Raw genomic sequence first — 144,179 nt, forward strand, 5'->3', positions numbered from 1 at the left:
GCAGCTTCGCTTCCTTCCCCCCGCACCTTCTCTCTCTCCCCGATTCCCCTCTTTTCTTCTTTTCTTTTCTTTATTCTCTGCATCGACAATGGGTCCTTAAACTTTTCTTCTTTACCATTTAGTCCCTCAACTTTTTTAATCACTAACAATTTTATCCTGCAAAATTTTCAATTAACCCTTAGACTTTTCTTTAGCTTTTCAATTAAGCCCATAACTATTTAATTTCGGCCAAAATAGAATTATTGAAAATATACAATTACATATTTACCTTTACTTTTAAATGTAAAATTACCAAAAAGCTCTTACCGACAATATTTAATTACAAAATACCAAACAAACAAATTTTCATTAAAACCTTATATTAATAAAATTATACTTTTAATCCTTATTCCAGAATAAATTTCCAATTTACTCTTAACACAATTAATTTAATTAATCATTTGCTAAATATTTTCCAATTAAAATTTAATACTATTAGCTAATTAAAATGCCATTTTCCCCAATAATTCTTTCATAAAATATCTTTTACAAATTCTTCCATAACTTTCAAATATAGAATTTAATTTATATATATGCATTTGGGGAAAAATTTTGAATAACCAAAAATATAATTATTACTAATATTATAATTATCATTATTAAAAAATTTGAATATTATAAATTATATAATATTATTATAAATAATATTATAATTTTATAATTAATTAATAAATTTTTTAAAATAATTTTATATTATTACATTAATAAAATATTTTTAGAAATAATAGAAATTTAAAGTCTTATAAAACCTTTTAAGAAAAATATTTAAAAATATTTAATTTAGCATAATTATAAAATACTATAAATAATTATAGAGTATTAAATATTTTACTATATTTTATTAGTAAATTTAATTATATTATTATTTATAATTAAAATAATTATTAGAGATTATATAATGCATAAATAATTATTATAAAAGTGAAGGTAATTAGTTATTGGTTAGGTTCTTTCATATATTTAGTGTATTTATTTTTACGTTATATTTAAAACTTAAACTTTAAATACATTATCAATCAACTACGGTAGTATACATTTTAACATTAAATTATCCTGAATATAAATTTTAATAATAAAAATTACCGTGTAAGAATTATATACAAGTAAACAATATTATTTATTGAAAACAAAGGTTAATAAAGTAGAATAATAACTTAATAGTCATCCATTTTGATTTCTCTTTTCCAACCTCCAAAGAGAATCAGAATTCAAATTGATTTTGTTCTGTTAAATGAGTTTACACTGTTAAATAAACTTTGTGCTAATACTTTTTTCTGATAACAAAATAGAATTGTGCTTTGGAATATTATTGAATTTGTTCCCAAAGTTCAAAAGCTTAATTGTTTTCTTTTTTTGTTTTTTGAAAAAGAAAGCGGCATGCAAGTGTTTTGTCAAGCAGTGGGCATGTTTGGTTGCATCCAGGGGAAACGCCAAACACAGCCTAATGGGTGAACACGTGCACAAAAAGACGGAATCCGCAGTAAAGATCCCTTCCCATTATTGACTGTTTCTTTAGGGTCCAAGTCCCTAAGCAGCTGCCACTATGATGTAACCAATCTTTTGTACGGTTCTAAGCCTCTTTCTCTATCTAATCATATTCCTCTGCATTTTGCAATTCTTTATCATCTGATTTTTATTTTAATATGCGAATTCTCATCTTTATTTTAATATACGAATTATTTTATATTGATTTTATTAATATTAAATTTTTATTATATTTTATAAAACTAATTATTATCTTTTCTATCTAAATTTAATAGGGTCAATTTGATTTTTAATATTATTTATAATTTAATTCTAATGTCTATAAAATAATGATAAAAAATATATTTAACTATATATATATATATATATATATTTTTATTTTATTTTTACGAATATATTCTTAACAGGATTTTTGAGTTACATTCGTAATAGTGTTTTTGTTTCCTAACAAACTTTGGATCTAATTAATTTTTTTAATGATAACTGGCTATCACATACGCAAGCTTTTTTTTACTGACTGGCATGGGATGATTTTTAAAATCACTGAAAAAGTAATTAACTATTAATATCTCCAGAAAAATAAAGCATTAAATTCAAAATTCTTTACAGCCGTCCAATAATTCAGAAAAAGAAAAAAGAAACTATACTAAATGTATTGTCTAATTACAGTAAATTTAACATAATCTTATGGCAAAAGCTCCAAAACAATTAGAATTATTTTTTTATATTAATATTTTGATTAACTTTTATCTTCATTATATTAAATAAAAAAGTGATGTATAGATTAATATTTTATATTTTAGTATATAGTAAAATTGTATATATATTATATTATTTATTAATTTAATGTATTAATAGAAATATTAAGTAGGCTAAATAAGAAAAGAGATATTTTATCAATGACAGTCACAAGGTTTGTCCACAGGGACACGGTGAGTGAGTACAATCATGCAAAGTATCACACATGAAAAGTTGAAAGGGTATCAAGATTACCCCACGTAGACCCTACAAGTATCACGAACCGTCCGTACACACAAAGGTGAGGTTGAACAAACGCTCGCTCCTTCACCTACCTTTCACTCCACACTCTACTCTTGTACCCGTTAGTCCGGTGGAGAAACAGCAAATCTTTTGGGTCCACAATTTTACTTGGTTTCCATCATCAGGCAATTTTGTATGTTTCATTCATGAAATTGACACTCTCTTCCTAGTCAGCTTTCGGCTCCCCTCTCTCTCTCTGTCACTCTCTATGCATTTCTTTTTTGAATCTTTACATAAGCTGGTTTTGATGTACTCTGGTCTTAGATTGGTACGTTTTGTCTTTCAGTGTTAATAAGAATTCAAGAATGTTTATGGTGTTCTTGTTAGAAGATCATGATTCATGCATGAATAATATAACCCTTGTGCTTGTTGTAAATGATTGGATCTTTGAGGATTTCTTTTTTGGTTTCTTCTATTGTAGCTCGCTCGTTGAATCAAAGAGTGTGTAAATGAATACAATTATAGTCAAATTCATTTTCTTCTTAAATGTTTAATAATCTGATGACCAAATTCCATGATTTCCTGTTGTATTAATGTCGAAAATTTTGAATAATGCTAACTAGAGTTGGATCCTGAATCTTACCTTTTTGTTTTATTAGATGAAAAGTGTGAATGAATCTTGTTTACCCAATTTCCAGGTTATTATATATAGCAGTGAAAAAAGAATCAGAGTTTAGGAGCTTGGAGATAATGTCAGGACTCACAATTGATGCGTCTCAGAATGGGAATGTAAAGAATGTTGATAATCGTAGTACTAGTAGTAGTGGTGTCGTGGGTGGCGTTGAAATTGAAGAACTGGATTTCTCAAAGTTGTTAGACAGACCAAGGCCTTTGAATATAGAGAGGGACAGGCAGAGATCTTTTGATGAAAGGTCTTTGAGTGAATTGGCAATTGGGGTCTCTCCTCGCCTTTCTGCTAGAGGGGATAACAGTGCTTTTCGAGGCTTTGATCATATAGAATCTGTTTATTCCCCTGGTAGAAGGTCAGGTTATAATACCCCTAGATCAAACCCTGAGTTTGAGACCCATCCCACTGTGGCTGAAGCTTGGGATGCTTTGAGGCGCTCTTTGGTTCATTTTCGTGGTCAGCCAGTTGGGACTATTGCAGCACTGGATAATTCAGAGGAGAAACTCAACTATGATCAGGTAAACATCCCATTAATTTTTGTTACCCAGCTGTTCTCTTACATTATGGTCATGTTACGCTACTTAATTGCAGGTAGGAATAGCATGCCTCTTTCAACTCTGGCCCAAGTCATTAAAAGAATGAGTTAGGAAAAACTAGTTATTAGCAATATGTAGTTCATTTCTTTGTACTTATTTATATTCATTCATATGGTTCATATTGGAAAGGAGTGTATCAATACTTCGTAGAACTCTGATTCTATGAAACACTTTTTCTAGGATTTTCTGCTCCTGAATCTTGATACTGTCTATATTTATTGCCAGATGTTACCAGAACAACATGAGAACGAAAAATCATTTAAATGCTCGGAATGGGGTCATATAGGCAGTGAGGCCAGAAATGGGATCCTTTGAAGCCTTTCACCTGATGTGTTAGGAGTTTTGTCTTGCAGACAGATACTTACTGTTCTGCTGCCTTGTAATAAGTTATCTGTGTTTATAATGTACTGATTCTTATTAATTTTAAAACAAATGTTTTATCTACTCTCTTCCCTTCTCCATTTATCTCTCTGAGATTGTAACATTGATAATTTTTTTTTTCTCTCATTTATTTGTGAGTGGCATTTTGGAGGTCCATTGGCATTGAAGTTGTAATATTAATTTATTTGGTTTATTTGCTTAGGTGTTTGTGAGAGACTTTGTCCCAAGTGGATTGGCGTTTCTGATGAATGGAGAACCTGAAATAGTCAAGAATTTCATTTTGAAGACTCTTCGCCTTCAGTCATGGGAGAAAAAAATTGACAGATTCCAGCTTGGAGAAGGAGTTATGCCTGCCAGTTTTAAAGTACTCCATGATCCAGTCAGGAACAATGAGACATTAATTGCAGATTTTGGTGAGAGTGCAATAGGAAGAGTTGCTCCTGTCGACTCTGGATTTTGGTGGATTATATTGCTCCGAGCATACACCAAGTCAACAGGCGATACCTCATTGGCTGAACTGCCAGAATGTCAAAAGGGTATGCGCCTAATTTTGAGTTTATGCCTTTCAGAGGGGTTTGACACGTTTCCAACTCTCCTTTGTGCTGATGGATGCTGCATGATTGATCGTAGAATGGTGAGTTTCAGCTGCTATGTTAATTCTGCATTACTAGAGAAAGTAGAACAAAACATATGAAATATGAGTGCTTCATTGGTGTATTTATTGGATTTACTGCTGGCAACCGTCATGATAATATAAAATGCATTTCTGAACTTTTTACTAATATGTAGTTAGTGGGCAAGGCAAGGCAAGTTGCATTTCAGCAATAATCAGCTTAAGGATTTCATGAAATTTGGAAATGATGTATGAACCTATAAAGAAATTTGGAAGAGCATCTTTTCTTTTGGATCTCGTGCTCTTTAATTATTTTCTTGATGGCATCTTTAATTCTTCTTCACATAAAGCCAAAGGGAGGGACTTACTGTTAATCTTACTGGTTTGGCTTGGGTTGCAGGTCCTGTAGCTATGTAAAATAAAATTTGTGCTTGGTTATTATAATGATATTGTCTAGTTGGACTTACAGCACTACCATACCGGTATGACTTTAACTAAAGCCAAAAGTAAGAAATGATTGATATACTGATGAGTATGAATATGGCTTTGGTGAGTCCAATTAGACATGAAATCAGTATTTGAAAAATTGTTCAATTGTGCTTGACTAACTTTCTGGCCCTTTGGATCAGTGATCACTACGATATAAAGTTCATTGCTATTCTTAACTCTTCTGTTACCTTTTAATTCAAGTTTCTTATCTTTTATTATTAATCTTATTAGGGTGTGTATGGGTATCCCATTGAAATTCAAGCTCTATTCTTCATGGCTTTAAGATGTGCTATGCTCTTACTGAAGCAAGATGAAGAAGGGGAAGAGTTTGTAGAGCGAATTGTCAAACGTCTTCATGCCTTGAGCTTTCACATGAGGAGTTACTTTTGGATTGACTTGAAGCAGCTTAATGATATTTATCGCTATAAAACAGAGGAATACTCTCATACTGCAGTTAACAAGTTTAATGTAATACCTGATTCTCTTCCAGAATGGATTTTTGATTTTATGCCAGTTCGTGGTGGCTACTTTATTGGGAATGTTAGTCCTGCAAAAATGGACTTCCGCTGGTTTTGCTTAGGAAATTGCATCGCAATTCTTTCATCTTTGGCAACCCCTGAACAATCTATGGCAATCATGGATCTTATAGAATCGCGGTGGGAGGAGTTGGTTGGAGAAATGCCACTTAAAGTATGCTATCCGGCCATAGAGAGCCATGAATGGCGGATTATAACTGGCTGTGACCCTAAGAACACCAGATGGAGTTACCACAATGGAGGTTCCTGGCCAGGTACGCTTTTAAATTTCATTTTCCCTTAGAACAGAAAAAGAAAAGAAAACGAAGCTGTAAGTATAACAACTATTGTTGAAAAATGCTAATATGGTTATCCTTTATATAGGCGCATGGAAATTGCTAATTGTTTCTGTTTGTTTTCTTGGGCTTTAGCTTTAAATTAAGAGAGTGGCTTATATTCTTCTTCTGTTGCTACTACAAACTTATTACTTTATTCAAATTACTTGCTCATTGACTTTAATATTTTAAGCCATGATCTGTATAAAACTCCATAAACCAATCACGATACTCCAAATTACATTTGTATTCATTTTAATCCTCAACATTCCTGCTGTTATAAGGATATAGTTTGCTTCTTGCAATTGGTGCAGTGCTTTTATGGCTTCTCACAGCTGCATGTATCAAGACTGGACGGCCACAAATAGCAAGGCGTGCAATTGAACTTGCCGAAACCAGATTGCTGAAAGACAACTGGCCTGAATATTATGATGGGAAGCTTGGCCGATTCATTGGAAAGCAAGCCCGGAAATTTCAGACCTGGTCCATCGCAGGTTACTTGGTAGCAAAAATGATGCTGGAAGATCCCTCCCATTTGGGTATGGTGGCACTTGAGGAAGACAAACAAATGAAGCCCCTCATAAGAAGATCAAATTCATGGACTTTCTGATCACTGCAACTGATCTAGAATCAAATATGTCAGTCAATCTCCCTGTCTAATTTAGATGCTAATCTTGTCTTTTGGGTAGGAGGACTAGAATGTAGCTTCCTACACAGTTCAAGTCCCAGTGCATAAATTGTTAGTATCATTCAACACTGATTCTGTCTTTTTCTTTCTGTTCATTTTTTTGTTTGTTTTGTTTTTGGTTCAATGATAGAGCAGTGCCATCTGTTTCTTCCTTTAATTTTTAAATTCTTCATGCTTATTGTTGGCTTCTACTTGCTTTCTTTAGTCCTTTTTTGGCTTATAATACAAGGAAAAAATCTTGCAAGGTTATCAGTTTTTCTTACAAAATCATCCTTTAAAGTTGTATGCATTCTAACAGGTATGTGATTTTCATGTGAAAGCTTGCATGGAGGAGAGTCAATTTATGATGCTCCATTTGCTGGTAAGGCTTTCCACAAAATGGATGGAGATTACTTCTTATGATTTAATAGTTGTCAATTATAAGCAGAAAAAAGAAAATTAAATTTGTAATTTACATAGTCATGATTTACTATTATCATCAATAACAAAATAATAAAATTAAATCTTCTCTACTCTATTTATTGGTTTATTTGTGCTCATTTTATTTGAAATTGTAGTTTGATTTTGGCTCCTCATATTGTAGTTTCCATAATCTTGTCGCAATGTGTTGTTGAGACTCTCGAGAATATTAAATAAAAATGTGAATTTCTACAATCTCAGAGAATATTAAATAAAAATGTGGATCTCAAAAAGAAAAGATATGTCAAATTTGTAAAAAGTATAAGTAGTTATTATTGTATTTGTCTTTTATACCTACAAAAAAATGTAAAAGAATAGTTTAGTAAATTCCACAAAATTCTCTTCTTCATCATCTTTTATTGATTTATCTTTTTTCATTACTTCTAATATGTAATGTGATATTTTCATTATCTCTTTTTCATAATAAGTAAATTTTTATATTCTTTTATTCCCATTTTCCAGCTCCACCATTTTCTAGCACGTCTCAATGAGTTATGGTTTATAAAGGCATCGGCCGAGTTGAGCAAAATGGGCGGGTTATTGACTCATTAATTCAAAATTTGAATCGATTGACTTTAATTGAGTTTATTTCGGTTGTAACATCACGACCCATGATGGTTTTCTCACAGCCTGAGAGAAGTGTCAAGCTTGAGGGCATGAAGCTTTTGTATAATATCATTGCTTGTGAGGATTTCCTCACGCCCTTAAGAAAGTGCCAAGGCTGAAAGTTGGAGCTACATGAATTCGTCACGCCCAATGAGGATTTTCTCACACCATATGATATGTGTAGCATCGGCAGATGTAAGGCGTTCTCCTCCCTCACGATCTGTGAGATATTATTGCGCCCCATTATATATGGCTTTTCTTTTAATCACTCTTCTCTCTCCCTACTTTCCTTACCCACCGCCACTCACATTCACACCCAAAGGACAATTCCACCACCAATTGAGCCACTAAATCACTCAATATTGTTACCAAAACCCTATCCTTTTTTAGTTTTGGAATAATTATTGAACTCCGTGTTATTTTCTTATGTTTGAGTAAGAAAAAAATAATCTCAAATCACTTTTAACGGGGTAACTGGGTGTTATCACTTAAATATAGAAATTTGATTAGTCATAGACATAATAACACTTGGAGGTTCGAATGTAAGTGAGCAATAATGAAATGGAGATTCAAAGTATTATTTATTCTAATGCAAATCAGTATATTTGACTACATATTTCACAGCAAAATAGTTCTTAATACAACTCATATGAGCATGAGAAAAGACTTGTACTTTGGGATAATCATAGTCATAAAAATATATATGTGTATTATAAAATTATATATTTTACAGGTCCAATCGTCTTCTTTATAAAATCATATTTTATGTTAAGATATCGCAATGTTGTAAAAGTGAGATGTTAACTATGAAAATTAATTATCAAAATACAACTGATTATGAAAATACAAAAAATCTAAAGTTATCACAACAAAGAACAAATTTTACTATAGCCCAAGAGGAGCTTTTTTTGTTTTCTTATAAAGAAGTGGATACAAAAGGGTAGAAATTTCAAAAAAAATATAAAATAAGAGAACTCAATTAATTGACATTTAAAAAATTCAATAAAAGAATTTGATCTTTAATATAACCAGATATAAAAGAATATATAACACAGTAACAACAATCACATCTAGATTCAAAAATAAAACTTCTCCAAAAATTTCTCTTTTAGTCATTTTGTCAAACACATATAATGCATGATTCTTAATTACATTTTGTTTACTAAAATAATAAATTTACTCATATACGTAATGATTATTGGCTTAATACATTTTTAAAAAATGGATTTCCATGTATAATTTTTTTCTGAAATTAAATTATATCAGGTTGAATGAAATGGACGGCTCCTGAAGTCATTTACAAACTCAGTTTAAATCGTCTAATTTTGACTGCATTCATCTCAATTTTAATGCATTAAAAGAAGCTAATCAGTGACAACATGTGATATTAAATGGTAGTGTGGTAGGCGTCAGGTGGCTATAGTAATATAATGATAAATTAAAAGTTAAAGTTGTTATCAAAATCAGAGAAAAACAATTATTGTTGTCCTTTATGTTGAGATTTTGGAATTGATATAAAATTGTTGAGGCGGTGATAACAAACAAGTTTGATGGCAATAACAGTGATGTATGTGTTTGGTTATGTTGACAAATGGTTGTAGTAACTATGGAATGTGAGCTTGTTTTAATCTTCTGTTTTAGTTCTTTTTTTTTTTTTTTTTCTATTTTTAATTTTTGCTCTCACTATTTAAATATCAAAGAAATTAAATCTTGAATATTTCAAAGAGAGCAATAAAAGAAGAAAGGTGAAGAATCCATGAATGAAATAAAACACATATCAAGATTTGAAATTTATTTTCATAAAGAGTTTCATAAATGGTTGTTGCAATATTAATTTTTTTTTAAAAATCATAATAATTATAAAAAAAAAAAAAAAAGAAATCAAGGGAATAGACAATCAATTTAGTTAAAGTGGAGTGAGGAGAAAAATCAAAGAGAAAGTTCATACTTAAATTTCAGCGAGAGTTGTATATATCTTCAACGTCTATAGTATCTAGAATATGTGTTGAGGAAAATTGAAGAAAATGTTGTCAGTTGATCAAGTAATTATTTAGTGACATTCAATGTTAAATAACTTTTAAGATTGAAAGATGAACTTAAAATACAAAGTGATAAAGAGTGAAAAAATTTAAAATTAATGTGAATTAATGTTTAAAGAATAACAATGAATTTTAGAAATTTAAAATGTACTATATATAGATAATATGATATACTATAATACAATATGTATGGATAGAAATCCGTGCAAGATACCTCAATAAGTAGAGGACAATAGAATAGATGCTGAGATCTCTCCTAGTATTATAATAAATTGAAGTTCACTAATCATGTAGTACATTTAATTGCATGTATTGAACATTGAACAACAAATATAATATATGAAGTGGTAATATGTAACTAGAAGAACAAATCCTCCTTCACCAACTCATATAATAATATCTCAATGTTGGACTCTATACTGAAAATAAAATAAAAATATCTCATAACAGTTGATTTAATATCTTACTATAATAAATAGTATACAAATATTGCTACTAAACAAGTAAATATCTGCTTATTTCTCCAACTTTTGTTGTAGACGGACAACTTTTTGCCTTTTCAACTAAAATATTGGTACTATGAGAGTCCATGTGTGATACATTTGTTTTATTTACCCATATCTTATCGTCTTCCTACTTGAACGTCTTTAACTTAAATAAATTAACAAATTACAAGTATTCATATTTAGACAACAAATTATGACTACCAATGCCCTGATAAAATAATCCATGTTATTTTTCATATTTTAAAGAATAAATAATAATAAATTTTCACAAACGAGAAAACACACAGAAACAACATCACAAAGAGATAATAAGCACTTCCATGAAGATACTAACCTAATTGGGTGAAAGCTCCAGCCCTATAACCACCTAGTTAATGGTTCTTCAGTACCACCTAGCACAATAGAGATATTTCAATCTCAAATTTTGTACCAACTTACATTAAAAATAAAATAAGATAAGAATCTAATTTTCACTCAAGTTACTATCAACTATCTAGTAATATAAAGTTATAAGTAGTCCATGAAAGAAAGCTAAAATAGAATTGATCTCCTAATATACTTTAAAATGTTTCACAAATAAAACAGAATTGAAACAGTTTAAAGTATATTAATTGTAAAATCTAGTATTAAATCTTTTGAATATCAGTAGCAATAGCAATAACACATATCGTAATAATAATATAGTCTTAGGTAGTGGAGAAAAGTGAGGAACTTAGTTGGTTTGGAAAAGTCTAATTGTTGTATTGCCAAATTTTGAAAATAGACAAATATAAAGTTACTACAGAGCTTAGTGGGGTTTGCTAAGCTTGGAAGCTCAAACAAATTATATGTCCTATTATTTTTGAAAAATTTACTCTTTTTTGAATTCGCTTGTAGGAATATATAGTATTTTCTTACACAATAAGAGTTTTTACCTTTTGGGTTGATAATCTTTTATTTATTTTCAAATTTAATTTATAAAATTAGCAATAATCACTAGTTTCATCTTCAATACTAAATAATGACAAAAAAAAAACTAAAAACTCTTTCAAGAACAATAAATGACCAGGATGAACCCTTTTTGTTTCTCATAAAGAAGTAGACACCAAAAGGTCTAAATCACTATTAAAAAAATATAAAACAAAAGAACTAAGTAGCTGAAATTTGAAAAACCCAACTAAAAAATTGATCTTTCAACACGACGACACATAAGAGTATATAATATATTGACAATAATCATATCTAGATTTAAAAGTTAAAACTTCTCCAAAAATTTCTCTCTTAGTCATTTTACCAAATACATATAATGCGTATTTAGTTATGTTGTCTACCAAAATAATAGCTCTACTCATATACTTCAATGATCATTGCTCAATACATCTCTAAAAGATGGGTTCTTGCATAATTTTTTTGAGAGGTAATACTTGAGAACAAACACCATACCTAAATATATTGCTAGAAATGGAAACCTTTTGCTTCAGTTGGTCGCTCACGGAGGAGACTTCACTGTCGCTTGAGATAGAGTAAGAAAAAATCTAGAATGCGCTAATGACACTTTACTATCGCCGCTCCTTTACTACAGCTTTAGAAGAGTTGGCAGAGGATTTTTGTATAAAGAGAAGGTTGCAATGGATGTGGGAAAGAAGTTTGCAGATGAATAGTTTCAAATGAGCTTCTTCTTCCAGAATAAAGAAATGTCTTCAAACTTTAAGTTTTACTATATTTCTCGAAGTACTTAAATGCCCTTTATGTAAAATACTTCTAAATATACTTTTAGATACATCAAGATATAATTATTATCTATATTACATATATAGAACAACCTACTATTTAACTTTTAGGATATATGTAATATAATATGGTTCGTGACATCTCTCCTTTTTATTTTATTCATTTAAGCGGGATGAATAAAATATGAGTAACCATTTTTTACATATAATTTGAAATTTGATATAAATCGCCTTAGATTAATTATTGTCTAAAAGGAATATTTTTCTTTTCTAAGCTTGGTCTTGTAAGACAGTCTAGTTAGAATGACAATGCTAGTGGAGAGACCGACACTGCCACTCCGATGTTTTAATCTGTGAAAGGTATAAAGAGAAAATATAAGAAAGCTAAAATTACAGGATTTAGGATTTTTCTAGGGTTTTATCTTGTAATATTACTTTTTACATATGGAGAGGTAGGTGGTATATTCCTGCATATGCCTCTTGATTGATTAGTTCCTTCCTGCTTTTCTATCGGTTCTCCATCTATCCTAGCGTCTCTCTACTAGTTATAAAGTCTGAGAGGCGTCTATACTAGCCACCTGTCTCTTTTCCTTTAGTTTGTTTGCCAAGTCGGGTCGAGGGACAATCTAATGTTATTAACGACTCCTTCCTTGATTTGTGCTGCAGTCAACACGTGTCCCCATGTGGGACCCTTTAGTCTCTAGTGTCCTCACTTGGTCTCCTTTATAGAGACCAGTTTGATAATTAGGGAGCTTATGATGATAATTTTCTATGGTGACCTATTATGAGTGATAAACTAAATTTAAATTGAAAATTCAATTTTGATGTTATTCCTTTTGGAATTTAATATAAACCAACTTAGATTGATTGTAATCGAATTTGAAATTAAGAACGATTTAATCTTAGTTCTTTTTTGTAAGTATCTAACTCAAATTAAATCGGTTTTCTATTGAAGTCAATTATTATTTTAAAGAAATATGAATAGAATTAATAGGTGGATAAGTTGGGCCCGACAACTTTAGATACCTATTCAAATTAGTTTCATCCTTTTCTTTTACAATTGGTATTGAATTATGAATATGAATCAAAATTTCATGATATAGTTTCAATTGTGGTCTAATTTTAAACATAACTTAGACTATTTTTAACTATAAATTTAATAAGAGCTTTCTTTCATAAAGGACACAAAAATATAAAATAACTATAAAAATATCCTTAAAAATTATTAACAAAAATATCCAAAAATGGAATTTTATTTACAAAAATACCTTAAACCGAAATTTTATTTACAAACATACCTGATTTAGTTTCTTCAGATGAAAAGGTTGTTGAAGAAAATTTAGACTATCTATAATTCTAAATTTTATATCTCTAAGAAGAAATTGATACCAAATTAGAAACATAACCAAAACTTTATTTAATTGAGAATATTACAAGAACAGTTTCAATTGACAGCACATAAGAATAATTCAACACACTTAAATTCAAATATTAGTTAGTCTATTATAACAATCTTGTATTTATCTTATTCCTATATATATGTAGTCACTCTCTGTAACAAATATACAGTACAATACAAAATACCATTTCTCCATTATTTACATGGTATCAGAGCATCATGGCACAAAACAATCAAATAGCAATCTAAAACCCTCAAATATCTTCTCCATCGGCTCACCATTCTTTTTCTATCAAACTTAGCAACAAAACTACCTAGCATGGAAAACCCAATTTTTACCTATCTTAAACTACCAAAATCTCATGGGATATGTTGATGGCACAACTCCCTCACCACCAAAAACTGTGAATAATAATGATGATCCTCCTACTGCTATTCTGAATCCGGCATATCAAGCATGGTTTCAACGTGACCAAATGTTGCTTTTCTAGTTATTATCCTCTCTATCCGAAGAGGTATTTCTGTACATTATTGGCCTTGAATCCTCTCAAGCCGTTTGGATGGCACTTGCCAATTCCTTCAGAGCTATCTCCCAGAATAAGCAATTACAGCTCAACATTGAGCTTCAAGAGTTACGCAAAAATGATTTATCCATTAGTCAGTACCTTCAATGAGCCAAGTCTCTAGTTGATGAACTCGCCGCTGCTGGTCGCCCAATGAGTTCAGCTAAGTTTAATGAAATTATTTACCGAAATATCGGCACCGAGTATCACAATATCATCACTGCTTTGAATCTTCATCCTGAACTAGTAAGTTTTAATGAGCTTCATAGTCATTTACTTGCTCATGAGATTCTTTTGAATAGCTGTCATGATCAACCTGTTGCAAACCATACCTATCGGCAAAATGCTCCTTCATATTTTGCTCCCAGCCATGGTCAGTCCTTCCATGCCAATCAGAATTTTGTTCCTCGACAATCATGGCCAAATAGACGTCTGGGTAATTAATATCGCAGCTCTTGTCAAATTTGCAGTCTCAATAATCATCAAGCTAACAAATGCTATCACTACACCAATCTACTTTCGCAACAACCTCAGGCTAACATTGCTTATCATCAGAATTCTGCCTCCCATTCCTGGCCTTGGGTAGTTGACACTGGCGCCAATGCTCATCTTACTCATGATTTATCTAGCCTTCAAATTTCTCAACCTTATCTTGGAAGTGATCAGTTAATTGTCGGTAACGGGCAAGGTTTGAATATCTCTTCTATTGGTACATCTTACATATCTTCTCCTTCAAAAGCATTTATTTTGCCCCATACATATCATGTCCCTTCTACTTCCAAACCATTGCTTTCAGTTTCTCAATTTTGTGCTGACAATAAATGTTATTTCGAATTTTGGCCCTCTTTCTTTCTTATGAAGGACTAGAAAATAAAGCAACAACTTCTCAAGGGTATGAACAATGACGGATTGTATGTGTTACCTCTAGCTAAACGACCGGAGGCCAATATTTCTGAAACTGTTCCCTTTTCTGTGTGGCATTCTCACTTTGGTCATCCACAACGCCGCACTGTAACTACTATAATTTTAGAAAATAATTTGTCCAGTGATCCTCAATCACAGTTTCAAAAGTATTCATCTTGTTTCCAAGGAAAATTAGTCAAAATTCCTCTTGCTCTACTTGAGCATAAAAGTACAAAACCTTTTGATATTGTGCATTCGGATGTGTGGGGACCTTCTCCCATTTTGTCAAACTTAGGTTTTCATTATTTTATCTTTTTCATTGATAACTATACTCATTTTACATGGGTATATTTCTTAAGAAATAAAAGTGATGTTTACAATATCTTTCTCAATTTTGAAGCTCTTATTAAGAATCAATTCTCTACAACAATCAAAGCATTTCATTCTGATTGGGGTGGCGAATATCAAAAGTTGAATAAATATTTTCAGCCTCATGGTATTGTTCATCACTCTTTTAGCTTATAGTTCTACTTTGTTTAAATTTTGGGCATACGTATTTGATACAGCTATGACCTTAATTAATTATTTACCATCTACTGTTCTTCATGGACACTCTCCATTTTTTCGGTTATATCATACTAAACCACAATTTGAATTTCTCAAAATTTTTGGTTGCTCAATTTTTTCGTTGTTACATCCTTATAATCAAAATAAATTTAATTATAGGACTAAACAATGTGTATATCTCGATCCCTCACCTACTTATCATGGTCATCGGTGTCTTGATATTCATTCTAATCGGATTTATATTACTTAATTTATTGAAACCGGATTTCCGTTTAAAAGTTCAGATTTTTCTGAAAATCCTACTGTTCCACTAGCTGTTAATCCTTGGTTGCAACTACAAGGTTCTGGTCTATCTCATTTGATTTCTACAGGTAATGATGGTTTATTTAAATCTCCTACTTTATCTCACAATCATGTTTCCTCATCTTTATCTCCAACAAATTCTTCACAGAGTCCTATCCATGCAAATCACCAACTTACCATATCATCACCCAATTCAAACTCAAATACTCCAACTCCTGTCGTATCCTCTTCCACTTTTATCCCACATTCAACTTCCAGTCAACCAACAAACTCTTCCACAGAATCTTCCCCAACAGATTTAAATTTAAATCAACATTATCCTGGCTTAAATCTTGTTGTAGATCTCACATCTTCTCCTACAAATCCTTCAACTGAATTAGTTCCCTCAAATCAATCTCAAATACCCACATCTTCTAACCTTAGTCGTACCCATGCCATGGAACTTAGACCTACTACCATGACATCACGTGAAGTACATCTCACAACTAAGTCCACACCTCTTTCTCCTGCCTTAACTGAACCCTCTTCCTATACACAGGCCAGCAAATTTTCTGAATGGAATGAAGCAACGTCTCAAGAAATAAATGCTTTGCTCATCAACAGAACATGGAAGCTTGTTCCTAGACCATCACACACCAATGTTGTCGGCAATAAGTGGGTCTTTGGCATTAAAAGAAATTCTGATGGTTCTATATCTCGTTACAAAGCTCGGCTTGTCGCAAAAGGATACACTCAGCAGTCTGGGATTGACTACAATGAAACATTTAGCCCTGTTGTTAAACCTACAACTATTCGGACTCTTATTGCTCTTGCAACAATGCACAAATGACCACTCAAACAAATGGATATTTCTAATGCTTTTCTCCATGGCAATTTATAAGATCAAGTTTTAATGGAACAACTAAAGAGATATATTGACAGAGATCGGTCGAATTATGTTTGTCTTCTTGAAAGGTCTCTCTATGGCTTAAAGCAGGCTCCTCATGAATGGTTTCATAGGCTGAGTTCATTCTTGCTTTCATTCGGATTCTCCACTTCGAAAGCCGACTCCTCATTGTTTATTTTTTAACAAGGTACAGACAAGATTTTTCTTCTTGTTTACATAGATGATATAATTCTCACAGGTACATCTCTCTTACTTGTTGATGAATTCATATGCCGGCTTCAAACTGAATTTCCAGTTAGGGATGTTGGACCATTGTCATATTTTCTTGGTATTGAGGTTATAACTTCTTCTATGGGTACTTCTTTAACCTAGAGAAAATATATTAATGATTTGTTATACAAGCATGGAATGCAGGATTCCAAAGGTTGTCTCACTCCAATGGCATCATTTCCGCCACTTACTGATACAAGACATCCATTTTTATTAATATATATATATGGACCTTTGGTCTTATTTTTTTTACATTCACAATATCATTCAAGGTTAAGAGATATGGATATTTATAATAACCCATACTGATACAAGCCATCTATTTTTATCAACATACATATTTTACATCCAAACATTTTATTTACTAAATTAGGCATGTACTTAAATTATATATGGTTTTAATTTATGAGCTAATTTTGATTCTTAACACTCCCCTTTAATGTTAGCTCTCATCTTCTTAACAGTGGCAAGTTGATTATGAATCTTTTCAAACTTGCCAGTACTTGAACTCTATGTGAACAAATTAGAAACTTGATCATTTGTATTGATCGGTCTCATTTCAATATCCTCTTGCAAAACCTTTTCTCTGATAAAGTGATAGTGCACTTCAACATGCTTAGTTCTAACATGAAAGACCAGATTCTTTGCTAAACGAATTGCCGATTAATTGTCACAACATAATGGAACTATATAATATACTATTTGATGTAGATCATTCAACAGTTGTAACAACCATGTACTTTCTTGAGTTGCCATTATTGCTACTCAATATTTAGACTCAGTGGTTGATAATGACACTATCGGATGTCTCTTGCTACACCAAAAAAATTTTCCACAACCAAACTTGAACACATACCTAGTTGTTGATCTCCTGCATAGTCAGCATGATAATAATTGACTAACTTGCAATCTTCATCCTTTTCGTACAAAAGACCATAGTCAATTGTACTCTTCACATATTTAAATATTTGTCGAATTGCATCCAAAATGAGGTTTTTTTGAATTTTGCATGTACAGACTCATCACATCAACTGCATAAGAAATTACAGGTCGAGTCAAGGTTGAGTAGATTAGACTAAGACTATCTACTAATTTTCGGTTGATTGTTGGATTCTTCAAATCTTTCCCTTCATGTGCACATTTGGAATTTGAAAAATTTCTGCTTAATCATCACTAGTTAGGATCAAATTATCCACATATACTAGTACGATTGCTAATTTTCCTCCAACGACTTTGGCAAACAAACTAAAATATGCAAGTGTTACTCAGTAACCATTTTGTGTTAGAAATTCAACAATTTTACCATATGTGCTTATTTCAGCCCATAAAGTGCTTTCTGCAACTTACACATATTTAGGACGATCTTGACTCTAAAAATCCTTTGGTTGAATCATGTAGATCTTTCGATCTAACTCTCTATAAAGAAAAACATTCCTCACATCCATTTGCCACAATTTCCAATCTTTATTGGCTGAAGGTGCAAGTAAAACTCGCACAATTGTAAGTTTTGCTACTAAACTAAATGTTTCATCATAGTCTAGTCCATATTATTGAGAAAAACCACGAGCTACCAATCGTGCTTCGTATCTTTCAATTGAGTCATATGCATGATGCTTTATGTTGTAAACCCATTTATAGAATATAAGTTTCACATCTCTTAGTCTTGGCATCAGATCCCAAGTTTGGTTTTGCTCAAGTGCTTCAATATTTTCTTTCATTGTTGTCATCCATTCAAAACTTTGTGAGGCTTCTTCAAACTTCGCAGGTTCTATGATACTTATTTCTTTTACTATAACTGCATTAGCATATTTGGCATTTAGTCTTCATGTTCTTGTTAACCTTCAAAGTTGAGAGTGCAGAGGTGAATCTTCTATTTCACTAGGCTCGCATTCTCCTATTGGTTGTTGATAAACACTAGTTTGCTAAGGATTTTGAGTCACTATTTGCTTGATGTTATTATCATTTGAACCCTCTAACTCATCTGAACTTGGTTGAAGTTAAGTAATATGCTCCCCCATCTTTTGTTACAAACTGTCTTCAAATTCTCTCGAGTTAGGTAACACCTTTTTCCTTGAGGACCACTAAGAAGATGCTTCATCAAACACCAAATTTCATAAAGTGTAGCATCTATCACTTGTTGGATCATAACATTTTCATCTCTTTCTCTAACTATCATATCCTACAAAGATACATCTAATAGCTTTCTTATCAAATTGTTTTGCAAATGATTAAGAATAAATATGTAACATACATAACCAAATACTCGAAAGTAACTAACTATAGGTTTCATGTTTCACAGTTTCTCAAAGGGTGAAACAAATTCTAACCTGTATTGAGGAAGTTTGTTGATCACAACGGCTGCAGTCCTCATTGCCTCACCCCAAAACCTTCATAGTACATTCTTTGCATGTAACATACTATGACAAATTTCTACAAGATGTCTATTCTTTCTTTTAGCTACATCATTTTATTGTGTTGTATTGGCACAAGTGCATTGATGACATATTTGGCATTCTTTTAGAAATTAAGAGAATAATTTGAACTATATTCTCCTTTATTATTTGTGCATAAGCAACGAATCTTCTTTTCCACTTCTCATTCAATCATCTCTCTGAACTCTTTAAACTTTGAGAATGTATCAGGTTTTTCTTTCATAAAGAAAACCTACATATACCTGGAGAAGTCATTAATGAAAGTCACCATGTACTGCATACCACCAATTAACGGTTGTGTAACTAGTCTAAACACATCAGAATGAACTAACTTTAACGGTTATGTTGCTTTAAATTTTGATTCCATGTATGGTAGATGGTGTGCTTTACCATATTGGCATCTTGCCCATATTGTGTCTGTTCGCACATCAAGATGAGGTAGCCCCTTCAAAATCAACTTCTTTACCATCATATTTAGCTTGGAACAACTAATATGACCTAATCGCATATGCTATAGATCTATTGTCTCATTTCTTCTTGCCTTGTCCACATATGCAGACTCTACTAATAACACGTAGATTGATTGCCGATTTTCTAAGATTTTGATGTCCCGATACACCTTCACATCTCGGGGCCGAACTTTACATAATTACCTAATGATGTTAATTGAGCTACAAGTAATACATTTTTCTTCATTCTTAGGACACAATAAACATCTTGAAATGGCACTTGGTTGGATTATGTCAAAAGTAACTGTAGTCTTACTAATATGAGTTGTCGGTAATCTTGAGTTATCAGCTCTCACCACCACACGACTTCTCTTATACTCAGACAAGTTTTACAACATATGTTGATCACCTATCATATGTTTTGAGCAGCATGAATCTTTTATGATGTTGTTGCCATGAGAACTAAGTCTTCTTCCTCTATAGCGAAAAACACTTCGGCATCCCAACCATCTTCGTTTTCCTTAAAAGTAGAAGTAACGATATTATTTTCAACATGTTTCTTCTTGGACCAATAGCCTTTTGCCATGTGACTAATTGTCTTGCAGTTGTAACACTTGCCATCAATTTTTTACTATTATCGTAATTTTTCGAAGCTCCCCATCACTTTTTTTTCTTGGTAGTACTTTTTCTCACCATTCTTTTTAGATCCACCATTAGTGTGCTGCTTGTCATTGCTTTTGTTGGTGTAGAGCGCTTCCTCTTTACTTTTCAACAAAACTCTTCCTATTTACTTGGCCATAGCTTCTTGACCAGTAAGCAAATTTTCAAACTCAACAAGCATTGATTGTGTCAGCCATCCTTATATAGTGGCAACAAACCCTCGGTATTCGTGTTTCAAACTATGGATAATTAATCTCTTTATCCTGGCATCACCAATAGATACTATTAGATTTAAAATAGAAATTTCATGACATATATCAATTTCATCTTATGGAAATATTGGGCAATCTTCATGTCACTTTACGCCATCGATATCAACTCATTCTCGAGAATTTGCAGTCTTGTATTACTCTCCTTTGAAAAGAGTGCAACTAAGGTGTCTTATGCTTCTTTTGGTGTTTTAGCATCGCATATGTGCTCCAACAGTTCTTCTTCAATTGTGATATTTAAAGCAGATATTGTTCTACCTGTTATATTTTCCACTTTCGCAAGACACCATTGGCATCTTCTGCTGTTGGTTGTGTAACTTCACCACCATCGAAAATCTCCCAAATGTTCTAACCTTGTAGGTAAGCCTCCATACATGTTACCCTAATGGTGTAATTTGTATTATTGAGCTTCTTGATTCCTCCAACTACTTGAAGATCACCTATTATGCCGACAAGACCCCTACTATATGAAACAAGCTTGTTTTTACAAATCTTACATAATGGCTCTAATACCAATTGTTGAAGAAAATTTAGAATATAAATAATTCTAAATTTTATATCTCTAAGAAAAAATTCACACAAAATTAGAGACGCACACAAATTTTATTTAATTGAGAATATTACAATAACACTTTCAATAACAAGTTTACAAACTTATTCTTTTACATTCTCGATATTATTTAAGCTTAAGAGATATAAGTATTTAGAATAACTCATACTGATACAAGTCATCCATTTTTACCAACATATATATATTTCATCCACACATTTTATTTACTAAATTAGGCATGTATTTAAATTAGATTTAGTTTTATTTTATGAGCTAATATTGATTCTTAACAAAGGTATATGTTGGATATACTTGGAAGAAATTGTGTATATGTTCAGTAAAGTTTTGATAAATAATGAATCTAAAACACATTAATTTTTGTGAAATATTATTATTACATTTTATTTGATCTTGTGATATTACTGATGCATAAATAAAAAAATAAATAAATCTAAAAGATAATTTTCTGATTTAAAGTTTTGGAGATGTTTTGATAATATAATATCTGAAAAATGAAATAAATTGGTACAAAGTGAAAAAAAGGTATATATGTTGAGTATATATTAAAGAATAAAAACATATATGTTTGGTATACTTTTGACATAAACTAAATAAAGTATATATTAATTTTTAATTATATTTATGTTTAAATTCTAATGATATGAAATATCAATTACTTTTAATATTAAAATTTAATTGAATAATCTGATCAATATTTATAATATTTGCAAGTATATTAAAAAGCTAAAAAAATGTGAAACATTATAAAATAAACATAAATAATAGAAAAAGGTATATATTTAACCAAAAATAATATATATTAAGTTTATGTTAGGTATTTCAACCTTTTTTAAATGAAATAAAATGCAAACTCAACAAAAGTTGTACAACAAAAGATATACCTTTACCAAATAATGGTATATTTTGGATATCTGTAATTTTTTTAAAATGAAACAGATTCAACTCAGAAAATGTTTAACAACAAACAATATATGTTTACTAAACTATGGTAAGTATCAGAAACTAATTTAAAAAAAAAAATAGAAAAGATTAAGAATTGGTACTTCTGAAAACAACAGTAGGTAATTTAAAAAAATAAAAAAATAAAAGATATTTTTTGTAATTATCTTTTAAAAAATAGATAAATAGTAAAATCTTCTCTTTAATAAACTCTTATTAATCTAGGTAAATAACGCGCAAACATATTTAGCTTTAAAATAGCCTGACTTATAATAAAATTACATATATATACATATAAAATTCTTTCTAACTTTCGACCAAAATAAGCTATAAAAATATATGTTATGAAATGATTTTGATTTTTAATTAAAGAAACATAATGCCTCTTGTAAAGTTTATAAGGAACTAAATATAATATCTTTAACAAGTAACAAAAATGCAAGACATTTTTTTAAATATAGAAATAAGAGAAATGCTTTAAGTATGTTGGAGGTTAGGGGAAAAAATTGTCCAATTTAAAAGGAAACAAATTATTGATTAATTTTTAATATTGTAGGCAGGCATCACAAGTAAGCATACCACTTTACTTGTATCCAAATTCTTTTCCTTTTTTTTTTTGTTAAAAATTCTGTTTTTGTCATAATTAAATTAGTAACCACAATTACTTATTAAAACTCTTTTTTAAAAACTTCTTCCAAATATTTTTTAGTATTATTCGTCATGCACACGCAAGTTATGCGAATAAATTATTATTATAAAAATTATAATATAATTTTTTTAATAAATTAGTATATAATATAATATAATACTAAATAATAGATAATCATACGATAAAGTATTATAATAATAATAATAATAATAATAATAATAATAATAATAATAATATAAGCATATGAATTAATATTATAAATAAAATAAAATTAAAAATATTATACTTTTTCTCTATGAGTTTTTGTCTTCAATTTTTATAAAAGTTAGTATTGAAATTTTTTAAATTTTATCATATACGTATTATAATATGATATTTAATAATTCACTAATTTCTATATAATTAGAAATGTATATAAAATTATTATAAAATTAGATTAATTCTATTAGAATTAAAAGATTAATTACTAATTATTTTTATTAGAATTAAGAAGTTATATTAATTACATATAAAATTAAAAAAAGATTAGCAAAGATATTTTAGTCTGTTTAAAAATTTCTTCACATTTTTTATATATAATATAGGTTAGTATTACTTATCACAAATATAAATTATTATTATAAAAAATTACAATATAAAAATATTTAATAAATCAATTAAATATCGTAATCTTTATATTATTAATAATATGTATATGTTACGCAGATAACCAATTATACAAGTATAATATAAAAGAACCTGAGAATTCGGGCACGTTGAAAACCATAAAACCCGCCCCGTTGAGAAAGAAACCCAAACTCCAAAATAAAATAAAAAGATAATAATAAAATAAGTAATTATTTCGCCACTCAACCAATCACAAACCTCTTTCTCTTTTCTCTGTTCTTCGTTTCTTAATTAAATCAAACACCAAACCCTCCAAAAAAAGAAAAAGGATTAAAAAACACCTCATATTTTCCGTCACCCTCTAGGGAAAATTAATAAAGAAAGTATCCAATTCTCCGATGAGGGCACCAAAGAGGCCGATCCACGCAGTTTCGACATGGGTCCGGCGACAGCCGCCCAAAGTCAAAGCCTTTTTGGCGGTGGTGGCGGGTATGGCGGCGCTTGTATTTCTCCGATTCATAGTACATGATCATGATAACCTTTTTGTGGCTGCTGAGGCTGTCCACTCTATTGGTATCATTGTTCTTATTTATAAGCTCATGAAGGAGAAAACTTGTGCGGGTAATTCTCTTTTTTTTTTTTTTCTCTGAAGTTACTATTTTTATGGTGTTTTTGATATTTGTTTGAATTAGGGATAAAATTTCAGGAGTTAAGTGATAATTCTCATTGATTTTGTTAGTTTTATGTTTGCTTTAGGGTTTTATTTGTCTTGGGTTGTTGAGTTATATGTTCTAAAGATTTTTTTTTAAAAGGATTGATTTATTGATGTTTATATGAATAGAGCTTGAAGAAGATTGAAATCTTTATGAAACTCTGCTAGCTCTAGTCTTCTCTATCAATGAGCTAGGAATTTAGTTTTCAAAATTTAGTTCTTTGAGTTTTTTTAAGACAAAATTCAGTTCTTTGAGTTAATATGTAATATGTGGACCCTTCGGCTTGTTAGATTGCAGGTATTGTTGGATTGAACTACACATGTAATATGCAATGCTAATTTTTTGTGCTTGCTTATACTGATTTGTATAATTGGCATCATCTTAATAACATACAGGCCAAATAGTTGTGCGAATTTATTCTATAGTCTTCACAACCTCTATGGAACTGGACGCAATGCCACCTTATTTTCTGGCGAATGAGATCTGCAAAGGCTGACTATTATCTGTGGGACCTATTTTATTTACTTTTTGTTAGGCCTTATTTTTGTAAGAGTGCCTTATAGTCTTGTTTAGCAGAGAAAAGTTAGGTGTAGTTAATTCCTTACAGACTTCTTTAGCATGAATTGAGTGGCTGATTTAAGGTTTTCTTTTAAGCTTCTGTGCCAATTAACTAAAGGTGTTTTTGACAGATCACATATCTCATTAACTGTTCATGCATTTTATTTTCATTTTAGCTCATATTAGTGCCTTCCTAACCATCCTTCAAATGGTTGCAGGACTATCACTTAAGTCTCAGGAATTGACAGCTATGTTTTTAGCTGTTAGGCTGTATTGCAGCTTTGTTATGGAATATGATATACATACCCTGCTTGATTTAGCTACATTGGGAACGACTTTGTGGGTTATTTATATGATCCGTTTCAATTTGAAGTCTAGTTACATGGTGGACAAAGACAATTTTGCAATATATTATGTGGTGAGTATCTATGTAAAATCAGTTTTTTAGTGGTTGCCTACCATATAACTTCTTTATGCCCAGCATGATTGCTCTATGATGCATCCATTTGACGTTAATATATTCTTAATCCAAATCCTTGCTTTTGAATTTGGATGCAGGTGGTACCCTGTGCCATTCTAGCTTTGTTAATTCATCCATCAACATCTCATAATATTGTGAATAGGATTTTCTGGGCATTCTGTGTATACCTGGAAGCTGTTTCTGTGTTACCTCAGTTGCGTGTAATGCAAAATACAAAGGTACAATTGCATATGGTAGAAGATTTAAGTTTCAAAGTTTAAAGTCAAAACTGATCTTACTTCTCTAATTTCAGATAGTTGAGCCATTTACAGCTCATTATGTATTTGCATTGGGTGTTGCGAGGTTCTTGAGTTGTGCCCACTGGGTTCTTCAGGTTTGTTCTTGCAGAACTGAATCCACATATTCTATGTTTTGCCGATTTTTGTGTTTGGTTTCAAGTGTTGTAATCGAGTCCTTTATTTAACTTCAATCATGGACGATGATTGCATCCTAACTAGTCATGAACGAATTAGTTCTTACTATGCAATTAAGTTACTTCCATATTGGTGCTAAGATAAAATTTAAATGGCTATTATGGTTCTGCTAGCTGCTTCCAATTTCCATTGAGTTATCAATTGAGTTAGTTACAATTGCAGTTATATCAATGCCATTCAATGGCGTCACTTCTAATAATGCAAGCAAAATGCACAACAGTTTTATCAAAGTTTATAGCACTTGCAGATCATACATTGTGATACAGGAAGGAATTCATATAAAGGGATTGAAGTTGTTATAATATGTTAGAAGTTGTATTTATCCCGCATCGCCTAGTTACTGGGCTGTAATGGTATATATATGTGGATTGGGCATCCTTTTCTTTTGAGCTAGCTTTTGGGAATGAGTTCTTTCCAAGCCCATTTATCATAATACATTTTCAATGACCAATATTCTTTCTATAACCCAAACTCTTACTTCAACATTATACCCGATAATGGTGCCAACATATCGATGCTGAATTTGCATTTAGTCTAGTTTTACCAGAAAGCATTACATAAAGTAGCACATGTATTGGAGAGTAAATTTATTGGTTACCTGGTTCCATAACGGCTAAGACTACATAGTATTGTCAATTATATTTCTTTCAGTATGTTGCTGTCCTCCTATTTCGATTTCTATTCAGCGATGATGTGTTCTTACTTTTACTTTGAACAGGTTTTGGACACTCGTGGACACTTGCTGGTAGCCTTGGGTTATGGATTGTGGCCTTCTATGGTTCTTATATCAGAAATTGTTCAGACTTTCATCTTAGCTGACTTCTGTTACTATTATGTCAAAAGGTATGTTGATGTCTGGAACTCTCATTTGTACAAGGCTAATTTATATGCACCATTGCAATCAGGAAAAGGTTTTCATTCTTATTATGACTGTCAATCTTGGTTTTGCAGTGTTTTTGGAGGACAGCTTGTTCTCCGTCTTCCCTCAGGAGTGGTGTAATTGAAGATCCTGTTCTGCCGTTGAGCAATATTGCTGTCTGAAATCAATGTTTTCAAGCAATGCTGTTCCAAGAATTTTTGGGTTCGAGACAGGGTTCTTCACGTTATGATCTGAAGTAAAGTGGTCATCTGTACATTTGGGGGTGCAGAAACTCTGATGGATATTTTATTTAAGAAAGATAATTTTTTATAGTTGGGTTAACTTCTTTTGTTAGTGCTGACTTCTGATCTGCCTTTTTTTTTTTTTTTTTCCCATACTAATGAATATTACTGATCAGCGCCGAGTTATGTGAATGGAAAAGAATTCTTGGTATTTTATTACCTAAAGTTTATAGTTTAGTATGTGAAGGTTTCTACTGAACCAAGCGGAAGATGGGTCATTTAATAAACTGATAGGTCATCTAATAAACTTATAGCTGAGAAATGTTGGGAATTGGTTTGCTAGTGTTTCCCTCTAAACAGAGGGGAGATAGGTCATTGAGCAAGCATATAGCTTGCTCAATCAGCAAGATGAAAGTTGCCATTGATGCAGAGGTACATGTCCTCGTGAAGAAACATTCTGCATGTACTAATTATACACTGATGGTAATATGCATGATCCTTTCCATCTTCCAGCAATGGAAGCTCAATCAGCAAGATTCTAAAACAAATGCCAATCTGCTGCCTAAGTTATGTCACTGGTGTAGCGATAACAGCAGAGTGCATGATTTTCTGCCTACTAGCGAACAATCAGCAGATTCTGAAACGAATGCTAATCTTCTGCTGATTTATATCTCTGCTGTTGCAATAACAGCAGAATGAGTGATTCTTTCCATCTACCAGCGATGGCAGCTCAATCAGCAGATTCTAAAACAAATGCCAGGCCTCTGCTGATTTATGTCACTGCTGCTTCAGTGAAGTTCTTATTAACAGAATATTCCTTTTGGCAAAAATCATACTCCATATCTTGATAAATTTTTCTACGATGTCTGTTGGATGCATTATAATATACTAATTTGCACCATGCGCATAAACAGATAAATTCTTGACAATGAATGTCTAGTTCTAGTAGTTACTGCTTGAAATTTTTTCCAATGTTTGATTGGGTTATATTGTGCTTATGTTTGGAATGCAAAAAGGAAAGCTTGAGCTGATTATAATTGATCTTGGAATCAGGGTACACCTCTTAGTTCTATGTTTTCTCATCTTCTACAAGAGAAAATCCTTGTTGGTTCTCTTTTCGCTCAGAAGATACCTAGTGAGATTGACATGTATTGATCACATAAAACAAAATAAGAAACTGAAAACGATATGAATGATTCAACAAATTTCTAATTGAGGCAAGGCAAAACGCACAATCACACGTACTCAAAACATACAATGAATTATCAAATTCCATAAAAGACTTTCTTTAGCCTTGAAGAAATGCAAAGTTAAGATTTTTCTGATACAATAATAACTGAAGACTCGAGTCATTATAGAAGACGCTGAATTATATCTAGACAGTGAGGTTCCTGGCTAAAATTCCCTCAAAGGTAATTCCAGGTCCAAAAGCAAGTATCAAGCCCCATTCATTATTCACATTGTCCTCCTTCATCTTCAAGCTCTCTTCAATCATGTATTCCAGCACATATACAATGGTATTACTGCTTGCATTGCCATAATCCATCAGAGCTCTTCTACTAGCATTTAATTTCTCTGGGAACAAATCAAGCCGTTTCTCCATCCTATTCAATATTGCAGGACCACCGGGATGAACTGCCCAAAACAACTTATTATAATCTTTATCAGTTAGTCCAGCAACTCCCATTAGTTTCTGACAGAATCCCTCTATATTATCTTCAATTATATGAGGTAGCTCCCTAGCTAGCTTAAAGCTGATCCCCTCTTCTGTTAGCCTGCCATCAATAATCTTTTCAGTATCAGGCAAGAAGTTCTGAATTGCTGTGTGAAGTTCAAAGAGTGGACTCTCGGTCTTTGAAACTGGGTCTGTTCCTATTATCATTGCTCCAGCACCATCACCAAACAATGCAACCCCAACTAGATCATATGGTCTATCTGCACTTGGTGGTTTGAATCCAATTATTGTAGTTTCAGAAGTAGCAAGCAAAACTCTGCTTCCAGGATTGTTTTCAGCAATATCTTTTGCAATGCGGAGACCGCTCACGCCTCCAGAGCAGCCCATGAAGTAGAGCGTGACACGCTGTGTTTCAGGGCTGAGTCCTAGTCCTCTTGCAAGGTGAAGATCACCACCGGGTAGCCTAGCTTCACTTGAAGAAACATACACTAAGTGAGTTATGTCTGATATAGGCCTGCCCCAGTTTTTTATACATTTCTGTGAAGCTTCGATAGCCATTTTTGTTACAGCTTCATTACAGATATCTAATCGCTGCTTCAGAGTGGGGAGGCCTTCAACTGCAAGTTCCGGGTACTTTTCCAGTATTTCCTCCGACATAACTACATACCTTGTTTTGACGGTTGTTGTCTTGCCTGTAAGAAGCCATATAGGAAAATCATTATTACCTTTAACATATACTCAACAAGGAAAATCATATATATGTGTTGATAACATCTATTCTAAAGCTGTAATTTTCATTTTTCTTCAGATATGCATTTTAAATTCTTTTTCTATTTTCATTTCTTTCAGATATGGGTTTTGAAATCTGATTCTAGTAGCACATTCTAAAGCTGTAAATTTCATTTCTTTCAGATGTGGGTATTGAAATCTGATTCTAGTAGCATATTCTAAAGCTGTAAATTTCATTTCTTTCAGATATGGGTTTTGAATTCTATTCTAGTATGCATATGGGCCTTGATTTTTCATGTCCATCCCCAACTATATCAGGATCAAGTTTTAGTTGATGAGTTAGTTTACTTTCTAATGGCACCTATTTTTCATGATCAAGCATTGAAGTGCCTTGCATCACTGTAAAAAAAATGGACATGCAAATATGGTGATGAATATGCCCCCATACATTGAAATCAATGCAAGGACAGTTGACAAGTCATTGTCCTGCAGTATGTCTATTGACCTGTAGCTAGTTTCAGTAGATATGCCTGCATTTAATAATCAAGAGTGGATGCTAAGAAAACACTAAGAAATAAGAGAAAAATTAAGTGTGTTACAGAGTCTAGTTAGCTTCTGCTTGAGCTCTGGATCATCGCAATTGGTGTTTTTGAAATACCCATCAACCAGAAACTCCTGCATCACAAGCTGGTGAGGAAATGCCTTGCCAAGAGCCAGAATTGTAGCTTTGCCAGGGTTGGCCATCTTTGATAGACCTGCTTCACTTCCCATGCCTTCACTTCTTAATTAACAAAGACGATGGTGATTAACTTGCAGAATCTAGAAAAGCTAGTATTAGAGCTTCCTCAAATTGTAATGAAGCAAAAAGAGAGTGCTATTGCTGATATATATATATACAACAATATTGCATGCTTAAGACATTAAAAAAGGCCTAATGAAAGCAAAGGTGATATAATTACATATCCATGTGAGACCTAATACTTGCATAGAAAATAAAGTAGTTAAGAAGCAAGATTTTCATGCAGGTAATGTTTAAAGATCTTGGTGGATATTTGGTGCTGGGTCCGTAATAGCTGAACTGATGGTTTTAATTATAATCTAGATATGTATGCTTTAGAAGCTTCAAAGAAAAAGAAGAAAAAAATAAAGTTCACCAAAACTTAGCATGCTCTAGTTGCACATCTCAGATGGCTGTGCAAGAATGAGAAAAGAATGATGAATCTAAGCCTCGCCATTATTGATCTGTAACTCGGAAAATGCCCTTTCTTGATGCGTTAAGAAACACATTCTATGGCTTGGTGCTTCCAGAAGACTACTGAAACTCAGTGTTCATGTCCCAAAAAGAACACAAAAGAGAGAAGCAAAGAAAGAAAAAAATTGAGTGTTTTGGGACACTTAACAAAGGCCCTCAGGATAGCACCAAAGTTGATGCACAAATTCAAGCCAGAGGTTACTAAGCATGGCAGCAGAATATCTAACACATCCATACAAATCTATATCAACAATATGACAGCATCAGTGCACTGGTTTCCTCTAGGTCAAATAAGATACGCACTGAAGCTGCTTGAAGGATCCAAATGGCAGTGGCAGTTTCACCCTGGTAACAGTGCAGCTCTCTGGATCTGAACCATTCACAGTAGTATATACGAACAAGAACAAGGCTATATTGTTACTTTTTCCAACAAGAAAATTTTAATCACACAAATTTTTAAGATAAACCCATATATTTCTTAAACCACTGTAATACATATTTAGAAACTGTTGGCTAAAATGAATAATTATCACATTCACCTTTTAGGCTACTCAGCTCATAATATTCCTACTCCAACTATGAACTAATAGCGGTTTTATCCTAAAATTCATATATCTCACAACGGAATCTGGCATCTTGTAGAGCAATTGACTCGTGATCCTTGCTCAGATAAAATCTTCAGATTAGTCATGAAGTGAGGGTCAAGTCATTTCAAAGTTCAAAGACACACTTTCCATTGATATAATCAACCACTTGGGTGACTGCCTGGTCAAGTGCAGCGGTCACTGCAGCCAAATTCTGCAGAAATTCCTCCGCAGTTGGCTTGTCACCGTCCACTATGTCAGTCACTGCTTTGACAAATATTGCAGGGACTTTAAAAAGATCAGCAACAAATGCAACTGCTGCTCCCTGAAACACAAACTTCAAGAATAAGAATTTAATCTATGGTAGAACCCAAAAATATATGCATTCAGAAACAGAAATATTCTTTATATTGGCTTTCCCCTTAATCATTTTAAGCAACAAAACTAACATGGGAGCAAGGACCAAATATAAAGGATGAAAAATCTGTACAAATTTCTACTGCAAGAGCAATAGCTGCACATTTTTATCATCAGCACATTGATTCTTTCCTTTAACGTACATATGGGTTATGACTTGAACCTATGAACATCACCAGTCTAGAATCTTCAAATATGATTCAAGTTGAATATTTGGAATTTATAGGGAGATATAAAACATGAAGTTTGGCTGTGTAATATCATATCGTTGAAAGCTCATTAAATTATAATATAAAAGGACTTAAAGCGAAAGGCCTAACTGCAAGCCGTATACTTATGCAACACTTCCATCGTTTTGTTATGTAACACTCCAATCATTTGGTTATGTATTATACGACTTCTGAAAATCACAGACAACAGGCATTTCTCAAGCCGTAAAGCCAATATAACTAGAGTATAGAAAAGAGTATGGATATACAAGGATGGAACAGATAATCCCAGCCCAACAAGGAAAAAACTAGTTTAGAAAGTATTGTGGACTAAATTAAACATTGGGCATTACAGAGGGTTGACTTGTTCACTCATCTTTCTTTCTCTCCTCTGTGGCCATTCATAAAAAAAGCATGAAACACATAATTATGATATAAATGCCAGATTATATGCATCTTTACATGATATCCTTAGTGATGTCCATTAAATAAGCATACAGTATGATACTAAAGTCCGTTAGTTCTGTCTATGGGAAAATGGGTACTCCATGACCCACTAAGCTCATATTTCATAATAGATAATGTTTCAAAAGTACCTCCATATCTTTAACTACAGCGTCATTTGCAATAATTGATGCTTCATCCTGTGCAGACATGTCCAGAGAGTCTCCAGTAGACAATTTCCCAACCTGAAACATGGAGAATGGTTAAAAAATTCTAGAAGGTAATGAAGGCCCCAAATAGATGAAGTCTGCACATCTCTGTATCATGGCAGATATAATATTCAGCATAAGCTAAACAAACATGCTTGATATAACTATAATCATTCACCCCCAAATTTCCGATGATCACTAAATAAACTAAAACCTACCTTTATAATTAATTGTATTATGAAAAAGTAAAGCCTTACCAAACAGATTTTTTTTTTTTTAATTAAGAGGCTCATAAAAGCACTGAAGCCAAATTAGATTATTGAATGTTCCTAATAAACAAGTCACATTATTCCGCTCTTTTTGATCTTTAGCCGGTTAAAGCTTAGAACAGCAGTATTCGGGTTCAATCTGAGGATCCCCAGGAGTCGTAAATTATCAAGACACTGAAATACCTTCCAAAAGGAAAACATTTATGACAGATAAATAACGGACACAAATGTTGCACAATTAGATTTCCTGGCTCCGGAAGTAATCACCTTTAGGTTAAGCTCCTTTAGCAGATTAGGTGTTGAGCAGGCTTGCCGCAAACCGACGCCATACAGATCAAAAACCTACCAAAACAGAAGAGCATGAGGTAAACAAAGATGAAGAAAAATCCATAACTATCTAAGTTTCTTTTACAAAGGATGCAGCAGAATTGAATTTCTTAATTTCGACCTTAAGCATCTGTTAGGGACATGAATATGTTTTCCTTAATACAATATCTAATTAGGATCTCCAGTAGTCTTTAGCATCTACTGCTCTAGTTCTAGGTTGCGCACATGTGCATTAAAATAAGGAATTTTCTGTGGCCATAAAATATGGTTAAAAGTAAAATAAGCAATTAACTTGGTTGGTAGCTTTCAGATATATGCTAAAAATTTTATAAATAGCAGGGATAGTAACACGTGAATTTTACCTTGCTTCAACAAAAACATTAGAAGCAAATAGTGGAAATTAAGGAATATTTGGAATACTTACAGGGATGGGAATTCTTCTGTCATGGAAAGCAACATCGGATACAAGGTAGACATCACCAATGCTTGCTCCTTTTGCCTGCAAACATCAATTATTTTAAAAAAATTGGTAATGTTTTACTCATAGGAAATGCTTTAAGTCGCTAGGTGGTTTACTAAAAGGTAGGTGCAGGGTGCAATCCTTACACTACTAGCGAATATCTTGGTTAAACAGCTAGGACACAAAAAAAAAGTAAGAAAAAATAAAAATTCATAGGATACCCAAATATAACAAAACCTTAAACAATTAAAAAGAAAAAGAAAAAGAAAAAAAAAAAAAAACCTTAACTGAAGTGGGAGACACCTATATAAACAGTGGAAAGTTAAATAAAAGATGATAACTTGAAATTCATACAACATTCAGAAACAATTTTATTAGCAGTTCAAGAAGAATACATACTTTAAAGCCACCAGAAGTGCCTGCATTGATGATTAAGTCAGGCTGTAATGCTTGGATAGAAGCATACGTCACAAGAGATGCAGAAATTGTGCCTACACTATCAACCCCTGAGAAAATATGATTTATCACATATTTGAGGGACTAACCGATAAATAACTGGAATGGAGAAAAAAAAAAAAAGAAATCCTTTCTTTAACATTCCAGTCAATTCGAGCATCACGGTAGCATACAGAAGTGGATCATATATCACGTTTGTTCAAAACACGAGCATCCAACTACTTGCACTATTTTTATCTTGATATGCATGACAGAAATTAAGAAGTAAGAAAATGAGAGAACAAATTTGTATGAGGTAACTACAAACCCAAAGTTGAATCTTTTCCCGGCCAAACTATATTGATATGGAGATCTTTGTAAATACCATGATACCGTACCCAGGGAACCCCTTCTGGAAACCTGCACTATGACGCATTGACTAATCAGTCTTAAGCACAACCAATGAACATGTGATGCTCAATCAAAGAGAAAAATGCATCAAAATTCACGAGGGCCTTGTTTGAAATCAATCATTCAAAATCATGTCAATTTTATGATTCAGTTTCTTTTAAATCAAAAGAATTGACATCTAGTAACCATCACCTTTCCAAACATGAGAATTGACTCAATAGAATTCAATCATACTTTAAACTTTCTAAACACTATGAAACAGAATTACCAAGAAACAATTTTCCTATCTGCATGAAGCATATATGCTTTTATATTAAGTGATATAACAAGAAAGGCCACAGCATACAGCTAGGAAAAAGAGTGAAAATCGATATCAACCTATTTTCATGAAATAAAGAAAGTTCGTTAATTTGAACTACCAGTCAAACTTAGAATTGCAACCATAGAGAAAAAATGAAACAAAAGGAATGGCCACGCATTAATACTAGAATTAACAGAACAACTTTCTGCTTTGGGGAAAAAAGAGAAACATCTAAAATAAACTATATCATTAGCCAAGAAACACAGAACAGTACAATTACTTCATTTAAGTGTTTGATACAGGAAAATACATAAATATACTTAGTAATCTGTAAGCCAACCTTATACGTGTAATTAACAATCACCAATAATACCAATTACATCACATAAGAGTAGACCCAAAAACAAAACTGATAATTGAATGTTTATATACATAGAAAGAACATTAAGTATACCATAGGCATCACTATTAGCAATCAACTAAGAACTAATAAATAATTGTACAGAAAAGAGACCTAATCACACATAACTCAACTTTAAAAAGAAAAGAAAAGAAAAACACTGACGCAGAGTGAGGTTCCTCTTGGAGCTGGAACTTGTTAACAAGAGGCATAGCTTCCGTTTGCATAGCTGTTTTTATTACATTCAAAACATGAATAATCAAGTCAATCTTTTTATAGATAAAAAAAAAAAAAAAATCAAAAAGTATCAATTAACACACTCGTATTAATAGAAAAAGAATACCAATAATGATGAGAACAGTGGAGATAGGGCGTTGCTGTTCTACTTCAAGAACCATGGCTTCCCCTGCAGCGTCTGATCCCTCTCCCTGAGGAGCCATAACCGTCGAAACTAAATACTTTTTTTTTTAGATTTCTCCTTTGGAGTTGAATTGCAGGAGTAATGGAATGAGTAACCAGCAGAGGTATTTATTTAATTTTATAATGTTTAACGAGTGGCGGAGTAGGAGCGAATATGCCAGATTTAGCCAATTAGAGAGACCTTGCTTGCATTTATATACATTTTTACTTATTTATTTATTATTTGATTATTATTATTGTTAGGGAAAAGGCTCAAATTAGCCCCTAATGTTTACCTCAGATACAGATTGGCCTTCTATGTGATTTTTTAGCCAATTACACACAATATCTCGCCGAATGAGCTTCTTAAGCCCCTGTTTAGAACGAAGCTGAAGAACAGGAGAAACTTCTGTTAAAAGTAGGAGGTGGCAAATGAAGTGGGACCCTACTTACAACGGTAACAATATAATAATTACTTCCCACCACCATCTCCCTTTTCTCTTTCATCACTTTTCTTTTCATACAAAACATAAACTCTAAATTCATCAATTAAATAGAGTTGATGATGTCTTCTTCTTCAACTACATCGCCATCATCAAAAACTACAGGAAGCAATGGCACTAAAATGTGAATCAATATCGAGTTGGTGTATTCTGGACGTCTAAGGTTCTGTGAACGTCGAAAGTTTTATAAGGCTCCAAAGTGAACCTTTTGGACTCGTAAAAATCTAGGACAAAGATTTTGTGGGTGTCTTAACTACTTGCTAAATTCATATGTAAGCTGAAAATATTATTTTCCAATTTGTTAGATTTTATTAAATATGTTTATAATGTAAGATATATATGATTTCTAGGTTAGGGGATGTGGCTACTTCGAAGTGATTAATGAACTGAGAGTTGAAAACTCTTTTTTAAAGGCAGAGATTAAGCAATTGAAGCATCAAGATAGAGAAAAAGATGAAATGGAAGAAATGAAAGAGATTTGCAAACTTAATTTGCGGTGAAATGGAAAAGATGTGGGACTGAGTTGAGGGAATCCGAAAGCTAGCAAACAAACGAAATCGAATAGCTTCAACATGAAAACAAGAAGATGAAAAATGATTTTGTTGTCTTGTTAATTGCATTATTAGCTTAGATTATTTATAGGATTTTGGTGTAATGAAATTAGTTGTGGTAAATTGCTTGTAGTACAACTATAATTTGTATAATTTTGTTAAGGGTTGATGAAATGAAATTATGAGACTTGATTTGAACACCATGCACTAAAATAAATTGCTCTAAATAGAGAAGCTTTGCTAAACAACATTCATAATCATAACCAATAAGCAAAAAGCCAATGGATAGCATAATGCAGTCAATATTGAACTAAAGTATCAACACCACTTGCTCTCAAACAAATAACACCAAAGTAGCGATAATATACAAAAGCTAATTACTGGCATCACTTGCTACTATAGTTAAATGTTGACAAAAAAGATAATGCTTGCTCTAAGGCATAAAACACCAAAGTAGCAACAAAATAAAAAAATTACTTGCTCTAAGGCACAAAATACCAAAGTAGCAACAAAATACAAAAAAAGAATATTGCTTACTCTAAGTCACAAAACACCAAAGTAGTAACAAAAATACAGAAAATGTATTTCAGTCAATATTGTTAAAGTGGTAAACTATTGGTCTGTTATAGTTGTAGTAGTATTACTAACTATCTTGCCTTTCTTTTTCTATCCTGTCTATTAGTTGCTCTTTTGAGCTTACAATTATGATGAGGTAATTGCAACTCCCTCCGTGCGTCTGGAGGTGCAAATGATGTTAGTAGTCCGAGCCATCTTCGGTGAATTTGAATGTCCTTGTATAGATGATGCATCCCTTTTCTCTTTGCTTCTTTTCAAGTCTCTTTCACATGGTATTAAGAACTTAGTCTGAGGATCAGTTTATGTTTCCTCTGCTTGTAGACCTTTACTAATTACTCTTTCACTAGTTTGTCCAGGCTGTGAATGTCAAAATTTCATATGAAACATGCCACAAATTAAGATTTATAAGAAAAAAACAAGTATGAAAAGCTCCCTCACATTGTAAGTTATTCTTCTTGTATTCAAGTCCACATGACATCCAAAACAGTTGTCCTCCTTCAATTTCTTACACACTTTCCTCCTAAGTTTCTTGCAGTTATATTAACTAGTGTGTTTGTTGGAGTACTTGTTGGTGTGCTTCCTAGTGCACTTGTTGGAGTACTTGTTGGTGTGCTTCCTAGTGCACTTGTTGGAGCACTTGCTGGTGTGCTTGTTGTTGCTCCCTATAAAGTTGAAGGCAAACAACTGCACTCATTAGAATTTCGAAAACTAAATAATATAAATACTCAATATGATGCAGAGCTATATATTTTACCTTCTTGTTCTTATTTGGGCACTTAGTTCTATTATGTCCTTCTTTTCTACATAACCAGAACTCTTGCTTCTTGCCTTTCTTAGTAAGCTTTCCAATTTTGCTGGTTGTATTAGGCTTATTTGATCCTCAAATTCTCTTCTTTCTAGGTCTGCCTGGTATCTTAGTCAATGAAGGAGGTTTTATTCCCTGGTTTTCCTCATATCTCATGAATCTTTTACCAGGGATTGGAAATAATGGAACTGATATGAGACTAGATAGGTTGAATTATGATAAAAATGGCTGATATATAAAAATGGATCAAGCTTGGAATGATATAGAGCATAAATGGCATGTTAGCATGGGATTCCTATAAGATCCCATGCTCTACATGTGCACAAATTTCTATCTAAAAAGACTATGTGCTTATTGTTATCTTCCTCAATCTCATAATCATCTTGACCATTGAACATTACTCTGCAACCTAAAGCATCTTCTTTATTGTCTTGGAACAAAGCTATACAAGCTGGACTCCCGTCATTTATTCACCTATCAATTTTTTTTTCTTTAATTTGATTCATTGCTTGTAGTCTTATTTCCTCTAACATACTAACTATAGGCTTATGTCTTGCCTATAGTATCCAAGAGTTAAAACATTCAGAGATGTTATTATCCACCATGTATGATTTGGATCTGCTCGAGAAATAGGCTCTACACCAACAATGGGGTGGATACCTTCTTTGAGACTTCACCAAAAAGCTCCAAATTATCTTTGAACTCCTCCTCAAATGTGCTCCAAACATAAAATTCAAAACTTTTTCTTCAATTCCTCCCCTCACTATTGCTTAAACCAATTAGAGTAAATGCGCCTTGCACACTATCTATGCTCAACAAGGGGTAAGACATTCTCCACAGCATTAATGAGACCCTAAATCGTAAAGGAGTAAGAAATACTACAATTGTAAAAGACTGTATACTATAAAAATAAAAATACAAGCTAAGAACATGAAAATTGCTCACCTTTTGCATGTTAGAGATTACAGTATAGGCTGTTCCATCTCCAAGTTCAAGTTCTTGCTTTAGCCAATACAAAAACAATCTCCAATTATTCTTATTCTTTTTATTTATCACTGCCCATAAGATTGGCACTAACTGATCATCACTATCTTTGCCTAATGCAGTAAGAATATGGCCTTTAGTAACCCCCTTTAAGAAACATCCATCCAGACTTATTAAGTCTGCATCCACTCTTTCAGTTCCTCTTAAGGGCATCAAAATATAAGAACATCCTTCTAAACACCCTTTTTCCTTCTTCCAATGCTTCTTTACATAACTCAATCTCTACTTTTGTATTAGAATTGCTTCTCGTAAGTACAACGACATATGCTTCCAAATAACCAAACTCTACTTTGAAACTCTCATCAATTTCTTGAATTATCATCCTCTTAGCCCTTTTACACTTAGCCAGACTAACATTAATTTTTAATAAGCTCTCTGTATCATCTTTCATTTGTTTTATCTTTATAGAAGGATTTTTGTAAATCCTATCCTTGAAATAATTGGCTAAAAACTAGCAATAGCACTAGGGAGTGAGAAATCCCTAAAGCACCTGTGCTCAGGTATTAGTGGCTTTATTGCCAATCCAGGATTTTTGCCATCTTTTGAAATGAAAGCACAAAAGGGCAACTTTCATCATTTACACATTTAACCCTAAGTCTAAATAGTTCATTTGGATTGATTTTTAGCTTAATACCTAGAGCTACTACATACTTTGCTTGCTTGTTTAGCCTTATTAGCATTAGTAAAGGTAATTCTAAGCATGAAATGACTTTGCCCATCACCTTTATCATATCTGACCCTCTTCCTATGTGTAGACTGTTCAAAGTCACTTTCCTCATCACTAGATTCCTGACTTCCATCATCTTCATTTTTGTTTGCACTATCATCTTCACCAACTTCTTCCTCATTGCTAATATAGCTTGTAGGTTCAAAACTATATATAGGTTCTTGAGTAATAACAGACTCAGATTGATTAGCATAAGCTCTATCACCCACATTGAAATAACTACTTTATGTAGGCATTTCATTGTTAATGTCTGCAATAGATGCATCCATATCAACCCCACCTTCTTCCATAAAAATACTTTCAATATCAATGCCCATGTTAGTTTCATTCCTATCATTTCTACTATCTGCCCCACCCCCATTTGGAACATTCCATTCAATTCCCAGAATATTTAGTTGAAAATCTGTGGAATGATCAGCATAGAAATCTATTTATCCTACCCAATTTTATTTGCTAATGTAGTTCAAAATTCTCCTAATTTCGTCATCATCTTCAACTAAAAATAATCCACTTTTCATTTCTTTTCCAGATTCAAATATAAAAGTACGTTCCACATTTGCATACCCAAGCACATTCCTATATCTATCCTTAATATGTCCATAGCATAATAAGTCAAAATCATAATCATATAAAATATCAACATCACCATCTAGATAATCAATTTTTGGATGCAATCGCCATCTACCACCATAATAAAATCTCATATTCACAACACCATCCATTCTATATAAAATAAAATAAAAAATTATTTTAAAATTATTTTCTTGTGACAGTAGGCAGACAACAAGCATACGTAGTGTATACAACCACATATAGCTAAAGTAATAAAGCTATCCCAATAGTTAACTCAGTTTACACCATATGAGGACCACTATTTCGAAAGTGACAACTCAAAATATAATATTAAAAAGCAATTACATTATAAAACAAAATAAAACAATGAGACCCACATATTTGGCTTTAACATACCTGGTAACTCCAACTTGCAAACTCAGTATATGCCTACAAAAGCCCCAGTTCTTTTGCCCTAACTCACTTTCTTGCTATATGGTTGAGTGGTAATTTCAGTATGTCTTAAGGTTAGAGTAAATGTGCTTTAATCGATCGATTTAAGAATTTTTTTTTACTTAGCTTGGTAGTTGGGATTCATTATAGTAAAGCTAAATTAGAATCTCTAGTTAGTACAAGACAATAAATCCCATCAATTTCAATAAATATTTTTTATATTAGAAGCTGATGTGGCTAGCAAACAGGTTTCGCTTCTTTATTAAATATTTGCCACATGTGGATTATACTAACGTTTATATAGTTTGTTCTTCAGCTCCGCTCTAAACAGGGACTTAGGAAGCTCATTTGGCGAGATATTATATGTAATTGGCTAAACAATTACATAGAGGGTCAATCTGCACCTGAGGTTAAACATTAGGGGCTAATTTGAGCATTTTCCCTTATCTGTTATTATTATTATTATTTGCTATATCTTTTTTCCCCTAAATAAAAGCACGCGGGCAATGGCTTAAAAGTTGATTTCATCTTAAATTTTCATGATTTAAGTTATATATTCCGTTATATATGCATTAAGAAAATAAAAATTCAGAACTTTTATTGCTTTGTTTGAAATTTTAAGATTTATCATTTTAAAGAGAATTTCCATAAATATTTTTTGTATTAAGAGGATATTAATTTTAAAATCGGGAATTCTTAGATTAAGAAAAAATTGAAATCATAATAGTTTTTTTGTAAAAAATGAAAGAATTGAATATTTTATAAAAAATATTCAAAACTGAGATATTTTAAATAATTAGGCCTCTTTCGGAAAGGCTTTTGAGAAGGAAGGAATAAAATTAGATTGGAATCAAAGATCAAAAATATTAGTTTATTTTGATTCAATTTGATTATTTTTCATATTTGATTGGGTTTGATTTAATCTAAAAATTTCATAGTTTATATTTGATTTAGTTTTAAATAAAAGAATTTCAATAGAATTAAGCCGAAATTTTATATTTATTAATAAAATATTTTTAGTATGTTATGAAACTTAGTATTTTAAAGAGAATTTACATTATTTTCATAAATCAATGTAATAACAATAAAGGAAAATACGTTATGAACAGTTTCTGCTACAGCTCCACAATTGATTCCAAGGGCAGTTTCATTCTTCTTGCGCGCTCCAAATCCCACGGTAGAAAACGACGCCGCTTACCACATGCAACCACCCTTCCTTGTCAATAGTTAAGAAAAAAAATTAATTAATTTTATGTACTTAAATATTAATATTTTAATAATATAATAAGTTAATAATTCTAATATTAATTTAATTATTTTTTATACAATGTCAGTAAATTTGGTAGATAACTATACTAAGAGTAAAAATAAAAATAAATATTAAAATATGATATTAAAATTAAAAATTTTGAAATTATACAATATATTTGATAACAAATGCAAGATATTTTTCACAATTAAAACTTTCAGATATTGATTTATACCCTTATTGTAAAAGAATAATTTGAATAATCCAAAATTATAAACGTACAAATTAATGTTTTTCCAATTCAATTATTGGGAACACAACCTATGGCACGGCAAATTTATCCTAGAAGTGACATATAATTGTTACACATAATATTGAAAGACAAAATAACAATTTGGTTGCGTCCATCTTCAAACCTCTTTTAATTTTGCTGAATTGAAAAATATGCAAATCTCACAAAAATATATATATACAAAAGAAATACAATAGAAAATCCAATACTCGTTTTCATCTCTCTCGCTAGTTGTAATTATTTAAAAATTTATTTTATAAATACTACAAAAGTATAAAATATTATAAAAATATTTACAAAAATTACTAACAACAAAATACTAAAAATAGAATTTTATTTATAAAAACGCCTTAAAATGAAATCTTATTTACAAAAATATCTGATTTAGTTTTTTTTTTTTAAAATGAAAAGGTATATGTTGGATATACTTTAAAGAAAAAATATATTTGTTTAGTATACTTTTGATAGAATCTAAAATACATTAACTTTTATAAAATATTATTATATTTTATTTAATTTTTAATATTAATAATGAATAAATAAAAATATTTATAAAAAATATTTTTTAATTAAAAATTTACAAATATGTTAAAAATGTCATATATGGTAAATGAGATAAATTGCTATAAGGTAAAAGAAGAATATGTTGAATATATATTAAGAAAAAGTATATGTCTGGTATACTTTTGACATAAATTAAATAAAATATATGTTGATTTTTAATTTTATTTATGTTTAAATACTAATGATATGAAATATCAATCTTTCAATATTAAAATTTAAATGAATAATATAAGCAATATTTATAATATCTGTAAATATTTTAAAAAGTTAAAAAGAACGTGAAATATAAATAAAATAAAAGTAAATAACAACAAAATGTATATATTTAATAGAAAGTAGTATATATTAAATATATGTTAGGTATTTTTATATTTTCTAAATGAAATAAAATGCAAACTCAAAAAAAGTTGAACCACAAAAAATATACGTTTGCCAAATAATAATATATTTTTAGTATCTGAAACTTTTTAAAATAAAATAAAATAAAACTCAAATTTTCAATAATAAATAGTATATATTTATTAAAATATGATATATGTTAGATATCTATTAAAATATCTGAAGTTAATTTTGAAAGGTGAAGAATGAGTATTTGTAAAAACAGTAAAAATATTTTAAAAATAAAAATAAAGATATTTTTATAATTATTTTAGAAAATAGATAATTAGTAAAATTTTTCTCATTATTAATTTTTTTTTTTGGTTTTGATCTCGATCCAACTTTTACAGGAAAAAACATAGTAAATAAAATCCAGCCCTAAGTCCGCCCTATGAATATAGCCCATTCATATAAAATTGCTAAATTTTAAAATTATATTAGAATTTATTTTAAAAAATCACTTTTATCATATAAATTATTTTTAAATATTTTTAAACTTTTTTTAGATTTATGATATGGTTGTATTCTACTTATTCTCGATTGTTTTTAGTTATTTTTTGTTAACTTTCATTTTTTTTCTAAAAAAAAAAAATAAAAGCAACCAAAAATGTGAAGTTGAAGTAAATTTTTATTTTATATATATTTTAGCAACCGTTAATTTGATAAAAAATAAAAAATATAAGTATAAAATTTTGAACGTGGATTACTACTTTTTGAATTTATTGAAATTTTAAATAAACATTGATTAATTCCATACTTGAGATTGAGATGTCTTTTTAAAGATTATAACTAAATGGTGAAACCAATTTAAAAATGGATGACCGATTGTAGGATAAAAGATGCATTATTTGAGAAAGGGGAAAGGAAATACATAATATGAATGGGTTAATATGGCATGTGGTGTGTGTGTTTGAGAACTATGATCAAAGGTTTAAAAATAGATAAAAGACACGTGTCTTTCACATTCTAAAGACATTGTGATATGCTTCTTTGATGATTAAAGTTGAAGGCGTGCTGCGATTGGGGACTGTCATTAAGGGAGATGGATGATGGGCAATTGAGAATGAGAGGAGCACACTTGGTCTTGTTTTGAACATTTCTTCTTTTGATTTCTTTCTCAATGATTAGTTATATTTTTTTAAGATTAGTTTTTTTTTTTTCTCATTTACCTCACTTAAAATTTAGGTAATATATATATATATATACTAACTTATCTCAAAAAAAATAAAATAATATCAAAGCTAAAATGGAGAGAAACTTAAATAGCTTCCCACTATGAAAAATACTAAGCTAAAAATTGTAGATAAATAATAATTAAATTTTTTTTATACTTAATTTTAAATTTAAACTTAAAATTTGAATTTTTTTATTATAAAAATAAATCATATATGATAATATGAACTTGTAATTTTGTTAAAAAATCAAGATAAACTCATTGAATAATTAATATTGTAATAAAATATAAAACTTAGTGATTCTAATTTATATTTATACCAATAAGTTTAAATTTTATTAAAATAGAATTGTTAGATTTGTATTCGGTAAGATTTTTTTTATATTTGATTTTAAATTTGAGCTTAAGATTTAAATTTATTTATTATAAAAATAATTATATATATAAATAAATAAAATTTTAAATTGATTATATTTTCGATTCTTTGATTTAGTTCTGGATACTTTTGGTTCAATTTTCAGTATAGTTGAATCTTCGAGTCCCGTGCTCGGCTCTACATACTATGTGGCACTTCTTATTTGCTGTGGTGTATGTACCAAATGTAGGTAATAATTTTTTGTTTTGGTTTTATAAAATATATTAACTTATTAATATGAAATTTATTTAGATATTTTGTCTAATTTGTTAGAATCAAATTTAGTAATAATCAATTCACAAATTTGAATATGTAAAATTTTAAATTAATTTTTATTTTAATTAAAATATATTATATTTAAATTTATAAATAGTTATATAAATTTTAATTAAATACAATATAATAGGATAATTAGTTTTAAAGATTTGATAATTAAAACATTTCCAAGGGATGGGATATTTGTCAGGGACCAAATCGTCTCTCCCATACACAGACATTGCTTCACCTTTTTTTTTTAATTTTTTTTTTAATATCAGACATCTTTTTCTTTGTAATTTGTCCTTTTCTATGGAGAGGTCAAGTTAAAGAACCGCACGACAGAAAATCAGGCATTATGGGCAATTGGCAAAGCACATGGTTCTCATGTTTCAGTACGAGTGCACGTATTAGTAGCTGATGGATTCTCGTCTTCATGTCCGGACTCAAAGTTAGGCCAGGAAAGGAAGGTGGCTCAGCCTCAGCCAGCCAAGCGCACCAATCCAAACAGGGATCATTTTATACAAAGTGCAAGCCCCCAACAGCCTGATTACCGTTTCTCTTAGAGTTCAACATGGTAGATGGTCTTTTTTTCTTTTTTAACTGCAGTTCTTTTTTCCTTGGAAGTTACTTGAAAAAAGAATAAAAAGCTTATTTTGTTGTTGATAGGTTAATTGAACTTGTTCTAAGTCTTTTAGTGTCTATAAAAACAAGTGAGCGGACAGTTTCAGTTATGATAATTGTGTTTGCCATGGCATATTTAAGCTAATAAACACTTTTGGTTATTCAATTTGTTGAAATAAAATTATCATAACCACCGGGCTTTATATGATGGCTAAAGAGTTATTGCCGGAACTTGAGATCTCATAGTAATTTACTTTATAACTATTTGTCTACCTTACTGTTAAAAAAAATTATCATAGAGTTATAATAAATCTAAATTTTAACACTTTGAAGTTGCAAGCCGTTTGACAGTGACTTCGTATTTGCTAGTGAAACTTTTGTGGGGTGAAGCAAGCTATGGGTATTCAATAATTAGATAACTTTAGGAAGATCATGAATTCGGGACAATGAACCTTATACTAATATATGGCTGCTGCTGCTGCTGCATGGGACTGGCCACCAGCCAACTAAATTTTGGAGGAATCTAACAAAACGGGAAGAATGTTCAGTACATGGTGCAGTAAACAATGGCACAATCAATGACTTTTAGGTATGAACTTGATTGGCTGGACATTTCTATTTCCTTAACCTCGTACTTTCGTACTATAATAAATGCTTAGGCTTGTTCTTTTATGTCGTTTAGATGTTATTCAGTCAACTTTTCCTGCAGTAATCTGTAAAAAATATTTTAGTGTAATTATATATATATTTAGAGTAGATTTTAAAAGACTACGAGAGTTTTAACGTAGTTGCATGTACAAAGTTTGATTTCGAAACCTAAATCAAATTAGAAAAGACTCTTACCATCTCACCTACACGCTCTTGAATATCTATAAAAAATCTTATGTACTTTTACAAATAATATATAATTGAATTTTAATAATTTTACCAATTAGGCTTAATGACAATCGGTGATTCTTTTATCATTAAGCTTTCCAATTAAAATGGATAATCACACACCATAATAAATTACTAAGAGATGAATCTTTTGTGATTTATTTGATGGAATTTAGAGGTCAAGTAATCGTCAACTAAACTTTTATGCACATTTCGGTTAATTTATCTCTATCTTTTATGAGTCTAAAATGTACTTTATATTTAATATATTTAACATACATGGGTATCAAAACTTCTTTTTTATGAGCGTTGATCACAAATCTTATGATTCAAGTGTCAAGAATAAAAGGACTAAAATATGTTAATTTGTCTCTCAATGTAGAATTAATAGACAATTAGTTTAGATTTTAATTTTCTGACTAATTAACCCAACAACTTGTTAGAAGTATTTAAGTGTACAAATGTTTTTTAATGGGTAAATTAGTATGCTCTCTAAAGTTATATGAAATACACAATTCGATATTTTATTATTCAATAATATTATTATGATTTTCTTGAATTTTAATTTAATATATTATTTCAACCTTTTGTTATAATTTAATCGAATATCCATTAGTTAAAGTGTATTATTTTTTAATATCTTAAAATTGCTCCCAAAATATATTATAATTTCCTCTCAGTTATGATGTATATACTAATAAGTTATTAAATTTTGACATTGAGATTAAATATTTACATATATGATATAAGCTTTTAGTTTAAAATATAATTATTGTAATTCTTTAATTTTTATAAATTATAGATTTTTAGTGAAACAAAATTTGAATAATAAAAATAAAATTGCAGACGCTTTATTAAGTTTTATAAATGGCATTGGATATAATTATTTTATATTTTTATAAAGTTTGACATTTACTGAATTTTAAGGGCTAAATTATTTTTTTAATGAATTTAATATTAGACTGGAGTGAGTTGACTACTTTTCACAAATTACTGTATAAATTAACTAGAAAGTTGCAATTTGAGCTAATTGTACATTGAGGCAAATTATGACACTTTAGTCGGAATTTATATATATTAATTTGCGATATTTAAATTTTTTGGACACTGTATGCTTAATTTTTGATACATAGAATTTTATTTTGACATATATATTTATTTTTGATATATGAAATTCAAATTTTTGTGTAATTTTATAGTTTTATCTATAAACTTATTAGTTAATAAGTTACATTTCTAATTAAACACTGATTGTAATCCTAAGAAATAATATATTAATTATATTCTAATATTATATTAATTAATAAATAGTTTTCTAATCGGATACCGATAATTTTATCCTAAGAAATAGTATATTAATAATATTTTAATATTATATTAACTAATAAATTAATTTTCTAATTAGATAATATTTCTAATTCTAAAAAATAACATTTTAAATTATATTTTTTAGATATTTTTAATATTATATTCAATAAAAATTTAGTTTTTAATTATATAATAAATTTTTAATTCTAAAAAATAGTAATATCAATTATATTGATAGTATTAATTTATACAATACTAATTTTTAAAATAATTTTTATATTATCGCACTCATAAGATTTTAAAATTTAAAAAAATTAAGGACATTTAAAAATAGTTAGTGTGCTATTATTTCTAAAATATTATAAATTAATATTAAATATTAAATTTTTTATTAGATGGTATATAAATACTTGATTTTATAAACGAAATAATAATAATGGTCATGCAGCGCACGGATAAACGACTAGTAAAATTTTAATTAATAATTTAATGAGTAACAAAATTCATTCACTTATTTAACTAAAATTCATAGAAGAAAAATATTTAATTACATTAAGAATGATTAGAGATTAATACAATAAAAGTTTAAGTAATTGAAGCATTGATCGACCCACATATAAACATATTTAACTAACAAGATTAAAGATTAATCGAAAAAGCATATGCTGTAGTTATATGTTATGAAACGACTCTTTTCATACTAAGGAATGACTTGTAGTCTTGTTTTCTCTATATAATACATCATCAACTGGATTTATTTTTGGTAATTTAATGATTGAACCAAGATGACAAGCCTCTTTTGTTTCAAGATTCTCTGATAAAAGCTGTTTATAAGATTATTAAACAAATTAATTATTTAGAAAACTTTTGATCTATTTCTTTTAAACACTCACTACCAAATTTAAATAATTCCTACTTTTCTTGAAAGAGAAATCCAATCTTAACAATTAATTATTCAATGAAAAGAAAATGACTATTGGACCAATGCATACCTAGCTAGATTGGTAAGAGTTTTTATCATTAGAGATAGAAATCTCGAGTTTCACACATTTCTTTATTTTTTTTAGATTAATTTTGAAAAAATTACATTATCTATATATTTTTTTTGATGTTTTTTATTTATATACACTAGCTTTTGACGTTTCACATTTTTTACTAATCTATTTTTTCTATTTTTACTTTTTTTGTCTTAAAATTCATATTTCTATTTTTGAACATAGTTTTAGGAGTTTACACTCCAATTTTGAAGATTTCATCACAATCCTTTGTTGCCTTTTTTTTTTCTTCTTTAATTTGCTTCGATTTATTTTTGTTGTTTATTAATCGGTTTTCTTGAATTGAAGATTACCAATGGACTGAAATAGTGAAAATGATGATGTAATGATTGCTTATATTTGGTGAATGATTTTCTATTGGGTCAGTTGACAGGAAGCTTCAATGTTATATTTCTTCCTTAAACAATTGAATCACAAGATTTTATTAGAACTGTTGAGTTTTTTCTTCAATATCTCGATCTTGACAGAAATGTAACAATAATAAAGCAAAAAAAAAAAGTGAACATGACATGGTATTTAGGTCTTAGTGCCTGTAAGGAGATCACCATACACACAAAACAATAAACAAACATTTGTTTTAACTCTTTTCACATGTTCAAGTTATTGTTGAAATACTTTAGCCAAGAATGGATAACTTTATATTATGTTTGCAAGAATATTATAAAAGACAAGTAACACATTGATTTCAATCACTTTGAGTGAATGTAAAATATTTATTCCTCATAACTGCACAATGGAGAAACTTATTAAGGATACAAAAGAGTTTATTCTACTCTTTGACCATGAAAAAGAGAGAAAAAAAGATGTAGTTCCATAACTATGAACAAGGATCAATTTTAAAGCAAATATAATTGAGAATTTTTAAGCTTTTCATCAAGATATTGTGTAAATAGTTTCTTTTTATTATCTCAAATGAAATTATAACAAAACCTTATTAAAAAAAATTCTATGGAAAAAAATCTTAGTGAAAGAAAAAGAGTACATTATTTATATAGAAACTTGCACCATAATATTGCCTCGTTAAAAAATCTTGCTAGGTAAACCTAATGGGACAGAACCTAAGCTAAGGAAAAAAAGTACAATGCATCAAAATCTCCCTCTCATGAACACCTAACTTCTAACAAAGATATTTTAGTTAGCGCATGCGATTTTGTTCACCAACTTCCCAAATATTGTTGTAGGGAGTGCTTTTGTAAATAAAATTGCCAAATTATCAATAGATCAAACTTGATGAACATCTAAAACTCCTTGCTTTTGAAGCTCATGTGTGAAAAGAACTTTAACGAAATATTCTTGGTTCTATCTCTTTTTATGTATCATCCTTTGAGTTATGCAATACAAGCAGCATTATCTTCATACGACACTGTTGGACTTTCTTTATCAAATGAGAGATTACATGTTTCTTTGATATGTTGGATCATAGATCTTAACCATATGTATTCTATACTAGTCTCGTATATTGCCAATATTTCAGCATGATTAGATGATGTGATAGTTAGAGTTTGCTTAATAGAACACTAAGATATAACAGTGCCACAATATGTAAACAAGTAACCCGTTTGTGATCGAGCTTTATATGGATCAGATAAATATCCTACATCTACATATCTAATTAATTCTGACTTTGAGTCTTATAAATAAAATAAGCCCATATTTGACGTATCACATAATAACGAAAAACTTATTTTATACTATTTCAATATCTTTGAGTTGGTGAGAAACTATATCTTGCTAGCAAATTCACAAAAAATACTATATCAAGTTTTGTAAAATTAGCAAGATACCTCAATGTTCCAAATAACACTAAGATATGGTACTTCTAAACTAAATATTCCTTGACCATCTTTTCAAGGATGAAAATGGTCATTTTTCACATCTAGGTGTCTAACAATCATGGAGAACTCATTGTATGAGATTTATCCATAATAATATATTATATTATAATAAGTTCTAATTGAAAATAAAATGGATTCACAAATTTAGTGTAATTGAATGGTAACCATTGGAAAAATTCAAAATAATCGGAAGAAAAAGAAAATATGGAGACATACACTGAGATTTTTTCTTAAGACATTGACCTTGATAGGTCCACGATAAAAGTGAAATTTAGAAATGAGAATGGTGATATGGAAGCTGACACAATGGTGAAAAAGATGCCCATTGAGAAAGATGATACTGTTATGACAAATGATGGGACAAAATCATATAAGGACAAATTGTTTGACCAGAAGGATGATCACCCTCTCCGTTCTAGTTTTGATGTTGGGGTATAGGAGGGAAATATCTCGGTGACAATGGAACCAACGAGACCTTCGATCTTGCTTTCTGATAGATTGAGAAACGAGTTGTCAAAACCCTGGGAGAACTCAGTTGTGGTGAAACTTCTGGAAAAAAAGAGCTATACTATGTTGAATAACAGAATTAAATCCTTATGGAAAATAAAAGATTGCTATAAGGTTATTGACCTGGATGATGGATTCTTTTTAGTTTAGCTTGCCAAGAAGGAGGATATGGCTAGGGCTTGGTTGGAAGGTCCTTGGACTATAATGGGACACTACCTCACAATACAACAATAGATTCCAAAGTCTAGGGCATCATCTACAGCCATGAAAATAATTGTAGCATGGGTTCATTTCCCTGGGATGCCGGTACAATATTATCATGAAAGTATCTTACAGGCCATTGATAATGTGATTAGAACTATGGTCAAGGTTGATATGAAAACTCAACTAGCCAATTGAGGAAGTTCGCAAAGGTGGCAGTTGAGTTGAATTTTGCTAACCCGTTAGTCATTAAGCTTAATCTTGATGGTTCTAGCCAACGTGTTGAATGTGAGGGACTGCCTCAGGTTTGCTTTACTTGTGGTTGAGTAGGACATAATCAATTTGCTTGCCCTCACAAGCCCCAACAAGAGAAGGAAAATATTGATCAGCATACTACAAATTTTTTGAAATGCTGAACAAAGTATTGGTAATGGTGGTTATGGTCAAACTTCACAGGTGTACAACCCTTGGATACATACAATCCGTTGCCAACATTGTGTGCAAAATAAGAAAATCAAAGGACATAATGGCGATGCTAAGGAAGGAAATAAGTCAAAAGGATCAAGGTCCAAATTTGACGCGCTATCCTTAGAGCAGATTGAGGAGGAGAGGGTGCCTATTGAGGGAAGTCAATAGGCTATGCACATGGAAAACCTTAAGAATTATGGAAACATGAATAACAAAAGGGAAAGGTGTAGCTAAAGATAACAATGTCCCTTCCTTGCATGGGAGGAAGGATCAGGGTATTAAGGCAACACGTATCATTCCTAGAGCGAGTACAAGTAATAAGGAGATCTTTAAATTGTCTAATGCTTTTGGTCCTTAGATATAGAATGTGAATATAAATGATAATCATTCTAAATGGGTTGGCCCATCAGAACTATATGGACCTTGTGCCTAATCAAGACCATAATAATTATAATGTCTTATTCAACTCCTTAAAGCCTCATGATCAAACTAAGAAGCGTGTTAGAGGTATGAATCAAGCTAAGAGAGCTAAAAAAGGGGAATGAGGGACGCAATCGGGTCGAACTCCAGTAATTGAAGAACATGAAGTTCTGGATGTAGATGTTAAGGGACGTTTGGTTTTAGAGGAAGTTCAAGGATGTCTTGCTGATGGTCTAAACTGAGTTCCATATGATTTTTGCTCTAATCTATTATGATGTGGAATTGCTAGGAAGCTGGCAGTAAAAGATTTACAGTGTGTTGCAAATAGCTAGTTTGTAGGTACCACCCAATAGTTTGTATTGTGGTGAATCCTAGAGTGAGTGGTACTTGAGCTTAAGAGATTATTAAAAAGTTAGGCTTTCGAAGTTCTTTAGAGAAGACGCAAGGGGCTTTGCTGGTGGAATTTGGCTTTTATGGAATGACAACATTATTAACATGTCAATTCTTAATTTAGGTCATCAATATATTCATTTTAAATGGAGCATAGGTAAGGATCTTGGAGTTTGTATAGTAGTGTATAGCAGTCAACTGACTAGTACTCGAAAATATCTATAGCACTCATTGAGAAGATTGTATAATCATATTAAGGTTCCTTGGGTTGTCCTTAGGGATTTTAATTCTTATTTAAGAAATTTTGAGAAGATAGGTAGCGCTCCTCCTAATCTTACTTGGTGCTGAGAATTTAGAGACTGTGTTAACTATTGCCATCTTATGGATTTGGGTTTCATTAGTAATAGCTAAAGAAAGACATGATCGTGTGTTGAGTTCTGTCAGTTGGCGTACTTCCTTTCCAAAAGTTGTGGTCTTCCATTTACCAAGAATAAAATCAAACCATTGCCTGATCCTCTTAAATCTTGAAGGAAGTCCCCCTCCTCCCATGCAGGCTCACCATTTAGATTCCAAGCAGTGTGGCTGACTGATAGAGAGTTTAATGAATTCATTAAAAAGAATTGGGAGGATAGAGGTAATTTGATGAACACTACATAGTCTTTTATAAGTAAGGTGGAATGGTGGAATAAGAATATGTTTGGAAACATGTTCAAGAGAAAGACCCGACTTCTCTTTAGAATTGAGGGTATAGACAACCTTTTAGTTATGATGTTCTTTCATCATTATAAGTTACTGAGGAACTCACTAGCCAAAGAGTATGACGAGGTTTTAATGCAAGAAGAGATTCTTTAGTATCAAATTTTTTGAAATAAATGGTTGAGCTTAGGGGACAAAAATACTAACTACTTTTATGTCTCAATAATTACTCGCATGAAGCATAATAAGGTGGAAGCAATAAGGATGATTTGGGCCATTGGGTGGTGAAGGTTGATCATATCAAGCAGATGGTAATTGAGTTCTATAAAAATTTGTATCCGGAGGAGGATGGTCCAAGTACTATTATAGATTGGGTTAATGGTTTTCAGTCCTTGAATGATGTAGATTTGTCTAATTTAAAGAAGCCTATTATAATGGAAGAGGTGCAGATGGCCATTTTCAGTATGGGTAAGCTGAAAGCTCCAGGCCTAGACGATCTTCACCTTTTATTTTATCAATCCCAATAGGAAATGGTAGGTAACTTATCCAAAATATGATTACAGATTTCTTTGAGAAAGAAATGTTGGAGCCTAGCATCAACGTTACTTTTATAGTGCCTATACCCAAGGTGTGGAACCCATAATCTTTTAAGCAAATGAGGAAGATAAGCCTATGCAACGTCAACTATAAACTAATCATGAAACTGATTGTGAATCGGTTGAAAGACATCATGCCAAAGCTCGTTGCGCATACACAAAGTAGCTTTATACCTAGTAGGAAAATTTCGGATAACGTAATTGTCCTTCAAGAGGTAATTGATTCAATACATAAATAGAAGAAGAAGAAGGGTTGTATAATAATCAAAGTATACCTTGAGAAGGCCTATGATTGACTTAAGTGGAGCTTCATTGAAAAGATGTTGCTTCTTACTGGATTCCCTAACATTGTGATAAATCGAGTTATAACTTGTGTTTTAACTTCTAGTATGCAAGTGGTTTGGAATGGAGAACTGACGAATAGCTTTGAGCCAACTAGAGGCGTTCGTCAGGGTGACAATATGTCTCCTTATTTGTTTGTTTTGTGTATGGATAGGACATCACACTTGGTTAATTCAACTTTGCTCTCTAGGAAGTGGAAGCCGTGTGTTTTATGTCGAGGTTGTCTGCTATTAACCAATTTATTTTTTTGCAGATGATCTTCTTCTCTTTGAAAAGGCTTCTTTAGAGCAATTTGAAACAATTGATATTGTTCTTGAATAATTCTGTGTAGCTTTAGGACAAAAGGTGTATCTTCTTCTCAAAAGATATAAATGAGGGGCTGGCAAGGGATATTTGCAGTAAACTTGGTTTTGTTAGAACTCTAGATTTGGGTAAAGAACTCTAAATTTTGGTAAATATTTAGGATCCAAAGTGATCCATGAAAGAGTAGGGAAGGAAACTCTTAAGAAAATAGTTGACAAAGTTCGTAATAAACTTTCAGGATGAAAAGCCAAGAATCTATCCCTTGCAGGTAAGGTAACGCTTGCAAAGTTTGTGCTTTAATCCCTTCCGATATATTCAATGCTCACAGCAAAATCTCCTATGTTTGCATGTCAAGCAATTGACAAGTTAGTAAGGGATTTTATTTGGGGTTCAGTTGTTGATAAGAGAAAAATGCATTTGCTTAGTTGGGATAAGATATGTGAACATGAGTCAAGAGGAGGTCTGGGTCTTCGAAAGGCAATAGATGCTTTATAGGCTCAGATTTTGTTGTGCAAGTATAATAATAGTTACAGACCTTTAGGTATTCTTAAAAAAGGAAGGGTGTTCTAATGTTTGGAATAGAATCTGTAATGTGTGGCAATATGTATTGGCTGTAATATCATGAAGTGTACGAAATGGAATGGAAATCAAATTTTGGGATGATAATTAAGTGGAAGGTATTGGTCCTCTCCATCTACATGCTATTTCAGAGGTCCTCTATATTATGCACATACAATCAATTTCCTCATTTGGTTCGTTGAATAGTAAGTGGGACTGGTCTCAATTTCATTCCCTTCTGCCTTCTTTTGTTTGCCTTTGCCTTGCTACCATTGCTCCCCTGTCTCAGCGAGGCGCATCAGATACTGTGATTTGAAACTTTTCTAGTTCATGTATGTTTACTACTTCTTCAACATATATAATGTTCTGAATGAGAAGCCTCTCTGGAATAGAATTTGGAAATGGAAAGGACCATAAAGATTGAGATCCTTTCTCTAGCTACTTGTGCAGAACAGGTTGCCAACTAATTGTTTTACTTTGAAAGAAGGATTATCCCTTTTACTGTGTGTCCAAAATGTAGAGAGGAAGAGGAATCTTCAATTCACGTAGTTAGAGACTACCGATTTGCCATGCACATATGGTGCATATTTATATTTCATGATAACCGGTTAAGGTTTAGCTCTCTTAGCCTTCATGAGTGGATTGATACGAAACTTGCGAATAAGACCAACTTATTCTTCAGAAAGCATAAGTGGAATTTGATATTTGGAGTGACTGCTTGGCATTTATGGTAGTGGAGGAATCAACTAGTGTTTAATTAGTTGAACACTCATATTCATGATCTTGGGCAAGCCATTATGAAGTATTATGAGGAGATTATGGATGCTCAAGAATATGAGAAATGCTTAAGTAGTAATATAAGCAATACTGATAAGGTATGCAGATGGATTCCACCAGATAAGAGCGAGGTTAAACTGAATACAGATGGGGCTTACGTGGATTTGGGAAGAGGGGTGGTTGTTGGAGGTGTACTCCGCAATTGTAGAAGGGGCTGGTTGATGGGTTTTAAGAACTACATTGGTAGTTGTTCCCCTCTAGACGTTGAGCTATGGGGAGCTTTATTGGGTCTTAATATGGCATATGCCGTTATGGTTATAGGCAGGTTCATCTGGAGTTGGATTCCTCGTTGACTATAAATTATATTTGCAATTAAAGGAAAGTTCATGGTTCTGTAGAAGAGATTGTTCATTGAATACATGTTTTACTTACAAGAGACTGGGTGGTTCATTGTTTGTATATCGGCCAAGAGGCTAATGATTGTGCTCATGTCATGGACAAAGCTACATTAGATGGAGATCTAGTTTCATTGTTTGTTTGTATCCTCCAAACGAGCTGTTGGTTTATTTAGCTCAAGGCTTGTGTAGAGGAGTTTCTCTTTACTTGTGATTGTTTGATTGTTGGGTTTTTGCCCCCCTCTTCTTATAAAAAAAATATTTTAGTATTTTTTCAATATAAGTTGACTGATAAATAAAAATTCTTTTAAGTAAATATTTAATTTGCAGACCAAGATAAAATTTTGTTCGTCCTAAATCTTTTATTTTAAATTAGTTATTGTTTCTATCAACTCTTTAGGAGTCCCGATGATGTTTAAATCATTAACATAAACAACAATTATCGCAAAACTAGAATTTATTTTCTCAATAAAAATATATGGACAAATATCCTTCCTTCAAAAGATATTCACTAAGATGGTTATACCATATTCTTCCAGATTGTTTAATTCCATTCAAGGATTTTTGTAGCTTAATTGAATACATTTATCGAGATTTTGAAATACATGCTTTAGACATTTTTAGTCTTTCAAGAACTTTAATATAAATATTATTATCAAGTGATCCATATAAATAAGCTGTAACGATATCCATAAGATGCATATGAAGTCCTTCTAAACTTGCCAAGCTAATTAAAAATCTAAATATAATTGCATCCACAACTGAGGAATAAGTTTTTTCATAATCAATGCAAAGTCTTTGACAGAATATTTATGTTACAGGTTGTGCTTGAATCTCACAATCTCATTTTTCTTGTCGTGTCTACGCATAAAAACTTATTTATCGGCTACTGGCTTAATATCTTCAATTGCTAAAACAATAAGCCCAAAGACTTTGGCGTTTCTCTATGAGTTTAATTTTTCATGGATTGTGACTTTCTATTTAGGCCAATCATTTCTTTATCAACATTCAGTGATGGACTTAGGTTCAATGTCCTCACTTTCTTTTGCAATGTCAATAGCTACTACATCTGCAAATACATTGTCAACACAATTTTACTTTAATTCCATCTCTTGCTTGAAATAACATAGTTGATTGATATCTCATTTTTTTTCATCATCTTCAGACAGTTGAACCGCTTATAGGGTTATTTTTTCTCTTCAGGTTCAGTGTTTTTATTATAGGCTCTTCAGAAACATCAATTTTAGAATTGTCACTTGGTTTATTTGTTCTCTTTTTTTTAGATTTTTATCCTTGGAACTAGGTGGCTTATCATACTTTTTGGCATATGACGGGCTTATTTGCTATAATATTAACATGTCCTACTCGGACATCAATTCTAATTGGAGTATTTTCAGTTGTATATGACATTTAGTAACTTTTTTTGAATTATAAAATATATCCAGCAATTAGTTTGCTATACTTTGCAAATGAATGATCATTTGAACTTCTAATTCACATTGTTTTGAATAAGGATCAAGATGATTTAATAATGGATCATTCTAAAGAGTTTATTTCTCTAATTGCTTGTTCTCTCTCCTCCAACTTAAGACACAAAGCCTCATTAAAATGACAATCATTTATTCTGGAGTAAAGACATCCCCCGTTAATGGCTCAAGATTTTTGATTATAGATGGAGATTCATATCTTCTAAGGTCTCATTTTTGTGCGATAGGAGGGGGAGGGGGAGGATCAATTGGGACATAAACAACACATCTAAAAGTTCTCAAATGGAAAATAATTAGCTCTTGGCCAGATACTAACTGTAATGTTGAAAATTTATGATAACTAGTTGGCCTTATGCGAATAATAGTTAGTGCATATAAAATTGCATGTCCCCAAGCAACTATTAGCAGGTTTATTTTCATAAGCAATGGTCTATCTATTAATTGGATATGTTTAATAAAAGATTTTGCTAGACTATTTTGAGTATGAACAAGAGCTACTGGATGTTCAACAATTATTCTAATTGATATGTAATAATCATTAAATGACTTATATGTAAATTCACCAGTATTATCAAAATAAATTGTCTTAATAGTATATTCTGAAAATTGTGCTCTTAATTAGATTATTTGACAAGTAATCTAGCAAATGCTAAATATCGAGTTAATAATAAACATATATGTGACTGTGTTGTTGATGTATTTACTAACACCATAAAATATTTAAATGGTACACATGGTGGATGTATTTCTCCACAAATGTCATCTTATATACATTCCAGAATTTTAGGTGATTCATTTTAAATTTTACTCTGTGAAGGCCTAACAATCAGCTTTCATTGAGAGCAAACCGAACATGAAAGTTTATTAGATTGAAGAATCTTCTAGTTCTTTAATAGATTACCATATGAGCTTTTAATAACTTTTTGCATCTTTATTGATTTAGGATGACCTAATTAGTCATAGTGCCAAATAAGAAAAATATTTGGGTTAGTACGCTTCTCGTTTACTACTATATTTGTCTTAACAGTACACATATATGTGTAATATAAGTCAGAAAAAAGTAGGTAATTCTCTAATACATATTTCTTATAATTGTGAGAGTTGTAATATAAAGATATTCAAAAATAGTTTCCACATTTGCAATCCCAATATGATATCCATTTCAACAGATCTTTAAAACTCAATAGATTTTTACGAGATTTTAGAAGAAATAATATATTTTTAATAAAAAAATATGTATTTCAAGGTAGTAATATATTTGCTCTTCCTGAGTTTTTAATTATTGTTTTAGAGACTAATATATTTAATTCTTCAGGAACATACAAATATTAATTCTTTAATAAATTAGAATTCTAGATTTCAAGATACTTAATTTTTCAGGAATTGAGGGTCAAAATATCTTAGAAATTTATACCTCAGTTATTTATTTAAGAACTAATTAAAACTAGTTCTTTAGGAACTAAAATTTATAATACAGTTCTTTAGGAACTACATATAACACTAGTTCTTCAAAAACTAAAAATTAATTAACATTAACTAATATCAGATAATATATCTATAATAATATAAATATATAAAATAAGATAGAAATAAAATAAAGATGCCAAAGATTGATCCAAAGGGAGGCATTCAATGGAAGACTGTTAGTAAATAGGTCGAAGATTTTTATTAGAGTGATTTTTCGGGTATTTAATTTATTTCTTATAATTATTGTGTAAATTATTTATTATTTCTTACAACTTCACAATTGGAATATTAATTTTTTTGTTCGCAAAAAGTTTGCATATGGGAAGAGACAATAAATGAGCTAGTTCGGGTTGCATGGAAGACTAAAACTTCGATGCAGTACCAGAACATGATCTACGAGAACAAGAAGGGTGGGAAAAAGCCTGATTTTCTAAAGCCAGAATTATAGGAGATATGGCAGTAGCATTGGAACAAGCCAGAAGTGAAACGAATCTCAGAGTTATATGTAAAGAATAGGATGTCGTAGTCTAATGATGGATCCAGGCCATCTACTCATACCGAAGGCACTGCTACCCATTACGAGCATGAGAGACGACTTGTATTAATTTTATTAAAGTTAATTTAAGTAACTATATAAATATTTATATTTTTCATGACATCAATTTAATATTTAAATAATATGCACTGCTTTTTAAGCTATACAACTAGACCGATCACCTACTGTTGCAGAGTTATTTGTTCACACACATACCAAGAATAGAGATGGTTAGACTTTCATTGATTAGAAATCCAAATATGTTCATGTAGGTTAAGTCTATTTTAAAAAAAAATAATATGCATCTTATTAGTTATTGACATTGCACTTTTTCTTTAAATGTTTGCTAGGATGCTCTTTAGGCCATGTGAGAGCAGATGACCCAGGCCAGTAAGTCCGTAGATGAAAATGAGCTTTATCTTGAAGTTTTCGATGAACAACAAGCGAGTCGTGTTTACGGTATTAAATCTCAAGCATCTGAGTTCTTTCTACCGTCTAATACCTCTTCTTTTAGAACTCACCAGACCAACTGTGAACAACATGTTGCTGAAATCCAGTAGCTGCAAGCCCAAATTGTTGAGCAAGGTGAGTTAATGGCTCAGCAGAGTTGACAGATGATTGAGCATCAGCTGGAGATTTGAGAGTTACAGGAACTGAAAATGGATTTGATAGTGCGTGTTAATACCATGCAACCTCCTTCTCACTCATAATCAGAGCAACATGGTTCCCAACCTCGATCAAGCGATAGTGATGATGACTTGTCACCTATGACTTAGTATTATTTTAACGCTTAATACAAATTATATATTTATTATTATGAACATTACTTATATACATCTATTATTATTAGTTTTTTATATATAATTATATATATTTGATGTCTTAGCATTTTATATCATATAATTGTGATTTCAGTTACAATTTATTTTCTATTTCTAAAATAAATTAAATAATATAACAAATTATGAATTTAAAAATAAATATTTCGACTTACTGATAGATTACAGACTAATTGCAATTTTAAAATTCCAAGTTTACTGATGATTTATCGACTAATACCACTTCATCAGGACAATAGGTTACCGACGAAAACAGAACTATAGGTAACTTTACTGATGATTTACCGACACACTATGTTGTTGGTAAAAGTTTTTCTCCAATTTTTTTCTGAGACTATAATTTACAAACGAAAAAGATTATAGGTAAATTTACCGACACTATTTTATTATTGGTAAATTGTTTTCCTCCAATTCTTTTTAGTGAGACAACAATTTACCGATAATGTAAAATAAATTACTAATGGAATTTTTATCAGTAGAGTGTTGTTTTGAAAATCTTGTTGACAATTTACCAACTAATATATAGTTGGTAAATTATCGGTAAATTTACCAAAAATTTTAAAAATCATCTGTAAATTTTACTGATAATGTTTTTACTAACGATTTAAAAATAGTCGGTAAATCATCGATAATTGAATCTACCAACAATTTCTGGAAATTCAATTGGCACAATGTCAAATTCTTGTAGTGGATGCTATAACCATACCATAGCCTGATCAACATATATTCCTCGTACACTATGATCTTTCCCCACTTGTTGTGTCTCATCAACATTTGGATCGAGATAGTATAACCTTCCTCTTTTAACACCATAGCCAAGAATTTATTATGATGCAATGTCCTGAAATAGACAATAGTTAGGCCAAAATGTACAGTAAAATTCAAGGCATTAGTAATTGGGCTAACTGATAAAAGATTAAAGGAAAGAGATGGAACAACAAGCATTGTATCAAGAGTAAGGGGTTTAGTTAAATATATTGATCCTTCATATGTAACAGGAGGTACTCTTCCATTAGCAGTCAATATGGTTTGTTTAGTTAATGGATGAATAATTGTAAGATGTTGGGAATCATTTGTCATATGGTTGGTTGCACCTATATCAATAATCCATGTATTTTTCATAGTAAGATGTGTGCTAGACATACCAAAATTCCCATTAAGGATTACATGGGCAGCTGGAGTTTGGTTTGTAGGTGAATTCTCATTGTTTTCAGTAGCTATAGCAGCCTGACTGATTTTCTTTCATGGTTGAAGTCCCACCATTTCAGATAGCCAATGATTTCATAGCAACATCGTTTGGAGTGCCCATTTTCACCACAATGAGTGCATATAAAGTTATTGGTCTTACCACTTTTTTTTCCTATTCGAAAAGTTAATTGTCTACTATAGCTTTTGGTTCCTCCATGATATGCCGCTGGTTGTAATCCTTATATAAAAATACATAGCAGGATTCAAGATCAAGAGGTGGATCCTTTCTTAGAATTTCACTTCATGTATGATTAAATCCTGAGTCGATCCCAGCCAAAAAATATGAGAACGAAGACAAGTCATGGTTTTATGCAGAGATATCCTCTTATGCCATAGTACGAGCATCAATCTCTTGAAAGATGCTAACAAGTTCATTATAGTACGCAGATAAAGGGGGTAATTAGCCTAGCTGGTACTAATCCTTGGCACTATATATCAATTTGATACCAAGACTTTAATTTGAATCGATTTGATGACAAATGTATGTAAAAATATTTTAATTTAGTACCAACGGTCAAATTCCGACATTCCGGGTGTTTTGCCCGCTCAATGTGTGCCACGTCAATTAATGACGCTGAGCGGGCAAAATCTCTAATTCTCCTAATTCTCCTAATTTTTCCCAATTTCTCCTAATTAATCCCTAATTTTTTAATCCCTAATTCTATTTTCCTCTCCCCTCTCCTCTCCTATTCCCCTCTCTTCTTCCCCGTAACTCCTCCCCGCATAAAGATAAGGTGCATTCTGCAGATATTTTCTTTGTATAACAAAAACACTATTTTTTTTATATTTCTTATCGGCTCTGCACCAAAGCAAAGACTAAACCATGAGCAATTGCAGCTTCTTGCATCTTGACCTTTTAACCTCCATAACCCAACCTCGTTTCCACTCTTTCAATGAAAAATTTGCCCCTGCAATAACTTTTTGATTCCCCTCTGTATCCTCACCCAACAAACAAAAGACAAATTTTATTTAAACTCAATATTTGTTTCGATTCTCCACCTGCTTAGCTTCGTCAGAAGCCTTAACAAAGTGTGTCAGTTTAGCTTCAGTTAAAGTATTGGTAAGTTTTATTTTGTCCTTCCGTTCTTTATGTTAGTTGCAAAGGATGTTCTTCTGTTGTTCATTTCTATCAATTTGCATTTTCTTATGTTCTCTTCTATTCTGAATGTGTGATGAATCTTTAGTTTTGTGGTTGTAGAGTTGAAGTTGGTACAGTTCTGTTTTGCAGCTGAAGAAGGATGTATACTTTATGGTTGAAATTGTTTTGTGGTTGTATACTTTCATTAAACTAAAAGCCTCAACTAGAGACAACGACAGAGGAGTTAGCAAAAATCTGTCTTATGGAGTTAGCAAAAAGCTTTTTGTGTATACCGACTGAATTGTTAGTGTTGGTGTTGTAGCACCTTTTATTAGTGTTGTAGCACCTTTTGTTAACTGTTTATGTATAGGAGAGGTGTTGTTAGTATTGGTAGTTTGTAATTTAGGCACCTCTTTCACAGTTGTAGCATCTATTTGTTATTGTAGAACCTGCTATTAAATCAATAAAAGAAACATCTATTTCTATTTATATATGTAAATAATTCTTAAATTACAAATGCTAAAGTGATGGTGTTGCAAAAGCATCAAGTAGTGCACTTTAAGTAATTACAAAATAGCAACTTGTATTAAGTGTGGAACACAAGAACATGACAAAATAATTAAATTATGTTGTGGTCCTGATCAAAAAACAGTGTTGACACTGAGCACAATAAACAAGCATGTGAAATTTGTCTTATGGACCATAAAAGCATCTTTAGTCCTAAAAGCAAAAAATAAAAATTCCTACACATAAACAAGTTCTTAATGTATTAAACAATCATAATACCTAGCTAAGGCTTGCTGTTGTCTCCAAGACCAGCATGCATCCAAGGCTTCTTCTTGTTTAAGGTTGCAGTCTCAACATTTCCTTTCCTCTTAGCCTTATGATTTGTTGCTTGCACCTTATCTTTCCCCTTTCCTAAACTTTCATTTGGAGTAGGATTAGATCCAGAAGCTTTCTTTGATGCTGTTGAAAGAGATGCAGATCTAGGAGGCAGAAATGGCTTGTGCCCTTGTTCTTCACTGTCTTGCCTTTGCCCTTCTTCTTAACTGTGTTGATATTACTCAGTTGGGAGTCTTCATTCAGTCCACTTGATTGAGTTGGAATATCACTTAGCAACTCATTGATGCTTCTTGTATTTTGATGAGGTCTTTGTGTTCCTGCAACAGTTTGGGACAAACTTGTCCAATGAAGATTAAAATCATCTAGATCTACTAGATGACCAGGTATGTCAAACTCAGTTTGGCTTGACAGTGAAAGAGTTACATTTTGCACCTGTATAAGTTAAAGTAAATGTACATTAGGTTATTACAAATACATTTAGTTAAGTAAATGAACTTATTACCTGTGCAGTCCCAATTGGATCATTTTCTAAGTATTGGGCATTGAGGAGTTGGTCAGTAGGGTTATTAGGGAGTTAATCATTATGGAGTTGATCAATCTCATCATGATGAACTTCTTGGTTGCAGCTACTGTCTATCTGGTTTGCTTTTCTTTATACCTAGTAAAACATAAAAATAATAGTGATCATTATGTTTTAAAGAAACTTAATATACAAAAGTTTGAATTGAAATTACTCTTGTAATTTTTTCATCCTAGGCTGTTTTGATCTAGATTTACCATGACCATGGTATCTTTTATTGTGGCATTTAGCTCCACAAATGGTGCAAGTCATCACTGAGCCTTTTTTGCTTATTTTGCCCTTTTGTAGTAGAGCTGTCATCTCATCTTCTTCTAATCTCCTCTTTGTAACACATCTGCCTCTCTGTTTTGGTTGAACTGGAGCAGGAGGTAGCACAGGCGGTTCTATGGCTCTTGGCCAAAATTCATAGCTAGTAGTAGGGTTTAGCAAGTGGCTGTATGTTTTTAAATAAGTACTAACCTTGTAATAATCATCTAGATAATTCTCAGGATTATCATGCTTATACCAGATTGCACACACTGCATGGCAGCATGGTATGCCAGTTAAATCAAACCTCCTACAAGTACATGTTCTGTCCTTAATGTCAACCACAAATTGCCCCTCAGGACCAACCACCTGAAACCTATCCCCCCCCGACCACTCAGTTCTGAACATCCAGCAAAATTCTTTAGATTTCTCTAACTTAGCTATAATCTTAGGACAATATTGATTGTCATTTCTTTTCATAGCATCTCTCTTTTTGGGAATTTTTTCCATTAACTTTGTCCTAATGATCTCATTCATTGTTATAACTTCCTTAGTCCTTGACTCTAGAATGAAGCTATTAAAACATTCACAAAGATTGTTTAATAACATGTCACATTTAGGGGTTGTCCTAAAATGTGACCTAGACCAATGGAGGGTATATTGTTCATGTAGTTATGTCCTCCTGTAGAAATTTTTGCAATTTTATCCATGATTTTCTGGAACATTTGCATATAACTAGCCCTAGCAGCCCCCCAAACTAACTCTTTTAGTCCTAATGTATTAAAATTTTTCTTGAAATTATTGTGGACATGTCTAACACAAAATCCGTATACTGCATTGGGAAACATCTCTTCAATTGCAGGAATTAAACCCTAATTAAGCATAAAAAATAAGAAACCACAATTAACAACTCCAACATATAATAGTTCACATAAATACTAAAAAGATATTATCAGCATGCACAACATTCTCAGTTGGTTCTAAATTATCTTGTTGCATATTTACCTTATCCCTACCATAAACATGAATCACTCTTGACTCATTAACACTTAAAGACATCTCAATACTATCACTGTCATTATCTAAATTTCTCAAACCATCTGTGTCACTTTTCTTTGGATGCTTCCAAAACATAGAAAATGATGTAGGTACCAGACCCAATTCTCTGGCCATTGCATCTATCTCTAATCTTGACATCATATCAGCAGAATAAAAATCTATGCTCCCAACATCTCTAATTTCTGGCCTACCCCTACCATCTACCCCAAAACAATGCCATTTTATACTGAAGTACTCTGTATGAGGCACTGCATATGGTAAAATGGATAAAATAAATCAATGCCATTCTCTATATTACAGTCACTCAATACAATGAAAATCAATAAGGAAAAGGGTTTCAAAACACATAACAGAAGATCATCCTTTGCAAGTTACCAAAAACCAAGCACAACCATCAACATGCAACATACAGAGCACAAGAACAAAATGCAAGTTACCATTATTTTAATTGAAGTTACCATTACATACAGAGCACAAGTTACAAAATGCAAGTTATATGACTTACAGTACACGGGCTGCCTTTCGCTTTCTTCCCTTCACCTCCATTCAAGAGATATTGTGCGATGCGATCAATGTAAAACGCACTCTGCAATGTGAAACAATCGACAACGAACTAAGAAAGAAGGAGAGATTTTCGAATGTGAGAATGCTGTGACAGTGGGGGTAACAGGAGTTACGAGGAAAAAGAGAGGGGAGCGGGGAAGAAGAGAGGGGAATAGGAGAGGAGAGGGGAGAGGGAAATAGAATTAGAGATTAAAGAATTAGGGATTAATTAGGGAAAATTGGGGGAAATTAGGGGAATTGGGGATTTTGCCCGCTCAACATCATTAATTGACGTGGCACACCCACACGGAAAATTCCTACTCAAAGATTCTATGTCAAGATTTGCCTGAATTTGACCGTTGGTACTAAATTGAAATATTTTTATGTACGTTTATTATCAAATCGATTCAAATTAAAGTCTTGGTATCAAATTGATATATAGTGCCAATGATTGGTACCAGCTGGGCTAACTAACCCAGATAAAGGCCGACCATTTTAGTGAATGTTGAATGAATGATGATTTAATTCAAATAATTGTGTTTCATTTGATCCATCATAAAACGTGTTTGAAACAGCTTCCCATATCTCTTTAGCCATTTGAAGACGAATAAATCGTTGCATCAATACTCATTGAGTCAATAAGCCAACTCTTGACACGATTGTTGTCAATAAGCCAAGTCTCCAATTAGTTGTCTCCGGCAGGGGGTTTTTGGTTTTGCCCTTGTGAGAAAACCATATTTATTTCGATCTCCAATATGCATCTCCATAAGTTGCGAACATAGTCGATAGTTCGTGTCATCAAGTATGATTCCACTGGGAAACGAGGTATTATCATGCAAAGTTTGAATAATAACTCGAGGTTCATTTGGAACAAAGGGATTTTTTTCAGATTTCAAAGTGGGTTCAAATCTCTGGGTGGTTTCCGTCATAGTTGCAGGATACGATGTTTGTTTAGTTTTCAATACTACTGTTATGATACCATATAGAGTAAGAAAGATATAGAATTTCTGTAGAAAAATACAAGCCTATATATAAAGTACAAGAGAGAATTTTCTTTCTAATTCTGAGGAGTCTATAATCAATCTATTATCTACTTTCTAAATATACATTTCAATTAACTCCTAATAATACACATCAATTATCCCCTAAACTATTGGGATTTATGAGATTTACGAGATTCTTGGATAGCTCACGTCGACAGAATCAAACACCATTTGAAGCTTGAAAAGGTACAAAACCTACAATAAGCCACTTACGCACGGTTTTTTGTATTGCCTATGCTTTGATAAACTCGCAAAAGCATAAAAAACTAGATGAGAAATCTGAAAAATGTATTTGGTTATTATTCTCAATCCAAAGCATATCGGCTATATAATCCTCTTAGTGGCAAGGTGATTATTAGCAGAAATGTAGTGTTTGATGAAGAGGCAAAGTGGAATTGGAGTAGCAACAACAAAGAAATTCAACTTGAAGCTTTAACAAATGAAGTTTTAGATCCTACACTGGCAAGTTCACTGAATTCGTCTCCCTCAACATCAAACAGTAACAGCTCCACAAGTTCAACTCCAAATACTCCAAGTAGCAGCAGTTAACCTTCCTCAAATGAGTCCTCTAATTAAACACCTCCAAGAAAATTCAGATCCTTGAGAAGATCTATGAAACTTGTGCATTTGCTTTAATTATTAAAAATCCCACAACTTACAAAGAAGCAATAGAAAAAGGAGGAGTGGACAAATGCAATGAAAGAAAACTTATGGCCATCCAAAAGAATGAAACTTAGTAGCTGGTGGATCTTCCTGACGGTAAGAATGTGATTGGCTTGAAGTGGGTGTTCAAAACAAAGTACCATGCAGATGGGAGAATACAAAAACACAAAGCTCGATTGGTGGCAAAAGGATACTCACAACAACAAGGTATCGATTTTGAAGAAACTTTTCCTCTTGTTGCTCGATTTAAAATGATTCGAATTATTTTGGCTTTAGCTGCACAATTGCAATGGCCTGTGTATCAATTTGATGTTGAGTCAGCATTTCTAAATGGCGAGTTGCAAGAGGAGTTGCAAGAGGAGGTGTATGTTACTCAACCGGAAGGATTCATTGTTGAAGGCAAAGAAGAGAAGGTGTATAGGCTACCAAAGGCACTCTACGGGTTAAAGCAGGCTCCGTGAACATGATACAGCAAGATAGACTCATACTTCCTGCAAATGGGTTTGAAAAAGGCAGAATGAGCCTACGCTTTACTTGAAGAAAAGAGGTAACAATGAGTTTCTTACAGTTTGCCTCTATGTTGATGATATAATCTATATGGGTTCATCCCACTCTCTTGTAGATGAACTTAAATGCATTACGTTGGCAAGCTTTGAAATGTCAGATTTGGGTTTGTTGCATTATTTTCTTGGCCTTGAGCTGAAACAAAGAGAAGATGGGGTGTTTATTTCACAAAGAAAATATGCAGCAGAACTTCAAAAGGTTTAACATGCTGAATTGCAAGTTTGCAGCTACTCCCATGAATATGAATGAAAAATCGCAATTAGAGGATGGTACTGAAGAAACTGATGCAAGAAGTTTCAGAAGTTCAGTTGGAGGATTGATTTATTTGGATCATACTCGACCAGATATTTTATTCTCTGTTGGTATGGTTTCAAGATTTATGAACTATTGAGCTGCAAAAAGAATTTTACGGTATATAGCTAGAACTTTGGAATTTGGAATTTGGTACACTCGAGTTTCAGACTTGAAGTTAGTTGGCTTTACTGATAGCGATTGGGTGAGTTCCTTGGATGATAGAAGGAGCACCTCAGGAAATATATTTAATCTCGGGTCAGGAGCTGTCACATGGAGTTCATAAAAGCAAGCAACAGCTTATTTATATCAATCACTTGATACATTGCAGAATACATTGCTGCTTCTTCAGCATGTCAAGCAGTATGGCTAAGAAGATTACTTGCTAATTTTCATCAAATGCAACAAGAGGAAACTACAATTTTTTTGTGATAACAAGGCCACGATTGCAATGACAAAAAATCCTACTTTCCATGAAAGAACCAAGCACATTAACACCCCATTTCATTTCATTCATGACTTTGTTGCAAAAGATGAGATTGTCTTGAAGTTCTGCAACATTGATGAACAGTTGGCAGATACATTCACCAAAGGTTTTCCGTGTCACAAGCATGTTTATTTCAGGTCAAAGCTTGGTGTGTGCACCTTTGAATCAAGGGGGAGTGTTGAAGGTTGATTCAAAGTTACCAAAGTCTAATATTGGACTTGCTCTTTAGTGCTGCTGTCATTTTCAGATTGTTATTCCTCATATTTCTGATGTGTTAGTTAGGTGATTTAGTGCCAATAAAATCTCACGTCAGTTGAGTCTTTTTAGCTTATTAGTTTGGTTGTAAGCTTATATAAAGATATCTCCCTTTGTGGAATAAATGATTACTTAGCTATTTCTTGCAATACGTAGTTATCTTCTCTGCTGCAATATCAGTTTATTTTGCTCTGTTATTTCAATTTTCCAACAAGTATTCATTATATCAAAATCTTTTCATCCAAACACATTATAATCAATGGCCATTTGTCTCTATGAATGGACAATAACAACAAAAAGGACAAATCAGTATTCACAAGCAAAATTATGCAGACATGTACAACTTCAAACCTCGGCACCCAAAATCAACCAAACTCAAGGACTGAATGCTTGAAAAGTCAAGCATTGGACTGGAGGCATGTTCACTAGTTTATATATCAAACCCCAAGTTGCTAGTAATTTTTGAAGTCCAACAGATTATAAGGAGAAGGAAAAGGCAATGAGGGAGTTTTCTGCTTGAGCTGCCATTTGGTAGCACAGGGAAAGTGTCTGGAAGAGGCATTTCGCATTCTTCGCCGCCAAAATATATTCTTCGTGGTAACGCCCATCCGTTGCTTAATGTGAAAGTGCTTAAGTCCTTCTCCAGAAGTATCTCCGTTTTTACTGATCCAAGTTGTTTCTCATCAGATTGTAACAATTCATTGTTGTAATGCTGTAAACCCCAGAAGAGGGCAACTTTATCTGCATAAATTACATATACCAATAAATAATTCAAGTTGTTAATTAAATATTAAGGAGAAGAGGGCGATTCGAATTTGCGATCTTCTGCAAATATTCGGCCACTAGATTACTACTCTAGTGACTAATGTTAAGTATATACAATGACCAATACAAACATATAAATCACTTTGACACCAGATCTCACCATTTCCCATATTAATCAATGTTAGTTGAAAATATAATTGATAACAAGTACCTGTGAAGCCAAAAGTGGGGAGCAGTGTACAGTTGAAGCTGTATGTATTTATTTTTTGGCTGAAACCAGGATGCTGTACTAATACATTCCAGTTTGAGTAGTTTCTCTTATAATTGTAGTTAGATATTGTGAGTTTCACCCTCCAATGAGTCAGATAAATGTTCTTAACATGCCAGTGAACTCTAACTGGGCACATATGATCCGTGCATTTCACAATGTCTAGACCAATTATGTCAGATAGCGATGAGGAGGAATCTTCCCTGATATTTCAGAGTGAAAGAAGATGAGTTGCCACAATAGTTGCCAAATTTATTAAACATGTAACTAGAATATGCTTTGCATCTTTCTTATAATTGATGTAATAATACACAATTAGAATAACTGAGTATACTTGTTAAGCTCAATCTTTACTGGTTGAATAAAATTGCAGCTAATTGTATAAATCCAGCTAAAATTGCCAAAAGTAATGTTACCTCAAGCTCCGTAAATTTACATTACTTAAAGATGAAGTCAATTACACATACACACCTTATGCATGGAACTGAATTTTGGCCTGTCTCTCTGCACCCGCAGCTACACTCAGGGCATGTTGTGACCGTAGGATTATAGAATGTGGAGAGGGAAACACAGCAAACTGGCTTTTTATTAGCCAAAAAACTAGAGTAAGTGCATTTTGATTTCCATGTTCCTGAAAATTGATGAATATACATTAGGTTCAAATTAAGTTTGTTATTATAGAAAGATTTAGCAATTGAGTAGCTTCTTTTTTGAAATGAAGTATGCTTACTGTAAACCTGAACTTTTCTTCTACCCCCAATTTCTGATGACTGTGTGGGTTCAGTCTCCAGAACTGGGATACAAGTGTAACCAGGACCTGGTGCCAATAATGTGAGATTGGCAGGCGGAGAGACAGTAGAATTTATATTCAAGTTTCCAACTTTCATTTCGAAAGAAGAGAAAGAATTGGAAGGATCGATAGCCCAGGCAGCAAGAACGCCGCCGCGACAACAGTCTTCTGACCTGCTAGCAGGCAAGGTCTCTGGCAGGAGATCAGCAATGACAGGATTTGGCTGGCAAGAGTGTGGTTTTTCGAACTTGAAGGATGTACAGTCGCCCTGCAGGATGGCGAATGCGCCGGACATCGACCAGATGACCTCTTTATTAGTCCATTCCCACCCTAAACTCCAACCTGGTTTGTCAATGTGGCGGTACTGATAGTAATTTTGGATAGTTACTCTCGCCTGCAAAAAAAAATTTAATGTTTCAGGAATTTTCCTGGTGTAATTATTTCGTTTTATTGAACACAAAATTGCTGGGAAAGATTAGTAGCATATATTAACCACATATCCGTCAGTCGTCCACTCATGAATGTCAAAGGTAACTGCAATATTCCCGTTAGGATCCAAAGGATCATAGCAGTCTGCAAATCATAACCAAAAAAAAGTGCATATTATTCATCAATAATTGGTAATAATTTCCTGAAATGAAAAACCCAGAAAGGAAAACAAGAAAAAAGAGGAAAAAGAAATCAAAGGAACGAAAAAGGTCGAGTGCCTGAAATAGTGCAGCAAGAAACCAATGAAATTAATATCAGTGCAAAAGACTGTACAGAAGACCTAACTAACTCCATTTTTTGTCTGACGACCATGGATTCTGAGATTGGATTAAGGTTATATTATAGTCGAATGAGACAAGAATGATTAGGATAATTAGCAACACTACTATCTAGAAGAAAATTCCCTGGTACTATCTAGAGTATCAGATTCAAAATAATTTACAACAATTAACATGGTTAGCAACAAACAGGAACCATTGGGAGTATCAACTGGATGTTGCATATATTACTATTCAGAACAAGCTGACTAAGTTCATTCCGTAGGCCAAATACTTCAACAAGATTCTTCCCTCTGTAAGAAAAAATTAGTATAGCATAAAGCCAGAAACTTTTGAATGATGCCGATTGTCGTTATATAATAATAAGAACCCCTCTCGCTAAGTTCGGCTTGTAATTTGATTAAAAGGACGGCAAATATTAATATCCCTGAATCAAAAACTCATGCCAAAAGAAAGTGATGCTAATAGTGAATTTTACATTTCTGTACCAAAGAAGTGTGTCATTTGTTGTTACTTTAATTAGTGAAGTTACAGGGAATTGCAATAAGGTGATAGGTTTGACATCCATTTCCTTCCCCGAAACAATTATTCGGGTCGGTTGAGGCTCATGCTAAACTCCACTCCACATTAATCAAAATGTTATAATACTGAAGATGAGATTTGTCCTCAAAGTCAAATCTGCTCATTATCAAGTCCCAAACCAAATCTAACTAAAATGAGGTTAAGAAATTAATTAATTGCTGAGATTTAAATGAATTTAAAATTTTAACTTTTTATACACTGCATTTTGTTAAATCTATTTTTTATACACTTTAATCAAAATTTCAAAACGTTTCTTTTCTGTTTTTTCCCAACTGCAATCCTAAGTGTGACTGTAATAAGCTTCTAGACATGAGGCTATATACCTTATTTATATTGTATCAGCATCATTTGAGACCTTCTAGCATAGATCCGGTGTATTTTGCACCTGTACAAGTAACCTGCTATAGTGGGTAACTCAAAGTCACCTCTAACCTGCTACAGTGGATAAATCCAAGGTCATCTCTAACCTGCTATAATGAGTTTTCAAGTTGAATGGATCCCTGTTTTTTTTTTTTTTTAATTATTATTACATTTAGACCTTTTCCCTTTACTTTTTTATGTTTATTTTTTCTTTTAGTTCATTTGTTATGTTGAGCCAATTCTTTTTATAGTTCTTTCTTTCTCTTACTATACAGTAGTTGGATAATATAAGTGCTGCTGAAGATATTGGACCCATATTTAATGTATGGGTTGAAATTTGTCATTTTCTATTATCTCATATATAATAGAATGGATGCTTGTTCCTTCGCATGAATTCTATTAAACCTACATGTAACACCTAATTAATTAATTATATTGATTGATTAATAATTGCTTTTAATTAATTAATGGCTGCTAAATATATTTTTATTTTATTGTTTATTTTAATTCTTTTGTTCATCTTTTTATTTTTTTACTTTTAAATTTTTATTATAATTGAATAATTTTGTTAATGGGTATGGTAAGAGTTGCAATCGAATTAAGTCAAGCTAAATTTTAACAAGTTTGAGTTCAATTCTATTTAATTTAGTAAAAGGTCAAGCTATTATATTCAAACTCGAGCTCAACTCATTTTAGAATTATTGAGCTCGCAAGTAGCTAGAAATAAATTTATAAATAATTTATTATTATGTTAAACAAGCTAAATTCAAGATAAGTAGTTATATAATAAAAACTTTAAGCTCAGTTCAAACTCATTAAGTTTTTTTTAATATTAATTATTATCTTATTTAATAAATATATTTGTATATTATATAGGTAATATATATATTTAATATTTTAAATATATATTAGTATTATATTATATTATCATAATACTAGCTTCGGATGAATAATCCAAATAAACTAATTACACAAATTAATTATCATAATTTACTACTAACTACATTTAAAATGATTCTTTAATAATACAAAATTATATATTCTATTTTTATTAATATTAAAAATTTTATATTAAGTGCTTAAAATTATTCTTTAAAAATAAATGTAATACATTAAAATAAAATAGTTTAAGAGAAATATAACAATTTAACTATAATTAATGAATAATAAATTAGTATGTTTGAACATGTCTCAAACATTTAACACGTTCTAAAAATATTAAATTACTAAAATATTTAACGTATTTTTTAGATTAATTTCTCTTTCTCTATAAAAAAAAAAATACTGGTCAACTTGTCAATGCAGCCTACTATTCCGTAATAACTTGAATAGGTATGGTTTATGTTAGGTTTTGATGTTGTGTTGATTTTTCGATCTATGCAGAATTGTTTTTAATTTCTTCCATTGAGTTTTATATATATTTTTTTTATTTTGGATCTCAACTTCTTTTTTCGCTGATTTCTCATTTGAGTTCTTTTTGTTATTTTAATTTGTACGATTTTGCTCTCTATAAGAAGTTCAAGTTTTCTAAGTTTTATGTACAAAAAATTATTTTGGTCTATCTCTCTCTCTCTCTCTCTCTATATATATATATATATATATATAAAGTCTTATAATTTTTGGGCTATATTTATGATCTCGCAATAATTATTTTATATTAATTTGTGATTTTTTTGTAATTGAATGATTTCATTGATATTTAGTTAATGTTTAGTTAATTTTTTCTTGAACTATTATTTACCTATTGAAGACGATCTAAAACATTATAAATTAATTTTTTATTGAAAAAAATATTTTTTAATTCCTTTAATTGTTATTTACGTGTTGAAGAAAATCCAAAATATTAAAATTTCATTGAAAAATTATTTTCTCAGTATTTAAATTTACCTTATTTTATGTTTGATTATAGTTATTTTTTATTTATTTTATTAATATGAAAAGTAATTAAAAATATAAAAAGATATTAAAGTCTGCAACTAAACCTGCATACATTTTCATGCTATTAATATCAAAAAGTAAAAACAGTGCCTATATAAATTATAAAATAATACAGTTAATTTTATAACTAATTGAAAAAAGGTTGTCAACAAAAAGTAGTAGAAAATATACCAAGATATTAGTTTTATATTTTATATTTTAAGATATTGATTATTTTGAAATATATTAAAATTTATCCTTAGAAAAATATGAGAATCTTAACAATTTATGATAAATATAATTTTTATTTAATTTAAATTATGAAGGTAAATGAGTGTAAAATAATTTATAAATTAAAATCTAATAAATAATAAAATGGTGATAAAGGAAAAAGAAATAATTGGTCACTGCAAAGCTTTCATGCTTTTCAAGAATCTAAAAATAAGTGTCACCATTGCTTCACAATTTAATATTTTAATTCAGAAAAATAATTATTTAAAATTGTAATTCAATAAATAAGTTAGTTATTTGAAGTATTCCAAAGCAAATAGTAGTTAAAGCATATCACCATGACAGTTTTAGAGCTTCAAGATATTAAATGTATCTTTCGGTTAATTAAAAATATAAGGTATTTGAAAAAAATATATAATTACATTGTTAATATAGAGTAAAAAATTTAAATTTTTAAAAATAAATTAAAAGTATAAAAATACAAAAGACTATTTTCTTGAAAAATACTTTTAAGAAGAATACTTTTAAAAAGAATACCAAGGAAAAATTGATTTTTCTGCAATAAAACGATGCATGTTGTAAATAAAAGTAATATATGAATAATTAAGTGAATTTTTTCTTATAAAAAACATAAAAACTCTAAAACAAAAAGAAAATATATATATAAATAAGAAGAAACATCTATTTTGCAAAAAAAAAAAAAAAAGCCTGAAAGAGGTTTTTTGTGAGCTTGGATTTTTAGAGGTATAGATCTCGTTGATTTTGCAAAATTCTCAAATTTATAATTTTGTAAGATTTTTAAAATTAAGCTATACCCAAAAAAATCAAGCAGCAAAGTGGAGCATTTAGAAGTCTAAAAAGAACAAATATATAAGCAAGTTGGTATTTAGTGTCACTTTAGCTCAAGAAATGTCCAACACAAGCTTTAAATAATTCAACTATATAATATAAAATGAACGGGACAAGTTTTAAATTTTAACTTGGAGAGGATAAAATTTTTAAAAAATATCATAATAATTTTTTGAGAAAAAATCATTAATATTAATTAATTAGTTGATATAAAATATATATTTCTGACAAAAATAAAAAAAGAAATTAGATTCACATAGAAACATAGGTGTTATAGTAAAAACAAAGCAATTATTTATAAAATTCAAAAATAAATATCCACAATCATGTCTCATTCTATAGTTATATTGCTATTGTATGTAAAGAACTTTGTAAGAAAGGTGTCCATCACAAAGACACTATCTTGATATTGAAAAAGAATGGAATAATAATATAAATGTTTATTAAATTTTACATTTAGTTTTATTTTAGTTATAAAATTTTAATTTATTTTGTTATAAAGTTATCTAATTTTAATTTTATTTCTATTTAGTCATTTTACAAACAAAAAATTGACACATGGTAAAAACAATTAATAAAAAAAGTGTAATTAAGAAAAAATAACATGATATGTCAATTTCTTATTAGCAAGGTGACTAAATTGCAACCAAAATTAGAATTGAATAATTGAAATGAAATAAATTAAAATTTTGTGACCAAAATGAAACTAAACGTAAAGTTCGGTGACCATTTATATTATTATCCCAAAAAGAAGAGAGAAGTGTATTTTTATAGATATTTTAAGCTAAAAAAGGATTTTTGTAAGATGGTTTTCTTGAGGTAAAAATGTTATTGTTGTAAAAATAGATATTTTTATAAAGAAGTCATTTTTTTACATATGTAAACAAATATGACTTAGAAATCTTAGAAATTTTTGTACAACTTAGAAACCTTTTATATAGTTTACGGACTCAATCTAAACGGGTCCATAATTTGTAATTTTGTACTTATTTTATTATAATTTATCGGCTTATTAAAAATATATTTTTTTTAATCTTTAAAACTATTTATATTATTATGACTAATGATGCAATGAACCATGTAAATAGAAAGTCATAAGCTTTTTTTTTAAAGATTAATGCAAAAAAATAACATGTTGAAAATATTATAATTATTAATTTAAATGGGTTAAAAATTATTTATTTGATTTAAAAAAATATCAGTATAAGTTTATTAAATTTGTTATTTCATTTATATATATAAAAGAAAAAGTGAACATATTCGTTAAATGGATTATTGCCAAAATATATATATATATATATAGTTTTTTATCATTCAATTTATTCGTAAATATCTTTTTTACCAAACATAGACTTAAACAATCTTATCACGAGTTTAAATTTATTAATTTCTAACTACATTTATTCTTTAAGACAAAAGATAAATTTCATTAATAATGCTGGACAAAAATGTTGACGTTGCTCATTTAAAAATAAAATATCTTAAACCTATCATTTACCATGTCATTATATAGAGGTAAGCATTTGATCAATTCAGTTTAAAATCGAGCTAAACCATATTTTTCAAATAAATTAAATTAATTTTAAAAATAAATCGAACATGACTGAATTTAAAATAAATTGAAATAACTGAACTGAATTATACGTGAATATGAACTGAACCAAATAAAATAGGATGCAAATTATAAGAACTAAATCGAACAAACCAAAACGAACCTAAAATCATTTTAAAAATTAAATTTCATATTAAAAGTAAAAATAAAAATTAGTAAATAATTAAAAATTAATTATTTCAGTTAATTTATATTTTTAATATAAAACCGATCCAAATGAATATAATTTTAGTTTTTAATAAACCTAAACTGAATAAAACGAATTTACAAAAAAATAATAGAACCGAACAGGAATTGGTTCGGCTTGCTTTTTGTTTTTGTTTTTGTTTTTTTTTTTCAAAATTTTGTTAACCCATAGCATCATAGATCGAAATTCTTAAGGTAATGCCTAATTTGGCACTTGGCCAGAGTATAGAATCAGTCGTTGTAATAGAAAAAAATTAGGCAAAGTCGGTTTTGCTTAGTTAATTGGACTGACTGATTTGTAATACTCGCACGTTAATAATAGTAGTAGTAATAATTATAACAAAATGATAATATTCTAATTAAATAAAATTTATTTATATAATTTAATTTAAGTGATTTATACATAATTTATTATTTTAGTAGTAAAAGACTCATAATTATGGTACAACTAAGGATGTATTCTGAGCGTTTTTAGTATTAAATCACAAGAAATTGGCTAACTAATTTCATTGAATTTAATCAATTAATATTAATCAAGTATTGGAATTACATTATTACATCAGATATTAAAAGGATTAAGTGGAGTATTTTAAAATAGAAATTTTTATGAAAAATACTATTTTACATATATTTATAATTAGTTACATTAGTAAGGGCATTTGGTAATGAAATTTTATGAGGAGTAATTTGATCTTTTCACTTTTTCAATAATTACAAATTAATACTTTAATATTAAGTTTTAGACTTATTTGAGAGCATTCAAATTAGTTTTGGAGTGTTATGAAAATAAGAAAAAGATAAAGAACCAAAACAATAATTTATGAAAACAAGATTTCATTTTGTCGTGAGGCTTTTGTCTCCTTCAAACTTTAATTTTTTTCTCTTTTTTCGTTTCCTTTTTATTTAGGTATTAATTTTAGAAATAAATTTAGCCAATTGCAATTTCTCATTTTGCCACCATATTAACTATAATGAAGTAGATTTTAGTAATTATAATAACTAAAAAAAAGTCTAAAAAAAGATTAAAAGAATCTTAACAAGTCGAAGAATGTAATATCATACAATGCTACTTTAAGACTAATGTGATGTTCTGGTATTAATGAATTGAAAGATATTGTCTTTTTTAAATTCGTTATTAAACATACAAATAAAGTGTTCGATAAATTGTCCGAATAATTTGAGAAAAAAATTAAAGACATAAATAGTGTACATATATTCTGTATATATATACTGCACTATTTTAGGTTTTAATAGGACTACGTTATAGCTATCTAATCCTTATATATTTTTTTTCAAAAGATTTTCCAAACAATTGCTAGTTTATATGTAAGATTTATTGAATTCTTAAATTGTGAAAGGTTTTATTTTAATTCTTGAATTGTGAAATTTTTTATTTTAATTCTTGATTTGTGAGTATGTTTTCAATTAGTTTTAATAATATGTATGTTTTCATTTAAAGATTTCCATTATAAAAGTTTATATGCTTCAAAAAATAAATAATTAAATTTGTTTGTGTAATTTAGATATAAAAATTATAAAGCCATTATGTTAAAATAATTATGCAAATAATGACATCTATATTTTTCAAATTAAATAACTAGAAAAAGATTAAAAAGAAATTAAATATTTCAGATACTAGTTAAAAATATAATTTTATTTGTTTATATTAAATGCAATCTAATAAAATTTATTAATTATATTATATTATAATAAACATCAAAATAATATAAAATAAATACAATAAATTAAGTTCATAAAAATAGAATAACACAGAAATAAATATACTACAAATATACTAAATATATACCAACTAGATACAAAAAAAATATAAATATATACTAACTAGATACCACAATATGTGAAATACATATAAACTAGATACCAAAATAATTAAATATACTATATATTTATAAATACATAGATAAAATATACCTTTTATGTATCTTTTTTTAAAATATTATTTTTAGAACATAATTGAAATATGTATAAAATAAATCATATGCCAGTTATATACCAAATCTATATCAAATATATATAAAATATATATAAAAATTTATAAAACGTATACTTTTTACTGTAACTTTTGATTATATTTTTATAAAAATGTAAATATAGTAAGTTGTTGTGTGTAATTTTACACATGTCTTTGAGTTAAATTTTAATGAATTCTGAATAAATAATTAGTATTAATTAGAAAGAATTTAAGTTTAATTAGGAGTTTATTTAAGTTATACTATTATTTTAGTATTTCATTTACTTTTGGTCTATTTAGGGATTTGTATTTGATTTTAATAAGTTTTTTCTTTTTTTGTAGGAAAGATTAAAAAGGAATCCTAAACGACCATGGAAAGTTGTGTCACGGCTAAACATAGGCGTGCTTGTGCCCGTGTTGCACACTGGAAGAAGAATCAGGAAGCATGGCTTGACAAACGGCCATACTAGAAGCCTTGTCTACCACTGGGTTTTGAAGAGCATGACGCACGAGTATCACACAGGCGTGCTCTAAACATGCAACTTTCATTGTCTTTAATTTATCCAAATACATGTATTTAATCAGGCTTAAGATCAAATACAAAATCAAGTAAAAGCAACTCATAAAATTGACTAAAAATTAATTCATTGAAAGAAAATAAAGATCCAAACAAGTAATAAATTGCTAAAAGCCTTAATGAACTCTAGTTAATTGACATGACCATAAAAATAGGTTGTAATTGATTTTGATATTCTTATATAAGCTTGAAAGAGACTCTAAGTTATTTTAGTAATTTACCCTTAACTAAAGTTAATAATTTGAATTGTGAAAAGATCTTGTAATCCAAGTAATAGCCAATAAAACAAATCCGGATTCTAGTTTTTAATTATTAAATTTTTGAAAGAAATTATTTTAGTTTTAAGTTTTCTTTTTCTCTTAATTATTTATTCAAATATAATTATTTGATTTTGTTAGATTGTGGAAATATAATTAGAGCTAGTATATAGTATCAATCTCCTCGTGGAGATACCCATATTCACTCTTTACTATTTGTTGCGATCTGTGCACTTGTAGAATTTGCCTAAATAATAATATTGTATATAAGCAACATATATATAAACAAGTTAAATTTTTTTATTAAAACATCGGTACTATATACATTGCTGCTGGATAAAAATAAATTTTTTGAAATGAAAATATGCTGAAGATTTTAAATCTTGATTAAAAGATACTAGACATATATGTAATGTATACCTAAATTAAAGTAGAGTGGTACTGAATATATCAAATGTATACCTAATATATATGAAATATATACTAAAATATATAAAATGGTAAAAAATAGTTTTATATACGAGCTTTGGATACTAGTTATGTATATCAAATATTATCCGGTGGATATCAAACATATACCGAATATATACTAAACAACTCAATAATATAAAATTTTTATGAACATATACCAAATTACTAATAATATATATTATTTTATAAAAAGGTATACTTAACATATACCACCGTATTTTTAAAAAACAATTCAATTTACAATACTTTTAAAAGAAAAAATTTTGACAACAAAAATGATATTTTTAGTATTTTTAGAATATTTATAAAAAAATTTCTATTATTAAAGCCCATAAATAAAGCCCTACATTTGACTTAGCCCAATAGAGTATTTATGTTTTAAAGTAATAAATTAATTGCCTTTCTCTTTTTAGATAAGGGTTAATTTGTCCCTTGAACTTATGACAAATGTTCAAATACATCAAATTCATATTTTTTCGGTAAATAACTCTCTGAATCTATATTCAAGGGTCAAATACACCTTAATTTTTTTAAGCAAATAATCTTCTAAACTTGTGTAGGAGGTCAAATATACTCATTTAAATTTTTTTAAAGTGAAATAACATTAAATTTTTAAGTTTTAATTGAATTATAAAAATTAAAAATAATATATATTTTATTAATTTACTGATACAATATTTAATGATGCGTTATATAAAAGCATGTTTAGCAAAATTTAAAATTTGAGGGGTCACTAAGGAAATAAATATTATTTTTAATTTTTATAATTTAATTAAAATTTAAAAATCTAATATTATTTCATTTTTAAAAAAAAATTAAATTGAATGCATTTAACCATTGAATACAAGTTCAGATGGTTTTTTATTACAAAATTTAAATTGAATATATTTAACCTTTAAATATAAATTTAAAAAGCTATTTAGTTAAAAAATTTAAATTTGGTATTATTTAATTATTGTATATAAACTCAGAAGGAAAATTGACCATTTTCCCTCTCTTTTCTCTTAATCTTCTACGCCTCTTTTATTTTTTCGTTATTATTATTTTATACATGCAAATTATAGATCTCTATTTTGGACGTACTGGTACCCGTACTATGCCGATCGGAAACGCCAAAGCACCGCGAATTGGAACAAGGTCCCAATTTGCGGTACTGTGGGAGTTGGGCCGTCCAGTGGTACCACTTTCTTTTCTTTTCAGCAAACCTACTACATTGACATACATTAGCATTCCATATCCTAATTTTTTTGGGGGGTCCATAATTATTAACTAATGCTTGGATTCTGATTGAATATTATTCCTAGTTAATGTGCTTAGTAGCTTGACAATGAGTCTGTTCCTATTATTGAAAAGATAACACAAAATGAGAATGGTCTAGCCAAATCATTTAGGCTCTGCTTGTTTTGGTGAAAATATCTCTCTACCTAGTACATCTAGGAGATTGGTCAATAGAAAATATTTTTCTAATCAACAAAAGATTAAGCCATTTAAGAAAAAATGACGTCCGCCACTAATATGAGAGGTCAATTTTTTAAATTTTTAGACGGATGAATTTTTTTTTTAAAAAAAAAACTTTTATAAGAGCTAATTAAAAATATATCAATTATTAGTAATTACCTCTGGTAGTTGGCAGCTGACACAGATCACTAACAGTCATGAAAAGGATTTTGGATTATAATATTTTATATGATTTTCCTTATGTGAGTTTTAAAATATATTAATATTTCATTATATGAAAAAGGAAGTATTGTACTCAACACATGTAAAATATCATAAAATAACTTTCCTGTGATTTTTATACACAGCCAAATAGACCAAGTTATTTTAGCTCGGTGGCCAAGGGCGGGATGGGTCTCGATCTCTCCCCTTCCCATAATGCAATTGTTCCAAAAAAAAAAAAAAAAACAATTCTATTTATTTTCATTTTATTTAAAGATTCATTTGACCTATTCTTTAATTAGACCAAACAGACTGAATGGAGTAATCTTAGGTAATCCATCAGTATTTAGATGCATGGGTGGGATTATAAACACAATCTCTTGCATCATCATGAGACAAATCATAGGCCCTATGCATATTAGTCACTCCCACCTAAGTGAGGTCCACCACACCTGTGCAATGGACAAACTGTAGAAAATAATGATGAATAAAGGGAGATAGGAACGTTGTCCTTACCATTTTGACCTAATGATGTGAAAGCAAACAACAAAGCTTTAATATGTTAGAGTGAAAAGCTTATCCTTGCATGTGATTTGTTTTATGCCACTTGATATTAATTAATTTCTCTTCATTTATACATGGTTTTGGAATTTTTGACATATATTTTGGGGAGCCACAGGTATTGTGTTATGCAGATAGTCTACGCATGCATCCATAATAAATGTGAAGATGTTTACTGGCCGATAATGTTGCTCAAGAAAAGATATGTGCAGTTGGAGATTAAATTGATATATGATTAGTGCTGTTAGGAATGGTTAGTGTGTTTGTTATTGAGCTGGTATACAGTTTGATAGAGAGGGACAATGTGTCATTATAAGAATAGTTGGAGTATTTATATTAATATTCCATTGTATTGTGGAGTAACATGAGATTAATAAATACAAACAAGATTCTCTCATTCACTTCTTTTCCCTCTTTTTAGGGTTTCTTCTTCTAATTTTCATTAAGCAAATAATCTCAAGAAACACATTCTTCTTCTTCTGTGCGAGGATTTACAGTAGTTAATTTTACTCATTCCTTGTCGTTGAAGCTTGACAATAAGAACTTCTTGATTTGAAAGCAACAAGTAACTTCTACTATCAAAACTTATGGTTTACAAAGCTTTGTGCTTTCTAATGAAATTCCTGTGAAATATGAAACTGCTCATGATGCTGACGTCGGAAAGGTCTCTGTTGAGTATGAAGAATGGGAACAACAAGATCAACTGTTAATGTCATGGCTCTTATCTTCAATTGCTGATTCTTTTCAGATCTGGAATAAATTTCTTCGATATTTTGCCTCGCAAACCAGAGCTAAAGCAAGTCAGTTCAAAACTTAACTTCAAACCATTAAGAAAGGATCCTTATTTGCTGATGTTTATCTGTCTAAGATCAAAGCTGTTGTGGATGCTTTAGCATTTGTTGGTCATAATCTTTTTGATTGTGAACATATCGATGCAATTTTAGACGATTTAACTCCTGAATACGATGCCTTTGTTATTTCTTTAGCTATAAGATCTGAAGCTTTTACAGTTAATGAAGTAGAATCCTTGTTAATGGCACAAGAATCCAAAATTGACCGTCACCATAAGTCTCTGGACTTTACTCCAGCTGCTTTTCTTACAAATGTCACGAACTCCTATGTCACGACTCGATCTGTGGGCCCGTGACCGGCACTAGAGAATGGATAGGCGTAAGGCCACCGAATCTCGTAGTATGTCTGACCACTCACTAACTTAATTAAATCTCATCTAATATCACTGATGTCACACTTTATCTTAACCATTAAATTCTACATATTTAATTCGGTCTGCCAGAGAATTAGGCAAGACCCGAAACTACATAAAATTAGAACTTATAAGTCTATTACTTATACTGCAGAGAATCTAAAACTTTACAAGTCAAACATACCAAATCAAATACATCACCTGATGATGAAGGAGTCGGGTTGCTAGATAAGAGCCGCGGGAAGACTAACAATCACAGATTTGAAAAATAGTAAAATTAAGACTGTCAGTCTCGAGAGTTAGTTAAAATCATATATCCAAAAACAGTTACAACCACTTCAATAACACATTGATTTAATTGAAATAAATATTAGGTCATGCAAAAATAAATGTATCATGCCATGCTTAAATAAAAATAACTTTCACATACTACGGGACGGAGTACCTCAGCAGAACCCTAATCTCAACACTAACATCTCGACTCTCTCATTCTAACAGAATTGGCGCCCAGAGAGCGAAACTCGACCAGGGTCCTTAAATCCAGTTCAGTCACTTAATTATCACTAACTCTCTTAGCCTTTTGACTCTCTTACTCCAATAAGACTGATGCCCAGAGAGCGAAGCTCGACCAGGGTCCTTAAACCTAGTCCAGTCATTTAAGTTTCCAAATAAGCCGGCGCCCAGAGAGCAATGCTCGACCAGGGACCTTTACTTCGCCAAACACACTCTACTAAGCCTAGAGAGCGATGCTCGACCAGGGCAAGTCCTAAATTTATCTTTTTAAATTTACCCTTTTTTCTTTTTGCTATCAGTCTCGGATTCATACCAGTGCACTCATCAAATAGCATATTCTATAGCCGTCCCATCCCGAGTCAACATGAAATAATAAAATCATAATACAGAAAATGAAACTTATATAAATAGCGATTAAAATAACTAATTAAAATATTAAATCATGTAATCAGAATTATTTCATAAAATCTCTACATAACACATGTAAACAGATAAATGACTTTAACTCACAGTTTGACGACCTCCTAGCTCTACTCCGATGCCTCGGGTGGAGCGAGCCGAACTGACGGATTATCTAATCAAGGAAAACAATTAATCAATAATGTTAAAATATTTGACAATTAACCCTAGCTCTAGATTCCTAGGACTGACTGTCTAAAAATCTCGACTCGGGTAAATTCTACCGTAAATTCGGCAGAACTTTCCCTAAAATACGGACATTTACCCTCCGTAAAACGGGTCCAGGACCTACCAGAAAACACTTCAAATATTCAAAAATTTATTTTACCGGGAGTCGGGTCCCCAAGACTTCACTATTTTTCCCGATTCCGCCACACATCACAATTCACGACTAAAGGCAGACAGTCCGATAAACAATTATTTTAACTAACAATATTTCTAATGCTCAAAACAATTCAATAAACACATAATTTACTAAAGAATTCTAAAATCAACGGGCCAGAGAATTACTGAGACGCTTGATCGCTCAGCCGACTCGCCTCCAGCCGCCGGAGTCCGATTGATGATCCGAATACACCAACGGACTCGAAACGACACGCTGATGACGATCCCTACTTCTGATCTTCCGATCCGATCCTTGATCATCCAGAGGGATTTACGGACGATCTCGGCCATCAATTTTTGAACGGAGTCCGATCGCCACGAAACCGGTGCCACTAGAGAGCTTAAGCTGAGGGGAGTCCGGATATATCTTCCGGTCGGCCAAAGCTCACCGGAGCTCGTAGGAAAAGCCCAAGATTTCGACTGCCATCACTTCGCCGAATCTCCTTCCTCCGGCCACCATTGCCGATGTCGCTCCTCCCAAAAGAAAGCTTTCAACTCACCGGTCATTTTAAGACAAAAAACGTTGCCAAAGGATGTCAGAAACAGCCAGAACGACGGCAAGAAAGACGCTCCCACTTCTCGCACTCTCTCGCCGATCGCTGGCCGCCTCCAACCGGCCACGCACCTCCCGGAGCTCACCACCACCGGCCATGGCGACGCAGCCCCCTCTCATTCTTCTTCCTCCTCCTTTCTTCTTCTTCCTCTTCCTCTTTCTTTTCTTTCCTTTTACTTCCATATCGACTTTTGGTCCCTGCAATTTTCTTCCTTACCATTTAGTCCCTCAATTTTTTAATCACTAACAATTTCATCCTACAAAATTTTTAATTAACCCTTAAACTTTTCTTTAGCTTTTCAATTAAGCCACTAACTATTTAATTTGGGCCAAATTAGAATTATTAAAAATATATAATTACATATTTACCGTTGCCTTTAAATGTAAAATTACCAAAAAGCCCTTACCGACATATTTATTTATAAAAACACCAAACTATAAATTTTCATTAAAACCCCATATTAATAAAATTATACTTTTAATCCTTATTCCAAATTAAGTTTGCAATTAAATCCTAACACACAATTAATTTAATTAATCAATTTGCTAAATATTTTGAAATTAAAATTAACACCATTTGCCAATTAAAATTTATCATTCCCTGCTAATTTCTTTATAAAAAAAATATTATTTACTAATTCTTTTATAACTCTCAAATATGGAATTTTAATTCATATATTCATTTTGGGGAAAATTGAATGACCAAAAAACATAATTTATTTCCCAAAAAATTTACTTAATTTTTTGAAAATGAAACTAATTGGATATAGAAAATAACTCCCTTATTTGTCTAGCATTAAAATTCAAAATTGCATTTAAATCATTCTAATTAAACCAAACAAAAATAAAATAAAATTTATTTAAATAAAAACTCATTTATTAATTATTATTAATATTTTCATTATTAAAGAAAAATTATGGGTATTACATCCTATTTTCATGGTAACACTAGATCTATATATAATCATGGAAGAGGTGCTTATAATAACTTTCGAGGTCATTACACTAGTGGAAGAAACCAATTTAGTCGTGTTTATAGAGGAGCTCGAGGCCAAGGACACTGGAATACTACTAGTGGTTTTGGTAGATCTCAATGTCAGTTGTGTGGTAAGGTTGGTCACTTGGTTGACAAATGCTATTATAGGTTTGATCGTAGTTTTGCTGGACCACAAAATCTTCAGGGAAGTTCTAGTCCTTTTCAGGCTCAAGGAAGTTCAAATTCTTTCATTGGTGGAAACCTAATAGCCTATTTTACTCATACCTCATCAACTGCTCTTTCCTCATATTCTAATTCTAATGCCTTTTCTTATTCCGAGTATTGTGATAACAATTAGTATCCTGACTCTAATGCATCTAGTCATGTAACGTCTACAGCCATAAATCTAATGCAGAGTTTCGTTTATCATGGTTCAGAGAAGGTTCATACAGGAAATGGATCAGGTTTTTCTATACAACATATTGGTGTGTTTACTTTTCAATCCCTTTTTTCATTCTAAGTATCTTACTATATCTCAGTTGTTATATGTTCCTTCCATTACTAAGAATATGTTGAGTGTTTCTAAATTTTCTTGTGATAACAAAGTTTATTTTGAATTTCATCCTAATTCATATTTTGTGAAGGATCAGGCCTCCAAAGCTGTTTTGATGCAAGGGACTCTTAAGGATGGATTGTACGCCTTTGATCCCTCACAGCTGTAGTTTCTATCTACTAACTCAAGTTCTTCTATTTCTACATCTTCACATTTGTCTAAAAGTGTTGCTTGTAATACTGTCAATACTTGTACTTCTTTTATTCAACCCTTACAGACTGATTCTATCACTTGTAATTCAACTGTGTCTACTTTAATTTTTGACCTGTGGCATAACAGACTCGGTCACCCTTCTTATACCACTATGAAATATGTGTTGCTATAATGTGCTATTCCAAATTGTAATAAAAGTGATTTCCTCTTTCTGTGAACCTTGTTGTTTGGGCAAAATTCACAAGTTTTCATTTGAATTGTCTTCAATAGAATATCACCAACCTTTAGTTCTTGTTCGCTCAGACTCGTGGGGTCCCTCGCCCATACAGTCTAGTAGTGGATACTCTTACTATATCTCCTTTATTGATGCTTATTCTAGATTCTCTTGGATATATATGCTGAGGAATAAGTCAGATGCCTTTCACAATTTTTTGAATTTCAAAGCACATGCTGAGTTACAATTTGGTACCAAATTGAAAGTTATACAAATAGATATTAGCCTTTATTAGTTATCTTCTTGAAAATGGTATTCATCACAGAATATCTTGTCCTCATATACAAGAACAAAACGGTCTTGCTGAGAGAAAGCATAGGACTATAGTAGAACATGGTTTGACAGTTTTGGCAAAGATATCCATTCCCCTCATGTTTTGGGATGAAGCTTTTCGTACCATAGTTTTTCTATTCAAATGATTGCCAACTTCTTTCCTTAATGGTAAGTCTCCCTATGAAATTCTTTACAAAGTCAAACCTAATTATTTATTTTTGAAGGTGTTTGGTTGTACTTGTTGTTCAAATATCGAGCCTTATAATGGACACAAGTTGCAATTTCGAAATACACTATGTACTTTTCTTGGAGCAAGTTATATATATCCAGAGATGACAAATTTGATGAGTCATCATTTTCCTTTGCAAAATGTTCTTCTCCTTCTTCTGTTCCATTATCTTCTACCTCTAATTCATCACTTCCTTCCTCTTGCCTCCTCTTGTTTCTTTTTTTAATTCATTTTCTCGAGTAAACACCCATTTGTTGATTTAGATTCTTTTGTTTCTAATGCTACTCCATCTCGTTCTCTTGTTATTGATGATATGTGCTTGCTAGAAATGTGTCTTCTCCTGTTACAGGTCTTATGTTATCAGGTCAGTCTTTACCTCTTGCTGACTCAAGTTCATCTACTTCTGGTGATGCTTCTACTCAGGTTCCTTTGCAGCCTAGTGTTCTTACTCCTCCTGTTGGTAATGTTCATTCAATGGTCATAAGGGCTAAGGCAGGGATTTATAAGCCTAAAGTTTTTCTAGCTAATATGCAGGAACCTACTACTGTTGAGTCAACTCTTCTTCATCTAGAATGGTAGGCTGCATTGATGGCTGAATACACTACTCTTTTGCAAAATCATACTTGGTCTTTTGTGCCCTTACCTGCTAACAAACAACCAATTAGTTGCAAATGGGTGTTTAGAGTGAAGGAGAATCTTGATGCCACCATTGTTAAATACAAAGCAAGGTTGGTAGCTAAAAGCTTTCATCAGAAAGCTGGGTTTGATTTTAATGAGACATTTAGTCCTATTACTAAACCTACTACCATCAGAATCATTCTTATAATTGCTTTGAAGAGCAACTGGCAGATTCATCAATTAGATGAAAATAATGCACTCCTCAATGCTGACTTGGAAGAGGAGGTCTATATGTAGTAACCATATGGATTTATTAACTCTTCTCATCCTTATTTTGTGTGTAAGTTGTAGAAGGCTCTTTATGGTCTCAAACAGGCTCCAAGGGCCTGGTTTGAGAAGCTTCGTTGTGCTTTAACTAAACTTGGTTTTTATTCAGCCAAATTTGATCAATCTTTGTTCATTCGATTTGTTAATTCTCATGTCACTTATGTCTTACTATATGCTGATGATATACTAGTGACTGGCAGTAATTCTAGTGCAATTCAGACTTTGATCACTCAACTCAATCAAGCATTTTCTCTTAAGGATCTTGGTCAAATTAGCTACTTTCTTGAAATTTAGGTTCATTTCACTTCTGATGGCTTGCAATTGTCTCGGTCTAAGTATATTTTTGATTTACTTCAAAAGGCCAAGATGCTGCACTATAAGGGGATTAATACTCCTATGGTTAGTAATCATAAACTTTCTACTTATGGCTCTGACCAGTTGCTGATATTCACTTATATATGAGTAATGTTGTTGCTTTATAGTTTGTGACTATAACTAGACCTGAGATCCCATATAAATATTGTAACACCCGCATTTCTCTTTCCTTGTTTATTACCATTTAAAACTTAATTTAAACTTAATATATATATATATTTGTTCATTTATGCACAGTGGTAAGTTTCGTATGATTTAAGGGCAGTAAATCTGGTGGCTTGGTCCATGTTTATTTAGAAAGTTATTTTGATTTATTTTAAAATGAATTTAGAACCTTTTTTTTGTAGATCTTCTTCTTTTTCAAACTCTTCTACCTCAGCAGCTCCAAATCTTAGGTGCCATCCAAACCACCATAGAAGGGACCCCATCTTAGATGATCTAGGAAATTCTATTGAGGATGTTGTGTCAACCTTAATCTTGACGATTTTCCTCCATTTCATAGGAGACCCTTTCCACCATTGTTTAAACCAATATGAGATTTTTGAAGTTTGGATTGTGCTTGTATCGAAGTAGAAAAGCCAAGAATGGCTATGTCCTTCGTTTTGTAAAAGAAATATATTAAACCAAGCTTGTTGGTAATCCCAATAGTTGAAAGATGTATTTAGGCTTGAAGGGTAGGTGCTTTGGAGGGAGGTTGGAAAAGATCTTGGTGAATATAAATCCATTCCCCAATCTGAAGGGTGAAGGATTCTTTGGATGGTGCATGTGTAATCAACATTTTGTAATATGGTGTTTGAGTTTGGTATATCAGATGTTGAAAATCTTGGTTGTGTTTGTGATGGAGTTGGTTCTTTGTAAGGGGCATAAATAACAGAAGGTATTTTTGATACCCTTCCAATATATATATTGTGCGAGAATAAAAAGGTGGACACATGAGTTATATTATTTTATTATTTAGTTACAATTTCGTACAAGTGCATAATTATTTAAAAATCTATATCTTTCTTGGATTTATTTTAATTATCATAAATTACTTTGGTAGAGATAAATAAATTAATTTCTATTAGACATGATAAATTAAGTATTTTTATCTTTTAAGTAATTTTGATAAACAAGGATTTTAATTAAAGAATTTCCTAATTTCTTGTAGACTCTCCAACCTACCTAAATACACAGAAAAGATTAAACTATACCTAATATATATAACCTATAAATCTAGGGACTAAAATGCATTTTCTTTTCCCAAATTATTAAACCCTCAAACTCTGCTCCCTCACACACACACACCATCTCCCTCCTCTCTCGATGTCCCACTTCTTTCTCCCCTCCCTCATCACCATTTCTACCCCAAAAACCAAGCTCTCTTCCTTTTGGATCGGTGAAGCTTGACGGCAGTAGGTGTGGAGTGAGCAGCTCGCTGGAAACCGTATAGTTGAGGAGGAAGGGCTATCACCTTCGTATTTCGGTCATCTAGCTGTGTAGTGGAGAATCCAACGCCACTAGCATGCTCGCCATCCTTCATAGTGTAAGTTGGGAGCTTCCCTTTCTGTCGACGATGCCATTTGGAGGTGGAGTAGCTGGCCAAAGCCGTGACTTTGGAAGCTCGATCTCTAGCAATGGTGAGGCTTCTTGCAATAAAAATAGTGGAGCTAGACTCTCCTCATTGTAGGCTTCTTTTTAGTGTCCTCAAATCTCAATTCCGGAGACAGTTGGAAATTCCGGCCACCGCGTGCATCGGTGCTCCATTGGGCGTGCCAAGAGGCAAAATTTTTGCAGTGAAACATCGAGATTTTTGGTGGTATTGATTCTTTCAAGTTTGATTCGAAAGATTAATTTCGAAATTTATTGTCATTTTGAAATTTAATTGAAAATTATTTATTAATATTAGTTGGTTAAATTATTGAATGAATTATGAATTTTCATTGTGTTATTAGGCTATTAATTGTATAAATGCTAGAAATGATACTGTACTATTATTGGTGTGTTGTGAAAAATCTTATGCATACTAAGAAATTATTGAAGTGGTATTGGATTGTGAAAATAAATTATTCTAGTCCGAGATTATTATAAAAAGATTACTTGGGGAGCCGTTGAGGCCGATAATTTTATTTGGTTGTAAAATGGACTACTTGGTCGTAAAATGAAGTTTGGAGGCTCAAGTGAATTTTGAAAATTATAAAGAAGTGATTTTTTTGTAGGTTCTGGACCCGTGTCACAGGGGAAATTAGTCCAATTTTAGGGAAAATGCTGTTGGATTTTCAATAGGATTCTTAATGAAAAATTGTTGCATTCCAATTATGTTTAATCACTTTCCGATCTCAATCTAGTTCGTTCAAGTTCTTATTCCATTTAATTCTCATTGCTATATTAGGTAAAATCCCGAGTCAGCTGTAGGTCCTAGCGGTCCACCTGCTAATTAGGAGCATTTCTCTCCGTCACGGTCCAGGTGAGTAGATAAACTTATAAATTGTAGTTTTCTTCAATATATATATATGAAACTATAAGTACACCTATTTTATATATACTAAATGCTTATCTTATGAACCTTTCTTAAAATAAGAAAAATTCGAATTAGATCGATGAAAAATATTTTCTATAGCACCTAGGAGCGGAAAATGACATTTTAAATTGATTTTATTATTATCAAAGGATTATGTTATGATTGGGATAGTGTACACACTCATTTATGTAGCCTCTGTGATCACACCTTGGATATCGGGTGTCATTTGAAAAATACTATCTCTGAGACAATCCTCAGTATATATATGCTTTTGGGGCGTATACTGGGTGGTTATTTTTTGAGGGTTTTGTTTGCACACATATGACAGGAAATTGCGCTTTAGTGCTGCCATGTATTAATAGGAGACGTTTATGAGTGTGCACAGTGTTGATTTATACTATTGTTGTCGATGTTATTACTAATATTATTATCGTTACTAATATGACTGGAATCGAATAGGAAGTGGTTTAATTTCATGATTATGTCCCCTCGCGATTTATTCAGCCAGATTGATATTTGTATTTTTTTTTAAAGATTTAGCATAATGTATAACTCCTTGTCTATTCCCTTTTGTTATTTGTTTATCCTCTCATTGAGTTCTTTACTCACCCTTTTATCTTTCTAACATTTTTCAGATTTTCTTGTTGCTCAATACTATATCCCTTTTTTTAGCATTGTCCTCGTTTCCACTTCATCAAACTTAGCTTTAATGGAGGTTGGACCAACAATCTTAGTTAATATTTTTATTAATCTGGAATGGTGTATTGTCTTGTTATTGTTGTATATGGGCCGTTCGAATCATTTTGCCACTTTTATTTTATAATTCAGGTTCACACGTTCCTGAGGGTTTTGAAGTGTTACAATTTGATACTTAAGACTGGATATCCTAATGTACTAGTTTATCTTTTTATGATAAATATTCTAGAAATATATTGATCAGTTAATTATTGTATGTAACTACTGTGTTAGTCTCCGTAGCCTCCACTTATCAGTGTAGGGTCGGGTGTTACAGTGTCAATAAAGTCTGTCAATTCATGCAAAATCCACAAGAGGATCACTGGAAAGCTCTGAAAAGGATTCTTCAATACTTGAAGGGCACAATACAGTATGGTTTGCACTTAACGAAGATCTAATCATCTTGACATTGTTGGCTTCAGTGATGCTGATTGGACCTTTGATCCCAACGATAGGAGGTCTACTTCTGGTTTCTGTATTTTTCTAGGGAGCAACCATGTTTCTTGGAACTGCAAGAAGCAATCTACTGTATCAAGGTCCAGTATAGAGGCTGAGTATAGAAGCTGGGCTAATCTAGTTGCTGAGTTATTTTGGATAAACTCTCTTCTGTCTGAACATTAAGTTTCTGTTCCTCGAGCTCCTGTTGTGTGGTTTGATAATCAGAGTACAATGCTTCTCTCAGCTAATGCCGTGTTACATGCAAGATCGAAGCACATTGAACTCGATTTGTATTTTGTTAAGGAAAAGTGGTTAACAAAGAAATTGATTTAAGGTATGCCTCGTCTGTTGATCAATTGGCAGATGTGTTTACTAAGGCTATTTCTAGTTCAGTCTTTAATTCCTCTAGATTCAAACTTAATGTAGAAAATCTTTTTATCCTAAGTTTGAGGAGGGATGTTAAGAATGGTTAATGTGTTTGTTACTGAGCTGGTATATAGTTTATTCGAGAGGGACACGTGTCATTATAAGAATGGTTCGGATGATTTTTAGTTGGAGTATTTATGTTAATATTTCATTGTATTGTTGAGTAACACAAGATTAATAATATACAAACAAGATTCTCTCATTTCACATTAAGTGCTAGTAATTATTCCTCAACTGCCAACCTATCCTATCATTATATTAAGACCTTATTTTTATATGATGGAAAATAGCCAAAGTTGAACCAAGAAAATTTCATAGAATCATGGCGGATAATCTAAGGGTTATTGCTGATGAGGAAAATGGCTACGGAGGAAGAAGAGTTCAACCTTTTGCCTCTACACCACTAGGGCAAGTAGTCTCAAATTTTCTACAGTCGTCTTTCTTTTAGATTTTGTGGGTTTTGTTGCATATGAACTGAGTATACTTGGTTCTGATTTTGCAGGGCAGCTCTGGACAATACTAACGGTGGAAAGAAGCAAAATCCTACTACATTCAGTAGGGTTTTGGGCTTGGAAGAGCTTTCTTCTTTAAATGTTAGTAATATATCTCTTACGAGCAGTTTACGTAGTTATAGCTACCGACAGGGTCAAGCCTGAAAACTATTTTCTTTAGCAAAATGACAATATCTTGCCCAAAATGAGTAAAATTAACATAGAAAGTAAGCACTAACTGTGGCCTTGACTAGCTAGTAGCTTCTGTCTTCTCTTCCCACCCACTAACTACTAATGTATGTCGATTATTGAATTTGGCAACGCCACCTTTAGTACAATTGAATTACATGTAATTGATGGGCGGATTTCAATTTTATTACTATCATCAGGTATGGAGAGCATCTGTGGCCGAGGTTCTAGGCACAGCAGCCCTTGTCTTTGCTACAGACACTATAGTCATCTCCACCTACGAGACCGAAACAAAAACACCAAACCTTATAATGGCAGCTTTAATCGCCATGACAGTCACAATTCTTCTCACTGCCACATTTCCCATCTCTGGTGGCCATATCAACCCTGTCATCACCATTTCTGCTGCATTTACAGGCCTTGTTTCTCCTGTACGGGCTGCTGTATACATCTTGGCCCAATGTCTAGGAGCCACACTAGGCGCACTAGCACTAAAAGCTGTGGTAAACAGCAGAATAGAGGAAACATTTTCTCTTGGAGGGTGCACTCTAAACATTGTTGCACCAGGCCCACAAGGACCCATCGTGATCGGCCTTGAGACGAGTCAAGCTCTCTGGCTGGAGATAATCTGTACATTTTTGTTCCTATTTTCTTCAATCTGGCTGGCATTTGACAAGCGTCAGGCCAAACTTTTAGGTCAAGTCATCGTTTGCAGTATAATTGGGCTGGTAGTGGGCCTGATTGTGTTCATATCGACGACGGTGACAGCCACGAAAGGATACGCAGGGGTCGGGATGAACCCGGCTAGGTGTCTAGGCCCAGCCCTTGTTAGAGGTGGCCACCTATGGAATGGGCATTGGGTATTTTGGGCTGGGCCTGTGATTTCTTGTGTTGCTTTTGCTATTTATACTAAGATAATTCCAAAAGCTGAGGTCCATGCATAAGGGTGATAACTGATTTACATCCATATTTGAATGTGGCATTTAAAATGGTCTCAACAAGTAAGAATGCATCTTTATGCTGCTTTTTTATGTTTTCCAGTTAGAGGCTTTTACTGTTGGGGCATTTGCACTGCACCAAACTTATTAATGTCTGTTAACTTTAAAATTGTGTTTTTGTGATCCTGGCACAATGATGCTAAAATGTAATATATCTCAGTTTATTATCAGGACTTCTGGCTTTTCTTTTGTTATATTGTCAATTTATATAGCAGCATATATGTCATTTCTCCTTGATGATAACTAGATTTAATAAAGCAAAAAACAGTGCTAGTCCTTACGTTGGAGTCTTAGTTGCTAAATATAGTATGAATTATATATATATATATATATATATATATATATATGATTGACCAACGAAATAATATCATGTAATGTTTATTTATTTAGTTGGTATAAAGAATTGTGGAAAAGAAAGTTAATTTTCATGATTTCAAATAATACTTTTAAAAAAAATTAGGAAAGAGAATTACAATTGACGAGATTAAAATATAATATCTGCTCTTAAATAGTATTATAATTCAGAGCTGAACAAAGTTATCATATTATGTCAAATTTCAATCCAAAATCAATTGATATTGATACTATGTTTGGTTAAAATTCACTAAGAACTTCATTTTATTTTAAAAAATATAAGAGATAATATAAAATGAAAATAATAAAGATATTTTAATGTATGAAATATATTAATTTAAAAATTTAGTTATAATTAATTTTACATAAATTTAATTATATAAAATTTTAAATAATTTTCACTTTATTTAAACCATTTAAATCTTAAATTGCAAATAAATTCTAATAAATTTTAAAGATTTTCAACCTTAAAAATACTAAATAAAATTACCTAAGCTATATATAAATATAAGTAAATTTTCATACGTGGGATAACATCTGTTAACAAAACCAACATTTTAGTGTATTTGAGGTGATTGATCTAATAATTAACAAATTATATTCTACAGCTAAATCTCCACGTAAGAAATGGGAGCTGATCCATGAATCTATGATTAAAAATAATAATAATTTTTTATTTTGTTACACAATATAAAATTAAATTTATAAATAAAAATTAATAAATTTTTTAATATTTAATATTTATTTATGATTTTTAAAAATTAATAGTAAATTAAATAGTTTAGATGTCATTTTTAATTTTTTAATATTTTAAAATTTTATTTATGCATTAATATAATAATTATTTTAAAAACACTTATTAATTAATTTTAATATTAAATAAAATAATTCTATCAACATAATTGATATAACTCTTTTAAGGATTACAAATTATTATATAACTAAAAATTAATTTACTAATAATATAATATCTAAAACATAATTTAAAATATTATTTTTTTAAATTAGGATTATTATCTAATTAAAAATAAATTTAATATAATATTATAATATAGTTAATATGTTAATTTTTACAATAGAATTAAAATTATTATCTAATAAGAAAATTAAGTTATTATTTAATATAATATTAAAATATAATTAAACTGTTATTTTTAGAATTAGAATTACTATTTAATTAGAGATGTGACTTATGAGTCAATAAATAGAAAAAGAAATATTAAATTATACATAAATTTGAATTCTATATGTCAGAAATAAGTACACATGTCAAAAAAATAATTTAATATATATATATATATAATTAAACTTATTTATTTATTTGTTAGGGTATTCTCAAACCAAGACGGAATTGATGAATGATTCAACTCAAGATATTTATCAAACAATAGAGGAACATATCCAAGATTTGATATCTTTGGAGTCACAACCTTATCTTCATCACTGCTCTCACTTCAAAAATCATAAGTAATATAAGTTTTATTATAGGAATATTGATGTTAGCAGCTATGATAGTTAGCCCCTATGTTAAAACTCATTTTATAATCTTTGCATTTTGCTTTCTAATTTATATCTTAAGTAAACAACAATGCAAAAACAACCCATGTCCTGAAATCTTCTTAGCTGTACGTAAGATATTTGTCTAGTCGTTATCTACAAAAGAATGAACGAACCTCTTTTTAGTATATTTGATGGATATACTTCATCTTCTCACCTTGCATTTTGTCCTTTAGACCAAACCATTTTTATTACAAAACCTAAGAATGATAATGTAGTTTTGCATTTGGAGTTTTGGAATCTTCGTAAATGAAATTGACCGATCGGCAAAATCCTTATATATTGATGAATAATTATCTCCTATATGCTAAGAGAAAAGGACTAATTACTTATTCTCGCAAATATATAGAATTTAAGGCATGGATTTGAATGTAGTCTCACAATATGCTTGTCATCAATCACCATTCTCAAAGTCACTTGAAAATGGCCACACAATCAGTAACTTCACAGCCACAAAAGAATCTTTGAAAACAGGCTTTCTTGATCATATTGGTGCTCATGAATTCTTTTCAACAGAGGTAATTAATGTGAATTGATATTATTTATCTTTGAAATCCATCTTTGAATGATTTCATATTTATCTTCCAGATGTGGAGAGCAACATTCACTGAGCTCGTAGCAACATCTTGCCTCTTATTCACACTGACCATATCTATCATCTCAAGCTTAGAATCACATGAATCAGAACCCAAGATTCTAGTCCCATTGGCAGTCTTTATAATTGCCTTCTTCTTCCTCTTAACAACCGTTCCTTTATCTGGAGGTCATATGAATCCAATTTTCACCACCATTGCTGCCCTTGAAGGTGTTATAACTTTCCTTCGCGCCATATTCTATATCCTGGCACAATGTGTAGGCTCAATCCTATCTTATATGATAATCAAGAGGGTGATGAACAAAAATGTAGCTAAAAAGTATGCTTTAGGTGGCTGCATGATCAATGATGGAAATGGAGAAGGGGTAACCCTAGCAACAGCATTAGTGCTTGAGTTTTCTTGCACTTTTTTGGTCCTATTTGTTGGTGTAACAGTAGCATTTGACAAGAGAAGGTTTAAAGAGCTTGGATTAGTAATGGTATGTGCAGTATTGGCAGGAACCATGGGATTAGCTGTTTTTGTTTCAATTACTGTAACTGGAAAGAGTGGCTATGGTGGTGTGGGCTTGAATCCTGCAAGATGTTTAGGGTCAGCTTTATTGCATGGAGGTGCATTGTGGTATGGGCATTGGGTTTTCTGGGTTGGACCATTTTTGGCTTGCATTGCTTATTACTGTTATACTTTGACCTTACCAAAGGAAGGCATGGGAAATATAGATGCTGTAGATTGATAAATCATTAAAGTACTTTAAATTTAGTGTTTTTCTTCTTTGTATTGAATGAAAATTTTATTCTTTTATTAGAAACTAGAGGTATACCTATCCTATGGGCGGAATATCATTTTATTTATATAATAAATAAAAATAAAAATATATTAGACATTAATTAAAATTTAAAAGATGAAATTATGGTATAAAATTATTTTTATTTTAAATGAGAAAATAATATAATTTTTTTTTGCCTAATCATTTTAAAGCGCCGAATAAATATAAATGTCAACTAATTTTAATCAAAGGAGGAAACAATTATAAATGAGTAGATAAAATATGATTTGGAATACTAAAATTATAATAAAATACGATTAGTATGTATTAATTTAATAAATTAAACTTGTTATAAAATAAATAGATATAATATAATTTGACTACTGAAACTACAATAGAGTATGATTACTAAGTGTTAATTTAATAAATTAAACTTGTAAGAGTAATCCTTATTATTTTACAGAATTTATATCAAGACTTAGTCACTCTCACTTTTAATAGTTACTCGCAATTATTGATAATAGAAATCAAAAACTAATATTTATGAAAAAAATATGATAAGAACAACTATATAATATTTTCTTCATATTTTTAATTCTTTTGCATAATATGCATTGTCAAACTTGTGAATGAAGTAAATGAATTATAGTGTTGGGGAAGAAAATTAAAACATCAATATACAAAAGATATTTAATAAATCTTTAATTCAAGTCACATTTCTATCTATTGCCTTAACATTGTCCCAAATACAAAATAATGCTTTCTTCATATGAAAATTCTTACAAAAAAAAAAAACTCTTGTTAGCATTTGTTTCGAGCAAAATCATTTATATATATATGAATACGAATGAAATGAAATTTATCTTCTCAGCCAATTCAATCTTAAAATATGATTAGCATATAATGAATATCCAATATATAATATAATGTTAATTCTCAAGACTTCTAATTATAATAATCTACTCCCATTAAAATATTTTCTATATGATGAATTTTATAGTTTTATAAAGAAAACAAAAGGAAATAAATTGTTACGAGTAAATTTTTATGAATATTTACATTAATTCATAATAGGATACATGTGAATAAAATATCAACATGAAATAAATAAATTATAATATATGAATTATGCTTGGCTAGAAGCAATAACAACAAAGAAGTTGTAAACTTTTTGACCATAAGCTTATTTTGATAACACAATCCTTACCAATAATACATACTATTTGTAACATCAGCATTAAGCATCTTAGATGGAGACAAATAGTGAAATTGATTATAAATTGGAGATGAATAGTTTAGAAGCTGCGAAAGAGAGTTCAAAATTCTCAATTATATATATATGTTTGCAAATCACATATTATTGGAAAGATCTAACTCTATAATTTTTTTTTTCAACAAATTCAATGTTGCATCATTCTTTATCATTATTGAGCAAACCAAAGGCAATCACATGTTTTTATCATTGTTAAAGTAACAACAAGCATATTTGTATTTATTTTTCTATGTGTCAAATAAACCTTTCATAATCTATATGGTACAAATGAATTTTGATATATTATAGAATTAAATGCTAATTGGGAAAAAGAAAAAATTAGATGTATTTTAATTTATAGGTTATAAATTTTTTCAATTTATTGATTATGTCTTTTATAGAAATACTTATTGTTTATTCTCTTACGTCAACCCAGTTTTTCTTTTTAAAAAAAGTTTAAAATTCTAAAAATAATCTCATTTCATCATTATTAAAGCATTTCAAAGCTATATTGAATTGAAATAGACTATTAAACTTTTTATTATTAATAAATTGAGGTTATATATATAAAAATTTGTAACTTACCAATTTGATTTAAATAATTGAATATTTAATTGAAAAATAAATTATAACTAATGATGTTTAATTTATTTATTTAAATATCTTTTATAATAAGATAGCTTATCAAGATGAAAGAAAATATTTCAAAATCCATAAAAACATTAAAAGAGAAAAAAGAGTATTAAAAGAACAAAAAGAAAAAGCTAAAATTAAGAGAAAAATAGTTTAAAAAAAAATATAGAATGCCATCTAAAAGAATTTATATAAAAATATAATTTTCATGTATATAGATTTAACTTTTTTTAGATCGGTAATGAAAAGCAACAAGCCAAGTTGACTTACTAAACATTGAGGGATAATTGCCATTAATGAATACTTAATATTGTTTCTGATGATTTAGATGAAAACGAGTTAAATAAGCTTCAACATAATTTATAATTGCCATTAATGAATTATATAATTATCATATGTATATTTTATTTGGTGATGACTTGATTTTCACTTTATTTCTACCGTCCATACCATGTGAGACCCTACTTCAATGTTCTATAATGGTTATTGAGAAAGAATTTGTTTTGTTAAAAAACAAAACAAAAAATTATCATAGAATTCCTGTTTTTTAGGAGTTCTTAGGGCAGAAAACGACCTCTCCCATGAAAGATTGTTTTATAAGGATTGTTGAGTTTGCATGTGCAATCTTCACATGCATTTATTATATTTTATTAAAAAAGACATATATTTACTGTCCTACTGGCATCGATGGCTTTTCTTTGCTGTCGATAATAGCTATATTTGATTTTTTACTTTCTGTTTTTTTTTTTTTTGTAATTTTTTTAGTCATAATAAAAGTAACCAAATTATATTTCTATTTTATTTATACAGTTGGTCAGAATTTATAAATGTTGATTATAAAATATTTTACTAATGAATTTTACAAAATAGATGATAATGAAAGAAGATCCTATGGCTATTAAAATTTTAATATTCGGAGATAAATCAAAATTTATCATTAATAAATATGAATTTATTTAGTTGAAGGTTTGTTTAAGATTTTATTTTATATTTATTTTTTAATTATTTATTAATTTTATTGATTAAATATTATGGATATTTTGTTTAGTTTATTTTTTATGGAGGTTTGTCTTTTTTATAGAATTTTTTTTTATGAGAGTTATAATGAGTTTAATTATAATATTTAAAATGATAATGAAATCGATTTGTGGCTTAATATAGCACCAAGTGGCATATATTTCATATCAATATGCCAAATGCAGCCAATATACTGTATATAATTATTATGTCAATACGATAAATGAATATTAGAAAAAAATTTCATTTTTATATCAAGATTAATATTTATTTTTTGAATGAAATTTACTTATATTTATTAATCATTTTTAATGAAATATTCTTTTTTTTTTTTTTTTTAACGAGATACTCATATATAATACCTACAAAACATTATCCAATTGAAGGATCCCTGCTATTGCTTTAACAACAATTCCTTGGGTACACTATGTCCTGGCAAATGAGTGTTATGGGATCAAAGTGCACCCTGACAGGAAAAATGAAAAGCATTAAAAATGATGATATCCCTTTATTTATGATCCCATAAACAAAGGGATATGGTATCTCAGCTGATATATTTGCAATTTTCTTTTTCATGTGAACTGTGCACGAACGCAAGACAAAATTGGAAAGATATTATGAACTTGGTCTAGATATTTATCATGGCCAATTTTTAAAAACTAAGTGCAATAATAGTGTCAATAATGGCTAGAATTAAATAAGCATGTCTATACTGTGAGGATTGACCTAGATTTCTTTCTATATAAAGATATTGGAAAATCAGGAAATAATTTTTTTTATTTATTCCAGAAAAATTATAATTTAAATGGTATTTTTAAAATAGTATTTTGCCACACATAAAAGTCCTATCTGACACTATGTATATTACTCTAAATTAATAGATTAAAAAATTATTATTATTATTTGGTGAGGATGGTAACTTTCTCTATTTCTGAGCAATTATAAGGACACACCAAATATTAAACATGCCAGATGAGAATCTTTATTCCATGAAATATTAATAAACAGCCTAAGTTTAAATTTAGAGGAAAAAAAAGAAAAAATATTATTTTATTTTTAGAAGAATATAAATATTCCATAAATAAGAATTAATAAATACATTTTAATATAAAAATAAAAATAAACATTAAACATCAAGAAATATACGTAAAGAAATTTATTCTTAACAATCATCAATCGTTTTAATAGAGCAATAGATTGTAATTCTGCAGATAGAGCACTCCATCCGATAACATTAAGTCATATATCGACTTATAGAGGTTTTTTGACTAGTTCAATTATTTGAATATTGAATTTAATTTCTTTTTTCTCTTCACCACTCGTACAGATAGAACTCAATACCTTCATGGTGGATTATAAATCTTTTATAAAATGAGAACTGAACACTCTTATAATGAAAGATAATAAAATTTATAAAAAATATTAATATTTATTTATTAAAATTAAAAAAATTACCACGATTTAAAAAGGACTGGTGGTGGACTAAAAAATAAAATCTTGATAAAATATATATATATATAAAAAAAAAAGACGACTAGAATTTTTTGAAATACTTTTGAATACTATCTGGTTATACTCATTTTTGGTGGCTAACCCTATAGTTATATAAATTATATATATAACGTGACAATGATTTCTTTGAATCTTATATAAAGTGGAAGTAGCTGTTTCAATAAATGATCTAGAAGGTGATAATGGTTTCTTGAAATATAATATATATATCACTAACCAATATTATAGTTGAAGAATCATTAATGAATTATTGTTATAAGTTATCAGTTGTAATAGTCCAATTCTTTGACTGGAATAGCACTGCATAAATGTGTCTATAAATGTGGCCAAAAAGTTAGCCATGAAAAGCAAAGGCATTAGAGATGGCTGCTTATGGAGTTGTTCAAGATGAAGAAAGCCTTAGTGGCAATAAGATACAACCGGTAGCCTCTACGCCAATGCAAGTGTTGTTACTTTGTATCTAATGTTTTTTTTTTTTAATAAGAAGAAGTATATAAACTCAATTTGTTGCTCTTTTCTGTTTCTCGTTATTAATTGATCATATATGTATTGATTTTCAGGTCTGAGCAACAAAGCACCAGGGTAGGGAAGAAGCAAATCTCCCCCACATTGAGAAACATATTAGGCTTTGAAGAGCTTTTCTCTTTGACGGTAAGTATGACTTTGTATAGAGTAGAATCTGCAACCCCATAAAATTATCATTTTTTTTTTTAATTGCAAATGAAAAAGGAACTCAAATTTGAATCAAGGTTAAGTTGAGATATATACATATAATCTATAGAACTATCATTTCTTAGTAGAACTATATAAATAATAACATATTTTACATATTAATGTATATAGATACGAAGATGAATACAATATATTGTAGTTCAACTTTTACTTTTAATTTATAAAGAATGTGCAAATTACTTACTTAAATTGAAATATATACCTACAACTAGTTGAAATACTAGATATGTTATAAGGTTGACTTAAAGTAATAATTAAATTTCGACTAGTGCTTTTAGGGGATCTCTATTGTTTCCATATAAATTTTAATTATTTTTCTCTCACCTTGATAATTTCTTAAAAGATGACCTTTTGCCAAATGCAAATGATATTAAATCATTAAGAGACTAGTTTAGAAGTTTAAGGTATTTAATTTAAGGAGGACACACACATCTAATTGAACAATTGGGACCAATTTAAACTACAGGTCAAAAAGCAACTTCTGATTAACTTTCGTCATCAAAGTTATATCTAAATCCGAAAAATGAGTGTTGACATAACTCTTCATTATTGATAGTATAGTTCACAATATCCTTTAGATACATATTACATTAATGATTTCTTTCTTAATGTGAGACTCAAATATTACAATCCATCACATAATAAACATGGAAAAGCAATTCAATTATTTATTACTAGCTAACAACCTTTTCCATACAAAATGATATTTCCTTTTCAGGTATGGAGAGCATCTTTGGCAGAACTCTTAGGCACTGCAATTCTTGTATTTGCAATAGACACTATAGTCATTTCCACTATAGAGAGCGAAACAAAAGTACCAAACCTTATACTATCATGCCTTGTTGCCATCATAATAACAATTCTCCTTATTGCTACATATCCAATATCTGGTGGTCACATTAATCCTATTGTTACCTTTTCTGCTGCACTCATTGGCCTTATTTCCATATCAAAAGCCTTCATATACATTTTGGCTCAATGTATTGGTGGGATTGTGGGTGCACTAGCACTAAAAGCAGTAGTCAACAGCAACATTGAGAGAGTATTTTCACTAGGAGGTTGCACTCTTACTATTGTTGCACCAAGTGCTCATGGTCCTGTTACTATCGGTCTTCAAGTTGGCCAAGCCCTTTGGTTAGAGATTATCTGTGGGTTTGTTTTTCTTTTTGCTTCAGTTTGGATGGCGTTTGATGACCGTCAAGCAAAGGCCCTGGGAAGAGTTGTGGTTTTCATTATTGTTGGGGTTGTCCTAGGCCTTCTTGTGTATGTCTCGACTTCGGTTACAACTGCTAAAGGCTATGCTGGAGCTGGGATAAATCCTGCAAGGTGCTTTGGGCCAGCAATTGTCCGAGGTGATCATCTTTGGAATGGGCATTGGGTGTTTTGGGTGGGGCCATTTATTGCTTGTGTGGCATTTACTTTGTACACTAAAATTATTCCTCCTCAACTTACTCACACAATGTAGAATTAAAAATTTATTTTGTTTTCTTGATTATATGGAAGAATGTTATATCAACCAATAAAAATAATGTCTTTTTTTGAAAAAACCAATAAATATAATGTTAGGAAGTTAGACTTGTGATTTCTTTTTGCTTTAGATATGCTTGATGTAGTTCATAAAAGGGGTAATTATTATTTACCCCCTCTGGTTTACCATATTACACCATTTATGCATTTACATTTAAATGTTATATTATTTCATTTTTCTCTTTTAAAAATTTATACTAAAACGTTCTTCTGTTAAGATTTCAGTCAAATCACCATTAAATAAAATGAAAAATACAATAATACCATTTCATATATATTAGTCAAAATTTATTATTCTTATATATTCTTTTATATTATTAAGCTAAATAATAATGATATCATTAAACAATAAAAATATTTATATTTCAGTATTTTAAACAATATTGAAAATGTTTAAATCCTTTCATCTTTAATAGTATAAGCATCTAAGAAATTAAACTTCAAAAATATTATTAATTAAAAATTAAAAAGTTTTACTGCTTCACCGTCATCCACCAAATCACTGCCAAATCTTCTTTTCACAACATCTCCAACTATATTGTTTCTTTCTTTTACAAATCTTACCAATTTCTTTTTTGAAATCAAAGATTGAAATAAGAAAATATTCCATTAACACAGTTTAGTTTTACCAATCAAGAGAAACAATCAAAGGTGATGACTTCATTCAATTTCCTTTCAAAAATAAAGAAAAGAAAGAAAGAAAAAAAGAACAATAGCCATTATTGATTAGTTATAAATTCCTTCATTTATACTATTCAATGTACATAAATTATTCTTCAATGCACAAATATCTCTTAATAAAAAGATCAAATACCAAATTTATAAATGAAATTCAATCTCAATAACTTTTATTTTTCTTGAATTCAACGTCGTTTTATTATCTCCCAAATGGAATTCAATCTTAGCACCCAATTCAAGTAAGAGTTTTTGCAACAAAGGTATTACACTAGAGTGATAGAGCAAGATTGGAAAGTGAAAGAGAGTAAAAATAGTGTTAGTCAGAGGTGGGATGAGTTTAATGCACATCACCGGCTTCCGCAAATAATTTTTTTATAATATTTTGGCTTATTTAATATATCACAGTCTCATAATTTCAATAATTAATTTATCGATATACAATATAAATTTTTGCCACACAAGTTCAACATAATAATTTATTCCGAGTATTGAAATAATTTAACGGTCATAAAATCATCCAACAACTCGCAATTTAATGCTAATTCAACCATGTTAAATATTCTAATATTATCAAGATTCTCGAAATAATGTGACGAAGATTCTGTCCCTCAGCATGCAAATCGAGGCACTGCCAACCGCAGTGGTCGAAAATTCGACGTCACCAAAATAACAATCTAAGACCACCTACTCGAAGCTCTTGATGCTAGGAGTTCAAGTATGCAATATTTTCACCTAACTCTTCACCGTTTTTTCGAAAAATGCTAAAGAATAATTTGCTCCGGCAAAGCTTCTTCTTCTTTTTTTTTTCTTTTCGGAGATGGCAGTTGAAATGGAGACCTAAAATGGACTTGTTAGAGCTTGAGGAATTTAATGGCAATAGCCTTATACAGCCACAACACATGCAGCAGCCTCTAGAAGAAATGACAGCCTATATTCTTCCTTTTTCTCAGTTTTTCAACAAGAAATGGAAGGGAAGCAGAGCTGTAGACCATCAAGGGCAGAGGACAACTGGACTCTTGATTCAAGTGGAGGAAAAATTGTAATACCCAGATTTTTGATTTTTGATTTTTCCTTTTTCTTTCCTTTCCCTTTCCCCCATCTCCTTCTTTCCCTTCCTCTTTTTCCCTCCCCCTTATCCATTCTCCCCGCGGACTGCCCTCTCCCCTCACCGCTTGCATGCTGCCGAGCTACCGCTGCCACCGCGTCTTCTTCTTCTTCTCCTTCCTCCAGCTATCGCACGGCCTTCCCCTTCTCCCTACCTTCCGCGCGACATCAATCAAAGGAAAGAGAGGCTGCCGTCACCGTTTCAATGGCCTGTCATCCTCTTTCTTGCTGTGAAATCTCCCGCCGGCAGCCTCAGAAAGCTTCGTCGGAGTCGAGACTTTTCGGCCCCAATCCGGTGCCTTCCAGCGAGTTTTCGGTCGTAACTCTCATGTTTTTGGACTCCCTGCAACTCGAGCTTCGCATAGGCATTTCCAAATTCAAATTTCGATACCATTGGCAGGACTTGCTTTCGAACTCTGATGTTTCCCCAATGCGCGAAATATTAAAATTTTGACTGAACAAAGCGACGATTCGTAACCAGTATCCGCTTCCTCGCATCAATGATCTATTCGATCAGCTTCAAGGAGCCGCATGCTTCTCCAAGATTGATTTGTGATCGGGGTATCACCAGTTGAGTATCTGTGAGGAAGATGTGCTAAAGACAGCGTCCATGACGCGTTATGGGCATTATGAGTTTTTGGTAATGTCATTTGGACTCACTAATGCTCCTATGGATTTCATAGATATGATGAATCAGGTGTTCAAGCAGTTTCTGGATCGTTTTATCATTATATTCATTAATGATATCTTGGTGTACTCTAGAAGCAAAGAGGAGCACGCGTGGCATCTGAGGATGGTACTTTAGACGTTGAAGGAGCATCAGTTGTACACTAAGTTCTCTAAGTGCGAGTTTTGGTTAGAAAGCATTGCTTTTCTAAGACATGTTGTGTCTTGGAAAGGGTATTTAAGTGGACCTTAAGAAAGTGGAGGAGGTGACTGACTGGGAGAATCGACCATGGTGACTGAGGTGCATAGCTTTCTGGGATTAGCAGGCTACTACCGTCGATTTGTGCAGGACTTTTTGAGGATAGCAACACCTTTGACTAAGCTAACTCAGAAGAATGTCAGGTTCCAATGGACTGACGCGTGTAAAAGAAGCTTCCTGAAGCTGAAGGACTGTTTGACTTAAGCTCCGGTGTTGACCTTACCCTCTAGGACTGGTGGATTCACGGTGTATTACGATGCTTTCATAGTGGGTTTGGGTTGTGTCCTGATGCAAAATGGTAAGATAGTAGCTTATGCATCTAAGCAATTAAAGAAGCATGAACAAAATTACCCAACCCACGATTTGGAGATAGCACGAGTAATTTTTGCTTTAAAAATATGGAGGCACTATCTCTATGGTGAAACGTGCGAGATATATACAGATCATAAAAGCTTAAAGTATATTTTTCAACAGAATGAATTGAATCTGAGACAAAGAAGATGGTTGGAGCTTCTGTAAGATTATGATTGTAATATTCTCTACCATCCAGGTAAAGCGAATGTCGTGGTAGACGCTTTGATTAAGAAGTCGGTAGGTAGTCTTACTCATATCAGTGCAGAGAATAGACCTCTTAGTAGAGAGTTGCACGAAGTGTACGACCAAGGATTGTAAATAGAGGTATTGGAATCAGGAGCATTGTTAGCACATTTCAGGTTTAGGTCGGTATCTGTTGACAGAATCAGGATAGCTCAGAATCAGGACCCACAATTACGAAAAATCTTGGAAGAAGTGCTATAGGGTTGAGCTAATAATTTTATTATAGATGATGATGGTACTCTCAGAATGGGCACTAGACTGTGTGTTCTCGATGTGGATAATCTCAGAAAGGAGATTTTAGAAGAGGTTCACTGTACAGCTTACAGCGTGCATCCGGACTCCACCAAGATGTATCATAATTTGAAAGGAAATTATTGGTGGAGTGGAATGAAGAGGGATGTGGCAGAGTTTGTCTCTAAGTGTCTGACATGTTAGCAGGTTAAGCTGGAGCATCATAAGCTGTCAGGGTTGTTGCAACCTCTTCCCATACCATAGTGGAAATGGAAAAAGATTACTATGGGTTTTGTATCGGGTTTACCCAAGACTTCTGCTGGTTATGATTCTATTTGGGTATTTGTGGACTGATTGACTAAGTCAGTGCACTTCCTTCTGGTGAAGACTACTTATTCTGTGACTAAGTATGTATGAGTATATTTAGAGAGAATTGTTAGTCTTCACGATGTTCCAATTTTCATAGTGTCTAACAGAGGATCGCAGTTCACTTTTAGGTTTTGGAAAATGCTACAAGAAGAGCTTGGTACTAGATTGGACTTCAGTATAACTTTTCTCCCCCAAACTGACGGACAGTCAGAGAGGACTACTCAGACTTTAGAGAATATGCTTCGGATGTGCATGAGAGATTTTAGTGGTCAATGGGATTGGTATCTACCATTGATTGAATTCGCGTATAACAATAACTACCATGCAAGCATCGAGATGGCACCTTATGAGGCCTTGTACGATCGGAACTGCAGATGTCTTGTATGTTGGGAAGAGGTTGGTGAACGGAAGTTAGCAAGACCAGAGTTGGTTCAGATTACTTCAAAAAAGATTCTTATTATCAGCGAGTGGCTGAAGACAGCTTTCAGTAGGCAGAAAAGTTATGTGGATCTGAAGCGGAAGCACGTGGAGTTCAGTGTTGGAGAATATGTGTTCTTGAAGGTGTCTCCTATTCATGGTGTGATGTGATTTGGCAAGAAGGGTAAATTGTCCCTCGATATTGTGGGACCCTTTGAGATTATTGACAGAATTGGAGAGGTGGCATACAAGCTGGACTTGCCATTAAATTTCTTGCACGCGCATCCGGTATTTCATGTACCAATGTTAAGAAAGTATATTCCGGACCCTTCGCATATGTTGCAGCCTCCGTATGTGGAAGTAAAGATCTAACTTACGAGGAGCAGCCAATTATGATCATGGATACTCAAGTTCGCCAACTGCACTCTAAGGTTATTTTGATTGTTAAGGTGTTATGGCGAAGTCAGTCGTCAGAAGAATGTACCTGGGAGATCGAGCAGGAAATGCGAAGTCTTTTGTCACGACCCGATCTGTGGCCCGTGACCGGCACTAGGGAATGGGTAGGAGTAAGGCCATCAAATCCCATAGTAAGCCTGACACCCACTAACTTAAATAAATCTCATACGATATTATTGATGTCACAATTTATCTTAACTATTGAATTCTACATATTTAAATTCGGTCTGCGAGAGAATTAGGCAAGACCTAAAACTACATAAAATTACAACTGATAAGTCTATTATTTCTACTGCGGAGAATCTAAGATTTTACAAGTCAAACATACCAAATCAATTACATCACCCGATGATGAAGGAGTCGGGTTGCTAGATTAGAGCCGCAGAAAGACTAACAATCACGGATCTGAAAAATAGTAAAATTGAGACTGTCAGTCTTGAGAATGAGTTAAAACCAAATATCCAAAAATAGTTACAAACACTTCACTAACATATTTATTTAATTTAAAATAAATACTAAGTCATGCAAAAATAAACGTGTCATGCCATGCTTAAATAAAAATAACTTTCACCTCCTACGGGACGGAGTACCTCAGCAGAACCCTAATCGCAACATTAAACATCTTGACTCTCTCTCATTCTAACAGAACTAGCGCCTAGAGAGCGAAGTTCGACGAGGGTCCTTAAATCCAGTTTAATCACTTAATTATCAATAACACTCTTAGCCCTTCGGCTCTCTTACTCCAATAAGACTGGCGCCTAGAGAGCGAAGCTCGACCAGGGTCCTTAATTTCAGTCTGGTCACTTAGGTTTCTAAATAAGCCGGCGCCTAGAGAGCAATGCTCGACCAGGGATCTTTACTCTGATACACTCACTCTACTCAGCCCAGAGAGCAATGCTCGACCAGGGCAATTCCTAATTTACCTTTTTGAAATTTATAAACCTTTACCCCTTTTATTTTCTTCCTTTGATTCATATCGGTGCATATCATCGATAGCATGTTCTACAGCCGTCCCATTCCGAGTCAATACGAATAATAAAATCGTAATGCAGAAAATGAAACTTATAATAATAGCGATTAGAATAACCGATTAAAGTATTAAATCATGTAATCAGAATTATTTCGTAAAATCTCAACATAACACGTGTAAATAGACATATGACTTTAACTCACAACTTTGACGACCTCCTAGCTCTGCTCCGATGCCTCGGGTGGAGCGAGCTGAACTGACAGATTATCTAATAACGAAAAATAATTTATCAATAACGCTGAAACAGTTGACAATTAACCCTAGGTCTAGATTCCTAGAATTGACTGTTTAAAACTCTTGACTCGGATAAATTATACAGAAAATTCGGCAGAACCTACCCTAAAATACGAATATTTACCTCCCATAAAATGGATCCAGTACCTACTAGAAAACACTTCAAATATTCAACAATTTATTTTAATGGGAGTCGAGTCCCCAAGACTTCACTATTTTTTCCGACTTCGCCACACATCACAAAACACGACCTAAGGCGGGCAGTCCGACAAATAATTATTTTAACACACAATATCTCTAATGCTCAACATAATTCAATAAACATATAATTTACCAAAGAATTCTAAAATCAACGGGCCAGAGAATCACCGAGACGTTTGATCGTTCGATCAACTCGCCTCCAGCAGCTGGAGTCCGATCGACGATCCGAATGCACCAACGGACTCGAAATGACGCGCTGATGACGATCTCCGCTTCCGATCTTCCGATTCGACCACCGATCATTAGGAGGGATTTACAGACGATCTCGACCGTCGATTTTCAAACGGAGTCCGATCGCCACGAAACTGGTGTTATTGGAAAGCTTGAGCTGAGGAGAGTTTGGATATGCCCTCTGATCATCTAAAGCTTGCCGAAGTTCACCGAAAAAGCTAGAAAATGCGGTTGCCAACTTCTCTCCGGATCTTGCAATTCTGGCAACCTCAAAGGGTGGCGATGGTCGGAAAAGTAAGCCTCGGAGCTGCTGATCATTTTGAGCTCAGAATCGTCGGCAATGGCTGCCGGAAACACCATAAACAGTGGCAAGGCGGTTGCCTCTCCCATTTCACGCCTGCCGACGCCGTTCACTGCCGCTAGCTTTCTCGCTGACGCCAGCAGCACCTTCGGCCAGGTTCGCGGCCCTCTAGAGCCCGCCACCATCGGTTGGACGACACCGCCACTCTCTTTCCCTTCTCCTCCTCCTTCTTCCCCGATCCCCCTCTTTTCTTCTTTTCTTTTCTTTCTTCTCTACATCGACAATGGGTCCCTGAACTTTTCTTCATTACCATTTAGTCCCTCAACTTCTTTAATTACTAATAATTTTGCCGTGCAAAATTTCCAATTAACCCTTAAACTTTTTTTAGCTTTTTAAATTAAACCCCTAACTATTAAATTTGGGTCAAATTATAATTATTAAAAATATAAAATTACATATTCACCCTTACTTTTAAATGTAAAATTACCAAAAATCCCTCGCCGACATATTTAATTACAAAAATACCAAACATACAAATTTTCATTAAAACCCCATATTAATGAAATTATACTTTTAATCCTTATTCCAAATTAAAATTTTAATTTTAATCTTAACACAATTAATTTAATTAATCAATTTGCTAAATATTTTTCAACTAAAATTTAATACCATTAGCTAATTAAAATGCTATTCTTTCCAATAATTCTTTTATAAACTATCCTTTACAAATTCTTCCATAACTCTCAAATATAGAATTTAATTTATATATATTCATTTGGGAAAAAATTTTGAATAACCAAAAATATAATTTATTTCTCAAAGAATTTACTTAATTAATTTCTAAAAAATCAAACTAATTGGATATAGAAAATAATTCCTTTATTTGTCTAGCATTAAAATTTCCATTTAAATTATTCCCATTTAAACCAAATAAAAATAAAGTAAAATTATTTTAAATAAAAACTCATTTATTAATTATTATTAATATTATCATTTATTAAAGGAAAAAAAATTCCGGGTATTACATCTTTACCCTAATTTGTTCCAATCCTAAGGTAAGCAGTGTTTCTTTTAAAATTCGAGGTCGAATTTTTTTCTAAGTGGGTTAAAATGTATTACCCAGTTTAAAAATATATATATATATATATATATATATATATATATATATATATATATATATATTTTTTTTTTTTCCTTTTTCTTTCCTTTCCCTTCCCCCTCTCCTTCTTTTCCTTCCTCATTTTCCCTCCCCCTTCTCCTTCTCCATGCTGATTGCCCTCTCCCCCTCACCGCCTGCATGCCGCTGAGCTGCCACTGCCACGACGTCTTCTTCTTATCTTTCCTCCCGTTGGCACGCCGCCTTCCCCTCCTCCCTACCTTCTGCGCGACATCGATCGAAGGAAAGAGGGGCTGTCGTCGCTGTTTTGGTCATCTACCGTCCTCTTTTTAGCCATCTGATACCGGAATTGAGCTCCCCGCCACCTAAAACCCCAGAAATAACATTCCTTGCCGTGAAATCCCCCGCTGGAAGCCTCGGGAAGCTTCACCGGAGTTGAGACTTTCCAGCCCTGATCTAGTGCCTTCTGGCGAGTTCTCGGCCGTAACTCTCGTGTTTTTGGACTCCTTGCAATTCGTGCTTTGCGTAGGCACTTCTGGATTTGAATTTCGACACCATTGGCAGGATCGGCTTCTGGACCCCGGTGTTTTTCAGACACGTGAAATATTAAAATTTCGACTCGGTATAATTTTATTTAGACCTTAAAAATATATTGTAATTTTAAAAAGATATTGTGGCTATTAATTATGAGTGATGGATAATTTAAAAATTAATTAGATTTAATTAATTATGATTGTGGTGTGTTGCGGAGTCGAAAAAAATAATACAGTTTTGGTGGCCTGACTCCCGTTAATTAATCGCAGAATATTTGAAGTATTTTTGGTTGGTTCTGGACCCGTTATACGCAGGGGGTGGGGTAAATGTTCGTAATTTAGGGGAGGTTCTCCTGAATTTTCGACAGAATTCTCGAGTCTAAAAGAATTTTAGATAGTCTAATCTAGAGGTCTAGGCCTAGGAAAAATCTAAGAATGTCTATTAACTGAATGTTTTTGTGAATAGATAATTTGTCCATCCCGCTAGCTCCACCCGAGGCGTAGGAGCAAACTAAGGAGCGTGATAGAACTGTGAGTTAAAGTCATATAATCGTTGTACATTAGCATTGTCTAGATTTAATGCGATAAGTAATGATTAGTGTTTATGTATGATTATCATTATCGTTATTATAAATAAATTTCATTTAATTGATAATCATCACGAATAATATTAATATTATTATTAGTTGATTTATCTCGTTATTTATGATATTTTAAATAATATTATTTTAATACTATTATTATCTCGACAAAACTATATTTTGCATGCTCACTTTACCGAAGTTTCCAAATTTTTATTTTCAGCATGATATTAAACAATTATGTCAGCTTATGATTATTCTATTATATTATTATATTTATGTCAAGATTGTGACAATGGGATGAGGCTATAGTAGAATATGCCACCTGATGAGTTACATCAGGACCGCGTGCACACCAGTAATAATCAGAGACAGGTAACAAGGTTATTTTTGGATTTTGCCCTGGTCCAGTATAACTCTCTGGGCTGTGAAAGCTAGACTACCGGAGAAAGGTCACTAGTCGAGCAATGCTCTCTGGGCGCCGGCTTAGTTGGGAATCAAGTGTCCATGCTGGATGTAAGGATCCTGGTTGAGCTTCGCTCTCTAAGCGCTAGACCTATTGGAATAGGAGAGCCGAAAGGCTACTAGCATTTTGGGTTAGGGTTCTGCTGAGCCACTCGTCCCATAAGTCTTTAAATGTATTTTATTTCTAAATTTTGATATGACTCGTATTTGATATACAATAGCATGATATACTGAGTTAATAAATATTATTTTATTGAAGAAACTACAATAGTTACAGGATTATTTGATTTTAACTCACTCTCGAGACAGTTAGAGTTCTTCACCATCCTACATTTTGACAGCCCTACTTCTTTCTTCATCGGGCTTATTTTAAATAATTTATACTTTCATATTTTTAGTTATTTTATACTCTAGACTTTTCGTAGTAGAATATTTTGATTTGTTATGATTTTTCTGGTCTATAATGGACGTAAAATGTTATCACAGAACAGTTAAATTTATGCACGGCATGTCACTCATGATTAGTATTATATTTTTATAAGTTTTTTTATTGAATTATCAGTTAGTAAGGCTTACTAGGGAATTTGATGGCCTTAAGTCTACCCATTCTGTAGTGCCGGTCACAGACCCACAGACCGGGTCGTGACAAAAATGGTGAGAAAGGGAAGGGGGAGCTGGTTGACGTTGAAGGAAGTGTGAGAAAGAAGAAGTGTGGCTGTATACAAGGAAGAAAAGAAAAGAAATGGGAGAGGGGGAAAATTAAGAGGTTTGGTACATGTAATAGTATTATTATTATTATTATTATTATTTTATTATTTATTATATATATATATATATATTTATATATATAAAAGTTTATTTAATTTGTATTTTTATTATTATTAGAATTTTAAAGTAGTGTCTATTAATTATTTGCAAATAAGATGTAGTAAAAAAAACAAAGAAATATTTCATAAACTTGATTGTTTCAAATAATTTCTATTTTTTTCAAGCAATAAAATCATTGTATTATATAGTGTATACTTGCATGATAGGCTAATTATGAATTCATGAGATGATGTCTAATTTAATTGTACATAAAAGAAAATAAAATTAGTTAAAAGAGTAAAGGTAAAAAAATTAGCCTGTGATTTTACGCTTTTACACTTGAGAGACAAATATATTTTTTGTATCAAATTAGTAACATGTGTTTTATTTTTTAATTATTTTTTAGGTACATTTAATATTTTTTTTTCATTTTTAGATTGTAAATATTAATAGAAACATTAATTGTTTTTATAACATGAATATTTTTAAGTAATTTAGCTTCTGATTAGATATTTTATAATTATAATAAATTGTTAAAACATATATTTTTTTAATCTTAATCATATTTAAGAAATAATTTTTTAAATAAAATTGTAATATATTTATGAATTCTATCATACATTGTCAGATGCCACATTTTTTATAAAATCAAAATTTAGTAAAGATTCATATTAAATACATACGAAACTATATAAAAATAATAAAAATATAAATGTGTATCTAAAAATGCTAAAAAATAAAGCATTTGGTACTCCTTTGATACAAAAAATATTTTCGTCCTTCAAGTAAAAAAGCCCCAAACCCCAAGGTAGTTTTCTAAAACTTTACCCATAATAGAAAAAATTTACGGGTGTTATAATAATTATTTAAAGTAGGTTGTTTGTGTTGGATTTTTTGTAATGCAACAACAAGAATAATTCAGCTTTTAATTAGCCTAATTAATCAATATATAATGTTAACTAAAGATCTTGGCCGTGCTTTGATAAGCACAAACATTGGTAGCCTTAATTATATAAGATACTAATTACTTACATTTTATAATTACGGACAACTTGATATAGTTTTGTTTTAATCTTAAAAGAGCATTCCTCCAATGCCTTTAAGCAAGTAAAAGTGTACTTTATTTTCAAAAATGTCCCTTGAGAGTGATGTGTTTGAAATATGGTAAGATTGATATATGCACATGTGATTTGTTTGTAGTTGTTAATGCACATTAAAAAATGGGGCACTTGATTGTAGACTGCTAAAGGGAGAAAGGCTAGATCGTGCTAATATACAGTAAGAGTTAGCCGTCATGTGTGCCCAAAGTGAGTTTTTCGATGATGGTTGGTTGGTGATGATTGTTGTGGGGATAGTTAAAATCTGTGAAACTTCTTATACCATTTAAAATATAAGATATTAATAATTTGTATTGCTAATTTACTTGAGTTTTACAAAATTTTATATAGTGATGTATTCTTACTTGACAAAGATTAATTGCCTCATGAATTTGATTTACTTGTGATATATTTTATATAATTGTTAGTTTTCTTTTGCTTAGAATTATTCTAAACTGTTTTTTACTTGTATATCTATTTACTGAGTATTTTTGTACTCATTCTACTCTTCATAAATTTTATTCAGGAAGCAAGGCTTGATAGTGGGTGGTTGAGCTAGTAAGTGTAATTAGAGGCGAGAGTAAGATTGGTTAGCATTTTCCATTTGAGGAATCATACACACTCATAAACCTTTTTATTAGTAACTTGTACATAGATACTCATCCATACCATGGTAGTTGTGTACATATAAGAATTTATGTTATAAAGTTTAATATATAAAGGTAAAAGTTGTATACTAACTAATTAATTTAATAATGTTTAATAGAGGTCATGCCTAGTTATAGTCGTTGAATTCAAACTTCATATCTACTAAACTATTTTTTTAATTATAATTTCAAATACATTATTACCTATATAAATATATAATTATGTTATAATTCAACTAAACTAAATGATTTTAGCAAGTGTTTGGTCTTAAATGTCCATATCAGGCTATTTGAGATGAGGTGCGACATCTAACATGTAATGACGTTTCTACACTTACTTGCCAAAAGTAAAGTTGACACTTCAAGATGCTCCATATGAAGACCAACTCACTTCAAAGTGTTCCTTAAATTTTTACAGATGTAAATGAGAGAGTAAAATTTGTTGAACACGTAATAATCTAAAGTAGATTAATTTTAGGGTAAAGTTTATCTTATATATATTTTAGGAACCTTTTATCCTCAACTCTCTTTCTCTAACCTCTACTAATCTTGAATTTAGTAATTCTAATCCTTAGTCTTCAATTCATAAATTCTAATATTTATTGCATTGTAAAACTTTAATGACTTGGTAAAAAGACGTTTGTATTTGATGTACAAGTTTGTTATTTCAATGCTTTTGCAACACATTTTTACCACATGTCTCTTATTTTCCATCTTATTTAGGATAGACAAATCTACATTGGTATTTATAATGTGCAACCTGCTAAAAATATATTTTATTATTTGTTATAAATTGCCATACTTAAATATTAGTTTTAAAAGTTCAACTACTTGATTGTCATCTTTTGACAAGTTTAGAAATTAAAAATATAAGTATCCATATCTTTGCTTTACCGATCTTTTATTTTTATTTGTAATTAAAAATAATAAGATACAAGTAATATAAAAATAGAGTATTAAAATATCAAATCTCACTAGTAAGTACAAGATAAAATGATGACTTTTGATTTATAACACAAACTCATCTTATTGTTTTATGGAAAAGAACAATTTTGTTGTTTTAACATAAAACTTATTTGAGTTACAAATCAAAAAAATAGGACTCGAACTTGAGACCTTGCTCAAGTTGAAACATGTACCTATTACTAGGCTAAGCTTGTGGGTGTATTTTAACATAAACCTTGAGTTGTCTTTATTAGAGTTTTATTTTATTTTATTTTCATTCTCTTCTTTTTTACCATTATTTTTTTTAACTCTTTTGTATCTCATTTCTATCTCTTTATTTTTAATTATATATATAAAATAATAGATAAGCAAAGACACATGTCTAGAGAAAGCTAGGTAAAATTATAACTATTCGCAAAGTTTGTAAAGCAGATTGCTACTAATTTAAAATTAGTATATGGAATTGTAAATATATATAAAATTTAGGGTAGATAGACTCATTATAGTCTCTTCTTCTCCTATCTTATGTTCTGATAACTTGAGTGTGCCTCACTACTACACTAATTTTTCATTCTAGGTTGAAAATATTTAGAGATTGACTTTCATTTTGTGCGTGACAAAGTGTCTAATAAAGAAACTATTTTCGAAACATTTCAACAACTGAACAACTAGTTGACATTTTGATAAAGGCTTTGATACTGCAACAATTCATATGATTAAGGACCAAGTTGAATGTTCTTCCAACACTGGTATAACTTGTAGGAGGGTGATAATGATAACTATAACTTGGTTATCACAAACTGTCGTATGGGTTGTTAATTCAACTTATCATGCATGATAACTACACATACAACATACCCAGTCCAACTAGGATGATGAGATCCGAACAATATGAATGAATGACAATTCAACATCTAAGTTATAAATAAACAAAAAATTTTGTCCATTAGAGGAGTTCCGAACAACATGTTCATTCCGACATTATATCTCAATTCTATGTCAATAATCTATTCAAGATCCAAGCATTTAGAGATTGATTTTCATTATGTAAGAGATCAAGTTTCTAATCAGTTAGTGGTACAATACATTTCTTTAGAGAATCAAATTTCAGATCGTCTTTACAAAGCCTTTGTCCAAGCATTGTATCATCTATTATGAGACAAGTTGACAGTTGTTGCATCACCTACTCAACTTAAGGGAGGGTAATACATGTATCTTATTTTTGAATTTTGTTTTCATCAACTCTTCTATAACAAACCATATCTCCTATCTTATATTATATATACTGTCATATACATCACCATCTACACTAGAGTTATTAGTTTCATGGTAAGCCCATTAATCACTTAAATTTATCGCTTAGGAGTAAAACAATTGAAATAAAAAGCTTATCTGAATAAGGATTCTACTCAAAGGATGAAGTTTAGGTTGAAGAGTTTACCTAAATAGGGAGATGATCTAATATGGTAACTCTTATATCTCCATATATATAGGAAAAGACATGGAGGAGAGAATAATTTTTAGGCACACTCTATCTGTCACATTATGCTATGCATACATAAAAGTAATTACATAGTGGCATGTGATATTATTTATTAGGTATTATAATTGTAACTTTTTAAATATAGATGGTTAATGATAATAAATTAATTAATTAATATGTAAATAAAATACTTAATTAATAATGTCATATATTAATATTTAATTTAATTTGTCTACATATGACATATATAGTAGACTAAATCTATCTAATAATTTTTTGACTGTAAGACCCTAAGTAAAGTTAACCATTCTATATTTTAATGTTATTTTTTTTTCTCTTTTGTATATATGACTTACTTATTAGAAGGCTCGTCAATCTATTTGCTAAGATTTTGTACTCACTTATTTTTATAATGCAAGACCAAGTAGAAAAAGCTCTACACCATAAATTATCAAATATAATTTGGTGCATTGAGGAAGAATAATAAAATGGTAATGGGAATGAAAAAGTCCCATTAAAACCAAATAGAGAAACAACAAGAACTGAGAAAAGAAAATTAATATTTAAATATATTGAACTAAAAATATTTTGAGAGTTGGATAATATAATAATTATGCATTGGAGTTATTTTTATTGAGGAAAAAGTACAAAAATTGACTTTATGATTTAATATTTTGTCATAAGAGGTCTTATGATTTATTTCAATCACATTTTAATATCAGAATAATTATAAAAATAGTGTTTAGATTTGTTAAAAATTGACAACTAAGTGTTTAAATTTTTAAGAGTTACAATTTGGTGTATAAATCTAATAGATGTTTACGATTGAGTGTATATAGCAGGTCAACAGCAGGTTACATATTATCTATATTAACTTCTTTTAGAGATAATTACAAAATGGTGTGCCTACTTGTTAAAATTTAATAATCAAATGTTTAAACTTTTAAAAGTTATAACTTAATATGTAAAACTAAAAAACTATTAATATTTTAGTGTGTGAAACCGGTCATTAGATAAATAAAAGAAATCTAATATAGAAAAATCAAACTCTATTATATTTTCATAGTGAATGATAATATTCACATAAAGGAGGGTAAGTCTTTCATTTAAACAATAAAAATTATAAAAATAGGTAAAAATATATAAATAAATTCTATACATGTCACATGCAGATGTATTAATAATTAACATTAGAGTCAAGATTATCATCTTCAATAATAATCAATTTTGTTTTAGATGTTTGTAGTGATGGGTTGAAGAAGACAAGAAATTGATCAAAGTTGGGTAGAAATTTTTTTAAAAATTGATAAAAATATAGTGAGATTAGTGTAATAATGATAGTGATAAGAGCAGTGTATTACTCTATTAAAAGTAGATATTTTTAAAGATTTTTTCGTTATTTTATTATTTTTAATCTACTAAATTGATAATATATGTTTTAAGATTACAGGTCCGTAATTGCGATTGACATGCTATATACACTCAATTGTAAGTATTCACTAAGTTCGCACACCAAATTATAACTTTTAAAAGTTTAAAAACTTAATTACCATAATAAATTTGCATAATAATTCAGCTTCTTATATATAAGTGACCGGTTTCATACACTTCAATATTAATAATTTTTAGTTTTATACAATAAATTATAACTTTTAAAAGTTTAGACATCCTATTATCAAATTTTAACACATTATACACTATTTTTGTAATTACTCCTATTAATAACCTAAGAATTACGCTATCAGTAATTTGTATTAATTTCATTAACAACATTAATTTGGTAGTTATAGACCTTCTGTCAAGTTTACTTATGATCTTACCATCATTCAGCTCCTACCAACTAAGCCTTTATTCCCGATACCTATGGTATGAAATACAGCTGCCACAAAAACAAGTCAATTATTAAATAATAGGAATTAATATATTCTCCTTCTTTAATCTCTATTTATTTATATAGTCAACCTTGGACCATACCATAGATTTTATTACTACTTAATTTAGCCAAATTAGAAAAATTAATAACTAAAATTTCTTTAACTAGAAAAATGTCCTTATTTTTAGTAGATTAACAATTTTAGTATAATTAAATTAGTTATTATAAGTCCTTTCAAAAGAATAGGTATTATAGATGAAAAGATTAATCAATCATTATTGTCATTAGGATAAAATTTTGCTAAAAGTAAATAGTGATTATATAAGAAAATATTAATTAGCTAGTTTTGATAGATGTTAAAATTTACTTAATTAAAACTAAACTTAATTTGACTTAGTAGAAGAAATAAATTAATTATTTTTTGACAAACACTAAATTTAATTTATGTTTAAAATAAATTTAACTTGATGTTCGAACTTTCAAGAAGTAAACTCTCCTAAAATTAAATTTAAATTCTATTAACATTGGAGCAACTAGAAAAGTATTAATTAATTATTTTACAATTAATGCTAAAATTAACTTGTATTAAAAAATAAATTAAATTGATCGTTTAGCGTCCAAGTTTTAAATTCTATAAAAAAAAACTTAAACCAGTTAAAACAAAACTCAATATAATTTTTTTTTTAAGAACCAAAGCAAGTAAAAGAATATTAATTAATTAGTATTTTTCATAAATATTAAAATTTATTTTTGTTAAAAATAAGTTTAATTTGATATTGAACTTTCAAATATTAAACTTAAATAAACTTAATTTCCTAGTTAAATTAGAACAACATTAAATGTAATAACTTTTATTATTTTAATAATCTGAGATTAGCAATGTCTGCTTAAATTTCTTTGACTTAATAAAGTTAAATTATTTTCTTAGTTTAATTATTAATTTAAATATTAATTTAGATACTAATATAAAAACCGAAAGAAAAACTTGTATATAACAGCAAATATTAAGAGGTACCAAAATATTAAAAAAAACAAACCTTTTTTCTTAAAAAAAAGAAAAGAAAAGAAAAAGAAGAGTTTTCTTCCAAAAGAAGTCGATTGTGGTTAAAAGGAGCGGTTTCTCTAGCAAACCTAAACAATGGGGAGAAAGATAGTATTTCTCTTTCTCCTCCTACTCGTTAGCAGTTGAATAAATATTAGAGTTGAGATTTTTTAGAATGTTTTATGATTTGTTGTCTATCTGTTGCTTTTGTCTTTTATCATCTTTTGACAAACGATAGGAATATATTAAAAGAAAATACAGCCAAACAATAAGGGATCAGCCATGCATACATATGAGCTCTGTTACAAAAGAAACTGCGAGCCATATCAAGCGCTGAAGAGTTCAGAGATCTGTTAACTTAGCATATTATATAGGATTTCCAGAATAACTATTGATTATATTATTTTGTAACTCTTCTATTTCACATGAAATTAGTATCTCATTTCCTCACTTGTTTATTTGTGTATAACTAGTTATCGGGTAACGTCATATGCAGATAAATACTATTATATTTTTATTATTATATTTGTGAGATGAGAATTTTATTATCTTTTCGGTGATATATGTAAAAGAATAATTGTTTAAATACATGCATGCATTAAAATTTAAAATTTATTTATTTTTGTTTTTAGCATATATCTAGGTAATAAAAATTTATAATTTATTAAGGAAAAAGTATACTTTTTTATCTACCAGATAGAATAATAACCGCCTAATAATTATCATTCTTATTAACTATATCTTTTATTTTAAAAGATTTCATCATATAAATTCATAAATAATTGTTATTATATAATTAAAAAAAATTTATAGTTGATTATGCTAAATTAAGATTGGATTTAAACAATAAATAAATTTATTTTATAAAAATAAATTAAAATCTAAATAAATATATTATTTTTCAAAATATTTTATCAATTTTTCACACTAATATATTTCTTTCTATTTTAAACTTAGTAATTGTTTTATTTTCTATTATATGGACAATAACGAGTCCAACTATTAATATTAGCTCTGATTCTATAAGTTTAACTCTATTGGAATTTTCAATTATTAAGTATAATCAAAATATAATTCTAGAGTTCTAAAAAATATATTAAAAATATAATTTTATATACATTACATATAATATATATATATATATATATATATATATATATATATATATATATATACTTTTTTTTTTTACATTGGGCTTTTGGTCCATTACATAAATATTTTGAGTTTCCGGTTTTCAACCCAAGGGCTTTACAGAGGTGTTATTTGATGGGCTTGAATATCCCAAAACAGTCATCTTCGTTTGAGTCACCATCTAGGTCTATTACTGCCGAGCTGGTGCTGGAAGAGGAAGATGAAGCTTTTGATTTTCCTTTGGAAGAGGCGGTTTCCGACAATTGTTTGATCAACTATAAGAAATCTTCTTCTGTCTGAGCCGCCACTAGCTTTGGAATTATGAAGGACTTCTGTGCCAAGAAAGTGGTTTGTTCTTTCGGAGGTGGCAAGAAGCTATTTTTTGAAAGGAAATTTTGTACCAACTTTAGTGATAATTTTTCTTGGTGGTTAAATTTATCCCACCATTTGACTTTGAACCTTCGGGTAAGGATGATTTCTCCATCTGCTGCTTGATTGAAATGGAAATACCATACACATACCCAGGGGAAAAAAAAATTTGAACAAAATAGAAGTAACGGGGGAAAACGTCTTTCTATTTTGTTTGGTTTGTAGTGGGCTTTGAAAAGGTTAAACAGAGGTAGAACTTCTGGAATTATGGTCTCAGGAACATTGCCATAAAAATTCCACTATTGTTTAAACCAATAGGGAATCTTTGAAGTTTGGATTGAGCTTGTAACGAAGTAGAAAGCCAAGAATGGCTTTGTCCTTCATTTTGAAGAAGAAAGGTATTAAACCAAGCTTGTTGGTAATCCCAATAGTTGAAAAAAGTATTTAGGCTTGATGGGTAGGTTCTTTGGAGGGAAGTAGGGAAAGATCTTGAAGAGTGTAAATCCATTCCCCAATCTGTAGGGTGGAGGATTATTTGTATGGTGCATGTGGAATATGCGGGGTCTTTATGGTCTTTGTGTTTTTTGAAGTGTTTAAACTTTGCAGAACCAGTTACCTCAAGGATAGACTGGTAGTAGGATTGAGGCTTTGAAATATTCCAGGGCTTGAAATACCATCCTGGAGGGAAAATCTTTGAAATCAGTTTTGAGGGGCTTTCTGTACAGAATCCTTCCTCAATAGTCAAAATGTTTTAAAAATTTTGCTTTTCTATATATTCGTTGGATTTAAAAAGTTTTGTTTGTGACAAAACTATTTCTTGAGAGTTGGGCTTTGAAATACTTCTAGAGCTCTGAGATAGGTTTTGAGGGAAAATTTCTATCTCAGGTTTTGAAAAAGGGATAGAAAGTATACCTTTACCCTTGTTGGAGGAGGAGGATGACTTTGGAGAGGCTTCGGGTTGAAGTTGTATCAATTGCTTTGAATATTCTTCGACCCTTTTCAAAAATTCAAGATCTTGCTGTGCAAACCACTCCTGAATTTTCAATTGTTGTTGGGCCGGATCGGCCTTGCTTTGGTCATTTCTTCCTGGATGATTTCGGTCCAGGTTCTGATGGGCTTTGAAGAGGAAGGCAAAATTTCCTTCTTTGGACTTTGGACAGGCTTTGAACTTGCTGTCGACTTTTCTTCTTTTGCTTTTGATTTTCTTGGCATTTTCACTCCTGTGTTTGAAGAAACTCTCTGGTTAGAAAGTCTGGAATTGAATTCGAATCTCCTCTTATGTATTCGATTTCAAAGTCAAAAACAGAAAGAATGGCTTGCCATCTGGCAAAAATTTATTTTGAAGCTATGTTTTGAACATCTTTTTGTAAAACTTCTTTAGCAGATTTACAATCAATCCTTAAAAGAAATTTTTGGTTTAAAAGATCGCTTTGAAATTTTGAAATGCACAAAACTATCGAAAGAATTTATTTTTTGATAGTTGAATAGTTTTTTTGTGTATCATTCCAGTGTGCAGAAGTAAACTGGACAATACATTCTTTGTTATTTTGAACTTGCTTAAGAATTCCACCATATCCTAGATTTGATGCACCAGTTTCAACAATTTTGAATGCAGATGGATCAGCTAGGTGTAAATATGGTATTTCAGAAACTTGGTTTTTTATGCTTTGGACAATCTTTGTATGCTCATCGGTCCATGTAGGGGGGTTTTGCTTTAACCTATCATGAAGAGGCTTTGCAAGACAGTTCAAATTTGGATAAAAATCTATTACATAATTTAAACTACTAAGGAATCTTTGTAATTGTGTTTTTTCCAAAATTTTGTCTAGAAACTTTGAAGTAAAGGCTAGAGACCTTTCAATTGGGGTGATAGTTCCCCGGGAGATATAGTGACCAAGAAATCTAATTTTTGTTTGGAATAAAGATATCTTGGATTTTGAAACCACTAAACTATTTTTCTTAACAACATAGAAAAATGTCCCCAAGTGTTTGAAATGTTGTTCTAGAGAATTTGAAAATATCAACACATCATCAATATAGACAATGCAAAACTTTGAATAAGGATTGAAAAATGTCATTCATGATTTTTTGAAATTCAGAAGGAGCATTTTTTAATCCGAAGGGCATTACATTCCATTCGTACTGGCCAAATGGAACTGTAAAAGCAGTTTTGTACCTGTCTTTTGGATGATTTTGGATTTGCCAAAATCCTGATTTCATATCAAACTTTGAAAAAATAAAAGCAGAATGAAGCTTTGAAGAAGATCTTTTTTGTTTGGAATTGGGTATCTGATCCACTTTAGGGCTTTATTCAAAGGTTTGTAATTAATCACCAACCTAGGTGTTCCTCTTTCTATCTCACTATTTTTGTTGACATAGAAAGCTGCACATGACCAGGGGGATCTAGATTTGGTAATCAAACCTTTTTGCTCTAAATCTTTTATTTCTATTCTACAATGCCTTTCTAGGGTTTCATTCATTTGGATGGGTCTTGCTTTGGTAGGGATTTGTTTATCAGAATTTTTTTTTTCATATGGTAAATCTACCATATGTTGTTTTCATCTCTAAAAAGCATTAGGGAGATCAGAACAAACTTCATTTTCAATCTTCTTTTGCAAATCAGAGATTTTTCTTTGGACAAAATCATTTTGCATTTGATTTTGGATCCTTTTCAAACCCATATCTTGTTTCAAGTGGAAAAGCTGGGTTGTTTTCCTTTGATCAAAGTATTTATCTCAAAATTATAAATTGAGTGGGCTTTAATAAGATTGAGATTTCTCTTTTTGGGTTTTTCTATAAAAGGAAAAATAATCTTTGAATCCTTAGCTTGAAAAATAATACCAGCAGTAGTTACTTTGAAAGGAGTAATTAAATTGATAAAGGGAGTTCCTAAAATAACTATTTGCTGAAGATCTTTTGTAAGAATAAAAATATTTTTTAAAGCAATATTATTATTTAGAATTGCAGCTTCAGTTTTTCCCGCAATCCTAATCTTTGAACTATTGGCTGAAGTTAGCCTCTCTTTAGTTTCTTGATGATACCTTTTAGGAACCAACTCATAATTGATACAGTTGAGGTCTGCTCCTGTATCAAATAAAGCGATGGTTTCTATTTGGAAATCACCAGGGAAGATGAGTTTTATTTGAATCAAATATTTTCTTGAGGTAATTTCCTTTAAAACGTTAATGAAGTTTTCTGGAACACTTTCAGAAATCTCAAGATTTTAAAAATCATTCTCTTCTTCAGAATCAGAATCACTATTCTATTTGAGAATCAGGCTTTGGAGTAAAACATAATCATTTTGTTATTTTTCTTTCAAATCTCTGAGCTCTGTTTTGATGGCTTTGATCTCTTTCTAAAGTTCTTGGACGGTAGGAAGAGGGTTTTTTAGTTTTTTCCCTTTATCCAAGATCATAGTAAGATCATAAGTGTTCTTACTAGAAGAGGGGACAAGGGTTTCAGTTTTTAGGATTTCTTTCAAAACTTATTTTTGGATTTGAGGGTCATTAATATGCTTGACGGCTTCAAGAAGAGCTTCTTGTTGCCTAGTGAGCATATTAATATTCTTTGAAATACCTTCAAAATCTGATTCAGAATAATCGGATGAGGTTTTGATTTCATCAATTTGAAACTCTTCCTCACTATTCGAAAACTCTGATTCAGAGGAATCAACAAGAAGAGCTGAAATTTTGCTTAAAACTTCATCTTCTATTTAGAGCTCATGGAGTTTTTTGGAAAACTTGCAATACTTTGAAGTATGGCCTTTCTTGCCACATTTATAGCAAGTAATTTTGCTAAAATCTTTTTTGGAACTTTGTTTTGAAAATTTTGAAGAGAATGGCTTTTTGTAGAAATTGTCTTTGGTTTTGGGAGTCCTTCTATTTTTGAAAATGTTTTTTCTTAAAAGATTTGGAAAAATCTTCTTTGCATTTTCCTTTGCAGGTAGGGGGAGGCTCTATGGGATTATACTCAAACTGGTTATAAAAACTACCTAGTTCTTGCCTAGTCTTCTTCATTTCCCATTTGAGTTGCCTTTGAAGTTTAAGGTCATGGCATATCTTCAATCCTTCTTTCTGGGTAAGGCTCATTAATTCACCATAAGTGTAGAAATCATAAGGGATCTAGCTATTATGGGCTTTTCTTATGGTATTCCTAACTCTTTTACCTAGTATCTTAGGTAAACCAGCTAAGAATTTCTCTTTCCAGAAAGGTTGGTTTGAATCTTCCCTAAGCATGACTCTGGTCAGGAAGGTGTCTTTGTAGGCTTGGAAATTGCTAAGCTTTTTGTAGGTTAGATTACTAAGGAGCTCAACATTCTTATCTTTCAGAAGAGAAGGGTCTCCTATGAAGTGGAGGGAAATCGTTAGGATTAAGGTTGACACAGCATCCTTAATTGGATTTCCTAGTTCATCTAAGATGGGGTCTCTTCTATTGTGGTTTGGATGGCACCTAGGATTTGGAGTTGTTGTGCTTGTGTCAGATGGTAATCCCACCATCCTTTAAGCTGGCCAGAAAATCCAGCTATGAGGAGTTCGACAATGGCTCTATCAGAGGTACCGCTTTGGGTTCTGTAAGCATTGGCTGGCATGGTCATCTGTTGTAAGAGACCAAGAATATTGTATTCTGACATTCTTTCTATATTCCATTCATAGACGGAGGAGGCATTGAATCTAGATTGGGTTAGGATATTGTTTCTATTTTCTATTCCTAGATCTGGGGCAGTATTCCTAAGAGTATGCCAGGTCAATCTAGGGGCTTACCATCCCAATCTGTTGATGTTGGAGGGTTTGTCAATGACACTTTCAAGCTCTGAATCATTGGATTCATCGCAATAGGCTTGGTCTATAGCACTGATATTCCTATTGCTTTGAGGAGTATCTGGCACTAGATTTTTGGAAGACTCAGAAGTTGCTAATTTGCTAAGTTGTTCTCTGACTGCTCTAGCAAACTCAGTTTGCTTTTAAAATTGATCTTGGCTAGGCTTTGAGATTTGGTAGGGTTTGAAGACTGGATTTTTGAGATTTTATGATTGGCTTGTCTCTTTTGGATGTTCAGTGTTAGGGATTGGAGAGGTGAAGACTATATGAGGTTTTTGGATCTGGCTGAAGACAGCTTTCAGTAGGCAGAAAAGTTATACGGATCCGAAGCGGAAGCATGTGGAGTTCAGTGTTGGGGAATATGTGTTCTTAAAGGTGTCTTCTATGCATGGTGTGATGCGGTTTGACAAGAATGGTAAATTGCCGCAATATGTGGGACCTTTTGAGATTATTAACAGAATTGGAGAGGTGCCATACAAGCTGGACTTGCCGCCAAATTTCTTGCACTGCATCCCGTATTTTATATATCAATGTTAAGGAAGTACATTTCGGACCCTTCGCATGTGTTGTAGCCTTTGTATGTGGAAGTAAGTGAAGATCTTATTTACAAGGAGCAGCCAATCATGATCATGAATACTCAAGTTCGCCAATTGTGCTCTAAGGTTATTCCAATGGTTAAGGTGTTGTGGCGAAGTCATTCGTCAGAAAAGTGTACTTAGGAAACCGAGCAGGAAATGAGAAGTCTTTACCCTCATTTGTTCCAATCCTAAGGTAAGCCGTGTTTCTTTTAAAATTCGAGATCGAATTTTTTTCTTTGAGGGGGGTAGAATGTAATACCTAGATTTTAGAAAAATAAAAAAATAAAAATAAAAATAATAATTTAATAATAATTTAAAAAAATATCCTTTTTCTTTCCTTCCCCTTCCCCCCTTCTCTTTCTTTTCCTTCCTCCTTTTCCTCCCCTTCTCGTCTCCCCCCTCTCCCCTCACATGTGATCTCCTTCTTCTCCTTCCTCCTGCTGTCGCACTGCCTTCCCCTCCTCCCTCCCTTCCGTGCGACGTCAACCGAAGGAAAGAGGGGTTGTCGTTGCCGTTTCGGCCGCTTGCCATCCTCCTTTCGGCCATCTGACGCCGGAATCGAGCTCCCCGCCACCTAAAACCCTAGAAACGACCTTCCTTGCCGTGAAATCTCTCGCCGGCAGCCTCGGAAAGCTTCGCCGGAGTCGATACTTTCTGGCCTCGATCTGGTGCCTTTCGGGGAGTTTCCGACCGTAACTCTCATGTTTTTGGACTCCTCGCAACTCGAGCTTCGCGTAGGCGCTTCCGAATTTGATTTTCGACACCTTTGGCAGGACCGGCTTCCGGACGCGCTAAATATTAAAATTTTGACTCGGTATAATTTTATTTAGACCTTAGAAATTATGTTGTAATTTTTAAAAAATATTGTGGCTATTAATTATCAGTGATGGATAATTTTAAAATTAATTGGATTTAATTAATTGTGATTATGGTGTGTTGCGAAATTGGAAAAAATAATACAGTTTTGGTGGTCCGACTCCCATTAATTAATGGTAGAATATTTGAAGTGTTTTTGGTAGGTTTTGGACCCATTATACGGGAGGGATAAATGTCTGTAATTTAAGAGAGGTTCTGCTGAATTTTCAATAGAATTCTCGAGTCTAAAATAATTTTTGGCAGTCTAATCTAGGGGTCTAGGCCCAGAAAAAATTTAAGAATATCTATTAACTGAGTGTTTTCGTGAATAGATAATACGTCCATCTCGCCAGCTCCACCCGAAGTATAGGAGAGGATTGAGAAGCGCGACAGAACTGTGAGTTAAAGTCATATAATCGTTATACATTGGCATTGTCTAGATTTAATGTGATAATTAATGATTAGCGTTTATGTATGATTATCATTATCGTTATTATAAATAAATTTCATTTAATGATAATCACCACGAATAATATTAATATTATTATTAGTTGATTTATCTCGTTATTTATGATATTTTAAATAATATTATTTTAATATTATTATTATCTCGACAGAACTATATTTTCCATGCTCACTTTACCGAGATTTCCAAATCTTTATTTTCAACATGATATTAAACAATTATGTCAGCTTATGATTATTCTATTATGATTATTATATTTATGTTATGATTATGATATTTTAAATAATATTATTTTAATATTATTATTATCTCGACAGAACTATATTTTGCATGCTCACTTTACCGAGATTTCCAAATCTTTATTTTCAACATGATATTAGACAATTATGTCAGCTTATGATTATTCTATTATGATTATTATATTTATGTTATGATTGTGACAACGGATTGAACCTATAGTAGAACATGTCACCTGATGGGTTACATTAGGACTGCGTGTGTACCGGTAATAATTAGAGACAGGGAACAAGGTTATTTTTAGATTTTGTCCTGGTCGAGTATAACTCTCTAGGCTATAAAAGCTTGACTGCTGGAAAAAGGTCTTTGGTTGAGCAATGCTCTCTGGGTGTCGGCTTAGTTAGAAATCAAGAGTCCATACTGGATGTAAGGACCCTAGTTGAGCTTTGCTCTCTCGGCGCCAAACCTATTGGAATAAAAGAGCTGAAAGGCTACTAGCATTTTGGGTTAGGGTTTTGCTGAGCTACTCGTCCCATAAGTCTTTAAATGTATTTTATTTCTAAATTATGGTATATGATTCGTATTTGATATATAATGACATGATATATTGAGTTAATAAATATTATTTTATTGAAGAGACTGCAATAATTATAGGATTATTTGATTTTAACTCACTCTCGAGACTGACAGTCTCAATTTTATTTTTTTCAGGTGACAGTTAGAGTTCTTCGCCATCCTGCATTTTGACAGCCCGACTTCTTTCTTCATCAGGCTTATTGTAAATAATCTACACTTTCATATTTTAGTTATTTTATACTCTAGACCTTCCGCAGTAGAATGTTTTGATTTGTTATGATTTTTTTGTCCATAATGGACGTGAAATATTATCACAGACTAGTTAGATTTATTTATGGCATGTCAGTCATAATTAATAATATATTTTTATAAGCATTTTATTGAATTATCGGTTAATAAAGCTTACTACGGGATTCGATAGCCTTAAGCCTACCCATTCTTTAATACCGGTCACGGGCCCACAGATCGGATCGTGTGACATGTAAGGAGTATTGTATTAAAGATAATTAAAGACTTTAATAGAATTGAAAAGTGAGAGATATTGTATAATAATTTTAAAAACTAAGTAAAAATCATGAAGTATTCAATATTCACATTTAATGACTTCAAAAAATTTCTATAAAATTCATGGGCATTCAGCTACAACTCCCATAAAGTTTATACAACTAAATTGTTATACAAGTCCTTGACTTTTATGAATTTTGTATGCTGGAATAAATAAATAAAAGTCAATAATTTTTTTTTACTTCTTTTTAAGAATAAAATCAACTTAGTCTTTTTGGAAACTCATCTTTATTCTCAAATTCTTACATCATCATCATCATCATAGTTCTTTACTCTATTCTCCATCTTGAAAAAAAAATAGAAAAAGAGATTAGTTTTTCTATTGTGAAAAAGAGAAAAAGAGATTGGTTGAATTCAGAAACTAAAATTATTTACTAATAATATTTCTTTTTGAACTCATAAGTATAAAAAATTATTTTCAATTTAATTTTAGTAAAAAATAATAAACTTTGGGTGAAGAGTCTAGCGGTTTTTAACGAATTGTTTCCAGCAAACAACACTATCATAAGACTTAATAGGTTTTATTAGGCAGGCCACTTGGATAATAGTTTTATATTGATAGGAGGTGATTGTCCTTGGTTTAGGTATTTTATCAAACAAATACTGCACAAAATATAACGAGTATGACATGAATTTCTTAGAATAATTATGCCAATGGTCACTTAACTTACATTAAGTTTCATTTTGGTCACATTTTTTTTTCATTACTGTCATTTAATTTTAAGTTGTATAACAAATTGGTCACTTGTCTAAAATCCAATGATTTATTCATCAAAAAAAAATCTCTAGATCTCCTAAATGTACAATATAAAATCTGTAATGCTATAAAATGACATCCCTAATTTTTGAAGCTTTGAAGTGAAGCATTGAGTCCCAATTCTTAAAAATCGATTTCAATAGACTAACTTTATAGACAACTAGGAGAAAATGCATTCATATACTGAAAGTTCTACATACTTATTAATTTTTTTTATAATTAGCATTTAAATTTAATTAATTTGGTGGTTAAACATTCGTTTGATATTGAAGTTCTTACACCAAATAAGAACTCATCGCACATCCTCAAATATATATGTAAATACGTAAGAAACAGAAAGAAAATGATTACTTAAATATAAACAAGTGCAAAAACATTATTAATTTGATAGTTGAATATTCTTATCCTTTTTATATTTCACTTTCTTCTTTCTTGTTGATTGTTATTATTATTATTATACTTTTACTTACGAATCTCTCTCTTTTCTTTTCATTTTTCTTTTTCTTTTTTTTTTCTTGTTAATTGTTATTATTATTATTATATTTTTATTTATACACTTTCTTTCTTATTGATTGTTATTATTATTACTATATTTTTACTTACGAATCTCTCTCTCTCTTTTTTTTTCATTTTTTTTTTCTTGTTGATTGTCATTATTACTGTTGTATTTTTATTTACGAATCTCTCTCTTTTCTTCAGATGTGGATAGCAGCACTCACTGAAGGCGTAGCAAGCGCTTACTTTCATTTACACTCTCCGCTACCATTATTGCTTGCTTGGAATCTCATGTGACTGACCCTAAACTTTTAATCCCGATTGTTGTATTTGTTGTTTCATTCTTTTTCCTATTGTGACAGTTCCTTTATTTGGTGGCCATATAAGCCTAGTCTTTACATTCATTTCAGCCTTAAAAGGATTAATAGTTATAGTTCGTGCTCTCTTATATTTTCTGGGGCAATGTTTAGGCTCATTAGTAGCTCATTTTGTAATGAAAATGGTAATAGACCAAACTGCAATAAACAAGTATACATTAGCTGGTTGTATGATTAATATAAATGGGAAAGGAGTAAGCACGGGAACAACAATGATTGTAGAGTTTTCTTGCACCTTTCTTGTGCTATATGTTGCTGTAACCATTGCATTTGACCAGAAGAGGTCAAGAGCTAGGCTTGACGTTGGTTTATTTGATATTATCAGTGGTCTATGCGGTAGCATATGCTGTGTCGATCATAGTTACTGGGCAAGCTGGCTGTGACGGTGTACGGCTGAACCCTGCAAGATGCTTAGGTCCAGCAATCTTGCTTGGAGGATTTTTTTGGGACGAACATTAGGTATCTTGGTTAGGCCATCTTGTTGTTGCATTTTTTATTATGGTAATAATTTGATGCTACCGAAAGCAGGGTTTTGTGATGGCAAATGAAGATCAAGAAAGCAAGCAGTTGGTTCAAGCTTCTTGTTTAGGACCTGAAATTGAGTCTCTCTCTTATATTGAGGGAGAAGTGTAAGCAATGTCACTATCTGAAAATGATTTTACTTCAAACTTTTTTTTATGGTTTGGTTTGTGATTTGTTGCCTAAAAAATGTGTTATGTAAGATGTGTATATTCAATGGTGTTATGCACTGATATATGGTAGTTGCTGACTAATAAATTAAACTAGTAAAGTTTTATTAGTGGTTGATATTAATATATTAAATAGCCATTGAGGGTATAATTTATATTTATATCTATATCTATTTTATTTTATTATACTATTTTCAATAATATAAATTAATAAAAATAATTTTTAATAATTAAAATGTTATAGTTAATTTTGTTTAGCTCAATTGTATTTATCATTAAAAATATTTATAAAAGTTATTTTAAAAATATAAATAAAAATTCAAATCCCATTAATAAAAATTTCTAATTTCAAATGTCATATTTATAAATACATAATTATTTAATGTTAAGTATAATTTCAAAATAATATTTATTTATTATGAAATAAAAAATATTTATAAAAAATCAACTAAAACTGAATTATAAAAAAATCAAATCAGCTATCAACTGATAGAAAAACTCTAGGATAGAATTGATACAATCAATAATTTATTAGGACTAAATCAACTATCAACTGCTGAATTTTAAGTTTTTACTAAACACTTTAACATAAATATTTAGTGATGATCAGCTATCAGTTGTACTAAACCTATAAACGAGACGCACTCTTAATTACAAAGTTTGCTTAAAACAAAAAAGTTTACCGCTTCACCATTCGACTCCAAGCTAAATTGGCATGCTAAGAATATAATTCCTTTATATCACTTCAAACTCAAATCCTTTTCTTTGTTGAATAACTAACTTATGAACTTAATAGCAAAAGTTTTGCCTAAATTCATTGGTTTCAGCGCTTACAACTCATGGGCTATGATATATATATATAATCTATTTGTCTTTCTAATTACTAATATTATCATAATTATATATATAACTAAAATTTAGTTTTTTTAATTCTAATTAAATTAATCAGTAATTACTAATCTTATTCTAATTCTATATGTACTTATTTTAATTTCTTAATCCTAATAGAATTAATTAGTAATTAATCTAATTCAATCCTAGTTCTATCATAATTTTATATACATTCCTAATCCTATAAAAAATTAATAAATTACTATAGAACACTATATATATACCTTGATATATCTTTTTTAGTACTCGCAAGTGCACAAACCATTCCTATAGTAAGGGTAAGTTCATCACGAGGTCGATCTCTCGAGGAACTATGAGGCCACTTATTTTAAAGACTAATTATCAATACAAAACAATAAAAGTAAATCTAAACACTCTAAATCAATATTTTGAGAGAATGATATTCATAAAGTAAAGTAACTAAACAGTAAATAAATATGTAGTGCAATGCAAATGCAAATACTTATGATCTAAAACTATATGCTAAAAATAGTATTTAATCTAGCAATTTACTTAGTAATCTCCTTGTTTTACTTTAAGCCTAGATCTAATAAATGAGATGGTGATGTGCCTTTTCCCTAAATCACTCAAGCTAATGATGCAACTTAGGTTTCTTATACCAACATAGATTAAAGTAAAGATGATGTTTCTAATACTTTTAAATCTAAAGATTTTCATAACAATTACTATTGCTAAATTAATATGATGGTTAACTAATAATAATAATTGAAACTAATAAAGATATGAACGTAAAGAAATCATTTATTAAATAAATATATAACAAGGTTCATACAAAAGTAAAAAGACTAAACTAAACACTTATGAAAACTAGCCTAACATATTTAACTCAATGATCATGGTATTAAATAGAAAGATATAAAAAATAAAAAGTAAAAAGCTCCCTCAAGATCCAGAATTTCTTCAAGTAGGAAGAAGATTGGTCCTCAGTCTCTACTTTTTGAAAAGCTCTTTAGATCCTAAAAGAACAATGAAAACTAAAACTAAAGTATTTATGAAGAACTGTAGAGAATTATGGAGAGAATAATGGTGGCAGGTGTAGAGAGCAGGTAGGAGAAAACTCCCATCTTCCTTTCTTCTTCCTCTTCTCCTTTCCTTTTTAGGATTTTGCAGAGATTTATATAGAGGAGAGTCCCCCTCTAAATAAATCTCTCTAGAGATGAGTATACTAATATAAGTCTATCTAATAGATAAGACTTTAAGTATCTTAATCTCCACCAAATACTATCTCATAAATAACTCTTAATATAAATCCTAATAATTATACAAAATGACTAAAATATCCTTTGGACCTTATAATTAGCAGTCCATGCGTCTTAATCTTGGGCCTTGACACGAATATGTCCCATTAAGCTTCTTTTAGCTCCATATTTTTCTCTTTTTGCTAATATTCCTGAAAATAGACAATTAAGCTTAAGTGAGGCAAAAACACATATTTTCACCATTTTATATATAGAAATATATTATTAAAACTTTAAAATATCCTTAAATATCTCTACATAATTTGGACCGATCATACCTACTCAATACTTATTGTCTTTAGTTTTTGCGAAAATTCATATTGAGACTAATCTAATTGAATCCTAATTCTTTCATAATTTTATATACATTCTTAATCCTATAAGAAATTGATGAATTATATACTCAATATAAATTTTCGTAAAAATTATATAGACAAAAGTATTGAGTTATTTGAACTCCATCATAGATATATATAGTGTTATATAGTAATTCATCAATTTCTTGTAGGATTAGAAATGTATATAAAATTATGTGTATATAAAATTATGATGGGATTAGGATTGAATTAGATTAATCTCTAATTAATTCTATTAGGATTAGAAAATTAGAATAATTATATATAGAATTAGAATTAGATTAATCAACCCCATTTGCTGATGTTTTAAAATGGAATGTTGATGGCTCCTTGATTGGGAAGCCAGGGCAGTCGGGTGCTGGTGGGGTGCTTAAAGATTATTCGGGTAATATTTTGTGTTTATTGTCCATTCCTTGCGGAATCCAAGGCTGGAATGCCGCGGAAGTTATGGCAATTCGCAAGGCTTTGTAGATATCTGTTGCTCTCTTGTTTTTTATATTGAAATCGGGATTCCATGAACAGTGTCACTTGGGTTAGCAAGACTGATCTACCTAGGCCTTGGTCCCTACATGCTGAATTTTGCGCAATTGAAAACTTGAGGAAAAGGCTTAAATGCGTTTCCTTCACTCGTACGCATAGAGAAAGGAACCATTTCGCTGATGCACTAGCTAAACAAGTAGTTACTAGAACTGAGGATTTTACTGCTTGGATCTGATGCCCTTCTTTCTTCCTTTTGTTATGATTTGATGCATTTTGTGGCTTTCTCCTTACAGCGATTACTTGTGCAGGGAAGTGCTTTCTATTCTGCTGCAATATGGATTCTTTTGGGTTTGTCATTTTACCTAGTGTTGTGTTTCTTATAGGGCTGTATTTTGTACCTTACTTTATGTATATGGGAAGGTCTGATTAGCCCCTCTAGTCTGTGCAATATTGTTACAATGTTTTCAGGTTTTTGTATTTTTCTTCTTTGCTAGAAACTTGAGACTTGTTCATGTTGTATTAGTTCTAGCTTGGGATTTTCTTTCATCATAAAAAAGTCATCGTGCGAATTTCTCTATCTAAATTTATTGACTCGTTTGTACAAGAAGAAATCTTAATATAATTTAAAAGAGGCTGGTAAAAGATAAAACGAAAAAATGAAAGTCCCTTCTAATGATAAAAGAGCTTCACTAGTTGACTTTCACTTTAACGTTCAAGAAACTAAAGTTGACTTCATTTCTCCTTTAATCATATCTTGATTTAAAAAAAAAAAAAAGAAAAATAAATATGCCATTACTGGTATATTTTTTAATTATAAACAATTAATGATATTGTCTTAAATAATCTATTAATTTTATACATTCTTCTATTATTTTAAATTATAAATAAATTTATATATTATTTTTTAATTATTTATGTAAATTAAAATTATATAAATCAATCTCATAGTTATTAAATATCATGATTAAATTCTATAAATAAATATAGATATTTTTATAAATAAAAATAATATAAGTACTATATATAATTAATTAATTTAAATTCTATAAATAAATAAATAATTTAATAAATAAAAATAATATATTTAGTCGATAATAACTAAGTATTTTATATAACTAACTAATTTAATATTTAAATTTATTATTAATTTATAAAATACTAAAAATATACCTATAAAATATTTGAAAATTTATTTTTTAAAATTTATATTATTGTGACTTCAGTTTTTTCTTATTTTTTTTTATTTTTTTTTTAAATTTTATCAAAGAAAAGATACTGAAAGTATACCTAAAAGTAAAGGTGAAAACGAGCCGAGCCGAGCCAGTCTAAACACATCATTATTCAAGCTCGATTCAGTAATAATATATTAGTGATCGAGATTGGTTTAAGTTCAAAATATTTTTAACGAACTCGAATGAGTTAAACAACGAGCTAAGCCAAGTCAAGCTCGAACTGTTCAAAATATTATTATTTTTTAATATTTTATTTATTTTTATTATATAAATAAAAATAATAAAAAAATAAATTCTCTTGATTATGAAATTAATAGGAGAAAAGCCATAAAATAATAAGCTCAAAATGATGAAAAGATCTGTTTAAGGAACTAAATATGAATGTATTACTATATTGAAAATAAAAAAGAATAGTTCGTAAAAGAAGATTATTGTATGCTATTTATTCTTCTCAAGCTTTAGTTTATAAAAATTATTTACAAATGTATATGTGAATATAAGTGTATAAAAGATGTTTTTTAGTTCAATACAAAATCTCCATTATTATTATAGATAATATATAATCTATAATAAGTGTAAAAGCTCATGAACATACCGAACCGAGCTTTTGTCTTTTCAAATTTGGCACGAATATTTAACGAGCTTAAAAATAAGATCAAGCTCGGATCATTATACTTCTTGAATGAGCTTCAATGAGATAAAAATGAGCCAAATCCGAGTCAAGCTCAACAGTTTAGATTATTTTATACCCCTACATAAAAGATAGAAAAAAAAGATACAAAAGATATACCCATATATTGAAAGGATATTATTTTAATTTGTATTATTGTGAATTTTTATTTTAGATCTTTTTATTTTTTTCAGAATCTCATTAGAAAAAAATACTAAGAAGTATACCAAAAAGATATTGAAAGTTTATTTACTTTAACTTGTATTATTATGAATTTACCTTTTACAATTTTATCCGAAAAAAGAGACAAAAAATATACCTATAAGGAGTGTCCATCAGTCGGTTTGAAAACCGAACCAAAAAAAGAAATCCAACCAAATTTAGAAGAAAAATGCAAACCAAAACTGAATTGAGATCTATATAAAATCGAATTAAACCAAACTAAAATATCTCTACTCGTTTCGTTAATCGGTTTATCTATTACTTTTAGCGATTCACCTGGGTTCAATACCCACTATTATATATTTGGATTAAATGCAATTTAAGTCACGACCTTTTCCGTTTTTTATAATTTTAACTAAACTTTTCAATTTTGGCAATTAGAGGCATTACATTAAAAAAATTTGTAATTCAAATCAACCTGGTAAATTCTGTTTGGAACTGTTTAACATGGTTAATAGTGGTCTAACTCATCTAAATAATCTTAACACGTCAATAACACTTGGAAAACTCTCAAAATGCACAATTTCTACTTATAAAGCCCTGAAATTCTAATTCCTAATTCAGATTTCTAAATCCCTAATTCCCATTTCTCAAAAGATCAAAAATCCCTAATCCCTCTTTGTCAACTAATTGACTATCTCTCATGCATTAATCTACTTTCCTCGAAAGTGTTAATTGCTAATTTGTCCAAGACAATTGATTCTCTCTTCTTCCAAAACAACGAAAGTGTTTATCATTATTGGAGCATTGAGCTATCGACATTGCTCTGGTCTATGAAACTGGTGTTTGTTGTGTAACTGGCGAACAAATAAACTTTCTTTATTATTTTTCTTTGTCTTTAACTTTAGTTTTACCAAAGCCATGAATGTATACCTCTTTTATTTATTTTTGAAACTTTTAATGATGAGAACATTGGTAAAATATTTGCTTTGTGCTCCCTCTATTTAGGGTTTTTGAGGCCAACTTGTAATTTTTTTATGCTATTTGTGCATTATTCTTGAAGGATTAGGCCTTTTAGCATGGTTTTCATTTTTTCTGTTTACTTTTTGCTACAGTGATACATTCTCTTTGTATTTTCATATTGGTGGGAGACTTTATGAGTTTGGTGGTGACACTGTATATATAGGGGGAGCAATCAAGGCTAAGCATGAGTATGATCCATATAGGTTTGGTTATTTTGATCTTTGTGATGAAGTTAAAATTGTTGGTTTTCTTACCTATGGAAAGTTGGCTTATAGAATAACTGGTATGCAAACTTTATGTGAGTATAAGGAATTAAAAGATGATGCTAGTGTAATAGAAAAGATGGAGCAATCTGCCAAAGGGTCTAAAATGATTAATATTTATGTTGATAAGGCTGAAGGTCAAGAAGGTAGAGTTGAAGGTGATCAAAATGTAACAATTGAGGGAGGTAAGGTGCAAGAAGTGTTGGATGCTACTGATGGATCTGAAGAGGCTGAAGAACAAGAAGAGTTTGATGGGGTTGATGTAGATATTATTATAGATAATGAGGGTGTAAGAATAAAAATTCCAGATGAGAATGACCATGATCTAGAATACTTTCTTATTAATGAAAGTGATATTGATGATGGATTATCTGACCATGAACTTGCTTCAAATGATGAAGAGTATATAAAGGCTAGACAAAATAAGGCAAATAAAAAGGCTCTACTGGTAAAGTTGATGATATTATGCATAAGTTGAACATGACCAACAACTATTAGAATTTCAAACCTAGTGCACCTAAAGAGGCAGAGAATATTAATGAAAGTAGATTTGTTTCTGAATATGAAGATTCAGATGGTGATGTGAATTCACTTTGTACGAATAAAGAAGAAGCTAATGATGATGAGTGTATTAGCAGAAAGATAAGGAAGAGAGTTAGCTATAACCCTAAATATGAACATAAGGATTTTGACTTCATACTTAGAATGAGGTTTAAAAGTTTAGCACAATGTAAGGCAGTTGTGACAAGTTATGCAATATGCAATGGGTATAATGTACAGATTACTAGGTCCAATTTGAACCAGTTAGAAGTTAAGTGTGAGACTAGCCGTCAATGGAGGTTGTATGGCAGCATGATCCCAAAAGAGCAGACTTTTGCTATCAAGTTCTATTATAGGGAACATAATTATCATAGAGAAATTAAAAATAGGCAAGCTACAGTAACATGGGTAGCAAAGGAGTACCTTCATAGGTTTAGGATGAACCCTAATTGGTCTATTAAAGACTTAGAGCATGACTTGTTGGATAAATTTGCTGTAAGCATGAGCAATTGGAAGTTGTACAGGGCCAAGCAAAAGGCCCTTGAAATGTTGAGAGGGTTTATTTTTTTATCATTATACTATATTGAGGGCTTATAAGGCAGAGTTGATGAGGGTTAATAAAGAAGGCAGGTTTGACTTTTTGTTGGATGATGGAGCAGTTTTCAAAAGTTTCTTTATAGGATTTAGCTCACTGAGAAAAGGATACCTCAAATGATGTAGACCCATCTTAGGTTTTGATGGATGATTTTTAAAGACCTTTTTAGGAGGAGCATTACTTGTAGTAGTGGCAAAGGACGGTAATAACCAGATGTTTCCTGTATTCTGGGCAGTAATGGGGGCAGAAAATGAATATTTCTCAAATTGATTCTTAGAAATAGTATTCTAGGAGTTACAAGTTGGTGATGGTCTTGGTTGGACTATTGTTTCTTACTAACAAAAGGTATAATAAGTAGAACTTTATTTGTTGTCTATTAATGGTATAGTATGAACTTTATTGTTTCTAAATAACTAATACTGTGTTTACTTTACTGATTTAGGGAGTTATCAATACCATTAGTAAGCTAACACTATTTGTAGAGCATCGCAACTGTGCAAGGCACATTTATTGCAAATGGAAAAAAAAAAGTATAAAGGGTAGACATTGAAGAATATATTTTGGAAGGCAGTAAGAAGCACGTACAAAGTAGCATTCAATGAGACATTGGACGAGATGAAAGCAGAAAATGAAGCTGCTTATGTCAAATTTCTAGAAAGAGATTCCAAAAAGTTCTTTAAGTCATATTGTAGTGTTATCCCTAAGTCAGACATGGTAGACATTAATATGTGCAAAACCTTTAATAGTTACATTATGAAAGCTAGGTCTAAACACATTATTGATATGATATAGGACATAAGATATGTTTTGATGGAGAGACAGCATAAAAAAAACTAATGGATATGAGTGGCTGCCAAGATAGTATCCGTCCTAGGGTTAGGGTGAAGCTTGAGCAGTATAGGTACAATAGTAGATTATACATAACCAAACCAGCTGCGGAAATAAATTTCAAGTGGCAATAGGGGATGATCAATTTTTTATGTATTTAATTCATAAGTCATGTACTTATAGGGCTTGAGATTTATCAAGGATACCTTGTATGCATGCCTGCAGCTGCATACATTTCATGAAATAGGATTGTGCATCGTATGTTGACTCTTATTATAGTGTAAGTAATTACATGCAGACATACCAGTTTGCCTTAGAGCTTATAAATGGTACAAAAATGTGGCCAAAAATTGAAGGAGCTGCCATTAAACTACCTCCTTCTCGAAAGATACCAGGTAGGCCCAAAAAGCTAGAAAGACCTTATAAGCTGATTAGGTCTGGTATTCAGATGACATGCAGAAAGTGTGGCATTGTTATCCATAACAAGAGCTCGTATAAGGCAAATATGGAAGCTGCCCAAAGACCACCTAAACTCCCAGTAAGTAAATTCT

General features: G+C 31.0%; 8 protein-coding genes, 2 long non-coding RNA genes and 1 pseudogene across 17 annotated transcripts; 7 read left to right on the top strand and 4 right to left on the bottom strand.

The window, feature by feature from the left end:
- The first annotated feature begins 2,445 nt into the window (after positions 1-2,445).
- LOC8285150 (probable alkaline/neutral invertase B) lies at positions 2,446-7,327 on the top strand. 7 transcript variants are annotated; one of them, XR_007217081.1, is made up of 6 exons: positions 2,572-2,833; positions 3,204-3,711; positions 4,373-4,804; positions 5,504-6,062; positions 6,437-6,861; positions 7,109-7,327. XR_007217081.1 is itself a non-coding variant. In XM_048378273.1 (6 exons), exons 2-5 carry the CDS (start codon positions 3,256-3,258, stop codon positions 6,730-6,732), a joined length of 1,743 nt encoding a protein of 580 aa, XP_048234230.1. In that variant the 5' UTR covers positions 2,572-2,833; positions 3,204-3,255; the 3' UTR covers positions 6,733-6,760; positions 7,109-7,327. The 7 variants fall into 7 exon arrangements, 5 of the variants coding, with proteins under 5 accessions (XP_025014907.2, XP_048234229.1, XP_048234230.1 ...); XR_007217082.1 differs by having other exon boundaries at positions 7,131-7,327; XM_048378273.1 differs by having other exon boundaries at positions 6,437-6,760.
- A 2,942-nt stretch (positions 7,328-10,269) lies between these two features.
- LOC112536409 lies at positions 10,270-12,266 on the bottom strand. The gene is made up of 2 exons (XR_003080438.2): positions 11,843-12,266; positions 10,270-10,812 (listed from the first exon to the last, which is right to left on the bottom strand). It is a non-coding gene; the product is annotated as an uncharacterized LOC112536409 (long non-coding RNA).
- An 11,525-nt stretch (positions 12,267-23,791) lies between these two features.
- LOC8285151 (ER lumen protein-retaining receptor erd-2.2) lies at positions 23,792-27,140 on the top strand. Its single transcript, XM_002529210.4, has 6 exons — positions 23,792-24,216; positions 25,085-25,284; positions 25,425-25,565; positions 25,640-25,720; positions 26,539-26,663; positions 26,772-27,140. Exons 1-6 carry the CDS (start codon positions 23,994-23,996, stop codon positions 26,818-26,820), a joined length of 819 nt encoding a protein of 272 aa, XP_002529256.2. The 5' UTR covers positions 23,792-23,993; the 3' UTR covers positions 26,821-27,140.
- A 1,023-nt stretch (positions 27,141-28,163) lies between these two features.
- Positions 28,164-30,873, bottom strand: LOC8285152 (type III polyketide synthase B). The gene is made up of 2 exons (XM_002529211.4): positions 29,925-30,873; positions 28,164-29,288 (listed from the first exon to the last, which is right to left on the bottom strand). Exons 1-2 carry the CDS (start codon positions 30,094-30,096, stop codon positions 28,297-28,299), a joined length of 1,164 nt encoding a protein of 387 aa, XP_002529257.2. The 5' UTR covers positions 30,097-30,873; the 3' UTR covers positions 28,164-28,296.
- Positions 30,874-31,015: 142 nt separating this feature from the next.
- LOC8285153 (5'-methylthioadenosine/S-adenosylhomocysteine nucleosidase) lies at positions 31,016-35,633 on the bottom strand. The gene is made up of 8 exons (XM_002529212.4): positions 35,387-35,633; positions 35,209-35,272; positions 34,260-34,351; positions 33,896-34,002; positions 33,461-33,535; positions 32,977-33,051; positions 32,384-32,476; positions 31,016-31,486 (listed from the first exon to the last, which is right to left on the bottom strand). The coding sequence occupies exons 1-8, from the start codon at positions 35,481-35,483 to the stop codon at positions 31,289-31,291; spliced, it is 801 nt and encodes a 266-aa protein (XP_002529258.1). The 5' UTR covers positions 35,484-35,633; the 3' UTR covers positions 31,016-31,288.
- Positions 35,634-45,058: 9,425 nt separating this feature from the next.
- LOC125370974 lies at positions 45,059-59,870 on the top strand. Its single transcript, XR_007217103.1, has 3 exons — positions 45,059-45,557; positions 46,107-46,193; positions 59,597-59,870. It is a non-coding gene; the product is annotated as an uncharacterized LOC125370974 (long non-coding RNA).
- A 9,907-nt stretch (positions 59,871-69,777) lies between these two features.
- On the bottom strand, positions 69,778-72,792 carry LOC8285156 (COBRA-like protein 1). Its single transcript, XM_048377676.1, has 6 exons — positions 72,090-72,792; positions 71,876-71,955; positions 71,323-71,776; positions 71,064-71,223; positions 70,536-70,795; positions 69,778-70,300 (listed from the first exon to the last, which is right to left on the bottom strand). The coding sequence occupies exons 1-6, from the start codon at positions 72,181-72,183 to the stop codon at positions 69,990-69,992; spliced, it is 1,359 nt and encodes a 452-aa protein (XP_048233633.1). The 5' UTR covers positions 72,184-72,792; the 3' UTR covers positions 69,778-69,989.
- Positions 72,793-94,676: 21,884 nt separating this feature from the next.
- Positions 94,677-96,284, top strand: LOC8276102 (aquaporin AQPAn.G). Its single transcript, XM_015728019.3, has 3 exons — positions 94,677-94,841; positions 94,936-95,026; positions 95,314-96,284. Exons 1-3 carry the CDS (start codon positions 94,756-94,758, stop codon positions 96,055-96,057), a joined length of 921 nt encoding a protein of 306 aa, XP_015583505.1. The 5' UTR covers positions 94,677-94,755; the 3' UTR covers positions 96,058-96,284.
- Positions 96,285-97,811: 1,527 nt separating this feature from the next.
- LOC107262413 (aquaporin TIP3-1-like) lies at positions 97,812-99,412 on the top strand. The gene is made up of 2 exons (XM_015728018.2): positions 97,812-98,540; positions 98,611-99,412. The coding sequence occupies exons 1-2, from the start codon at positions 98,382-98,384 to the stop codon at positions 99,346-99,348; spliced, it is 897 nt and encodes a 298-aa protein (XP_015583504.2). The 5' UTR covers positions 97,812-98,381; the 3' UTR covers positions 99,349-99,412.
- Positions 99,413-104,088: 4,676 nt separating this feature from the next.
- Positions 104,089-106,109, top strand: LOC107262414 (aquaporin-4-like). 2 transcript variants are annotated; one of them, XM_015728020.3, is made up of 3 exons: positions 104,089-104,234; positions 104,356-104,446; positions 105,246-106,109. In XM_015728020.3, exons 1-3 carry the CDS (start codon positions 104,158-104,160, stop codon positions 105,990-105,992), a joined length of 915 nt encoding a protein of 304 aa, XP_015583506.2. In that variant the 5' UTR covers positions 104,089-104,157; the 3' UTR covers positions 105,993-106,109. The 2 variants fall into 2 exon arrangements, with proteins under 2 accessions (XP_015583506.2, XP_025015616.2); XM_025159848.2 differs by having other exon boundaries at positions 104,089-104,217.
- A 28,300-nt stretch (positions 106,110-134,409) lies between these two features.
- Positions 134,410-135,099, top strand: LOC107262412 (annotated as a pseudogene).
- The last annotated feature ends 9,080 nt before the right edge of the window (positions 135,100-144,179 follow it).

This window comes from Ricinus communis, chromosome 8, assembly GCF_019578655.1.
Source record: "Ricinus communis isolate WT05 ecotype wild-type chromosome 8, ASM1957865v1, whole genome shotgun sequence".
NCBI lineage: Eukaryota > Viridiplantae > Streptophyta > Magnoliopsida > Malpighiales > Euphorbiaceae > Ricinus > Ricinus communis.

Coding starts and splice junctions, on each gene's coding strand:
- LOC8285150 (XM_025159139.2), top strand. CDS start 3,256: ATGTCAGGACTCACAATTGATGCGTCTCAGAATGGGAATGTAAAGAAT. Junction 4,805..5,503: donor GCATGATTGATCGTAGAATG/GTGAGTTTCAGC, acceptor TAATCTTATTAG/GGTGTGTATGGGTATCCCAT. Junction 6,063..6,436: donor CAATGGAGGTTCCTGGCCAG/GTACGCTTTTAA, acceptor CAATTGGTGCAG/TGCTTTTATGGCTTCTCACA.
- LOC8285151 (XM_002529210.4), top strand. CDS start 23,994: ATGAGGGCACCAAAGAGGCCGATCCACGCAGTTTCGACATGGGTCCGG. Junction 25,721..26,538: donor GTGCCCACTGGGTTCTTCAG/GTTTGTTCTTGC, acceptor TACTTTGAACAG/GTTTTGGACACTCGTGGACA. Junction 26,664..26,771: donor TGTTACTATTATGTCAAAAG/GTATGTTGATGT, acceptor TTGGTTTTGCAG/TGTTTTTGGAGGACAGCTTG.
- LOC8285152 (XM_002529211.4), bottom strand. CDS start 30,096: ATGGGAAGTGAAGCAGGTCTATCAAAGATGGCCAACCCTGGCAAAGCT. Junction 29,289..29,924: donor GCAGAAGCTAACTAGACTCT/GTAACACACTTA, acceptor GGCTTCTTACAG/GCAAGACAACAACCGTCAAA.
- LOC8285153 (XM_002529212.4), bottom strand. CDS start 35,483: ATGGCTCCTCAGGGAGAGGGATCAGACGCTGCAGGGGAAGCCATGGTT. Junction 33,052..33,460: donor ACAGAAGAATTCCCATCCCT/GTAAGTATTCCA, acceptor CTGTTTTGGTAG/GTTTTTGATCTGTATGGCGT. Junction 32,477..32,976: donor TAAAGGAGCTTAACCTAAAG/GTGATTACTTCC, acceptor TCCATGTTTCAG/GTTGGGAAATTGTCTACTGG.
- LOC8285156 (XM_048377676.1), bottom strand. CDS start 72,183: ATGGTCGTCAGACAAAAAATGGAGTTAGTTAGGTCTTCTGTACAGTCT. Junction 71,956..72,089: donor TTCTTGCTGCACTATTTCAG/GCACTCGACCTT, acceptor TATGATTTGCAG/ACTGCTATGATCCTTTGGAT. Junction 71,224..71,322: donor AAGAAAAGTTCAGGTTTACA/GTAAGCATACTT, acceptor ATCAATTTTCAG/GAACATGGAAATCAAAATGC.
- LOC8276102 (XM_015728019.3), top strand. CDS start 94,756: ATGGCGGATAATCTAAGGGTTATTGCTGATGAGGAAAATGGCTACGGA. Junction 94,842..94,935: donor TTTGCCTCTACACCACTAGG/GCAAGTAGTCTC, acceptor CTGATTTTGCAG/GGCAGCTCTGGACAATACTA. Junction 95,027..95,313: donor AAGAGCTTTCTTCTTTAAAT/GTTAGTAATATA, acceptor TACTATCATCAG/GTATGGAGAGCATCTGTGGC.
- LOC107262413 (XM_015728018.2), top strand. CDS start 98,382: ATGGATTTGAATGTAGTCTCACAATATGCTTGTCATCAATCACCATTC. Junction 98,541..98,610: donor ATGAATTCTTTTCAACAGAG/GTAATTAATGTG, acceptor TTTATCTTCCAG/ATGTGGAGAGCAACATTCAC.
- LOC107262414 (XM_015728020.3), top strand. CDS start 104,158: ATGGCTGCTTATGGAGTTGTTCAAGATGAAGAAAGCCTTAGTGGCAAT. Junction 104,235..104,355: donor CCGGTAGCCTCTACGCCAAT/GCAAGTGTTGTT, acceptor ATTGATTTTCAG/GTCTGAGCAACAAAGCACCA. Junction 104,447..105,245: donor AAGAGCTTTTCTCTTTGACG/GTAAGTATGACT, acceptor TTTCCTTTTCAG/GTATGGAGAGCATCTTTGGC.